Here is a 120,640-nt window from a genome sequence, read left to right as displayed (position 1 = left end):
CATTTTTTGGTTCTTGGTTTTTGATCGTCTTCCTTGACTGCTCAAATATAATAACATAACTAAACTATTTTTCAGCAAGTTAAAACACATTGCACAAAAGCATCACTTATAATACTATATCGACATTTCTAATTTATTCTCATAGTTTCTCAAACTGATCAAAGTTGGTCCGGGCACACCCCCACTGCCCTCTCACTTTCTGTCACAGCTGGGGCAGCAGTCGTGTGGTGAAGTGAAGGAGGACCCAAGTTGCAGTCAGCGGCGGTGATGCGAGTGAGTTTATTTACAGTGAACAATGAATAACAAAGGCGAGAGCAGAACTAAACATAAACCTAAGCTGGGCAAAACTAATAATAAACAAAACCCGAAACCATAACTCACAAAATCACATGTAGGGGAAAACATAAGGAGGTTACACAGAGGATGAAGAGCAGAATGAGGAGCAGAGAGATGCGGAGATGACCAAATAACACAGACGAACCGACGAGGAACACAGGCAGGCACACACTATAAATACACACAAGGTAATGAGGGACTGACACACCAGAGGGGAACACAGCTGAACCTAATTAGACACGACGAGACACAGACCTTCAAAGTAAAACAGGAAACTCACAAACAGAGCACAGGAGGGAGAACACTAAATTATTAAGAACCAATACAAAATAAGAATCAACACAAAACACAAGAAGATACCAAAGTGAAGCACAAAATGCTGGGTCACCGACCCGGGACCATGACACTTTCTCTCTTTCTCACACGGATAAACTCGCCTACTTATTTTTTCATCCATGGTTTTAGTGGGAGTATTTCTTGCTCATTGACAGTCGAAAGGTCACTGCATGCATTCATTGTTCCATGATGTGGGCGCTGAGGAACCCTTTGACAATGAAACTGTGATAAGAAAGGCTGAACAAATACAGGGAGTGCAGAATTATTAGGCAAATGAGTATTTTGTCCACATCATCCTCTTCATGCATGTTGTCTTACTCCAAGCTGTATAGGCTTGAAAGCCCACTACCAATTAAGCATATTAGGTGATGTGCATCTCTGTAATGAGAAAGGGTGTGGTCTAATGACATCAACACCCTATATCAGGTGTGCATAATTATTAGGCAACTTCCTTTCCTTTGGCAAAATGGGTCAAAAGAAGGACTTGACAGGCTCAGAAAAGTCAAAAATAGTGAGATATCTTGCAGAGGGATGCAGCAGTCTTAAATTGCAAAGCTTCTGAAGCGTGATCATCGAACAATCAAGAGTTTCATTCAAAATAGTCAACAGGGTCGCAAGAAGCGTGTGGAAAAACCAAGGCGCAAAATAACTGCCCATGAACTGAGAAAAGTCAAGCGTGCAGCTGCCAAGATGCCACTTGCCACCAGTTTGGCCATATTTCAGAGCTGCAACATCACTGGAGTGCCCAAAAGCACAAGGTGTGCAATACTCAGAGATAGGGATGGGTATCGAAAACCGGTTCTTGTTGAGAACCGGTTCCCCCTGTTTCAATTCCTTGGAATCGTTTGCCATTTTTGCAAACGATTCCCTTATCGATTTCGGTCACCCCGAATGACGTCACCACATTGCGGAGCGTCGGAGGGTACCTGGCAGGAAACACGGCGCCTAAGCGGCTCAAACGCTTAAAAGTTTGTTTATACTTTACAAGAACGAATGACAACAGGGCAACTTGCAATACTTGCAAAGTAGATATTTCATTAAGGGAGGAAACACTACGAATATGCAAAAGCATTTGCTCACAAAACCGCTCCGGACTCGTGAATCTCAACCCAGCAGCAGCAGCGGTAACGTTTGCACGTCCTCTCCCGTTAATGCGGCAGGTAAATAATCAACTAACAGTGCATATTATGTTAGCGCGATCTGCCTTATTACAAAACCTGCCATTACTGTGCATTTAGGTGACCGTGATGAGACAGACAGACAGTCTGGCTGGCGCTCGCTGGCAGTTGTCGCTGCAGTCCACCGGTAGCGTCTCTTTTCAGGCCCGAATGTCACCGAGCAGTGACTAGTTTGTGGTCAAAACCTTGCAGCCATTTGCCACAGCAGATGGTAAGTGAATGTGTTTAATTGTAGGCAGGGACATTACTGAATATTCTTGTGTAATTGCTACAGAATAATTTATGTTATACTTTGTTATTGCTACAGAAGAATATTTATTTTATTATTTTACGTTTATAATTTTCCCCGGGGACCCTGTGACACCCCATTGAAGAGCCGTAGGCTGTGGATCTCTTAAGATCTCACTGTTGGGTTTATAAGGCCATGTTACTCCTAAATTTCTATCTTGTTGAAAGAGAAGATATAAAACAGTTCTAAGCTACTCGACCTTAGTGTTCTCCTTTTTAAAAACAAGAATCGATAAAGAATCGAATCGTTAAACAGAATCGAAAATGGAATCGGAATCGTTAAAATCTTATCAATACCCATCCCTACTCAGAGACATGGCCAAGGTAAGAAAGGCTGAAAGACGACCACCACTGAACAAGACACACAAGCTGAAACGTCAAGACTGGGCCAAGAAATATCTCAAGACTGATTTTTCTAAGGTTTTATGGACTGATGAAATGAGAGTGAGTCTTGATGGGCCAGATGGATGGGCCCGTGGCTGGATTGGTAAAGGGCAGAGAGCTCCAGTCCGACTCAGACGCCAGCAAGGTGGAGGTGGAGTACTGGTTTGGGCTGGTATCATCAAAGATGAGCTTGTGGGGCCTTTTCGGGTTGAGGATGGAGTCAAGCTCAACTCCCAGTCCTACTGCCAGTTTCTGGAAGACACCTTCTTCAAGCAGTGGTACAGGAAGAAGTCTGCATCCTTCAAGAAAAACATGATTTTCATGCAGGACAATGCTCCATCACACGTGTCCAAGTACTCCACAGCGTGGCTGGCAAGAAAGGGTATAAAAGAAGAAAAACTAATGACATGGCCTCCTTGTTCACCTGATCTGAACCCCATTGAGAACCTGTGGTCCATCATCAAATGTGAGATTTACAAGGAGGGAAAACAGTACACCTCTCTGAACAGTGTCTGGGAGGCTGTGGTTGCTGCTGCACGCAATGTTGATGGTGAACAGATCAAAACACTGACAGAATCCATGGATGGCAGGCTTTTGAGTGTCCTTGCAAAGAAAGGTGGCTATATTGGTCGCTGATTTGTTTTTGTTTTGTTTTTGAATGTCAGAAATGTATATTTGTGAATGTGGAGATGTTATATTGGTTTCACTGGTAAAAATAAATAATTGAAATGGGTATATATTTGTTTTTTGTTAAGTTGCCTAATAATTATGCACAGTAATAGTCACCTGCACACACAGATATCCCCCTAAAATAGCTAAAACTAAAAACAAACTAAAAACTACTTCCAAAAACATTCAGCTTTGATATTAATGAGTTTTTTGGGTTCATTGAGAACATGGTTGTTGTTCAATAATAAAATTATTCCTCAAAAATACAACTTGCCTAATAATTCTGCACTCCCTGTAAAGTTAACTTGAAAAATGTGTATGTCATGCTTCTGGTAAAGTAAGAACGGAGGTGCACAGCGTGGATGTGGTAGAGGTGTTTGGATGGAGGAAGGTAAGGATTGGGATTCAGCATACAGCAGATGGAGCATCTGTCATGTATGTCCCTTCTAGCTCTGTGGCATTAAAGAAATCTCAGCAGATGCTTATTACAGTTTTGGGGAAGGAAGAGAAGAAGAAGAAGTCTTGATAAGTCTGTCATGACGGTAGCTCAGGTAGGCCCCAAAGTCAGGCTTTGCCATTATCAGAGACATCAGCTGACCTCACTGCCAGGCAACATCAACTAATGCTTGATACTACTATTTAAGCTGATTTATCCTGCACACAGTTCTGTGCACTTGCAACCCACCCTAGCCCCACCTCTTTTTTTCACAACCCTAATAAACATCATTTTTGTTTTCATTAATTCTTTTTGTTTTCTGGGTCTTCTCTCGGCTGGTCTCATGCCCTGCAGCATTCTGTGTATGTGGACGGGTATGGAGCTGTGTTATCCCCAAAACAGTCACACCACCAAATACGTATAAGTTACTGCAGATGGAAGCAGTCCCAATAGAAAGTAGACTGTTGTCCCTGGTGGTTAGTGCACGTGAAGTTACATTTACCAATATGGTAAATCATCCACCCTGCCAGAAACTTTTAAAGAGCAGCTCAGCAGATTATTTGTGTGGTATGTTTTTTTAAAAAAAGGCTTATATTTGGTATCACCGTTTTTCCGTTAATTTTATTTTAAAGATGATAAATAAACATACCATGCTTGAAAAATTTATGAGACCACCACTCATTGTAAGGTTTATGCCACAGATGCCCTAAATTAATGCTACTTATCATAACCAAAATCATTTTTATGTTTTTTTAATGGTTAATCCATCACATCGTGCAAACTCTATAATCAAATTGTATCAACAACAACTTTCAAATTTGCATAATTATGATTAAGGAACTGACCTCACAGCCCATTGTTCCTTCAGTGGGCTGGTTTCAGTCATTATGCAAATGTCCTGTTTATAAGGTTTGGGGAAACCTGCAGTCAGCTGAGACTGAAGAAGTCACTTGGATGAGTGACGAAACGTTTCTCCCACAAAACGCTACGTCCAGATGAACAGATTCAACTTTTGGAGGTTTCAAATGTACTGCTTTACAAGAAAAGCTGAAAAAATAGCAAAGCAAATGATTGATTTTATACCAAATTACACTTATTTAACTGCAGAAAAATTGGGGTTGGTGGTTGATTTGTATTGTTGATTAATTTGTGACTGATCAGAGAAGTCTGATCCTGGCTTTGGGTTTAAAAACATGAATTCTGTAATTTGCTTAAAAAATAATGATGTCATTTTCTCAAATGTACTTAAATTATTGATGTTGTCTTGTTTTATGACATATAGTCAAGCACTGTATATTGACATATGCCACAATATTCCTTATAAATTACATAGACATATGCATGTCTCATAACACTTTACCCAGAGAACATTCAAACTCAGTTAATGAACTGAGTGATCATGTTGAAACTTATCAGATTTTTGTCTGGTGTCATGCTGTGGGGAGACCCACCAGTCTTCAACAACCCAAACCCCCAAAGACCCAAGAGCCAAGTAAGGAGGAGAAGTAGCTGTTTAATATTCAAAGCCAGCTTTGCTTTCATCCTACATTTGTACTGATGGCAGCTAAGGCTACAGTTAAGTGGTGTTAGCTTGTCGGAGGTGCTGTAATTTTCATAGTGAAGCGAACACTTGACTTTCAGTTGTTCCACAGCCATGAATTATTACAGGTTCAAGAAAGCAGTGAGAAAAGGGTATCGTATGTGCTTGTAGGGACACGTGAAGTGAGCTGCTTGTTTCAGTCCTTGGAGCAGTCCTCGTGAGGAGATGTGCAGTTTTTGATTTTAGAAGTTTGATGATTTTTACCATTTTTTGTTCTGGAATAAATAAAGTTGAGAAATATTTCATACTACAGGTATTAGTGGTTGTAATAAGGTCAAATTGCAATATTGTAGGGTTTTCCCCCTTTCCTTTTCTTTATTTTGTAGCAGTTTTACTTCAGGGAGGCTGCTGCTAATGTGGCGAGAGGGTGATGCTTGTACTGCAGAGATGTTCGGCAGGTGGTGCATAACAAAGTTGCTTTGCAACGTCATCTGTATGACATCTTTTTTTCAACACAACCAATTTGTAAATGTCAAAGATTATCCTATATAGCAAATTTTATCTTGATGTGAGATTATGCACTGATTCTGTGATGCTGGGAAACACCCCCACTGAGCATTTCACTTCTTTGCTACAAGAAAGAATTTTCTTAATTCCCTCCATGTCATGAGATAGGATAAGTCCGTGTTTGATTTCCGCCATAGGCATCATAGTTGATGCACACCATAAGATATATGGTAAGATATGGATCCAATTAAACTGCACAGGCACAGACTATCAGCACAGAAATCCCTACGGAGGACATATCCCACCATCTAGATAGAGAGCATTTGGCTCAGACTGCAAATGTAGATTTGAATCAGCTGAACGAGTCTTTCTTGTGTCCCGGTGTGTTTTCTCACTCTAATTTAAAGGAATAAAATGGAAAAGGGAAGAAAATACATTCTGCCATTAATGTTCCACTGTAGGGACACCGAACCAGTTTGTTCCAATTTGTTCCAAACCAAACCAAAAAAACATGAATCTCAAGAAAAAGACAAACACAAGCTGTTGTTGATGGGTTTCTATGTTATATGTTAGTGTTCTATGTTAGTGGGAAATCAGAAGATTTGTGTAGATTTGATGAAAATGTAAAAGACAGAAAAAAGAACAGAGCAACATCAGAGAGAGAGGGAGTGGACAGAGAAAACAAGAGTCTCTGTAAGTATCTTCTTATCTAAAGTCAAGCACAGTTTTCTGCTCCATAGTGAGCTGAATTATGTGCTCGGACTCAGAATTTGCCCTTTATTACGTGTCAGCTTGATTTGATGGTCCACTGCCCTTTATATACCTTATAATAGCAGAGGACTCACACAAACATGCTCGCATAAAGACAGTGAACTTGGTAAAAGATTAACACAAACATGCTTAAAATGTCCAAGAAAGCTCAGAAGGAGGGAAGCTCAAGTAGTTACAGTGAGGCTCGTAATAAAAAGTCCCTCAGAGCTTCACAGGCTTTGCAAGATTTGCAGCAGATTTTATTCACTGAAAGATTTTACCATCTTCTGCACAGACGACGTTTAGTGTCTGTAAACATTCATGCTCTAACAATAACCCTGATTAACTCTGCTTACCCAGGACCTGCAGGCCAGCACAGAGGGACAGAAAGGGGAAATCAGCAGGCCAGACCGGCATCAAACTGAATATAATACAGTCGTTAAACAGTCATTAAACATTCCTTTCAGCTGTGTTGAACTCAACAATTACCTGAGGCTAACCAGATAACTGTTTACAAAAACTAAACCTCCTGTTACCTGCACTCAAAAAAATGAAATTGGGTGGTTGTGACATGTACAAGATTGAAACTTGTAATTTGAACTAAATAATTTCATGTTTCTATGGTGAACAGAGATGGCGCGTTACTGTAATCTGATTACTTTTTTCAAGTAACGAGTAATGTAAGGGATTACTATTGCAAAAACGGTAATTAGATTACCGTTACTTTCCCGTAGGAACGCTGCGTTACTGCGTTACTAAAACCGTGATTTTTTGCGAGAACGTCTCATGACAGTGACGTAAGCGAGTGCGACGTTCGTGACAACAGCTGTGTGCAGATCATAATATATCGAGTGCAGGACAGAGTGTAGCATGCAGCGTTCAAAGCGTGGAAGTACTGACCTTATTTTCAGTTTGATTCCATAAAAAGTGACAAAAACATTAGTGTCCGTTGTGCGTGGGAAGAAAACTTTTTACAGCGAAAAAAACCCCTAAACTTCCAAGCAAGCAGCGAGTGTACTATGACGTAAAGTGAAATTCACAGAGAAACTCGCGGATTCTTCCACTGACCGCTGCGGCACACCTGCACCAGGGTAAACCTCCGCCTACCCCAGTCCTGCTTTACAGGTGAAAATAGAGCAACAGGACCGCTAGTCTTTGATTTTATTTATTTTCTGCTGTGTTTTACTTGCATCTATTTGAAAGAGTGAGTGTAAACACAAAAAAATATTTTATTTTATGTGCTGGAATGTGCAGAAAATAGGTTTAAATGTTAAACAAATTTCTTCCAGTCAGAGAATGTTGCATATAATTAAGTTTTTGCTTGATGCATAAAGTTAAAAGATTTAAAGTTTAAAGTTTTAAAAAGAGACGTTTCCATTTGATTACATTTTGTATGATGGATTATGCAGAAAAAGTAGAATTGGGCTGAAAGATCTATCGCTTTATCACCTATTCAGGTTGTAAATCGTGTTTTTAAAAAGTAACTAAGTAACTAAGTAATTAATTACTTTTGAAAATAAGTAATCAGTAAAGTAACTGGATTACTTTGGGGGGGAAGTAATCAGTAATTAGTAACTGATTACTTTTTTCAAGTAACTTGACCAACACTGATGGTGAACGTAACTAAATCATGTAGCATCTGCATGAAATTCAGCAACTTAATTTGTTCTTGTTGAGATGACCTGATACAATCTAGTAAGAGTGGTTAGTTGCCTGGACTCACCAAATTCACAGGATCACATTAGATGTCAAACTGCGGGAAACGCACTGGAGTTTTAAGAGGCAGGCAGCTACACCCACACCACGTGTATGCTCTCGCTATTTATTGTGGTTTAACCTGTCAAGGACAAAAACGTACTGAGAATTCTACATAAAGCCTTGTAATCATAGCTTTCCTAGTTTTGTTAAGCCTGGATTGCCAGCTTGGTGGCGTGATGGTTAGTGCTGCTGCCTCACAGCAAGAAGGGCCCACGTTCAAATCCACAATCTGGCTGGTTTGCAGTGTGTAATTAGAGTTAGGTTAATTGGTGATTCTAAGTTACCCATGAATGTAAGTGCAAATGGTTGTTTGTCTCTATGAAATCATCAACCCCCCATATTGGTTCATTAAGCAAGAATAGCAGTAATTGCCTTGATTAACAAAGTAGTTGTTCAAACAACAAGATTTCATTGTGTTTTCCTAAAGTTTTTAACTTGTGTAGAATGAATTAAAACAAATTTCACTTTACATACTTAAATAAATCACTTCAAGTCCTTGCAAGTATACTACACTGATCCAACGTAATCTGATTACATTAAACCACCAAATGCCAAATGTGCTGGTTTGACATGGTCAAAAATGGGTTATTGTACTTGGTTAGATCACGTGGAAAAAGGTGCCATGATTAAATTGTGTTCAACCCCCCTGAGCGACCGTGGCTCACGGGGGTTGGGAAGCGCACCTGTAACCGGAAGGTCGCCGGTTTGATCCCCGGCCTTTCTGTCCTGGTTGTTGTGTCCTTGGGCAAGACACTTTACCCTACCGCCTACTGGTGTTGGCCAGAGGGGCCGATGGCGCGATATGGCAGCCTCGCCTCTGTCAGTCTGCCCCAGGGCAGCTGTGGCTACAATCGTAGCTTGCCTCCACTAGTGTATGAATGTGAGCGTGAATGAATAATGGCATTGAAAAGCGCTTTGGGTGCCTTGAAAAGCGCTATATAAATCCAATCCATTATTATTATTATCCAACAAAAGAGTTTTTTGAGTGTGTCGATACAAATTAAAAGGAAAATTCATCATTTGAAGGAAAATATTGAGTTATTTAATATGATGGCAGTAACACATGTCAAAAACATTAGAACAAGGCTGTTTACCACTGTGCAGCACCCCCTCCTCTTTTAACAACAGTCCTTGAATGTCTGGAAACTAAGGAGACCATGTCACAGAGTCCCAGCATCTTCTGAACTGGTTTTGTTACCAAAGTTACCAAAATTATTCACTCGCCTGCCCGCAGACACATATAAGCTTGAGTGACATCCTTTTCTTAATCCATAGGGTTTAATGTAAATTTTGTCCCACCCTTTGCAGCTATGGCATCTTCAGCTCTTCTGGGAAAGTTGAGGAGTCTCTTTATGGGAATTTTTTTCTTGCAGAAGTGCATTTGTGAGGTCAGACGCTGATGTTGGAGGAGGCAGCCTGACTCACAGTCTCTGCTCTAATTCATCTCAAAGGTACTCTATCGGGTTCAGGTCAAGGCACCAAGACTTGCTAACCTTGCTTTGTGCACTGGTATGCAGTCATGTTGGAACAGGAAGGGGCCATCCCCAAACTGTTCCCACAAAAGTTGCAAGCATGAAATTGTCCAAAATGTCTTGGTGTGCTGAAACTCCTGAAAAACACCTCCACACCATAATCCCCCCTCCACACCATAATCCCCCTCCACACCATAATCCCCCCTCCACCAAATAACATTTGTGATTTTATATGGCGTACCACGTCATGGCTGTTATAATACCAGCAGAGTGAGGTAATTTGACAAATGGACTTGTTGCACAGGTGGCATCCTATTACTGCGCCATGCTGGAATTCACTGAGCTCCTGAGATCAATCACTTCTTTTACAAATGTTTGAAGGTGCCTGGTTTTATACACCTGTGGCTATGGAAGTGCCTGGAACATCTGAATTCAATGATTTGGATGGGTGAGTGAATACTTTGGCAATATACTGTATGCTAATGTATTGAATAACATCCAAAAGTACAGTAATGTAACAACACAGTCTGGTTTAGACACTATGAAATGTGTTTCTCTTATAGTAAAACATTATCAGCTGCCATGCTTGAAATGTTTCTAATGATAGGAGAGACCTGTCTCCGCTCACTACATGAATAACATGTTTGATTGTGTTTAAATAAACCTAATGAACACAACAAAGTGCTGCTAGTCTAGTCTTAACTGCAGGGGAAAGATACTTACTAAGATAACTTCCACTAGCATCACATTGTTTGAGTGTCCCGCTCAACATGACTGAGTCAAGCACAGGAGTCAGAGTCAGTGTAGCAGATTTCAAACGGTTGACTGCGTTGTGACGACAGACACAGACTGGCTGGAAACTGGATTTATTTCTAAAACACAAAGTGGAGCAGCAAAATCAGTGTCACACAGCAACAGCACACCTCTGCTCATCCCAGTGTGGAGTCCATGCAGCTCTGCTCACAATATATAAAAGAAAATACAATCTATCAAAACGGTGTGGTTTTTCTCAACAGCCACATTTAAATCAAACGTTATAGTGGGGTAAAACAGAGACAAATATGAAGCAAGGTGCAGTCAAAAACAAGCCACTTATAATAACTTATAATATTCAAATTCCCACTAAGATGGATCAATCACACAATATATATTCAAACAACTTTAACTTTTACCAACATGGCTGAAAATACTATTCAGTGTGCAGCCTCAGATCATGAACTCATTATACACAGAAAACAAAAAATATACATTTACACATACCTAAAACACAAAGTGGAGCAGCAAAATCAGTGTCACACAGCAACAGCACACCTCTGCTCATCCCTGTTTAGCACAAGTAAGGAACACATAAACGGATGGTGTAACGGATAAAAGGCAGTTCCAATTACTATTTTCCTCGTTCAAAGTAATCAAAAACACTTTGGGAGCTTTTAGCCAAAAGAACTAATACTTATTAAGGAAAAATACACCAAATTTAAGCGTATAATGTAATACAGGGAGAGGAGCTACAGAAAGTCTGCCTTACCAGTGTGGAGTCCATGCAGCTCTGGCTGGGAACCCCCACACATGCAGCATGTTTACAAGTGGTGTCACACTGATTAACGCCCCACTTCAACAGTGACATGTGGAACCTCAGTTTTACAAAAATTACATTTACACAATAAAAAAATAAACTATATACAATACAGTTTTGAGAATGTTCACACTCAGTATATTATATCTCAGCTACATCAGGACACCGGTACAAGGTTTGTGATCCCCCTTGTGTGAAAATCTTTTACCACATATAGTTTTACCAAACTATAGAGCAGTCTGTGTGTGATTATATTGTTCTTTGCATTTTCATTACAGTATTACCATGTTTTATCACATTTATGAAACTGTAGAACTAAGACAAAGAAAAGTATTTACCTTTTTGAGTGAATTTCTATGAACAACTAAACAGAATTATTGTGAAGAAGAGTAAAAAACACCCATTAGCATGTTTGAGCCTACTTTGAACAGGTTTGCTATGCAAACCTGTGTTTGTGTAAATAAATATTAACTTTGAATATTGTTTATGCATAACTGTGATGTGACCCTAACATACAATGTCAAATCAGAAACTGACTCCAGGCAAGCCATTTCTATATGCATACAGCCATTCATGCTAACCACTGCTATTGAGGTAAAATGTTAAAACCTTTACTTTTATTTACATGCATATTGACTTTTTATAATTGTAAAATATAAAGAGTTACTAAAAGCAGTGATAAAAATAAAGATTTTTTTTGTTCCATATTTGTATTCATCTAATTTCATCAACACCACAGGGAGCACAGGAGATCAGCAAAAGAGCCACTTGTTTGCACTCCCAGATCTAGAACCATTACTAATTTGCACACTGAAAACTTTTACCTCAGCATTAGCGTACATGTGTTAAGTGATAACATGCTAAGGTTCTAGAAATGGTGGTACAGATTATCTGGTAAACACTGGCGTGTTTGCACTGTCATTGGGGTGGCTGTGGCTCAGGTAAATAGCTCCTTTGCTCCTCCTGTGTACATGTCAATGTATCCTTGGACAAGAAGATGAACCCTGAGTTGTCCCTGATGCTTTCATTGGAGTGTGAGTGTGTGAATGTTAGAAAATGTGCTTAGGCATAGTTAAAACACTATATGAATATATGTGTGATTAGGTGAATGAGACTTGCAGTAGGAAGCGCTTTGAGTGCCCAGCAGGAGTATTTGGAGTATACTGCATCATTAGCATGTACAGCTTATAGAGCATCTGGCATAACTGTGTTACTTTGTAATGTTTTATTTGTAACATATTTTCTGTAATAAATTAGTTAGTGATGCAGTTTCTATGATGGTACAGTCGCAGAGATGATAGAACTCTAAATATTATGCAATTCAAAGCAATTAGTCCATCAAAGAAACAGCATAATGGGAGCATCATAGCCTATTGAAGCAGTGGGAATGTTACAGAATTCATCGGAAGTATTCCCCTGTGAAATTGTTATTTAAAAAACAAACACTCCAACACCAGCTGATCCCACTCATTAAGTCCAAGCTTCCAACTCATTACCTGTAAAGACTCATTCCTTGTGTTTACAGGTAGCACAAGTGTGAGCAACCTCGTGCTTGTTAGCAACCTCCTGCTTTAACACATCTTTCACCTGGAGACCAGAGACACGAGCAGGTGAGGGCGAACCATCCATTTATTTCAGATTCAGTTTGAACTGCTGCAGGTTTTTAAATATTTTATGAAGGAATGCTAATGTCTCTCTTTGTACACTGGTATTACTGTGAGTGGGAACTAGCATATATGTCAAGTTGAAATTATGGGAGTGTAACAAGGACATAAGCCATTCAACAGCACAAAATCCTTTGAGTCATTTTGTTTAGTCCTGTTTGATCTTCTGCTGGAAACAACAAATTAGGTTTAAAACTACAGGTTACAGAATACCAGAAAACAGAAAAAAATGTAAATGTAATTTTTCTTAATGAAGACATCAGACAATAACTGACTCGTTCTGTGAATAACTGTGATCTGATCCCATGCTGCGCAGGGAATGCGACGGGACGAGGGGAGAGAAAAAGTCAAAGTTGTTGCTCATTTTCGCTCTGTGTGTCTGCCCCGTCCATTTAGTCCCTGCAATATTTTAAACTGGTCATCTGTGGCAAAATGCTGAGAATTCCAGTGATTTGACTTCGTTTTTCTGATGAACGATAGCGGTAAGTGCTAGGCTCGCTAACAAAGACTTCCTGTGACTAGTTTATGCCTGCCTGTTAAATTCTTTCAATGTGAAGTAACGGGAGTAGGGAATGTTCGGTGTGCACTGGCAGAAGCTTAATATGTAACAGTATTACTAATGCATAACATTATTCGGTGTTAGTGATGGAAACTTTTTTGTTAAAAAATACAATTTGCCAAGCTAATGAAATAATTTGACATGTTCCAAGGTGTGCAGCACAAAGGCTGTGAACCACAAATGTATTGTTTTTATCACTGACATGTTTATTAGTGAGGTTTAGAGGTTGCTTTGAGCTCTTTATCAAACCAAACTGCTGATTCTTTTTAATGTTAGAAAAAAAAATTGGGGGGGAGGGGGCAGTAGAAGGCCTGAGTTCAGTTGGCTTGTTCTTCCTCCTCTCATCATCAAAAACACTGCCATCTGGGCAGGCCCACACACACCTGTGCTTTCTGGGAGTTTGCCACGGAGAGGCAAGCAAAGGCTGAAGCATTCAACCAAAGGTGGAGAGCTGGGACAGAAGGGTGATGCAAGGAGAGACTGTCCTTCAGCTAGACTACAACTTTTACTCTCTTTAGCCCATTTACATGGTTGGACAAATACATAAAAATGATACAGAGAGTGATTTTGGAGCAGAAACATAGATGGAAGTGAGTGAGAGAGGCAATACTCCTTTTCTATGTGCAACCAACTTTTCTCCATATAAAGCTAACTCCTACACCAAACCAGTGTTATCCCCAAGTGGTTCATATTCCTCCACATATGAACTGAACATTGTAATTCCTGTGGACACTCGTACAAAGCAGCCTTGGGGCAGCATCAGTGAGCAATGCACCTGTTCATGTGGCACAAATTAACCGACATCTACATCAAAAGGGTCAAATCTATACCCCCCCAGGGCATGTTTTGGATGAGTTTGCATGTGTCTGCAGAATTTCTGACAAGGCTGTCAGCAACTCTCCAGAGGAAGAATCCCCCCCTCTCTTCTTCACTCAGTAGAATAATTCACACTCAGCTATAAACAAAACCGACTGCCAAACATTCTTGGGGGCTGAGTGTGTGGAGAAGATTGAAAGGATATCTGCAAGTTTTTGAGGTGTGTGAATGTGGGGTGTGTGCTGCAGTGCGTGTGGGTTGGTGCGAGTGAGTGTGTGATATGGGTTTTAAGCAGGCTTGAATCCTAAATGATCATTGACTAAGCTGTTTTGTGAAGGAGAAGAAGAAGAAAGAGTGGGGAAGGTGCCAAGGGCCAGTTTTACAGAACACGACTAGCCTAAAAATGAGCTCCAAAGACATCTTTCAACTCTCACTGGCTTGGGAACCTTTAGTGCAGAGTTCACAAACTCATTGGTCTTTAATTAAAACATCAGAGGCTAATCAAAACGATGCCCTGTTGCATATATGAATTTATAATGAACTGAAATATATTATCCAGTTTTTCTTTAGCTACAAGGACATTTGGAAACTGGGAAGAAAAAAAAATTACCCAAAAGACTGAAATCGCTGTTGCAATCCTTGATGTGGTGTGTGTGTGTGTGCATGTGCCAAGCCTCCAGTGGGATCTGAGTTAAGATTTGTCTTTCATTGCAGACAAACAGACAGATCGGTTGAAGTTGATTTGCTGGACATTTGGCTGCACCACTAATCAGAGAGCAGGAACGAGGTCCAGTAGTCTGATGCCAGCAGATTCTTTTCCTGTAAGATTACAATCTCTTTGTTCTTTTCCAATGACCTTGGCTCATCACACAATCGAGTGTCTGATTGCATCACACGTAGCCCCCGACTGCCTTGTTAGCTTTTATGGCCATTACTGTGGTGCATGTGTGAGAGGCTGTTGGATGCAGTCGATGTGCATCAGGGAAGTTCTGTCTTGTCGAATACTCTCATTGTTGTGTGTCGGTGACATCCACAAATGTTAAAAATGCAAATTTGCGTTCACACAGCTAGTGTGAGGCAGTATTGATTTAGCTGGGTGGCAATTTGCTGCTAATGACACAAAGAGACAGACAACCATTCACAGTCACAGTCACACCTGTGGGCAATTTAGAATCCCCAGATAATCTAACCCCACGAACTGCATGTCTTTAGATTATGGGAGGAAGACGTACCCATAGAGAACTCATGCAAACCCCATATCGAAAGGCCTCGGGCAGATGGCAGATTCAAACCCAGGACCTTCTGGATGTAAGCCACAGTGCTAACCACTGTGGCTCTGCTACCCATTTACCAAACTGTTGATTTAAATATTACCACTGGTCCTACAAGCAAATGTGAATGTGAGTGTAAATTATGTCTGTGTACTGGCCCCGTGGAGGACTGCCTAACTGTTTGGAATGTGCCACAATGATGGCCACAACCAGAAGATGGGTAAATATATGGATGGATGGTGCAATACAAATCTTTTAAGGATAAATCAACTGAGGCTAGTGTGGCTAAAAATAGTGCACACAGAGAAAGTGTGTAACTAAAACACCTGTTGTATTAGAAGAGTGAGAGGAAGCTGGCTGTCATGTAACTTTTATGGGCTTCTTTCAAAGCGGTGTACTGCATTTCACTTTTGTTGCATCACCATCTTGTTCTTCAGAATGAAAATGAAGAAAAAAAGAAACAACAGCAAAGCTTCAGTCAGCATTTCAGCTAGCTGTGCGTGCAGCAGAATGAATGCAACGCTGGCCATGAAGTATGCTAAAAATGCCATCATCATATTTTAAGATAAGATAAGATAAGATAAGACTTTATTGATCCCACGACGGGGAAATTTTTGCGTCACCTCAGCTCAGGTACAGATATCAGAAGGAAATACAAAAAAAATACAAATAAGTACAATCAATGAAAAAAGTAAGATAATACACTATATACAATGGTAGCACACACAGTATAATACACTATATACAATGGTAGCACACACAGTATAATACACTATATACAATGGTAGCACACACAGTATGTGATTATGGATATTTTGCCCTGTAGCATTGTGCTTTTGAAAACATAGCATGGCACTGGATTCCCTCATAGGCACAAAGATCTGAGACTGGGTATGAAAAACAGAAAGTTGACTTGTTTGGTGACGTGTGGGGGCAGCCTGTGCAGACAAACAAGTCTCTGCTGCAATAACAATAACAGACATGAAGCCAGATACAGTGAAAACAGGCATCAGAGTCCACCCTCCCCTGAAAAGCATAGTTAATAACACCACCCTCGGTGTGCACTGTGTCAGGCTTCAGCAGCACATATTCATTATTCAGGTCTCCATCTCCATCTATACCACTATCCCACCTTCCCCAGCCTTCCCCAGCATAGATTTGTAATTCATCACCCATTCCTATAAATCTTTAATTGTTTTTAGAGCACTCGTTGGTACGTGTACGTCTGTGTTCTGGGCATTAAAAGCAAGCTTTCGCATGAATGTACAATTACTAAAGATACTCTAAAATAGACTGGGATAATTCTTCTCCTGATGTTACATAACAGGAAAATATCCAGGAGAGGTAGACTGGTCTAAATTATTGCCTGGGTGCTGGACAGATGCAGAGAAAGAAGATTGATTCTTTTATTCCATCCCCCACCGTTTCTCTGTCTCTCTAAGCTCTAATACCTAAACAGCACTGCCACGCAGTGACCTTCACCACAACACAGAGGAAAGCTATTTGAAATTTGAATTTACTGAAACAAAGAGTGTGAGTCATCCCCAAATCACATTTATGGATATTATTTTTGAAAATATCCAATTCAACATAGGTTAAGAGTATACAGTTTTGCCACTGACAGAAGATTTAATGTGATCGATGAAGCAGGAAAGATCATTTGCTTCCTTATTAAAGGAAGACTTCTCTCTTTGCTGCCGTCTGCTGACTCACAAGCCCACATAAACTTGGCCCAAACAATGTGCACTTGGCTTTGTAAAGATCCACACTAACAATCTGGCACACCACAAACATTGGTACCGTGCCTCTTTAGTGAACTGGAAAGCTCATAAAAGAGACAATTCATGAGCAGAATTAATAGTTTGCCAAAGTTTATTGGCAGGCTGTACCACTGAGAGGTGGTTAAAGGAGGTTTAGGAGGTGTTTGTCCCGGGTGGTTGTGGGATAACGAAGTCACATTTCAGTTAATGTCCTTATTTTACCTTTGCTAATAAATACGTCAGTGGTGTGCAGGAATAGAGCAGATGAATCCAAATCCATCTGGTTCAAACACATTCAAACTAAAATATTATTTATTATGTTATTTTAAAAACAGCACCCGACTAAAAAGGATACCTAATGGATCAAAACTCTGTTTGCTAATTTAAGTATTTTCATTTGAAATATAAAATATATATTTATTTTTAGTTTTTTCCTTGAAGGAATCCATTATTAATCATGCGATGACCTTTTGACGGGATCATATCTTTTTACTTTTACATGGTGTAAACAAGTGTTTGTTTGAGCAAGCGTGCACTCGGGGCACCTTTTAACCAACCTTGCCGTTTTCTCTTTGGTATATGACGCATTGATCAGAGGAGTCGTGTTAACTGTCTGCAAGGCAGCAACAGAGCAAACGTATCACTTGTGAAAGGACTTGCTGAGCTCTCAGCTGTGTTTTGACGTGCCCGGCGCAGAATATAGTCTCAGTTGTCTGAGCTTGTAGCTTTATCTGCATGTGTGGGTGGTTATCATGGACCACAATAATATGGTCTATCTTTATTTGTCTGTTTTTATACAGATTTCATTATGTTGCGGTCAGAATGTATTTGAGGGGTGTTGAAACATACAACATCTTCCCTATTGAAAGATATGAATTAATACTGCTCTATTAAAGTAGTACTAGCACGCAAGGCAAAATCATGGTTTTAAAAAACCCAGGATGTTACAAACAAGTGGCAGATTTGGGGATTTGATTGAGCAGCAAAGGAGAACATACGTTCGAACGTATCGTAGTGATTTGTTAACGGCATGATAGACGAGTCAAACTCGTGGTCAGAAAGTTCTGAGTAAACTGAAGTAGCTAAGTTCTCTAATCTGAAGCTCTTAACTGATTTACTGATACATTGTTTCCACCTTTGATTGTTGTTAGTTAGTCATTGATATTAAATGTTACAGAGAAATACATGATTGTGTTTATGGTGTTACTCCTAGCAGATGCGAATGTCCTCATAGTAATTATACATTTCCAAACAGATTTAGCCGAGAAAGGAAAACGATGGTGTCGAGTACAGACTTGTTTAAATCTGCACTTGATCTTTTGCTCTGAATATCTCCCTCTCGCTCGCTCTCTCTCTCTCTCTCTCTCTCACACACACACACACACACACACACACACACACACACACACACACACATTTACCAAACTGCTGATAAGACAAGTTTAATAAAACTTTGCCCTGCATGTGTCTTTGTTTTCAACATGTCCAGGAACCGTGAGGTGCAAAGGTCTATCCAGGTTAGCTGTTCACATGTTGCTCTTAACCTTTTACATCATTTTTAATCCTCTGCTGTATTTTATTCCCTCTCTCCTTGCTTCCTTTACTGACACTTATTGTCCGTGCTTGACTTTTGCACCTTTTAACCTGTAACACGAGAAGACGAGCTGCATCTTTTCCTGTGTGAGTAACACCACTACAACCTCAGCATGTGACAAGCCGCTTATGCTTAACAAATCACACCAAGCTTGGACAGCTGCCCCACAGGAGGAACATGATGGCTTCATACTGACCAAGAAAAGTAAGGTAGCAACATTATTTTACATGTATCACATGTAAAAACTAATGCACTTTCATTCATCTCATCTTACAATGTTGTTGAGCTGTTGGGGTCATGATCCAGATTTGGGTTCAGACCTCTTTCATTCAAATCACACAGAAGGTGGGTAATCTCCATAATTGAAATGCCTGAAAATCCTCTGTTCTCTATGCACTCTGTGCAGTTTCATTATCATTTTTTGTGTTATGTATGTTTCATCAGCAGAAAAGGGAACTGAGCCAAATCCTATCATGTGTGATAAATTGTGCTCTGATTGTGGTCCAAGAGACCAAGAGACAAATAACTTACAATAGATAGATTTTACTGTTTAAATGTCCTTTTTCAGACTAGACGCTGGTTGGAATAAAGAGGTGCTGAATGTCTTGATTTATGACAAATGTTTCATGTTTAGTTGATTCAGCAGGGAGAGTGAGAATGGCTTATTGAAATGAAATGCTGCTCAGACAAAGACTAATCCAGCCCTCGAGATTTTAGTCTCGTGGACACACACGGTCGTCTGTTTGAGGCAGACATCAAAGAAGTAAATGGACTGTATGTACTTCTCATGACCAAAGTTACATTGTCAGTGTTATCTAACTGCATGTGAGAAAAACACAACAGCGTCACACAAGTCATCGTTATCATTGGCCAGTATTGTTTGGTGGGAATTACAGCTGGAACTGAACTCTTAACCTAGGAATCAACATTAGCTCAGTGAGTGTTTATGTGAGGGAAAAACTATTAGAATCAACAACCTCGTATTGACTTCCACAAGATTTTGCATCCTATCTGGATTTTCTCCATCGCACCAGGAGATGAAACTTTATGTGGTGTCCCATTTCATCTTAAAAGCTTCTTGGAGTTTTCGTCAGGGCTCTGTACACGACCCAGGTACATATTACTCAAATATATCCACCCATCTATTTTCTTAACCACTTATCCAGCTGGTGACAGCAGGGGAACTTGAGTCTAAGCCAGTTGAAGGGTAAAGCCTGTATAGATTATTAGCGTATCACTAGACTAACACAGATAGACAGACCGCCATTCATGGTCACATCTCCATCTATTTAAATTTAGGTCACCAGTTAAACTAAAAGTCATCTTTTTGAACTGCTGGAGGAAACGCACATAAGATGACATACAAACTCAGTCTCTGAACTTTATTGTTGAAGCAATGTTATTTTGGGATGGGCCTCACAACTGCATCATGATGTTAAAAAAAGTTCAATAATGATATTAATGATCTTACGACACAGTAAAAAAATATAAAATGGAGTCATCTGTTTACATTTAGGTCGCACATCAGGAGCTGCTACTGTCCTCTCCTCCTTCTTAGCCTGCTTGTAGTCTTACACTTTGTTTTTCAGAGTACAGTGCTCTGTGCGAGGTTGTTGAAGTCGCTCCTTTTTTAGGCACTAAATCGTTATTGGAGACAGAATCGCAGCTCTGGCTCTCAGACATACCTGGGCTGGTCTTGTTGTTGCATGCATTAGTGAATCTGTTCACTGATATCATGATATACGTTTTTATATATTAAGTGCAGCAGTTGGGTACTGCACTTAGAAGGTAACTTTTTCACTTAGTCACAAGTTTTAGCCAGAAGTATCCAGATACATCTTTCTGTTTAATGTTTTCGTGTCCAAAATATGTTGATTTGCATCTGAAATTAAACAAGAACATTTTTCAGATTTAGTAGCTGTTCTGAATATCTTCAGTGCAGAGACACCAACCAATATCTCTTTACAAATTAAATCCTCTGCACTGTAAAATGTAATATTGTGTTTAATTAAAAATATTAAATAGGCTGAACTCAATTTTTATCAATTTGTTATTAGAACTCAATTTAAATAAGTTACCAGTACTTTTTATGCAAAAACGCTGATAAACTCCATTTATTTGATTTGTCTTAACTTAGAAAAACTAAGTAAGCTGGAAGTTTTGCTTCTCAGTGCGGAAGGATGAAAGATGTGTTTTGAAAATGCCACGTCACTACCGTCCTCCTCCCTCTCGGATCAGTCCGCATGTTCACGGTGCATTTTTTATGGAATATGTTGAGCAAACCTGGAGAAGCGTCAGTTTAAGATATTATTGTTGTCATTGCTGTGGATCTTTACCTGATACACTGACTTGGTGAGTAAATGTTTACTCTTATTCAAACTGATTTTGTGGCTTCTCTTAGTTTAGCACCAGGTTTAAAATCTTGCTAGCTAGTTAGTGTTAGCCTAGCGTTGCTGCTGCCGCTGGGCTCGTCTTACTTAAAAATTAACACCACAGCCTTAAAAACCTTACATAAAACTATGTGGTGAAATTTTCTGTTGATTGTTTGAAATAAATAAGTGAGATAAGAGCCCAGACAAAATTCTTCGGGAGGTGCAGCCGTTAGGGGTGGGGTAGGTGTGGGATGTGGGGGGTGGATAACGGAGCTCTCCGAAAACGTGGAAGCACTTTTGCAAATATGTGATATTTTGATAAATTAAGTAGATATTTGAGCATTACATAGCTACATTGTCTTAAAAGGTTATTTTGTGACCCAGAAAGGGTAGTCTGGGGAAAAGGAGGATCGCATCGGCCACGGTTGTCGGAGCCTGTGCGTACTTGTAAGCGCGGCAATGGCGGAGGAGCGCCGCTGAAAAACTTATTACTTTTTCTGGGTCACAAAATAAACTTTTAAGATATTTTCAGGCGACAATGTAGCTATGTAATGCTCAAATATCTGCTCGATTTATCAAGACATCACATATTTGCAAAAATGCTCCGACGTTTTCGGAGACGTCTATTTTTTTTTTTTCATGCTTTGTGGCAGCTTTACAACATCTGTGGCATCTATTAATGTCAAATCTAGCCTTTATTTAACAACATAAGCAAACTCTATGTTACAATGATTGCACAGCCATTAAGGATCAAATCAGTTTCTGAAAAATGTTCTGTTTTTTCTCCCTCTGCTTGCTTCTTACTGTCTTTGAGGCTCGGGACCAGCACTCCTGTTGTTGGACAGAAAGACATCAGTAAGTATTTTGGTTTTCCAATATATTAGCAACTGTCAGTGACATTTATATTAATCAGGCTGAACTTTAATCATACTTTAGATCAGCCTGTTTTACTTGTTGTTTTATTTGTGGTTTGGTTTGGGGAAGTTGTTTCTTTACTGATCTTTTCCTGTCTTCTCTTATTAGACTTGAGATGTGACTGCACTATGCTGTTGCTGGTGACCACAGTTAATTCTACAAGACACGCTGTGTAAGTAAACAAACAACAACAGTTTGGTCTGCATTTCTTGAAAGATCACATCCCCCAAACTTAGTTTAGAGGGTCTACACTGTATATAGTGAAGTCTGCAAGTTTTCTAACAGCAAAATCTGTTTTGTGCCCAAAATCATTTTGCACATCATTAGAATGAAAGTTATTGGTAAATGGCCTGTATTTATATAGCGCTTTTCTGGTCCCTAAGGACCCCAAAGCGCTTTACATATCCAGTCATTCACCCATTCATACACACATTCACACACTGGTGATGGCAAGCTACGTTGTAGCCACAGCCACCCTGGGGCGCACTGACAGAGGGGAGGCCATGTTTGCATAGCCCTTTTTTAAAATGATGCTTTCATGACATTATTGTGTGTTGGGTGGTGGTCAGGGTTATCCAGACTGACAATTTGGGACATTGAATGTCACCTCTCCGGTGGGGAGGGAGCCTGAGATCGTCTAAATTGGAGTCTGTTTTATACCAAATGCAGAAAAAAATGTTTTAAGAAAGCAATTAAGTTCATGTTCCAAAAAATATGATTGTTTGCTTGCAGGACACCAGAAGAGATGAGTCCTCCGTCACAGACGGTGTGGTCAGTGAAGATGGTCGCCTGCAGGTTCAAGCTCATTGCATCTCCAACCCACATCCACTGCCAGTGTACTTAAGGGAAGTTAAAGACTTTCTTCTGCACCTACATTTGGATCACCTCGATCCATGACAGTCATTCAGGCAGTAATGCCTGGACTGGAAACAAGCATCCTTAAAATAATACAACATTCCAGCTCCTGTGTTGGAATGGAAAACAAATGTGTTGTTTAAATTAGAGACTGCACTTGTGACAGAACAACAAATATTTTATTTTGATTATATAAGTAATGTAAGTACAAAACAAACTTGTGGCAGGCCTAAACTTATTTTCAGAATAATTAAATCTGAGACTTTGTTTCATTGTAAGATTATAACAGTGATGGCAATATAATTGTTTGTTGTTCAGCAGAACAGTGTCCAGTATGTTGGCTGTTATACTTTGTTGTGTTTGAAAATAAAAGTTGGGCTCATTTTAACATCATTACAAAAATTGTTGTTAATTATTTTTAAAAATATTCATGGTACCACAAATTGTTTTTTCATTTAGTTGAACTTAACATGTTTGTCAGTAGGTAAACAATTAGTATTGTACAGTCAGAAATATCAAGTTATTGTTAATACTGCAGACTTGCAGTATTAAGTAGTAAAAATTATGGAAACTCGTTGCCTCAAAAAAACTAAGTAAAGCTTACTTAAGATGACTGTTAGGACAACTTATACATTAGTTGTCCTAACAGTCATCTTAAGTAAGCTTTACTTAGTTTTTTTGAGGCAACGAGTTTCCATAATTTTTTTGAGTTCTGGGAACTAACAAAGCTGTACAGTGTACTCAAAATGAGTAAGTTGCCCTAACTTGGTCATCTTATGTAAACTTGATCCAATTTTTTTGAGTTCTGGGAACAAATGAGCTTGTACAGAGTACTCAAAGTAAATAAGTTGTCCTAACTTAGTCATTTTTAGCTAAGCTTTACTCAATTTTTTTGAGGCAACGAGTTTCCATAATTTTTTTGAGTTCTGGGAACTAATTAGATTTTACAGTGTGATGGAAATTAATATCTTGCCTAACAATTTTACATCAAATGTAAAAGCAGTACATAAATAATAACAGATTTGTTTTTCTCCCTGTAGATATTTGACTGTTTAAAAAGCCAGCACACGTGAACATGGACTCTGCATCGAGAGCTCAGAGGAGAAGGATAACCGTGGCGGCAGCTGCAGCCGATGGGGGCTACGCCTGGTTCATCCTGCTCTCCTGCTTTCTAGTTTTTGGTCTGACCTTTGGGGTCATTAAAGCATTTGGTGTATTCTATGTTGAGATACATCGATACTTTGAAACCACAGCAACAGGTACATCGTGGATCACCTCTATTGCGGTGGCTACCATTCACATTGTAGGTAACTATCAGCAAGTTTTTAATCTTAAGCATCTCTGTATTTAATACAAGCGTATGGAAGCAAGTGTGGTGAGAGTAGACAGCAGAGCATCCCGACACATTTACCTATTTTCACGGTATTATCTCGATGCGTTTACCCTTTAATTGCCCTCCACTTTTTAAGTTATGACCACCAGGTGTCGCTCTTCTACAATTTAAAAAATTGTGAAACATTTGACACGCGGTTCTTTTTATGCTGAATGAATTCTCCTGCATTAATCAGAAAACTACCAGGAAAGTACTCAAAATAACAAGATATAATTTTGAACCCAACTGTTAGGATAGTTTAGTTATATAAATTATATAGCTGGACACTCTTAAATCTGTGTTTTGTTCTAAGCAAATTACAGAACAGATTAAAAAGTATCTGTTATACTGTGAGGTGTGTATATGTTGTTATGGAATCAGTTATATGAGTATGTCCTGTGTGTCCATTTGCAGCTCCCGTGGCATCTGCACTCAGCGCCCGCGTCAGCCATCGCGCTGTAGTGATAACGGGGGGTCTTATGTGCAGCTTAGGAGTTGTATTTGGGGCTTTTGCTAATAACCTCACTGAACTCTACTTAACAGTAGGGTTTCTAAATGGTAAGTGATACGATGCACACAAAACCAACCGAGAACACAACACAGAAAATATCATATTTGATGTTTTTCTTTGCTGCAGGATTTGGCTATGCTTTAACGTGGACGCCCACAGTGACCATGCTGGGCTACTACTTTGAGAAGAGGCGCCCGGTGGCAAATGCCTTATCCAGCTCAGGAGAATGCATTCTTACCTTTGTCCTCACCCCCTTATTTCAGCTGCTGATTGACAGCTTCTCTTGGAGAGGTGCTCTGTTGATCTTAGGGGGTCTGCAGCTTAACCTGTGCGTATGTGGGATGTTGTTGAGGCCCCTGAAAGCCACCAAAGATCCTACTAATGGCAGTGATGTAAAAGCTGCAGAAGAAAGCTTGGACGTCAGATCAGTCTCTAAAGAGGACTTGGATGAGGTCAAGTCCAGCTGCCATGTAGGGAAAGAGCTGGAAATATCCGAGGATGCTGATGAGTGGAGAGTGGAACTATGTTTTGAAGATCCCAATGACAAATATAATATGACTGAAGAATCAACCAGTAGAACTAAGTGGACTGAACTAAAGAACAAAATTCTTCTATATGTAGATTATACCCTCATTACAAATGCTCAGTTCATGATCTACTCTATGTTTGGGGTGTTTGCTGCTCTGGGTTTCTTTGCCCCAGCTCTGTTCCTGGTTCCCTATGCCCGCAGTAAAGGGATCGAGGAGTACCAGGCAGCTGCACTTATGTCCATCTCTGCAGTGCTGGACCTCTTTGGAAGGGTGTTTTTTGGCTGGGTGGCAAACCTGAGACTGATAGAGACGGTAGGTTCAGTGTAATAATAAACCAGACCTGGAGCCATATTTTGAAAATAACATGATAGCAAAGTGGTTGTTATTAACAGTATTGCAGATCAAACAGATACGCCTGTTCAGCAAGAAATATTGTAGGTGATGGGTGAAACAATAAGTAAATCATTTGTTCTGTTTGTTACAAGTTAATATCTCTGGAAAGGTAAAATATACATTGATACTTGGGATGTTCCTGGCGACTCATTGAGGAAGAAAATGTAACTAGCCCACTAGTCTGAAACTAAGAAACACTCTTATTTCAGGTGAATTTTGAGAACTGTTTAATGTCAAAAACTCTCAAAACAAAATCTGAAACCATGAATCACATTTTTCAGTACTGAATTATGCTGCTTAACTGTGCAGCCCCCCGCAGCATGCATTATGGACATGTTATACTCCTGATAACCAAGAAGAAAAACACTGAAAACAATGTTTAATATGATATGAAAACATGTTGCTACAAAAGATGTTCACGTATTGTTGAAATATGACACATTAACGTCAGAAAATTAACAAATTTTGACTGAAAAGTGTGCCGTTTGTGCCAGGCATTATAAAAGTTCAAATCTAAAATAACAAAGCAATAAGTCAACCCTCCGTTTTGTTCCACGTATCTGAGGTTGAGTCGCACCTAATGCACTGTCTGTTTCCTGTTTCCAGGTGCAGCAGCTGACGGCTACAGTGATTCTGCTGGGTACAGTGTTACTGCTATGCCCGCTGGCTACCTCATTTTCAGAGCTGGTTGCTTTTAGTGCAGTTTACGGGCTGGTGTTTGGTGCAACCGTTGCCATTCACATCACTGTGCTGGCTGAGGTTGTAGGCATCCAGAGGCTCGGAAGTGCACTGGGGTTCTTCATGCTTATACGCAGCAGTGGAGGCTTGCTTGGACCACCTATTGCTGGTGAGTTTTTATAATGAACACTGACAGTCACAGACATGTTAAACCTTCTGTGAATATCACAAAAGGAATGGATTTTTAACTTCAAGTTGTTGCTGTGAAACTTCATCTCATCCATTCAGGTGTTGTGACCGCAAACTAAAAATGTATAATTATTAAATTTGCTGTACATTAACATTTCTATTTGCAAAGCTTTAGAAACATTTCAAGGTCGCAGTGTCCACCCACATTATCCAATACACAAAGTGTTACACAGTGGATGTGCTTATGCATTTTTCTACAATGTAACTGCAGCACACTGAAGCTCAGTGGAATCAAATGAGATTTTGATATCTTTACAGTTAATAATGGATTTCATCAAACATCCATCTGACAGAATCCTTGTTTGTTTTCTTTTTTGTATTTAGAGAGCAAGTGGGTAAAAATCACATTATGATGCTGCTTTATGTTTATTTTACAGCTGATCCCTTCCAAATAAGTCTTTTTCTTGTTAAACAGACGCTCTTTCCCACTGACTTTTCCTTCTGTTACACTGCATTGTAACAGCAGCTGCAGTAACTATGCATGCAAAGCAGAAAAAAAAAAGCAAAGAGATGACAAATGGCAAATAGACGCCTAATTGGAAGTGCATGTGTCCTTAAGCTTTTTCATCTCACCACCTTGCCAAGATATATTTAAATACATTTTCAAACAAATATACATTTGTGGTTTGAACGAGTTGCAAATTTGCCATCAAACATCTCCAGTAATCTGTCTGCGAATTTAATTAAAAAGGCATTTCTTGAACTAAATTGCAGTAAAATTTTATTCTGCTCCTGTCCTCTCTCTGTGCAAACCAACACATACCATTAGCCCCGCCTCCCAAATCAGCGAGTATTTAACCTGATTATGGAGGTTGTGACCCACATTCACACACAACACTAAACAAAAGCAGTAAATAGAGATTAGAAAACATCCAGCTTGATTTGGCATGCAGACAGACAGATATGCTCCCTTTGGTGAAAGATTTAAGTTTATTTGCTTTTTCGTTTTTTCTTTAAACAAAAGAAAATGTTGCATAGAAAAATATCAACAAATACTTTTCAGTCCTCCTCCTGTTTCTTACTTTCCTTCTGACATTTAAAGCATTTTTTTATTTGTTTAACAACTCCCTAAAAATCGCTTAAAGTGACACTCCCCACATTTAAATGTTGAATTAAAGGAAACGCTCAAGGCTGAAACTGACCTCAAATATAGTTAAATGCTCATTGAAGTGAAGTAGATGCAAATATAGCCAGTGGTGTCCTATTTTTAACTTAACATGGTTCCTTTGACACAGAGGCTATTTCTAACCACTTCTACTACTTTGATGACCGGAGAGTTGATGGATTTTGAGGATGCATCAAAGATTCTATTTATGTTTCCTTCATGTGAGTCGCTGGCTTCACTGCCTTAGGATGAACCTAATGTTAGTGCAATCTAATTTCTGCCTCAGTCTTTTGCTTGTTCATGACAATAAGATTATTGTTAATTGTTAAGATAATTGTTGTGTTTGTTGGTTTTTTGACAGCACAGGTGAATTCCAGTGATGAATAGATGTTGTCACGCTTCTGCTTTTTCTTTCAGGATTCTTCATTGACAAGATGAGTGACTATGGGACAGGTTTCCTCATGGCAGGGGTGTCTCTCATTGTCTCTGCCTTGTTCCTGCTCCTCCTCCGCATAATGAACCGAAGAGGTCAGGGCACAGCTAACAAGAGCCGTAATACACACAAGGACAACATAGGACAAAGTCTAGGAGAGGAAGAAAAAGAGGAGCAGGACATGGCATGACAGAGGATTATCTGCAGTTAGTGAGTTTAAAATGGTGACTGAGCCAAAGATTGCCATCAAAAAAGGAAAAAGAAGAAAGCAAGGATTGGCAAGTTACAAGGCAAAAACTGTCACCCTGCCATATGTTTCTTTTACGTACACAAGCATCACACCAAATGTCCACTGGAAATAAAGAAAATGTCATTTTGTCATTTTGACATAAACACTTTGCAGCTGATTTCCTCTGTTTACTTTTCACAAAGCACAATTTTACAAAGCGAGCTGTCTCTTTCTTATTATTTTCGATGTTAGCAGTGTCAGTTCTGCAGGCATGTTTACAGTCAGTGGATTGGAACAAATGTATTGTTTTTTTAAAGATGCATTTGAGATGAATTTCAAGGAAGAGCAAGCAGAAACACATGAAAGGGCTAACCTTTTTTAACTGAATGTTTAATGCTTTTTGTGCCAATAGACTGACGAACATTTTGTACACTCCCTGAAGCACTCGTAGAAAACACTGGACTCACTCGTCTGCACAAAGCTGTAGTAATGATAAGATTTGACCTGACTGTTCACAAGCTCATTTCCATATGTTAATAAATGCAACTTTGTTACTGAACGTCTTTAATTCTTGTATGGATGAAGTGTCATGCATGGACGAGTGCAGCGCTGCTACTTTTAAAATGCAACTATGGCTCCCTCCAGTGATAAGATACTGCTATTGCATTTGCAGCCTTCCTGACTGCAGCACTGAGCTGAAAATGCTGATCTATACAGATCACAGAGAGGAAAAAGAATTAGTTGCATCAGGTATGAAAACCTAAACTGTGTGACGCATGCTCTCCTTTACTTTCAGGCCCATTGTAAACAGCCCAGACGCCATCTGAACTATTCAAAGCTTCAATGTTGGAGTTTGAAACCCACCAAGATTTTTTCCTGTCCTATGCTGCACAATGTTTGGTCTATGCAAACCCTGCAGTAATGCAAACACACAGTAACGAGTGTAAATAAATACATCACTCTTCATAAACCTGTAATAACGAGATCCAAAGCGAGGTTTACAAGCAGTGGCCCACACTGGAATGCCCCCACACTAAGAGGCACAAGATATGCAGACTCACACAGGCCAACACACACAGCAAAGGCAAAAGGCTACAGAAATGAAAACTTGCCACAATAAGAGAGCTGCTCTCAGAATACCACAAGGCTTTGATCTACCAGACAGGAACAAAGACATAATCCATGTTTCATAGGAGCTCTACATGAAAACCAAACACACACATTCACACACTCGCAGGCACACAGTAAGCCGTGGTTGAGTCCCCAGAGAGGGATGCGACTACCTATCGTCAGGAAACGGTTATTATTTTCTGAACTGAACAAATGTGCATTTTCAGATCAGTAAGATAAGAAACTAGGGTGGGTTATGCAGTTTTCATTTTCAGTGTAAGGACTGGTTTATTGCACCAGGGATTTGCAGGCTGTATAAGAACCCTACAGTTACCAGTCACCCCCAAAAAACAAGTTTTCTTCTATCACTTCGCTTGTTCCAAATTGTCATCAGCTCATCATTGTGGCTGGGACAGCCTCATTCTGTCCCCCATCCCATGTTAACACTTGTGCACTGAGCATAACAGAAACAGACAAAAATCCTTCCACTATCTGTCAGATCCCAGCAGAAAGTTTGTCTCGCTCTACTGGCATCCGCCTGCAGGCCGCCCTCATTTTTACAACCAATCCAAAACAACAAAGCAAAAACCTGTGACAGTGATACTGTGAAAGAAATGTTTTTCTGCAGGATTATCTCTACGTAGTTTGAATATACCAGTGTGGATGATTTGAGCTTTGTGATCAGCCTTTGGAATATAAATGATGTTTAGTTGGTACCAAGGAGAGAAGAACATGACTCAACAGTGTGTTGTTAATCAGACATCAGACTTATTCATTATATGAGATAGGATATTAGTTACAGAGTTCATATAGTTCCCCAAAAGCAAGACTTTGCAGCTTCTTCAGAATTACAGACCAGATGTGGCTGGAAAGTGCACTGCAACCTAATAAGTCGAATTTTACATTTAAACAATTCAGTCACAATAAATCTGGTGTTTTCTTCATCGATATGAGAGAAAGACCTCGTCAGTGGGATGTGTGTAAAAAGAGAAAGAGAGAGAGAGAGTGCGAGGTGGAGAGCAGTGACCTGAGGCAGCCTAAATCTGACCCTTTCAACATCATCTCCTATAAAGACGGAAGCACACGAAGAGCTTTGAAGTCTAACATGAGTTACTGAAGCACCTCCTAGACACTTTGACCCCACAGTAGAACGCCTGAGCTGTGAGTTGCTATAGAAACTGAATGGGTTTCTTTCTTCTTCTTCTTTTTTTTTGACCTGTAGGTCACGGTGAGGAATTCTGCACAGCTATCCGAGTTCAAAGTTTTTAGTTGCAGGACGAGGAGAGTTGTGAGGCAAGAGGGAGGAAAAGAAGACAACTGTATCTGAGAGATGAGAAACTAATTTGGACAAAAATGGAAACTTAAAACTAAGGTGGAGAACATGAGGTAGAGCAGTAGGCAATCAACCATAAATAAAAGACAAGAGGAAGCAGAAAGACAGAAAAGAACCAATTACTGTATGCAGGGGGAAGCTCTCAGAGTGAGCTCACACATCAGCCTTCTCGCAGGTTGGAGCTGTTAGAGGATACAGTATGGTGATATTTTAGCGAACAGAAGGGAAGTCAAGCAGAATCACATCAGTGAGAAAGTCGTCCTGATAATGAGAAATGAATGAAACAACTAAAAAGGGTTTAGATTAATAAAGATTTATAGCAAACAGAACCTCACAGTATGCACAGGAATCATCACTAAAACATATCAAAGCTGTAAACATGAGCATTTTAGATTTTGGGTGATCGGAGATGTCACGAGATGTCTTTAGTACTTTCAGGGGAATGTTCTAGACTACAACGAATTAAAAAACCACACACACACACACGCACACACACACACACACACATGCACACACACGCACACACACACACATGCACACACACACACACACACACACACACGCACACACACACATGCACACACACACACACACACACACACACACAGCCTAGAGGTTTGAATAATGAACAGACGTAAACTTGGAGTTTGTTTGTTTGACGTGCTCCCTGCCTTCAATAAACGTTCAGTTTGCAGGACTTAGTCGATTAAATCTTTTGTAAATAAAAACAGCCTTTTTCTGATTTTAAGGTTACTGAAGTGGAGTAACTGTTTGGGCTTTATGAATCCTTTTTTGTCTGTCATCTATCACAAACCCTTCCTCTCCTTTTATCTGCAGCTCTTCCGTCCCTCACCCTCTTTTTATCTTTCCACCTTGATCTTCTTCCTGCGCTAACCCACAGTATTTAACAGCTGCCATACTTTAAATCATCAGTGACTATGTGTTGCTGTATCTCTCACACTCTTAAATAGTAAACCTTTAAATGCCATACAAAGGAAGCAAGATTTTATTTATAACATGCACCGACCTTGTACTTCATTAAAATGCTAATACTGGGTTAGACCCACTTTTGCATTCAGAACTGCTCTAATTCCTCATGGCGTAGATTCAACAAGGTGCTGGAAACATCCCTGAGACTGTGGTCCATACTGGCATGGCAGGTTCACACAGCTGCTACAGATCCATGATGTAAGCTCAGCTCATTTCAGTTTTATTTATCTGGTGCCAAATCTCAACACTCACTTTATATAGTAAGTTAAAGACAATAACAGAGGGAAAACCCCAATAATCAAACCACCTGTGAGCATGCATTCGGTGACAGTGGGAGGGAAAAACTCCCTTTTAACAGGAAGAAACCTCTGGCAGAACAACAGAAGCAGGCTCAGTGAGGGGAGGAAGACAGGGAGTTTAATAATAACTAATGATTACATGCACACAGAGTGTGAAACGAGGTGAGTGGAGAAGCAGAGAAGAGGGCCCTGAAAGGTGAGTGCTCTGCCTCCCATTCTACCATTAAACACCCTATAAACCACATGTAAACCAGCAGCCTGAGCGCTAAGTGCTCCATTGTGGTGATGTGCTACTATGAGGTCCTTAAGATAAGATATGGCCTGACTGCGGCATAAAGACAAGCAAGTATCTGTGCCTTTGACTGTTTGTTAATGTTACAGTTTTTTCTGATGGCTTGAGCACATTTTTTGTAACTATTGGCTATTTTTGCAAAACTCTACACACAAATAAGAAAACTCTTCACCCAATCAGCAAAACATTGTAGTTTTCTTGTAAACATCATCCTCTGATGTCTCCTTCCTCAACGAGCTCAACAACTTTTATGCTCGTTTTGAGCGAGGGAACCCCACAACCACAACCAAAACAGACATTACGCCAGACCACCAACCTCTGACTCTCTCCCCCACCGATGTAGGAGCGGTGCTGAGCAGGATCAATGTCCACAAAGCTGCAGGTCCTGATGGCATCCCCGGGCGTGTTCTCAGAGCGTGTTCTGGGGAGCTTGCAGGAGTCCTGACAGACATATTCAACCTGTCCTTGGCCCACGCTGTGGTACCGGCCTGCTTCAAATCCACCTCCATCGTCCCGATATCCAAAAACTCCAACCCATCTAGCCTCAATGACTACCGCCCAGTAGCACTCACCCCCATCATCACTAAGTGCTTAGAGCAGCTGGTCCTAGCACACTTCAAATCCTGTCACCCCCCCACCCTGGACCCCCACCAATTTGCATACCGCCAGAACAGGAGCACAGAGGATGCAGTCTCCATCGCACTGCACTCCGTCCTCTCACACCTGGACAACAACAACACCTACGCCAGAATGCTGTTTATGGACTTCAGTTCAGCGTTCAATACAATCCACCCCTCACAGCTCATCAGGAAACTGACAGACCTGGGCATCAGTTCCCTCATCTGCAAATGGTTACTGGACTTCCTGACCAACCGCCCCCAACATGTCCGGCTGGATAACTGCTGCTCATCAACAATCACAATGAACACCGGTGTACCACAGGGCTGTGTGATGAGCCCTTTCCTCTACTCCCTCTTCACCCACAACTGCAGACCTGCTGATGGTTCCAACACCATCATTAAGTTTGCAGATGACACCACGGTGATTGGCCTCATCAGTGACAACGATGAGGCCGCCTACAGGGAGGAGGTGGATCGTCTGGCTGAGTGGTGCGACACAAACAACCTGCTGCTTAACACCAAGAAGACTAAGGAGCTCATCGTGGACTACAGGAGGAATGGTGACCCACATCCACCCATCCATATTAAGGGGACGGCTGTGGAGCGTGTGAGCAGCTTCAAGTTCCTAGGAGTCCACATCTCCGAGGATCTCATCTGGACGACCAACTGCTCCAAGCTGGTCAAGAAGGCTCACCACAGTAAAACCAGGAGACGTGGCAGGAACATTATTGGACACCGTGCCATCATCAATGTCCCAGGACAACGTGGTGGTAACATAACCATGTGTGCAGCTATAAGCCAAAATGGTGTTGTTCACCATCATGCAACCATAGGCCCATACAACACTGTGGACGAAATTTTGTGGCCGGACCCAGAAAGACGACATGATGTAGGCTGATTGTCTTTTTTTTTTTTTCCTTTTTTTGGTGAAATTCCTATTTTGTGTTTTGACTTTGTCTTGGTTTTGATGAGTGTGAATAAACACCAATACTTGAAGTTTGGATCCTTGTATGTTTACATGACACTATGACAAAAGTGTGACCTCAAATTGACATCTGTACACAGAGAAAGCAAAAGCCAGATGTGTTTTGTATTCATACCATCAGTGTGCAGTTGGCGCATTGTGTGCTTAGTAGATGATGGCTTGTGTGTACTGTTTGATACGAAAACACCATTTTTACGAAGGTGTGAAGAGTTAATCTAGCTGTGTTCGCTTTTGCAAGAGAACTACAATGTTTTGAGAATTGGGTGACAGGTTTTCTTATTTGTGTGTAGAGTTTTGCAAAAATAGCCAATAGTTACAAAAAATGTGCTCAAGCCATCAGAAAAAACTGTAATATAACGAGTGACATCATGTGCAGTGGAGTTATACCTTGGAGCTCATGTAATTATGATCATTGCAAAGTTAGCATTTTAAAATTGAATTACATCTCCTGTCATTTGTGTCAGACTTTAGATACTGGAGCTCATTAGTGGCTCGTTTAGCAAATTAGAAGGAATGCCACTGCAGTCCCCACAACTGAGCCTCAGTTTCCTGTTCTTAGCTGACGGGAGCGACGTCCAGTGTGGTCTTCTTCTACTGTTGCCCATCTGCTTCAAGGTTAGATATACTGCATACCTTGGCTCTAATCAGTGGTTAATTGAGTTAGTGATCTTTAAGCAGCCTGGCTATTCTAATCTGACCTCTTAAATCACCTTTCTCCCCCATTCCGATGCTCAGTTTGAACTTCAGCTGGTCGTCCTTATCCCGACTACATGTTTAAATACACTTACAGTGGCTTGCAAAAGTATTCGGCCCCCTTGAACTTTTCCACATTTTGTCACATTACAGCCACAAACATGAATCAATTTTATTGGAATTCCACGTGAAAGACCAACACAAAGTGGTGTACACGTGAGAAGTGGAACGAAAATCCTACATGATTCCAAACATTTTTTACAAATAAATAGCTGAAAAGTGGGGTGTGCGTAATTATTCAGCCCCCTGAGTCAATACTTTGTAGAACAACCTTTTGCTGCAATTACAGCTGCCAGTCTTTTAGGGTATGTCTCTACCAGCTTTGCACATCTAGAGACTGAAATTCTTGCCAATTCTTCTTTGCAAAACAGCTCCACAACTGCCCTGTGATGGCCTCAGAGGTTGTCTAAGAGAATATTGGGAGCAACAACACCATGAAGTCCAAAGAACACACCAGACAGGTCAGGGATAAATTTATTGAGAAATTTAAAGCAGGCTTAGGCTACAAAAAGATTTCCCAAGCGTTGAATATCCCACGGAGCACTGTTCAAGCAATCATTCAGAAATGGAAGGAGTATGGCACAACTGTAAACCTACCAAGACAAGGCCGTCCACCTAAACTCACAGGCTGAACAAGGAGAGCGCTGATCAGAAATGCAGCCAAGAGGCCCATGGTGACTCTGGACGAGCTGCAGAGATCTACAGCTCAGGTGGGGGAATCTGTCCATAGGACAACTATTAGTCATGCACTGCACAAAGTTGGCCTTTATGGAAGAGTGGCAAGAAGAAAGCCATTGTTAACAGAAAACCATAAGAAGTCCCGTTTGCAGTTTGCCACAAGCCATGTGGGGGACACAGCAAACATGTGGAAGAAGGTGCTCTGGTCAGATGAGACCAAAATGGAACTTTTTGGCCAAAATGCAAAACGCTATGTGTGGCGGAAAACTAACACTGCACATCACTCTGAACACACCATCCCCACTGTCAAATATGGTGGTGGCAGTATCATGCTCTGGGGGTGCTTCTCTTCAGCAGGGACAGGGAAGCTGGTCAGAGTTGATGGGAAGATGGATGGAGCCAAATACAGGGCAATCTTGGAAGAAAACCTCTTGGAGTCTGCAAAAGACTTGAGACTGGGGCGGAGGTTCACCTTCCAGCAGGACAACCACCCTAAACATAAAGCCAGGGCAACAATGGAATGGTTTAAAACAAAACATATCCATGTGTTAGAATGGCCCAGTCAAAGTCCAGATCTAAATCCAATCCAGAATCTGTGGCAAGATCTGAAAACTGCTGTTCACAAACGCTGTCCATCTAATCTGACTGAGCTGGAGCTGTTTTGCAAAGAAGAATTGGCAAGAATTTCAGTCTGTAGATGTGCAAAGCTGGTAGAGACATACCCTAAAAGACTGGCAGCTGCAATTGCAGCAAAAGGTGGTTCTACAAAGTATTGACTCAGGGGGCTGAATAATTATGCACACCCCACTTTCAGTTATTTATTTGTAAAAAATGTTTGGAATCATGTATGATTTTCGTTCCACTTCTCACGTGTACACCACTTTGTGTTGGTCTTTCACGTGGAATTCCAATAAAATTGATTCATGTTTGTGGCTGTAATGTGACAAAATGTGGAAAAGTTCAAGGGGGACGAATACTTTTGCAAGCCACTGTAGATGGACTTCCGGTTTTGACGAGCATGGGGTAGTCACACTTTCCCTTAGCTCCCGCAACTTTTAGTTATTTGAGTGAGCCCGCCTAACTTATCTTTTGAGGCAAATATCTTGGTGGTTTGGTGAAGCCGTTGGAACATTTGACGCCCTGTCATGTCGCCTAAACCTGCGAAGTCGAATGGCAAAACAATTGAATGCGCGGTTGCTAGCGTTCCCGTGAATGTTAGCAAAGCCGACATAACGGCGCTGCTAGCGGAGCACCGTTTGGCTTTACTGGCGGACCTAAAAGTCAGCTTTTTTGATGACGTGAATAAAAAGCTGGACGGACTACAGAAGGCATCGGACAACCATGGTGAGCACCTAGAATCTTTGGAGGAAAGCGCCGAAATGCTCGACCAGCGCCTTGCTAAAGTGGAGGATACCTGTGAGACACTACGGGTTGCCAATGAAAAGCTGAAGGCTAAGCTATCAGACATGGAGTCGAGAAACAGACGTTGCAATGCCTGCCTTATCGGCCTGGAGGAAGGGATTGAGGGTCCACAACCCTCTAAGTTTTTCTCACAGTTATTGCAAGACGTTTTTGGGAGAGACATTTTCCCCTCTCCCCCCGAACTGGATCGCGCACACCGTATTTCGGCTCCCAAACCGGCCCCCGGAGGCAGACCGCGGCCCGTCATTGTCTGTTTTCACCGCTACCAAAACAAGGAGCTGCTAATACGGGAGGCTAGGAGGAGGAACGACCTGAAGTATATGGATAAACCATTCCGGGTCTACGAGGACTACAGCCCTGAGGTGGTGAGCCAGCGGAGAGAATACAGGTCGGTGATGTCACGCTTGTACGAGGTGGGTCTGAAACCGTCACTGCTATACCCGGCGCGACCACGCATTGTTAAAACGGATGGTGTACGCCTCACATTTGGCTCTGTGGCTGAGGCCGAAAGGTTTGTGCGAGACTCCATGGAAGATTGAACTGTTTTGAGGCGCGTGGAACACGGGACTGCTTCGGACGACTGTTACGGCATATTCATGCTTCCTATGTTGATTTTCAGACATTTGACTTCATCTCTTTTTCTTTATTGTTTTTTGGCGTGACAGTGCAATTATTTGCACATATTTTGAATGGTGGACTTCACCAGTGCACACCTGGCGGGTCTTATTCCAACCTTTGCACTATGCGGGCTTTAGGAGCTTTAGGTAGGATAGTTATGGAGGTTTTTCAGTTAGATTGGGTAGGTGTGCTGTTTGTTCTGACAGCTAGTGTCACCTGGGGGTTCAGGGGGTTTATGGGAGGGTTTCTGTGTTCGACTGTCCAAGTTAAGAACCAAGTGTTTTATGCTTCTTGTTTGAGCAACCAGCTAAAAGTTTTGATATATTTTCAATGGTTACCTCTATTGACTTAGTGACCTGGAATGTTAAAGGCCTGAACCATCCTATTAAAAGAAAGAAGGTTCTCACTCACTTGAAAAATATGGGTGCTGATATAGCCTTTATCCAAGAAACCCATCTTAAAATGTCAGATAATACTCGTTTAAAATGTAGTTGGGTGGGGCAGCTCTTCCACTCACGTTTTACAGCGAAGGGAAGAGGTGTAGCAATATTGGTAAATAAAAGGGTTCCTTTTGCCCCTTCTTTGACTCAAGCTGATTCAAACGGACAATACGTTATAGTGACTGGATCAATTTTTAATGTTAATGTTACATTAGCAAATATATATGCCCCAAACTGTGACGACCCCAATTTTTTTTCACGCGTCCTCGGCCTCCTGCCTTGTTTGAATACCCATTTACTTATTATGGGTGGGGGCTTTAATTTGTGCTTGGACCCTGGGATGGATAGATCGTCTGTAAGAACTGGATACTCGACAACCAAGTCAGCTTCTTATTTACAGTCCTTTTTTTCAACCTACGGCATCTCAGACATTTGGCGTTTTTTTACACCCACAAGACAGACAATATTCCTTTTTTTCAAATGCTCATCAAACCTACAGTAGAATTGACTATTTTTTTACTGATAACAAACTAACCTCTCTTGTTAAGTCGTGTGACTATCAGCCTATTGTAATATCTGACCATGCGCCCTTAATATTGACACTGCATATACCCGGTATGGAGACTCCTAAACGGATGTGGAGATTTAACTCTCTTTTGTTAAGTGATGAAAACTTTATAGAATTTATTTCGGATCAAATTACATACTTTTTGGAATTTAATTTAACTCCAGATATTTCCATCTCGTTGGTCTGGGAGGCTCTTAAGGCTTATCTTCGCGGCTAGGTTATATCATTTACAGCTAATAAGAAACGCACTTCTACTTCTAAACTAAAGGATTTGGAAAAGCAAATAGCAGACTTGGATAATAGGAACTCTCGGAACCCCTCACCAAAATTATATAAAGAACGTTTGAAACTGGGTGCAGAATATGATGTGCTCGCCTCACATTCTATAGAATATTTATTGTTAAAGAACCGCAGTGATACCTATGAGCACGGAGATAAGGCGGGAGAGATTCTAGCAAGACAGCTGAAATGTGCAAGAGCCAGGCAAACTATTAATGGGGTCGCAACCCGAGATGGTGGAACTGTTACAGATCAACAGGGGATAAATGATGCTTTTCAGCATTATTATTATAAGTTGTATAGTTCCGATAATACCAATGATTCTAACTTCTTCTCTGATTTTTTTAGAGACCTAAAGATTCCAACATTGTCCCCAGACGAGGTTTCCACCCTGGATGCACCTCTGCAGCAGCAGGAGATCATAGCGGCAATAAAATCGTTACAGTCTCGCCGATCACCAGGCCCTGATGGCTTACCGACCGAGTTTTATGCCGCCTTTGCTGGAAAACTAGCCCCTGTGTTAGCTACGTTATATGCTGACTCTCTTGCCAAAGGCGTTTTGCCTGATAGCCTAAATCAAGCTTGTATAACATTACTTCCCAAAAAAGATAAAAACCCTTTGGAATGTGGATCCTACAGGCCGATTTCACTCCTGAATTCAGACTATAAAATACTAGCGAAGGTTTTGGCCAACCGATTGGAAAAAGTTTTACCCAACATAATCTCTTCAGATCAGACTGGTTTTATTAAAAACAAGCACTCCTTTTTTAGTATTCGTAGACTACTCAATATAATGTACACCCCCAGTCAAGCTGCTTCCGAATGCCTTCTCTCCATGGATGCAGAGAAGGTTTTCGATAGAGTAGAATGGGAATATCTATTTGAGACCTTACAAAGATTTGGGTTTGGAAGTTCCTTTTTATCCTGGGTGAAATTACTCTATGCCTGTCCTGCAGCTATGGTACTCACTAATAACCATTATTCTAAACCGTTCCGCTTACATCGTGGAACCCGTCGGGGCTGCCCCCTCAGCCCCCTCCTTTTCGTATTAGCTATTGAGCCGTTGGCAATAGCTATAAGAAGTAATCATGCCATTCAAGGCATTTCGCGGTATGGAACTGAGCATAAATTATCTCTCTATGCCGATGATCTCCTGCTGTTTGTATCCAAGGCTGAGGTAACAATTCCCTACATTCTTCAACTTTTTGATACATTTGGGCTTAAATTGAACCTACACAAGAGTGAATTACTGCCTCTAAATATGCCTCTTTCCACATTAGCAAACATTACTGTTCCCTTCAAGATTGTAACACACAGCTTTGTCTATCTGGGCATAACTGTGACGAAAAACTTCAGTGATCTCTTTAAAGAAAATTTTACTAAGTTACACCTCAGTATGCAACAAGACTTGTCGAAATGGTCGCCGCTTCCTCTCTCGTTAGTTGGGAAATTGAATGTAGTTAAAATGTCTGTATCACTCAAATTTCTTTATCTGTTTCAAAGCCTCCCTATATACATTTCGAACGCTTTTTTTAAGAAATTGGACTCTGTAATTACATCATACCTTTGGAACAATAAGAAACCACGTTTGCGTAAAACACATCTGCAAAAGTCAAAGCAAGACGGGGGCCTGGCTCTACCGAATTTCCATTATTATTACTGGGCCTCCAATTTTCGCTTTCTGACCTACTGGCTGCACTATCAGCACGATTGCAGCGGACCCGTTTGGGTAGAAATGGAGAAGCTCTCTTCTGGTTCTTTCTTGCTATCGTCTGTCGTAGGTGCATCTATCCCGTTACCCAAAAGCCTGACAATTGAGAATCCTGTAGTTAATAATACTATCCAGATTTGCTTTCAGTTTAGAAAACATTTTAATCTTCTGAAGATCTGCTTAGGGAGCCCAGTAGCTATGCTTTTTCCCCTTCAATGTCTGATGCCACATTTCAGGGCTGGCAGAGGCGAGGGCTGAGATCTTTAAAGGAACTATTCATTGACGGCACGTTTGCCTCATTTGAACAGCTGACTAATAAATACAACTTATTGATGTAATGGATGACATTATGTGTTTTAACCCGGCTAAGAAAAAAGCCATATCATCAATACTTGTTCTGATTTTGCGCCTGGGTTCTTCTTCTGTGTCTGCAATTAAGCGATCCTGGGAAGAGGATCTTAAAATCTGTATTACTTAAGCAGACTGGGGCAATGTTTTAAGTAATATTTACTCGTCCTCCATGTGTGCAAGACATTGCCTTCTGCAGTTTAAAATAGTGCACAGGGTTCATCTTAGCAAGTCAAAATTGGCAAAGATGTATCCCCAGTTGACCCAACGTGTGAAAGATGTAAATTGGCAGAGGTGACCTTGATCCATATGTTTTGGTCCTGTCCCAAAATACAAAAGTTCTGGACGGATGTCTGTGGGGCTTTGTCATGCATATTTGGGATAAGAGTGCCGCTTAATCCACTTTTATTTGGGGTCAATTCCGATGGTCTGGCACTACCAGCAGGTGGTCAAAGACTTATTGCCTTCTCTACACTACTGGCAAGACATCTAATACTTTTGAAGTGGAAGGACGCAGCCCCGCCCACAGTTTTGCATTGGGTTAAGGATGTATTATTTTGGGCTAGCAGGAGGGGCTATGCGCTTACCTGCTGCTCTGGCAGGTAGCTCCATGCCCTCCTGGGTTTTAAATGCACCTTAGAACACACATACATCAACACTACATATGAGCGTGTGGAGGGAGGTTTGGAGTCTTCACACACCCCCGTTCTCTGCGGCCTGCTGGAGCGGGGGGGCTAGGAGGAGGAGTTGGCCGTCCGACTGGGGTCTGGAATGTGGGGCCTCCCTGCTGCTGCGGAGTCGGGGCGGTCTGCTTCTCCACACCGCAGGGAAAAGGGTAACACCACCTGGGTCTGGGTGCAGTTTTCCCCTCCAGGGGCAAGGGTACTCAGACCCGGTTCTTAGAGTACGCTTGGGGAGAGTGATTGTGTGTACAGCGTCTCTTTATGTCTGTCTCCGCGTTGGTTGAGTGTGGAATAATTGCTTATGAGAGCATGAGGGTGGGAATAGATGTTTGTATCTGTGTGTGCCTGTATGTCTGTGTCTATATGTCAGGTTGGGTATCAGACGCCACCTCTCTGGGGACATCTCAGGCCCTCCAAGGTTTGGAGGCCTATCTCCCCCACCACTTCCCCTGCCGGTGGCAGACGCCCTCAGACATCGGTGCGTTGGTGGTTCTTTGTGTCCGGGGATGGGCGTCCAGGTACACACCAGCTCACTCCTTGGCGGCTGCTTATTGGGGCCTGGAGCCTGGGGCTCGCTCGGGCCACTTCGGAGGCGGGGTGCCCTCGGCCTCTCGGCCCGGGGCTCGGTCACTCAGGCACAGCTGGCTGCCGGCGGAGCTCACGGGCACGTCACTGCAACCCCCCCCTGGTTTCTGCTCCGCGGCTGCTGAGTGACCCCTCATCTGGGACTCTCCTCAGCTCTTTCTGGGATAGTGGCGCAGCTGCCCCTCTGTTGGTCTTCCTTGGTCTCTTGTGTTCTGGGGGCCTCTGGATGTCTGGAGTCTTGATCTCCTCCATACCTGCTTCATGCCCTGGAGGACGGGGCAGTGGCCCCCCACACCCTCTAGCAGATCATTACATGAAGGAACCTTTTAAAAAAAACAAGCGCGTCCATGCTCACAGGTGCACACACGGGTGCTCACACACACAAACTACACCCTTTTTGGCTCCTACCTCAAAGCACACTGTGCGCTGTCGATCTTACGTGCTGCACAATAATGTTTAATATTTAGTATTTACTGTCATATTCCCATAGATCATTGTGATGATGTTTATTACTCTCGTTTTCTTCTGCTTGCTTTCTTCTTTCTTTCTCAACAGCTGATCCAGGTGATCGATATATGTATTTTTTGTCTGCTTATTCTGTTGGTTTTTGGTTTTTTGCCCTTTTTCCCCGTCCCTCTTCCCCGCTGTTTTTCTTTCCCTCTTTCTTTCTCCCCTTTCTTTCCCCCAGTCAAGTCTGTCCCATATTCAGCAAGTGAAAATAAAATAAACAATAAAAGGTGAATCAAATGGACCATTACGGCGAGGCTGGGATGGTCCATTTGGTAAAGTAAATCCGTTGGGCATCTTTCTTCACCTTTAGACAATAATTCTGATGGCAAAAGAGCCAAACGGGACAGGTTAAAAAAAGAAAAAAAAAGGAAAAAAAAGGATGTATTATTTCATCTTAAATTAGAGAAAATTAGGTTCATTTTGAGAGGCTCTGTAAATAAATTTAATAAAGTCTGGAAACCCTTTTTGATATTTTTTGACCAACCATCTACACAGGTTCAGGAATGACATGTATTTATTTATCTATTTTTAATTATATTTGTTTGCTTATTTTTCCTTCCTTCTTGTTCTGTATACCTTGGCTGGTGTTATTTTGCACTGATTATAAGTTTTTTCTTTTAAGCTTTTGATTACTTGACGGCGAACAGGGGTGTTGTTTGTTAGGGTGGGTTTTTATTTTTATTTATTTATTTTTTCTCCCCTCTTTTACTTTTATTTGATGCTTTCTATTTTTGTATTTTTGTATTTCATTTTGGAAAATAATAAATATATTAAACACTAAATACACTTAGATGTTGCCATCTGATTTGCACTAATGAGCAGTTGAATGGGTGTGCTTAATAAATTGTGTGTGTGTGTGTGTTATAGTAGAGATAAAGATCACGCACATCAAAGGCCAATCTTTGCATGTAGTACAATTTTTGCTTCATTTGCTCAAGTTCACTTTTCAAACTAGAAAACAAAAAGGCAAACATATGAGAACAATCAATAAAATTGCAATTAAGTCACAGATTTGTGTAACTGATCCCAACTGGTTCCTCATTCTGTCAGACACATTAAAACCAAATGCTGGGAAGCAGCAAAAGCCTGCTGGACCTTTTTCAATGTGAAAAATAAAACAAGGTAGACTTTTATTGCCGTTTGATATACACAACATCAAAAGGAGGACATTAAAGAGTTAAAGTGCTGTAAAAACTTGCCCTCTGCTCCGTATAAGTGCAACAAAAGCTCGGGTATCCTTCTGTCACTTGGCACAGCATTGCAGGATGAAATCATGTAGCGTGATCATGTGATTACCAAACACACAATTTATTAACAGAATTTTCCGCTAATTGTTGTCATATGTACTGTTAAAGCTCATCCAAGTGGAACTTTGACTCCCGTCCACATTCAGCAGCAGTGTTCAAACTAACCAATCACAGCTGACCCGTGACCTCTTGCGTTGACCCTCTGACCCCAACTGACAGCCCTGATTAGAAATGAATAATCTGACAAGTTTCAGCTTCAGGCTTCAGCTCACTGATACAAAAGCAGCCCACACAAAAAGCTAATAAAGATTAAAAGCGACACCAAAAAGATAAATGATCTGTTCACTTGCAAAGCTGGTTTCACCCATGCATAACTCCACAAATGGCAGGTTGTCTATCAGTTTATCTGTCACTGAACTATTTCAGAAATTTTTCGACAATTACATTTTCAGCCATTCTGGTTCCAACATCCATGTTTTTTCCAACATAGAAGGTAAATGATAAATTGGACCATCTTCAGGTTAAAAAAATGTGTCCATTACTTTGTCTTACTCGTTACCGTTCTATTACCAAATTAATGCAATACTTTGTTCAAAGATGCACATTTAACATTAAAGTCACATTAAAGAACAATCTTCAGAACAAATTTTAAATATATTTTCTTCTTCCACATATCACTTTAGCACATATTCACGAAATCTGGTAAATCTTTGGTTTTAGTTCATTTAAGTGTTGCTGTGCATTTCGTCCTCCTTACATTGATGGTAATGCACAGAGTCAGCAATAAAGAGTCCCTGTAGACTGAATCTGCAGAAGCTCATTCCTTTATCGCTAACATCATGGTAACAAAACATTAGACGTCAGGGCTGGTGTATGTGATTGGAATAGGTTTACTAGCTGCATTTGTACTGCTTAATGTTTCTGTAGTACATCAGTGGCAATGTGTTAGAGACCCTCAGCACTAAATAGCTCCTCTCCTGCACTCTCTAAGATTAACAGCATGAGGAAAAGAACATTTTATCCTATTATGTAGTGCACAAAATCCCAGTATTAACAAGAAATATGATGAATTATATAGGAAACATCAAGCATCTGTGGTATGAATGCATGGTGTGTGTACATGTTGCACTTTCTAAATGTTTGGCTACAGTAGACACCAAACACAAAGCTTACTGGTACTTGTACTTTTTGTATCAAGACAGTAATTAAAATGTAACCTCTGTTAGCCCCCCACAAACTCACAGATTCTGTCCAGATGCACAAGCTGGCCTTCGCTGTGAAACATATGTCACACATTTACCTCTTTGGCTTCTATGAAATCACACTCTCTGCTAGTGTACAAACATGAAAAAGAGGGGCTGTTCTGTCCGCTGAGCCACATCTGTCTTTGGAGAGCTACCAAACATTACAGCATGAATCAGGCTAGAATTAATCAGTATCAGAGAGGATTTAATATGGAGTCCCCAGAGATTTGCAGACACTCCATCCTCCCAGAAACAGCTAAAATGCATCTTTTTCTCCAGAGAACAGCTGTCAGATGAAAGGATTTTTTTGCCTTTTAAGAGGAGTCTGTCTCTAAGCAGACTGCAATCAAAGATTTTATCTTTTGGGTGTCCAGCCCCTTATCTTTCTAATTTCTGTCCGATATAGATGACACACATATAACATTGTTTCCAAACGAGTTCAGATGCTGTTCCCCGTGACAGAAACACAGACAGAAAATGCATGTATGAATGGATACATTTAATTTAAAATTTCATCATATGTGTGAAAGATGCGATAAAGAAAATCATGGACACTGGTTATCAAACAAAAGTATCCAGAATAATATAGAGCTGGGACTGATTTGGAGCAACATATGCACGCATTTAACTGATGTTGTTTTCCAGGAAAGGCCTTACATGCTTCAGCAATGCCAGCAAGGCTACAGATGCTCAACTGGCCAGCCTGTAGTCCAGACCTGTTGTGCATTTAAAGCATTTGGGATATTGCTAAAAAGAAAAGGGCAATTGGAGTTCAAAATCAAACAAATAGGGGGAAAATGTTTTGCTTTCAAAACCACAGTAACTGATCTTTTTGATTCCCAGAGGCGCACAGAGTGTAGATAAAAGTAGATGCCATAGACTCTTTTTTTGCCACAGACCAGCAGTTGTGTTACTGTGCGATGTGTTCTTATATCTTGTAGCTGTTGGCTGGATTGTTTCAGCCATATCCTGATCGTGTCTTGTTTGGTTATAATCGTTTATACTGTAAATTCCACCTTTAGAAAGAAGGGCAGGATGTAGATGTGAGAACATGTCTGGGAAGCACTGCTGTAAACTGGACAGCTGAATTCCACTCCAGCATTCCAGGACCAAGATGGTAAGTGTAATTATAACTTAGCATAAATATGGAAGGTAAATGAAACAAATCATTCATTAAATTCCACTATCGTCATATCTTATTGTCCATGTCGTCCACCCCTTACCCTTTGAATTCTCATTTTTTCTCCCTCGCTTTGCTTTACTTTGTCTTTTGTGTAAGTGAGCCCAGGGGCCTCTCTCTCAGTGACATGGGCTCTGCTCCTGTAAAACTAATAATGACTGAGATTTGTGCGGGCTTAGCATTCTTTCTCCCTTTCAGTGCAAGACGCTGAGAATGGGGAGAAAGGTCCGGTGGTAAGGTGGTGGGGTGAGTCGGGGGAAGTAGGGGTGGGGTTGACATGAAGGGCGTCCTAGTTTAAGGGGGGGGGCGCACTCGGGAGATATGTGAAAATGGAAGCCCAGTGGAGCACAAGATGGAGAAAAAGACAGGGAGGCCCCTTTCCCTGAAATACACCACATGCTTTTATTGTGCATGGATCAATGATACTGCCAACAAACATTAGATTGTATTTATTCACACTTGGACACACTCATTCAGACAGCTAGGTGTATTTGTGCTTTCTCAGACACCTATCAGATGTGTCCTAACTCTGTTGTAATTAAATCTTGGACTGTTAATAGTTCAAAAGCGTGCATGAACTCCAGGCTAGCAGTAAAGTCTTTTTAAACCCCGTGCTTAGCAGAGGCATTTTTGTCCCTCCCACAAAAGCGCTCACAAGCAAAACTGTGCAAAGAAATGAGATCAAATAAAATAAGTCACAAATGCACACAGACAAAACGCTGTCAAATTTACATAAAGATCACCAGATGTGCTACAAGATGCAATGAGGGGCCAAGGGGCGGTCTCACACTCACTGCCCTCTCCAACAGTCCTCCCTCCCTCCTTTCACCTCCCCTTCTCTCTTCCAGAGACATGTGCATACGCTGTGCCAGCAGACAGTTTCAACTCTCAGTAAGTGATGCACAGACTGTTGCTGTTTCTCCCTTCCCCTCTTTGCTCCCCCTAACAATTCTCCTTCTTTTCCTGTACTGCCTCTATTCATCCTCTCTGTACTTTCCTCTACTTTTCCTCTACTCTGTCATTCTGCCCGGCACTTTTCCTCCGTCGGATATAAAGGCAGGACCTGTTGGAGGAAGAGCGCTTGTGTCATTTCTGGCTGCACTTGAGCACCCAGAGTTGTTGCTTCAGCTGGAAAGGCAACGAACCAGAGGACCTACAAACAGCTCTAGGACCAGCTCAGAGTAACTCTCTGTAATAAAGAGGAAGAAGGAATACTTCTGTGAAAATAAAGGAGAAGAAGGCGGGGGATGTGCAGAACACAGACCATGCCAGGCTCTTTGCTGTTGCTCCTGTCCCTGTTGGTCCTGTCCACAGGAAGTGATGCCAGAAGAATCAGGAAAAGAGGACTCAACCATAAGGTGGGGCATCTAACCTCACCTTTGATTTTTCTAGTGCACATACGCGTGTGTGTATTTCTCTGTCTCGTGGTTGTTTAGAGTATCTTTTAAAGTGGAAGTCGGTGAAAGCTCACAGCACTGCAGTACAATGTCTGCTCTGTTACAGGGAGGTACTGAAAGCTGTCAGGGTAGTTTTGTTGCTGAGGTGAGAGGTGTTCGAGTAGGCCTGAGGGCCGTGATTAAAATGAACGATAGTGTTGTTGCATAGTATAAAACACATTTACAGAAAAAGTGCATTTACTCAGGTTTTATACTCAAAGGAAGAAATAGATATTTTTACTCTACAATCACCAGCTGGATATTTTAAATCAGATTAAATTGTTAAATAAAGTTATATATTATATCTTGTTTTATATCAATTCAAAAGTTGAGAAGTTAAAACAACAAATTGCAGCTCTGAAAGTTAATTCAGGACTTTTCCAAGCCCAGGAGCAGCGTGAAATTAGATTTGTGGCTCCCCCCATGTTCCAGCTATGCTAACTGTGGCTAGGTGATAACCATGATTTTGATTAAATAAGCCCAATCCACATGATGCTAGCTTCTTTTATATGATCACTTTTTATCATCAGGAAATATTATAGCTTTTAACTGAAACTGTATGAGATTGGCATGCATGTTAGTTTTCAGATGAAACATTGAAACAAATAAATTTTAAAAAATGCTAAAAATCAGATCAACAAAAATGTAACAGAGTAAGTACGTAGTTCAGTCTGGAGAATATTCAGTGTTTTGCTTGAGAGAACTTGAACATTTCTTTCACCGCTGCGAAAAAACGGTTTGAGAGCAGATGTGCTTTGATTTATAGATGCATGAAAAATCCACTGAGACAGGCGAGTTTTGAAGAGCAGCAGAAAGTGTGCAACAGGTTGGAATAAGTCGTGATTTTCAGGTTCTATAGGAGTAGCGGGGGGTATATGGGATGTTCAGCATTAGTTGGTGTGTGTGTGTGTGTGTGTGTGTGTGTGTGTGTGTAGTGGATTATTAGGGCAGGAACTGAATTTGCAGACCAGGCCCCCGCTTGTTAACTCAGCTCAGTGTAGCTGATTGATCATCTCTAACAAGGGCTCACTGTAGCGTGCTGCCTTTCCTCTCTGTAACCTTTCATGCTTCAGTGTTCTCACCTTCTGACTTGTTTGTGGCCTCTGTCTCTCATTTTCAGCCTTTCTGTCATACTGTATGTAATTGTTACCATTCCACCCTCGTTCTGACCCGTTCTGACCGTGTGCCTCTCTCAGTACACCACCCTCTGTTTTCCCTCTTTCAGATGTCTTTCTCTGGTCTCCTCCTGCTCTCAGGATGGGCCAAAAGAACCTTCTTGCTGGACTCTGCTTCAAAGCTGCAGTAATTGGAACATGCTGAAACAGCTCTATAGACAGAGTTTGCCTTTTGCTCCCTGAACCTTTTCATCTCGGTATCTTGCAGGCTTTCTTTTTTTTTAATCTCCCACATACACACCCTCAGCCTCATTCATAACACCAGTGCCGTACAGAAAGACAAATTATAGTCACAGAGTATTTAACATACACACTCCACTGAAGGATATTTTGTCTCGAAAGGAAAATTTGTAATCAACACAAGACCACCAACATGATCAGTTTTGCCTTTTGAACCCTTATTCTTGAGATTGTATAATAAGCTTTAAACCATAAAAATATGAATACACGATCGGTTTAGATTAACCAAAATGTTTACATGCAAGTAGGTTCGTATATTAATACAAGAGAGGAGGTCAGATTTTAGCAGATACTTGTTTTAACACTGTCACCTTAACGAATGTATTTTTGTCAGTAATGGATAGAATATGCTGACATTTTCCTAAAACCAAAGTATCACTTGAATTTAAGAGAAGTGCTACAAGCACAGTGTACACTAAGACTTGATCATTTAGTATACTTGTAAATCTTTTGAAAGAAAGGTGTTTGCATGTTCCACCTCTGTGCTTGATAAGAAACACAAAGAATGATTTACATGCAATCAGGGTATTTAGGTAAGAAATGGGCCTAAAGGCGGCAATGGTCACACTGATAGAGATGCTATTAGAAATAGGCCAGTTTTCAACACCTGTCTAATCACGCTGGAAATTGCCTGTTCTGTTTAAGCGGTTAAAAGGAACAAAAATGAAATGTACCCACACTTATGTCTGAGATAAATACCTCAGCAGCGCCACAGTTTGAAAGTTTTGGATCTATAAGTTTCCCCCTCTTACCAAATCATTGCCCCAGATTTTCAGATTCCAGATTTGCTTTGCACCCACCCACCGCTCAACCAGATTGTTTAGTCTCATATAGCCATAACACAGTCTGGCTCAGACATCTGCCTGGGCATGCCCGTGTACAAAGCAGTGTCTCACAGTAGCATTATAAATCTTTAGTTTCATCTAAGTGAAGTGATGTGGGCCCTTCTGACAGTACCTGCTATTAAGCAGAATGTGAAACACTTCTTGTCGTTTGTCTGGTCACGCGTTTGAAGGATAAGCATGCATTAAACTGAACTGAACTGCTGCCTGATCTAAGAGAGATTTGTGGACATTTGCACTCTTTTAAATGTTAAAGACTGGTGGTGATGACTTGTCTTGTAATGCAAACAGTTTCAGAGCTAAAGTTTGAACATTTTAATGCAACGAATATTGTTTCAGCTGTATGCGATTGCTCTAAGCTCAAAACTCATCTGTTTACTTCTCCCCTGTGATCACATTTGCACTGTCTAATTTTAACTTGTTTATTTTTAGTGCTCTTTTACTTGGTTTTTGTTTTTTTTACTGTACAGTGCCCCTGGGTGTTTTGAAAGGCGCGTGTAAATGAAATGTAGTATTATTATTGTTTATTATTAGGTTAAAAGGGGAAAAGTCTGTAAGCTAAAGCCTGGGATTTATAAATGCATGGAAGGCGCTGACTGTAAAAAGACCAGGTCACGTTTGTAGCTGTGACGTTTTAAATATGGTGACTTTAAACATGTAGATTTGCTTTGTGGAAGCTCAGAGCTCTGAGGGGACACAGCGCCAATATGAAGTCATAAGCTATAAACCATCAGTTATATCATGTTAGTGTAACATTATTCTCACTTAGAATCTACAATTTGGTATAATTTCTCTGTTATTATTAATATATTCTAATGAATATATTTGTGAGAATTGTTTTCTTTTCTGAGATATGACCTGTCAGCTATTTAACTCTGCAGCTCAAAGCAGGATTAATTCCAGTTAGATCTGAGTCTGGTGGTCAGCAGCACATTACTGGACATAACGCTGGAGCAGATTACTGCTCAGTAACACAAACTTCAAATATAAACTCCCTTCCAAATCATCCAAAACATTCCTACTGCTGTAGGAACGTTGTATAAACCAAACTTGTTTTTAAGCCGTATCTCTCGTGTTTTGTCTGTCAACATGATTTCCCATCATTCATTAAAGCTCTCATCTCTTACTGATTTACAGTTTGTCTGTTTTCCTCACAACTTAGCCTGCTGCGTCTATGTACATTTGCTCTTCTGTCTATCTTTCTGTCAAACTGACTGCTGCTCTAGAAGCAGGAAATTGGGTCTCGCAACACAAAATCTAACCAGATGTGTGCTGTGAGTTTCTTCATTTAGTAAAACCTGAAGTGAAACCTTGAAACCTAACTTAAAGACCAAACATGTTTACCTGTGTGTACACCATGGAAATATATATATATACTTTAGTTTGTTTGTAGATCCAAGTTTCTCTGCATGTGTGTGCTCGTGCACTTGCATCCTTGCACAGAGGAAGCAGAAAATGTTAGTGTCTGTCTCAGATTTTGGCACGTTACTTTAAATGGTCAGATTTCAGTTCAGTTAAAAGAAGCCAGACGTGGTCTCAAGTGGCTTCTCCCCATCATCTCTGTGAGAAATTGGAACGAGTGAAAGAATCAGCAACTGAGATCAGACTTCAAAGCTACCATCGTGTTGCTTTTCGACACCAACAGCAGGGAAAGAAGGGAAAGGAAAGCATCAAAGAGTGAGCGAGATGGAGTACAGACAGTGACAAATAGATAGATGAGGGGAAAATATTCCCACAGATATTCATGAACATCACACACAAGCCTGCTGGCAGTTTCTTTATTGGGGAGAAGTGCAGCAGACAGGAGTGTAAATAAACACTGTGGAACATCTGAGAGATGTGCATGAGATTTTATGATAGACTTCAAGAAGCAGAGCATGACAGCCCTTCTGGCGTACAGCAGTGGAAAAATCATGAGATGACGACTGAGAACAAAGTGGTTAAAGTAAAAGAAGAGTAACAGATATTTAACCAAAGCACAGTCCGAACCAGCATGGGTGATGGTAGTGTTCTCGGGGAGCTGTAATAAATCAGTGAATGGCTCCTGCAGTGTGCACTTTTGCCTGTATGGTATAATTAAGAGCAAGTTCAAACTACACACACACAAAAGCATGCAGTTGAATAAACAGGAAGGGCACACTTGAGCTTTTTTGTAGGAGAGGTTTGCAGGATACACTGGGAACAGATCGGATATAAGATAAGTTCAGATAGTGTAATAATCATTATGTAATTATCCAGTCTGAGCAAACTTTGTAGTACTCATTCATACAAGAGATGCTATGAATGACCACGGAGCTCCAGTAGACTCCTGTCTGTATGAGGCCAGCATACACGTAAAAATTGGAGTGGAATTTAAATAGAAAAAGTAATAAAATAATAATTTGTCAAAACGACTGATGAGAAAAAAAAATTCAGGCCCACAAGCTGAAATAACATGCATAAAAATGCCAAAGTATTAGGCGAAACAGGCCTCTCATTTCAACTCCCTAAAATAATAGAAATTTCAAATTAACCGAAGAACACAACGTTCTCTCCGTCTCGCCGACCTCACCCGTACACCAAACCCCCACCGAGCTCCCAGCTGCCAGGAGAAATGAATTCATTTTTAAAGTGTTTGCGGTGCCACTATGGGTGCCAAACATTTGTATTTTGTGTTTCACTGGTTGGTTTGGAGGAACAGCCTGCAAGCCTGCCAAATAAACAGCACAGTTTTAATGATCGTGTGCCACCCAGAAGCCAATTATCTAATTACAAATCTAGTGTAAGAAGAAAAAACAAATTCCTCTCACTCGCTTTCATCTGCACTCTGGCCCATTCACGTGACTCAAAAACGATCCTGCAGTTTCACTTGTTTCTTGCACTGTGTGTTTTCAACATCATGACAAACAGCTTGACACAGATGCACTATCTTGACCAGTTTAGAAAATAAACCCTAGCCAATTAATAAAATATTCCCCAAATGTTCTTTATATGTTCCTCCGCTCTGGAGGATCCAAGGTTAAACCAAACTGTTCATTTTGATACAGTTAAAAAGAAAAAAAATCTGATCACACTGCCGCTTCATCCAGAAAAGTAAATACAGTGCATGAGAAAATATGAGAGTTGGTGTTTAGTTGATGGCCGCTGTGCTTCTTGGGATTTTGCTATAATAATTTCCATGTGTACAAACCCCCAGAACAATGAATGGTCACTTATTCTGTGGTGCAAAACATCTGATATTCAATACCAGCAGTGAAAAAAAAAAAGATAATAAAAAAAACAAACACTTCCCTCCACTTGTTCTTGCCAGAACTGTGTGTGAAGTGGATCTTTGCTCAGCTTCATAGCTCCTGTGGCCTACTTTCTCCCTCTCATTCACCAGGGAAGTAAGTGTTCGGTCCCACAGTGAAACACCTCGCCAATCCAGGTCAAGGTATTGGTAGGCAGGCATGCAGAAACCAAACTTTCTTTGCTCCTGTGCTACAGTTCAGCTAAGTAAGTGCTGGATGTGCTCCCTCAGGTCTACTGTCGCCCTCTGCTGGTTGCAATGTGGTCACAGATATTATTACACTGAATGAAAATCCAGCCAATTTTTTTTTGTTTTTGTTTTTTCAGCCAATGTCTCAGTCTAATGTACATATATGCAGCACAGCCAGCGCCTATTCTGAAAATACTGCATGTCTACAGTGAAACTAAACTTTTACGGAGCTTCAACTTTACAAACTGATATGTCTGTGAAGGTTCTCAGTCATCCAGGTCATCATAGTCAAAGGAGTTTGCAAAGAAAAGCGTCTGGACTTCTTTAAGTTGCTTGAAGACGTTTCACCTCTCATCCGAGAAGCTTCTTCAGTTCTAAGGTCAAATGGCCGAGAGTCCCAGATTTAAACCCAGTGGGAGTATCCCCCCAAAGAGGGACAGAGGACCCCCTGGTTTACGACACCAACTGTCTGCCATCTATAATCCAGTTTTGAGTTCCCTCCCCAGACGCCTTAACGCCCACTCACATCCTGGGCCATCTGACCTCAGGAATTCACATGACAAGGTGGGGCCAGGTTTCCCAATGAGCTCACCCGAAACCCTGGCTGATTAGGTCCCACACCTGCTTTCACACCTTGGCTCATGTGATTAGAGGATCACCAGGGGTCCTTTGTCCCTCTTTGGGGGGATACTCCCACTGGGTTTAAATCTGGGACTCTCGGCCATTTGACCTTAGAACATATTAGCCCTGTTTTATACTCTCTTCATTGGCTACCTTGTCCGGTTCGAGCTGATTTTAAAGTCCTGTTGCTCACTTACAAGGCTTTAAATGGATTAGCACCTTCGTATCTCTCTGACCTTTTACACCGGTATATTCCATCCCGTGCTCTCCGATCTCAGGACTCTGGTCTTTTAAAAATTCCTAAAGCCAGGAAAAAGAAAATTGGAGCGCGTGCTTTTTCTTTTCGTGCCCCGGTTTTATGGAATAACCTCCCTCAAGATATTAGGCAGGCATGCTCTGTCGAGGTTTTTAAAGCTAAGCTGAAGACACACTTGTTTACCTTATCCTACATGTCTTAACTCTATGGCTTTTAGGTTTTAAATGTTTTCTTCTTTTTATTTTGTTCTTAATTTCTCTTTTTTCTCTGTTCTTAACTTGTACTGTGTCTCCTATCTCTAGTGCTATGTATTACTTTTAAACCCTTTTAATTTCAAACAGTTGTACAGCACTTTGCTTGAAGGTGCTTTATAAATAAAGTTATTATTATTATTATTATTATTAACTGAAGAAGCTTCTCGGATGAGAGGTGAAACGTCTTCAAGCAACTTAAAGAAGTCCAGACGCTTTTCTTTGCAAACTCCTTTGTTTACAAACTGATCAAAGTAAACTTGTATTAGGAGGCCAGTGATTAGCTTAACTTACTTTCTTTTGAAATTCATTTCTATAGCAGCATGTGAAATCCTACAGAGACATCCATAATGTATTCTAAAAGATTATTGTTTTGTTTACAGCGACACCTGCAAAGTTAATGTGATATTTCCTGTGTTTTGTGTTCTGACTCCAGAGCTGCATTTTTATGATCTGTTGTCTTTTAACTGTGTTATTAAAAAAATAAAAAGCATAAATCTATTCTATTAGTATCTCTATTTCTTTTTGTGTGTGTTGCCCTTAGGTTGGCTTGCAGGGTAATATTTTCTAATACTTTAAGTGAAGAAGGGAGGGTATCTGGCATGAAAGAAACAGACCCCATCCATGTTATCATTTATATTTCAGACATGTATCTGTCTTTATTTCTCTCTTTCAGGATTACGAATATCTCAATCATCCCCAGTCCACACAGCACCAAAAGAATGACCGGTGTCCACCGCCGCCCCAGATGTTACCAGAGCGAGCCTGCGAGGTCCCGGGCTGCCGCTCAGACTCAGAATGCGAGCGCCACAAACGCTGCTGCTACAATGGCTGCATCTATGCCTGCCTGGAGTCTGTGCAGCCACCACCAGGTCAGCAGAAGTTAAAATAGGGCTTCAAATTATATTAAATTGATTATTAGTTGGCCATATTTTTGATGTTCACAGAAATGCAGGAAGTTATATTTTTCCTCATATTGTTGTTGAGTATTGCAGTAGCTAAGGATGTGTGTGTTTTGAGCAGTTCTGGACTGGCTGGTGCAGCCCAAGCCTCGATGGTTGGGGGGTAACGGTTGGCTGCTGGATGGTCCTGAGGAGGTTTTGCAAGGTGAGGGCACACACCTGAACAGTTAAGGGTAACAAACATATGTGAGTCCAGAAAATCCATCTGCAGAATGTTTTTGAGGTTTCAGTGAAATATTGTGCAGTGATATTTAACCAGAAGTAATTTTCCTCCCCTTCCTGTTTGACAATAATAATCACAAACTGTAAAGACATCCTCACTGTCAGTAGTCCCACCAGTCTCAAATATAACGCTCCACAAATATTAACAGTAGGTCAGACTTTCTGCTCATTTTCTTCAATGAATATTGAAACTTTGAGGGGGTTTTTCTGAGTTTATACGATCTGTGTGCTGGCATTTCCTGTGGGAAATATTGTTTTGTAATTATTTGAAGGAAAGCCAGAATATAGTGCCACAAAATGACTTTTGCTCTTCTTATTGTCATTTCCTTGGATACAGAGTGTACAGAGTGCGTTGGTTTTTGTATTTTTTTGCCCACTAGCTGAGGCCTGCAGTACTACTGAGGATGGAGATGAGCCTCTACACTGTCCTACGGGCTACGAGTGCCACATCATCAATCCAGGAAACCCAACCTCTGGCATCCCTAACAGGGGGCAGTGTATCAAGCAGCGCGGCAACTCTGGTATTATTTACAGGTTTCCCTTGACTTAAATGTTTCAGTGATCACTCATATGATTGTGATATGGCTTTAAATGTAGAATTTAACACACGTTCTCTCCTATCTATATGTCACTTTGACAACTAATGTCTGATAGAGCTGCTCTCAAAGCTTTGTGCTCTTAAGCACCACAGGGCAGGATGAGAACGCCAGGCTGTGCCAAGCATTCCTGCTCTGGTGTCTCTATCTTGGCAAATAGCATGCTGTTAGATGCCAGGTTTCTCCTTTGAAATAGATCTTGAAATAAACATGCTGGAGTGACCTTGCAAATGAATAGACGGCCATGAGATGAACTGATAATGTGTGATTGAAGCTGTTGGCAGAAATATTAAACCAAGTATTTGACAGAGTGAACTTTATCCATTCATTCAGCTTGTGCATATAATGGTGATTTTAATTACAGATGGACGTAGCTTGAGACACAAATACTTTAAGGACTACAAGGACTACTTAGGTAAGAAGCACGAGTGAATAAAAGCTTCAGACTGAATATTAAATAAAGCTAATATGCCTGACATCATTGTGGGTTTTTTATTTGCTAGGTACCAGCTCTAACAATGCAGTGGGCTATGAAAAGCATCACCACAAGCACCTGGGGTGAAGTATGTTTTCAGCCACTGACATAAAAATAAAATCATCCTCATCTGCATTTTTCTGTAAACGAACCCTAATGTTTTATTTCTCATACCTGCTCAGGTCAACTTGAACTCAGCCTCAGCTACGAGCATAGCACAACCTCAGACATCAGTCCAGTCCTGTTTGATCTGCTCGCAGCTAAACCGGGATCAGATCTGACCTTTTTTTAAAACTACGCCTACAGCTGCTACCTCCTCTACGCAATGCCCTGTCTCGCAGCCTCTCGTCAGTCACATGTCCACAGGGAGACGAGTTTCTTACACTCTCAGCATGCATCCAAAGAATAAAAGCACTTTTGTCCCTCTGTTTGATGTCGGCAAAAGGAAGGAGGAGAGGGTTTTGGTGAAGGTAGCGCAAGGTGCAAACCGAAGCTGATTATCAAAATTGTCTAAGCAACCCCGATATTTGCAGCCCCCTCTTCCCTCTCTACGATTCGATCCTATTTTCATCCACTGCCATGCTCTCTATCCTTAAGACTGGTCTGCGGAAAAAATCAAGACCATGTGGGCTTCATTCTCAGCTCTAAATTCCTCTTCTGTAATCTGGAATGTTTTATGGACAAGAGGAAAAAAAATCCAGGTGTAGCGGTGACTCAGTGGAGTCAATCCAGATGTTTTATATTATGCGCTAATAACTCTAATTAAAAAATAATGCCACATGAGTATGTGGATTAGTAAATTTAGAACAGCTGCAGGTATGTACAAGCTAACAGATGCTGACTGTGACTTGGAAAGCAAAATAAAGAAAGACAAAACAGTTTATTTAAGAGGCGTATTTGAGATGCTCCACCTGTGAAAAAGAAAACTTAACCTACTGAAGGCAAGTGACTCGTTTTGAAAAGACTGATTTCATTTAGACTTCTTTGACGACTTATGCAGTAAATATCTACCAGTTCAGAACAGTTATTCATTAACATACTATATGAGTGACAATAATCCCTGGTGCAGTACACACATGATAAAAGAAAGGGATTTTGCTTCCATGTAAATATTTAAAGATTTTCTCTGTTATTTTCAAACTCGACCAGCTTTAGTCAACTGTTCAGCTCAAGATGCCAACGTAATCAGCTCAAATGGTGCTTCGGTAATTGCTGCATATAACAACAGAAGAATAAGCTGGTCACACGTGAAAGAAAACCACTCTCTGTGCAGAACTAAAGTGATGTCTGAATGTTTCCATCTGATTGGTGCTGTATCGCTGCCTTGATTATTCTAAATAAACCACTTTATTAAAAAAAGGTTGTCCATTTGTTCTCTTTCCCAAGTCATTTTAAGATGTGTGAAAATACTATTCACATTCCATCAAGCCAAACACATTTATATACATCTGCATGCAGTCAAATTAGCGTTCTGTTCACTATCTAAAAATGAAACGAAAAGGCAAAAATAATATTACACGGTTCTTTTCCCAAGAGAAACACAGACTTCTTTGTTCTTATTTAGTAGCAGAAACAGCAGAACAGCACTGACTAGATTTCAAATTAGCTGCCTCAGTTTGTAGCTGAAATAATTGCTTTGGACCACATTGCATTTGAAACTGTTTGGAAGTTTGCACAAACAGAACTTCTGCAAGAATGACACTGATTTGGTTCCCCGTCTTGCTCATGACAAAGAACAGAAATATTTGCGTTCTTTAGCACAAAAACATGTAATGTTTGCACAGTTATACAAATCCACAGTCAGCTTGTAAAAACAAGCTTGAACACTTTTTGACCCAGTGGGTCTTTTTACAAAGCCCTGGTGTTAGGTAGCCAGTGGCAGTGGTGGTTGTGGGGGCATGCTGTTAAGGTGACCACTCCCCGGCTGGACAAACATTTCTTTAAATTAACACCGTAGATTTAGAGCCTGTGATTTCCATTAATAAACAACACAAGAGAATAAAAGATAAGGTTATGTTCCTAAAAAAGTAATTAAAAAAATGTTTTTAATTTAATGTATTTCAAGAAAAAATAGCATTGCTAGCAAATAAGAATGCTCGATTTTGCCATCAGTCTTCAGTAGACTGGGTGTCTGCATGTGTACTGGGAGGCAGGTGTGGGCTTATGCTAGTGCCTGCTTGCTCATCAGAAGTGCTCTGTTTGGACTTTGAATGAAGAAAGTGTTATTCTGAAATACAGAGACAAATTCTGCATTATTCTTTCGATTTATTTATCACATTACTTATCGCAAATATCTTAATATTTTATTTAACGGGCTAAAACGAAACATGGCAACCCGGTTAACAATAGCAGCACTAGTTTCTTTTGACATTTGGAATCTTTTTAGAAAAAAATTGTGTCTTTACAGAAATATAATAATCCGGATGTAAAAGTAGGCTAACCACCCTGCATCCAAACGTGCGGCCCCTCCTTTATGCCGTGCTACTGTCTCTGTTGCCGGTATGGTTACTGAGTGCTGCAATAAATGGGAAACGTATAGCTCAGCGGGTGTCCTCTTCTCCCTTTGTCTCGTGCTCTCTCACACGAGCGCGCTCGTGCAACTAAGCGCCCACGTCAGAAAAACGGGAGAACAGCCCTGTCAGTGAGTACTTAGTGTACAACAGCCATTGTGTTTGGGATAAGCCGGTGGTGGTAACTACAGCACGAAGGCTGCCAGCCGTTTGTTATTACCGTCTAAAAACCAGACTAGTGGGCATGTCGCGCATAACCGCTTCATCAACACCTCCTTGCTGATCACGTCAACATGAGCACGCCGAACAAGTCTTCAGAGAAAAGGTTTGTGTGGTCCTCTTTTAGAAGTTTGTGGTATGTAATGCTATGCACGCTGCATTTAGTAAAATGTATAAAGAAGTAAATAAAAGCCCATGAAGAGTTAACGTAGACGTTTTTAGTCCCTAATGGGATTTAGAGTCTCTTTTAATGACCTCTTTACATTCCCTGTTTACCGATAAAGCTATTTAATCCTAGTGACACGTTCAGTTTTATGAATGAACTGGAGGAAGAGTTGAATGTGTTTAATAAAAGACAAACTTGTGTCCAGAAGGTGTCAGTGTAGTGTACGCAGTAAGCAGCTGAGGAAGAGTCCGTATCTGTGTCTGCTGTAAGAAAAACGAACTTCACAGTATGCAAACATTACATCTGCATGTGGTTTCAGTCAAAGTCCATGGCAACAGGGATGACAATAATTTGTGCAAGACTTATGAAAGATGAATCAATATGCGTTGGCATAAGTGAAGAGTAGTTTAATCTGCAGTTGATAAAGCAGCAGGTTTTATGTTCTTAAACTATAATCTTTTTTTCTTTGAACAGAAACGGCCCCAAAAATAAGCTCGATAAGATTTTAAAGGAGAGAAAATGCACCTTTCCCCTTCTGATCAAGGTATGGAGACAGCAGTTCGTCTTACCACTGTGCTTTATTATTTCAATTGTATGCTAAATCTTGAAGAGTTTTTTTTCTTTTCATTTTGCCATCATAAAAGCTTAATGTATTACATAAGTTATTGTTGTTGCCAAGGTTTTGTGGGGTGATGGAAGGCCTCCAAGCAACCAAACACCCTGAGTTCATCTGCAGGCCATTAAATAAATGTTATTTAGGTGATTGTCTGCTCTCAGCAGAAGTGATTTATTGGGGAACATGCTCTCCCTTGTAAAGTTCTTGGCCTGCACCATGGAAGCATCTGAGAGATGTGCTCTATTTCCATTTGCTGGGAAGAGCAAAACTACCCGATGGCAAATAGTTATGACGTTACACACATCCCATATCTGAGGCCTTCCGCGCTGACACCTGTGTTAACCCCATCATCTCTTCTTCCTGGAAAGTTCCACAGCTTTGAGCTGTGCCCTACAAGGATACATTCATGCAGGGGTGGACTGATTCGACCACCCCCTCCCTCCTGCATGAAGGGATTAGCGTGTTTCAGAGCACCTGAGACCTCCCTCGCTGAGCTCCTATCGGACACTTTTATTCTTACTGTTGATTAAACTTTTAATACAGTTTGGACCTCTTTGCCAATAGTGGACAAAGACCAGTGGAGGAGAAATTACTGCATCCTTTAATGCAAAACAGTTTATAGGAAGATCATGCTCACTGTTGTCTTTCTGTAAAGCATCCTGGGTTCAGCGTCATTCGGACTCTTTTAAGTAAAGCAGGGATAGTTTGATATAGAAAGTAGATGAGCAAGGTGGAGAAACAAAAGAGAGAACATGAATTTGGGGAATTAGGGACAACAGATTGATATTGCATGTCTGTGTTGGGTTTGGGTTTGAGAGAGTGGGAATTTAATGACCTATGGAGAGGGCTAAATCACAGCAATAAGAAAGCCCATCGTCACTTAAAACAGCACAACCAAGCCAAGCTCAGGTTTGTGTCTTCCATGTGGATTACTGCATGCTGCGGAGTGGGTCGGCTAAACGCATCCTTGTTTAATCCTGTCATGGCTTCTCTTATTCTTTGATCCTGACACTTTAAAAAGGCCCCTCAAACAGATATCCTTATTAATTAGCAATAGCACTCCCCACAGGTTGTTGAACCAAAAGATGCCCAAGATAAGAAAACTGAAAAATCTTTGATCGTCAGTGAGATATATTCGATAGAGTGGTAGCTGAGGCCTCATTTGAAGCTGCCACTGACGGACTCCTCGGTTAGGGTGTCAGTTCAAAAGATTTTCTGGTTTTCTAAGTTAGGCTATCGATGCGAAGCATTTGCGTCATTGCAAAATACGGACGCAAGCAGCTGCTCTCAACAGATGCTCGCTGAGACTGGAGCAGGCAGTGTCTTTTCAAGTTTGCAGCTTTTGTATATTATGACTCACTGCTCAAGTCCACTTGATCATTTAAGAATGCTTTTTATATCACACAGTGACTCATGTATGTACTTGGACATATATGACTTACATATGGACATTCATCTCCTCACTGAAGCTCAATGTTTGCCTTATACTGGGACCTTCATGCAAGTGCACATCTCTGTGTTAAGTGATTTCTATCTCCATGGCTCATGAATTGGCTTTATGAAGTTGTAACATTAAATAGTGTAATTGGAATAGCAGATCTACATTTTAAATTTAGTATTGAAATGCCTGCATAAACTGTTATAAAACATGTATAAAAACACAGTAGCAGACTACGTTAGATCAAGACCTTGATTATGTTTCGTGCACTTCTTGACACGCTTCACTGCATTGCACCTGGTCAACCACCTCCACAGAATGTGGAATAAGGAGTGTGCCACCCTATTATTCTAAAGAACCCTGCCCCTGATAGAGTTTCTCATCACTGCTTTGTTCCTTGATGACACCGGACCCCCTGAATAAAAGCCGGTCATTTAGAGAGACATAGGGTTCACCTCTTCTGAATTACAGGCTGATATCGATGTCAGCGAGCACAGAGTTCACACTGTAACTTTATTGCAAAGTTGACTCTGCGCGTAAATTACATGTAAAGTACGATGAGCTTAATTCTAATCATGTCCTAATCAAACTATCTCCGAGCGTGTTTGTGTATCTGCTTTCCTGCACTGTGTTCCCTCCAGTTTTTGTTTATGCATGCAAGATTTGATGTGTGCCAAGTGAACGGCCTGTGGCTTGTTTGTCACATGGCTCTCGCTTGTGTCAACATGTGAATCTCCATGATCACCAAAATAGTTCCAGCCATAGCAACATTTTCATTTCTGCCAAGGATTGCTATTCCTCCCACTGGTTCCTGCAAGCTGGGCAGGTCTCATACTGCCAAGGTGTGATCCTGGTTAGGCCACCATGTCACAGCTAAGTTTCACAATGGTGAGGAGGTGTAGCGGTGCTGCCCGGAGAGGATCAAGAGGCCAGAACACTCCTCGGCTGATAAACATTAATTGGATCTACAAAGAATGCTGTGTAAAACAGCCACCCAGGGAGTTTAGTTAATGAGTGTCTGGTTTAGTTGCATGAAGTGTCTGTTTTCCTTTAACAGTGAGTCATGCAGTACCGAGCTGCAGGGTATGCCAACGTCCTCCCCCATCGCACCCTCTCGTTCCATCTCCATAGGTTCAGGAGAATTGTTGTGTAATCTGGTCTAATCTAAAATATTGTTATATAAAAGGACACATTTGTTGCGATTGGTTCATTGATTCCTACACAGTTTTACAGTATAATACAATATCAAAGAATATGAGATGTGACTGCTTTAAATCATGTAGTAGTTTTGCACAGTTTTGATTGAAGCTGCGAATTCAAACTTCACTGTTGGCTGAAAATGAAAAGTGTTTTTAAAAAACCCGCTAATAATAAGTATTTATGTTTTTTACTATGATGATCATTTATGTAATTATAATTGCACTTCCTCTCATGAAAGCTTATAATTGTATTACATAATCAGGACCACATTAATCAGGATTTACCTTTAAGCCACGCCTGTGATAGCCATTGTCTGTTTTTAACTAGCTCAAACATTGGCTTCTTTGGACCCGGGTGGTGACACGCTGTGCAAAGGTTTGTTGTGGTAGGTGACAGGAGAGTAAGTACTTTGGGGTCAGAAGTTGATCATACCTAGGTGATGAGGCTCAGCTTTGTCCCACCACTGGGAGGCAAAAAGGTTGGCTGGTTGGTGGGTTACTAATGGTGCATGTCAGTGACGCACCATAACTTAGCTCGCCAACTGATGATTAGAAAGTAAAGGAGGGGATGGTTTCTAGGAAAGCTGAAAATGGAAAATTAAATGCTGTGTTGCCTGGAGCTTTTAGCTCACTTGGTGCTACATTAGACCCATTTGTAGACAAGGTTTGTGGTCACAGAGCTGCCAGAGATGTCAGGCCATCATCACTCACACAGGTCTGATGGCACAAGCGCGTCGACTCCATCCTCAGGTTCTCAAACCTGGCAGGGCAGAGTCTGGGGCATTCAGGTCAGCGCCCGCACCACACGACAGGGGGTAAATCCTGCGGTGTTGTAAACATCTTTAGCAGCGAAACATATGACACACACACACATTTTGATCATAGAGCTGAACTCTGATACACACATGCACCTGCGAACATTTTACGCCTCAGCTGCCTCACAAGCAGGCCAATTAATTTCATCTTATTGGGTTTATTGAAATAACAGTGCAGCGATCAGAGCCAGACATGGGGCCCTGGGTCAGGGCTCATTCCAGGGAAGGAATGCCGCAGATCTTAGATGAAAGAATGATTCATGAGGTAAGACTTCCAGCTCTATATTAATTTAGAAAGAATAAGCTAAATATAGGCTATGGTGTCTTACTAGAGATTGTAGCAGTAGAACTGCTGTAGAGGCACCATGACTTTTAACTTGAATGCATTGAATATCTCCAAAATATGACTTTTGATGTGAACAGAACAACAGAGCTCAGAGTATCCAAAGCTGGATCCAATCAATGTTGATAAGACGAAACCCAGTCAGGCTATCGACTGTTACTGAGCTAGTATATGTTTTATGTTTTTATTCTTGTGGTTGTAGGACATCAGTACCATCAGTTTCCCGGCCTTTTAAAATTTCACAAAGAGAAAAGACTTCCAGCGTGTTCTTTAATGGTTTTCAGAGAATAGCTGCACAGCGATGCAGTGAAAAGAACGGTTAGACCTGCAGGAGTACTTTTGGCTGTTGACTATGTCTCTCACTGCAGCTCAAAAGATTAGGAGAGGTGAAGAGATAGCAAAGCAAAATGTTTAAAAAAGAGCATTCTCTGATTTAATCACAGAGCTTTTATGACCACATAACATTTTATTTTAGTTACAGTCAAAATCTTTAGGATTTCTTTCTGTGTTGAGACATTTATCAAGGGTGCAACGGGTGGCAAGCATTCAGTCCGTATGTCAGATTAGTTTCAAACAGTGAGGGATTTATTTGTCGGTGCCACCAGAGCCCCATCAACCCCCGTTCAAGGCCACAGAAAAATGACCTGTGGCCCACTTCTGGTGTTTTCTGTGACAGTCTGGGTCTGCCTGCTAAAGAAGGCAGACAGGAAGCTCTTGTATATCTGTTTGTGGTTATTACAGTACATGAAATGGTGAGGACTGTATTATAGTGCATGGGAGGATTATTGATGTAGGTTGTCCCGACAGGCCAGCACAGTTGACACAAATATGAAGTAGTAGGTCAGCCTCCATGTCCAAACACCACACACAAACATACAAATCACAACTATACAATATTGAAGTAAAATAAATATTATGTATTTGAAGAGTTTGTTCAGCAGCTTTTTGTCAGAATCTTTCGTTTTTAGAAATCTGACATAGATTCATCATGATTTGTTAACTCCTCTGGAGCCTCAGATCATATCATGAAATCATATCACATAGTGCTGTTTAATTTCATGTTTGTCTTTGATTTTGCTTTTATTTGCTATTTTATGACATACGTTACAATTCAAACATTAGAAAATATTCACTGCTTTGCTTTAAAGGCTTATCCAGTTCAGGGTTTGGAGGAGCTGCAGCCTATCCCAGCTGTCGAGGGGTGAGAGGTGGGACAGGTAGACAGGTAGCCTTTCGAGCTCACACCTTCAGTATTTAAAAGTGGCAATTAACCTAACCTCTGGGAGAAAGCCAGAAATCCCACTCAGGACAAAAAACAAGACTTTGGTCTAAAGCAACAGTGCTAACCACAACATGTCCCCTTTATTGGAAAATATCCTCATTAATATATCCTTATTATAAATCAATTCATTAATTTATTCACCAGGACATAAACAAATCTGCTTTGTTGACTTTGATTGCAGGATTTTTTTGTCAAACAGGACAGATACTTTTCCAAATTTAGACAATATTTTACTACAAACGGTGGCTTGTGTTTCTGTTGCTGGACACAAGTCGATTTGAGGTTATTTGCCTGTTTTTGTCTCACCCTCTTCACCCTGCTGGAGAGAGCCTCTCCACGTGGCTAATAAGATTTCGCTTGCTTGGGAACGGCTTAATTTTCAGCTTTACTCAAATAAAGAGACGCACACACTAACATAACAAACATAAATGCAATCACACAGATACAAGCACACAGTCCTTATAGAGAATGGGGCTGAGCAGGCTAATATTCAGAATTTGGCTTGATTGTAATTACTTTAATAAAAACAGATTATCAGATGCTCTTTTAATGCAGTGACTCAATGATGACATCGTTATTGTTCTTCAGACAAGAACTCATTTATTTCCACAGTAGGTTTAACAGACTGGGGATCTTAGCCACAACACCTTTGCAAAATTTGCACTTTTGCAGGTTTGCACAAGCACTGTTTGCATATAATGTATGTTACAAGTGAGTTTATAATCACCTGTGTGACTAAAGTGTATGTGGTTGTGCCACCTTGTGAACTTGACCCATATTGCACATGGTGACATGCTGTTACTGAGACGTCTGCTGTGCATTTACTGACACGGTCTGTTTTGGCCGATAACTCACCTTGCTTCAATTTGCCTTGTCTGGCACCTGGCAGCGATTAGCCAAAGGCCCAACAGAATGTAAGGCACCAGGTTGCAGTCCTCTCAGAGGTGGCAGGTTGGTCATGACTTAACAGACTTACTGTTCATTCTATCCAGATCAGAGACATTAAAAAGGTATAGCCCAGTTATATGACTGATCCAGCTGGTTGCAGGGCAAATGAATTAAATAATACAGGATGAGAGAATATAGGACGAGACAAGTGATACAGCAGCTACTGTACCTCAAGTGTCCCAACTGGCTGACTGAGCAGTAATGGAATACACCACCCTGGTGCTTCATGCTACAGAAATAGCAACATTTTTCCTGTCACCAAAACATGGTGATTTACAGATTTTATTTTTAGTGGAGGGGTGGAACTTGTGTGAGCAGACGGTGCTTGTGCTTACTGACAGCGTGTCCTCTGGCCTGTAGTATGACGGCAACATTTAATATGAACTGTTGCACTCTTACCTCCCTAATAACTGGACTTTAAATAGAGAGCTCCTCTGATAAATCATTTAATCATCAGCAATAAATTAAAAAGAAATACAGAGAGATAATTACAACACTTGGTTACCCAATGACTATCTGCAGTAAAAAGCTCATAGTCAGCCTTTGTTTCCTGTCCTGCTGTGGGCTCTGCTGTTTCTGCTGCTGTGTGTAGCACGCAGGAGGCCAGGGGTAGCTACAGGAGGGTGGGGTGGCTAAGCTGTTTGTTAGCAAGACTGTAGCATCCCAGAGCGGTTTGTGCAGCAAGTAAAGCAGCTAAAGTGGTGTAGAAGAGTAGAAGAGATGGAGGGGTGGATAAGGAGAAGCAGGCAGGGGGATATGACATCCCCGTTGTCTTTGTCTCCAGGATACAGTGACAAGTGAGAAGGAAGAGGAAAGTTGCAGGCATCTGTTGAGCCACATGGGAGGGCCATTAGAGCTGCACCACCTCCCCATCTGACTTCCCCATGAAGTGCCCACCTGGGAGGACGATGAGCTCTGTACCTGTCTTTTTTCATCTGTCTAGTCCCAGCTCACCACTTCCCACCCCCTGTCCTTCACTCCCAGAGGCCTCTTTTACGGTAAAGTCAGTGCCAGGCCCCTGCTGCTTTGTCTCCGGCTCAGGATGGGTCCCCAGTCAAGTCCCATCCATACGTCACTGGCAGCAGCAGACAGAGAGCACTCCCTCACTGATAATAGCAACTGCACAAAGCAATAGCATCCTCTCAGTGTCTGTCGGCAGTCTGCCTCTCTGTTCTGGATAAAACCTGGGGCAGAGAAAAATACTTTGCAGAAGACTGAAGAAACCACAGAGATTTGGAATATAACCTCGTCTAAACGAATAACTCGATGAAGCCAAGTCCAGATTGTAGAGGAGTACTGATAAGAATCACAGGAAGTTTTCAGGGACCTTATCGTTTATAGAAACTTATCGTCGCTTAGGTTTGTAGCATCGAGGTTCTGTGAAGTTGGAGAAGTTTTTGTTTTTTAACGAATGGAGTTCAACTAGACCAAAAACCTACTGGAAATGCAGGCCTGGTGTCATCACTGCCATCATAATCTTTTCATTTGCTCCTCAAACAAGAGGCCATCTGTTGTTACGGCGCCTCTGGATGGAAATAGTGTCTAGAGGTTGAGATATCTTTGAGGCTGCGGTTGTGACAGCATGGAGGAGATGTGCTATGTGGGAAGACGGGACCTCACCTGCCTGCTGTGGTTTTAGCCTCCTCCATGGCTGCTGCTGGGGTAGGAACAGGAGGGTCAACCCAGAGGTATGTTTAGCAACAGGACTGCCTAGATGGGACTAGAGGCCATCATTTGTTTCCATCCTCCAGACAGCCACACCCATTTATGTGCCTACAATCTGTTTTTAGTTAGAATTTACTTTTGTTTTTATTGATTTCTTTTAAAGAAATGCTCACAGGTTGTACATTTTGTGCTATGTCACCCGTAAATAAACTGTGATCCTTTGTTTCTTGATTTTTCTGTTGTCATGGTTCCATACTCCGTATCTGAGGTTTTTACTTCAGGTGCTCTCATGCGGTGTCTAATGTGTTGTCACCTGGGTGACAAAATAGACACTGCTTGAAGACTCTTCCAGGATAACTGTGGCAAGGTTTACAGTCCTCTATGTGCAGTCAAGATCGCGGTTTCATCTCGTTTCCAGTCTTCATGCTTGGCTAAGCTGTTTTTATTTTTAGCATGCACATGAGAGTGAAGTCAATATTCTCATCTAACTCCCTTTTTCCAGTCATGCTGCAGTACAGATGCATGGTAATGAGTTTTGTCAATATTAATGAAACTTGAAGGAGTCCTTCCACCTCTGAGAGGACCGTGTGTTCACTGTCACTATGTTCACCTCCCTCCTGGATGGCTTCTCCACCAACAGGGGACAAATACTCTCAGTGGTTCAGCTCTAAACCTTAACTTATCATTTGTAGCACCTTCTTCATATTTGGTCATTGTCCAAAAATAATGCTGCAAATTATTCAGCATTATTTATTATACAGTTTGATTTCCAAAAGAGATGCTAGGTTACTGTCTAAAGTGAATAATAAAGGCAGATTGTAAGGATAAGACCATCTTTCTGTACTGTCTTGCATGACATTTTATTTGAACTACACTCTAGGTATTTGGGAATTTAGTATATTAAATAATTGCTTTATATAGAATTTTAGCTGCCTACTAGTATCGCAGATGCTGCCCTGGCTCTTTCATCCATAGCCCTTTGTAATTCTTCTTTTATAGACCCAGTCATGTTACTAACCTTCTGCTTCTGAATTTGTGAGCTTTGCATTATTTAATTTTCCAGTTGTCATTCTTTGTTTATTTCAAGACTATATTTGATCTGTTTTTAATTTAAAGCATTTAAACATTTTTGGAAACAGGATTGTCTGACTAAACAAATACAGCAAGAGAAATAAGAGAACAAGAGAACAGATAAGAGTATAATGAGGGTAGTAGCAGCAGCTTCCTCAATAGGGCTCGTTCCCAGAGCTGATTACTGAAGTAGCCACTGTTGTTGCATAACTGCTGTCGTCTTATCATATTCATCTCCTGTACTGGTTCTGGGCTAATCAGCACATGGAGCAACTGAGTTGTTTCCCTCCTGCAGTGGGGATTAGTCATTGGAAAGCAAATAATCTCGTCTTACATTTCCATTGTGAGATGAACATGATGCAAGAAGGGTTTTTTTGTTGTTGTAAACAGCAGCCATTTTGACATTTTACAGCAGGGTAAACAATTAAACATTTTAATCGTGTCTTTTTGGCTCAGTGTAATGAATGATAGTTCCACCTGAGTGTACCTGACCATAACCTGTCAGAATGGCTGTTGTGAAAGGGCCCCATGATCTAATATGACTTTGACAGGTAAGACATGTTTCAGATATCAGTGCAGTCAGGGTTCAAAACCCTGTAACTGTTGTGTCAAGGTGAAATGAAAGTTCATTGCTATTTCTTCTGGGTTTTATGAAGTTCTTTTAAAGCCTGCTAAGGCTACAACTGTGTTGAAACCAGTTGAGTGCATTAATCACTGTTTTGCCATTCTGTTTTATGGAATACTTCTTATATAGCACTTTTCTGCTCTACTTGAGCACTAAATGGGCTTGATACAACTCCACTCATTCACCCAAGTCTAACTGCTTTCTATCTATCATTCACACTCCGATGATCAGAGGGCAACTTGGGGTTTAGTATCATGCTCAAGGATACTTTGCAATGGAGACAGGAATCAAACCACCAACCTTGCAATTAGGAAATGACCTGCTCAACCTCCTGAGCTGAGGTTTTAGTTCATTTTTATCAATTACTTGACCCTGAAGTGCACAGACAAATGGCACAGGACTGCAAAACATGGCAGATTTTAGCAGAACTGCTTAATTTTAATAAATGTTGGCAGAAAGACACAAAAAGAGTATGAAACGTTTTAATCCAGTAAACTTGGATTTATCTGAATGTAGCTACTGTGGAAAACACATCTTGCGTGTGCGTGTGTCACTTAAAGATAAAGACTCATCTAAAAGATGACTTTTGAAGAACGACGGTGAGACCGTGACCGTGCGTTACTTGCACGCTTTCGACAGCGCGGAGGTTTCTGGACCTCACTTTGAAAATAAGAGTCTACATAACATTTACAGTATCTGAAGTGAACTCTAGCATTGTGGCCAATGCGTGCGTTGGTGTAGCCCTCGCTGTACAGCGTCGGTGTTGGAGAGCGCATCAGTCACACAGCATGGTGTAGGTGGACGACAGCAAACGGATAAAAAACCCCAACAAATCTATATCGGGACAGCCCCAGCTGTCAGCGGCAGAAACCTGAACAGGTGGCTCCTCCGGTGTCTTAGCAGAGCGCGTCACGGCACAGAGACCCTCAACAGCTTGTCTCGCGGGCTAATCTCCTCTCTGACGACAGTGCATTTACCGTGTGCGCGTAAAACCGGGAGTACGGCAGGTTTGGGTTGTGGGAATCTGATCAGTCATCGGGATTTTACTCATCAGTGTTTATCACGAAGTTGGACTTTTGGAGAGTGCGCCTTGTTTTTGAGGTTGGACGGACAGACTTGGATATAATGACTTGGATTTCCTAATTTCGCCTTTGTTTTTGGATTGTCAAGGCTGATAACGCAGCATGTTGCCAGAAATAAATAACAAGGTGAGGAGTTGTTTGTTCGCTGGATACTAGACTGACTGTCTGGTAGCAAAGCAGGAAGTTCTTATTAATCGATTAGGGATCAATATTCCGGTTTACAGACAGTTTACTGGAAAATTACAAAAACAAATTGACGATACTCATAAAAGTTTCCTGGGATTATCTTATGGGATCATAATGTTGTCTGTGTTATATTGTTATGATACAGACGATATGAATATGTTCTATAAATATTAATATTAACACTGATTTACCTCCACTGGCACCAGTGTCAGAGCATGCGTTATCTTCATTTTTATATTACTTTCGCCCTGACACAGGGCTAATGTCCCTGATAATTCCACTGTAGGACAGACCTCTAACAGGTAAACTTTTATAATGAAACTAAAGTAAAAATCTACCATTTTATTCACTTTTTAAAAAACTCATTCCAAGAATATTAAGTGTAACTCTGAAATGATTTCTCTTTCATAAGCTATCCCACTTAAGTGCTTCTTTCGCAGTCCACCCCCTTTCCCCTGAGTGCATGCCAAGTTATGATGAAAAATCTGATCCATTTCTATTTCAGTCGTTGTTTAGCCTACTTACTTCAGTGTTTGTTGTGCAGATAGATTCTGTAAGTCTATATGTGTTCTGGTATATTTTTCACACCTTACATGGGAACTGGCATAAATTTAACCTTTGCTGTTTTTGGCACTTTCAAGAATTGTAGCCCTTTTTTTTCCTGCACGAGTGAAAAAATGCAAAATTCCTTTTTACAAATTATGTTAAAACTAAGAACTAGCACTATTTGTGATCACATGGTTTGATGACTATTTACCACCACTTCATATCCACCCTTTTCCTTGTGGTCACATTCAACACGTGATGTGTAATAAAAAATAAAGGGAGAGCATGACATGTCTGACAGATGACAGTGTTCATGAGCAGCAGGTTTTACAGTTTGTTGATGTTTACCTCACTGGCTCCTGGTTTTATTGCTTTGACCCTTTAACCAGTTGACCCTAATAGGATGGTTTTGAGACCAACCTGCTCTCATACACCTGTTGATATGATCCTACATCCAGCTAAGACCCTAACCACAACAATAAAGGCATGGCTTTTGTTGTCTTGATTGTAGGTCCATTTGTTTATTTGGTATGAGAACAAATATCCTTTTTCTTTATGGTCTCACCCAACCTTCGTGTTAATGGATTATGGATTTACATGGGCAAAGTGAGCACAATTTTATTGCATATACAATAAAGGTTTGTCCAAGTCTGTGTTTAAAGTGTTACAGTTCATCCACTGTGTTGCAAAAACAGAATTCAATTTATTGTTTTTAAGAAAAAAAGTGAAAACAAAATGTGCTCATTTACTTACTCAGTGTCAGCTGATGTATATGCATCTATAACAGTGGAATAAAAGGTCACAAGTCACATTTGCCTTATTGTGATGTCACTGGGTTTCCAGTGGCTCAGTGCTCATTAGCCAGGCTTACAGCACACCTGTACAGGTGATGTTTAAGAAGTCAACCTGTCACAGTGACCTACATGGCTCCGGCTGTCACTCACTCACAACATTGTAACGTGACCACATTATTGTACCCTACTTTTTGTTAGTGTTACAAGTGGTTTAATCTGAAGAATTGTATCAACTTTAATGCAAAGGGAGAAGCCAGAGAGCGCTTGTATCCTGTTAAGCTTCAACAAAGTTAGATGCATTTCGAATCAGCTAGTTGGGTTAATTCACCTTCTGTAGACAGTTCTGTGGTGACGCTGACTTGATGTTGCATTTGCTTCTCAGCCAATGATACAGATTAAGATTGTGATCTGGAAGCTGTTTTCCATCTAGCACCTGCAGCCAACAACCCAACCTGGCCTGTCTCACCCTCTCCCTTTCTGCCAGGCTGATGGAGTGAGTTTAACACATATCCCCGTATGAAGCTAAGCTTTATTTCACCCATATGGTGTCATCCAACACAGTTGTGAGCTCAACCGCTGATTAATAAGGCACGTGTAAGCTGGCTTGGTGATGAAGTGAAGCACACAGAATCATCCCAAAAGCATGTGGTACTTTTTTAGAACAGCGTTTATTGCTTCCCTGTAATGCATTCAGTCCAATGATTCTCCTGTGAGGACTTGCTCGGAAGCACGTGTACACCTACTGCAGAGCACATGGACATGCACATGAGCACATGCTTACACAAACTATGCACAAAGGGAAATTTAAAGTGAGAGGATTGGTGTCGCTGGGTTTTTGCAGATCTGATCTATTTTAGGATCACAGTGCATTAATTTAGCTCGTCTGGTTTCAGCCCCGCTCAGCTGCCCAGAGGCTGTGTGTTTCTGAAGAGACTGGGGAATCCAGCACAAGTAGACACTTAATTATTATCTGCATGCCTGCTTTAATCTATCTTTTTTGGTGTAAAGGGATTCCTTTATTTGACTTGGACATGATGTCCACTTGCATCACGCTGTAAAAATAAGTCACTGCAGGAGAAAAATGTGGTTACCCATTGTATCTATTTTATTTCCAGCTTGTTGGAAATAAAAGGCAGCTATTTCTCGCTTTTCGTGCTGGGCATTTTATGAATCACTCTCATTCCTCCCACAGACATCACGACCAGAGGCCTTCCCTCACCCTCACAGGCTCCCAGCAGAAGGCAACCGTATTGGAACAAATCGTCCCTGCTCACAGGTCAGTGCTTTCCCACCGAATGATGCTTAACAGCTGACCAGAAACATGTTCTTTGGCCAAGTCTATCCTCCACTGATGCCAACTTTTTCTTTTTGAATTCAAACTAATGTGCTGTGTCTGACCTACTCTAACAATTTCTAAAAGACAAACAAAGAAAAATAAGATTAACTACAGCCACTAATTTCATCTCTTTTAAATATATATATATATATATATATATATATATATATATATATATCTATGTGTGTGTGTGTGTGTGTGTGTTATTTAAACAGCATGGCCCCCCAGTTACGTTCAGGCATGTAACTGTGTTTGCTTCCTTTGCCTGTTGTGGCAGGTGCTTGCAACTATATTTAGCTTATCTCTATGCGTCATAACCAAGTTGGCAGATCTTGCAGCAGCTCTTAACACGTGAGATGAAATATCAGAATTTATGAAAGTGCTTTTTTATGGAATGCTATCAATAATTAATATGAAAGAGTTTAATTTTCATCCAATCCATTGCTAAAGGGGATGCAGTATCATGATGGATGTAGGGAATCTCTGTTTTCCGTGTAATCTCAGTTCAATACATAAAAACGTGAGAAACAAACCCCCTGTTGTCACAGACGGCTTTTGCAGGATGTTCTCAAGAGGACTTGGCAAAGCACAGAGGTCTAATTTTGCACCATCACTGCCAGGATTGAGCCTTGCAAGGCAGTGACACATGTAATCATGCTCTCGAAGCAATCAGGGTGGCAGCCTAAGAAAAGCAGGTCAGTGCACCTCACCCTCCTACAAAGCCACCACTGACGGAGTCTGTCAGAACGCAGACTCATGGGTCTTTGTCCCCCATTTTTCTTTCACCCTGACCGGTAATTCCAAACGCTATCAGCTGGAGGTCCCGGTCACCCGAGCCTCCACTGACAAAATGCATGAAGGGATGTAGGTTGCTGAGACCACAAAGCAAAACAGATGAGGTGCAGCTTGCACATTCTCATGAAAAAAAATGAAAGGGGCTGCAACAAGCATTTAAAATGAATATTTGGATATCACACTTGTAGCCGTATTTTCATCCAATTAATTTGTCGTCTTCTTACAATTGTCTGTTTAGATACCTGTGTTTCATTCTGTCATATGAAAATGTAGAAAGTATAGAGAAATATCATTTTAGAGGTCCCAGAGCTAGCTTGTTGGTTGACCTAAATTGACTATTTTATAATAATTTTGTCTTCATTTTATTTTATTTTTCACTTCAAAAACCAAGCTTTACGAGTTTGGTAAACTGATCTGATAAAACTTTGCTTTTATTTTCTAACTCTTATTCCATTTATGTTTCACCTTTTTGTCTTGAATGCACTTACCAAATATACTTCTATAACAATTTATCTGAATTACAGAAGTTTAATTCCAGTGTGGGGACTCTGCCTCAGCTCGAGCCACCAGTGGTCCAGGTGATGGTTAGCAATGCCAAAAACCAGCAGCAGCAGTCAGACAGCATCTTGCCCCAAATTGCCAGCAAAGGGGGTCCAAACAACTATCAGACACAATCGGTGAGGCTGTTATTAACTAGGCATCTGTAACATGGTGAGGTAGAAGCTGTCTAATGTGCATTAAGCTAGTTTATTTAACTCAAAGCTGAGAAATGGCGCTGTAGTTTTAGAATTGCTGTGAAAACGTAATGAAGATCCTTCCTTACTATTCATCTCCCAAAATGCTAAAAGACTCTATTATGTGTTACTTAACAGGACGAGAGGCCAAAGCCCACTCAGCAGTTCACCACACGGTTCGGTACAACAGCTGATAGAGTGTCAGTGTCTCGCAACAGCAGGATTTTCATCAACAAGCTGGAGAAAGAGAAAGCATACGAGGGTCAAAAGTTACCCATGTCACCTTTAGGTATGTTGGTGTCAACCAGAATACAACACAAGTGAATCATAAAGGCACGGAAACGTTATTTCACATTTTGAATATATTGTAGGTGTTCCAACACAAACGTAACTAATATTTTTCATGCCCTGATGGAATGAAAATAGCATGCTGGCAATGGAAGGCGATATTTCAGAATCCTCTGCATTTGGCAGATCAACGTGATACTGACTCATCCTGTCTTCCTCCTCATGCTTCCTGTTGCAGAAGCATTGAAGAACTTCCAGGATCGCCTGACGGAGTTTGAAAAGGAGGAAATCATGGATTATTCTGAGATCTGGTTCCTTGGTTTGGGTTCCCAGAAAATCGAGGGTTCCCAAGGAGCTCCACAGAACTCAGGATATGATGATGAACACGGAAGCTACATCAGGGTACAGTTTCAGAGCAAGCATTAGAGTTTTACAGGATTATAACCATCAGGCTTCATCTGTGTTAATACCTAAGTTTCACAGCCTGCAGGAACTTATATTTTTGACCTTACACAGCAAAGACTGACAGTAGATTAAATAAATAGGCCTAATGAAGAAATCATATGGTAGCATCTAACAAAAGGTGCAGTCAACACCCGAGTGTAGTTTCTAGAAGTTTCTTTGAAATAAAAAAGGAAAGAAATATTAATTATGATGAGGTCACCATCAGGTTGGGTCAGTTTGTCAAGAATTCAAGTGACTCCATTCATGAGCACATCCACATATCGTACTGTTACATTGTAACCTTGGTTCTCTGAGTGAGAGACTATCTCTCCTCTCCGTACAAGTGGAGAGATAGTCTCGATATGATAGAGAACCCACATGCAGCAGTAGTATGCAACAGTAGTAGGCGTTATGTAAAAGAGATTTGTACTATTCATTTATGCACCAACAAGCTGGCCAATGAAACAGTCTGTGACCAAATGACCTCCAGCAGCCGCGGGCAAACCTCCACCGTTCAATCTGACCATGTATAAATCAGACACGTGATGGACAGTTGTGTGTTAATAGACAATATGCAATGACTGAGCTGTTAAAGCCTGAGTGACTGACTGTTGTTTAGACTCTCATATGTCTATTGAGGCTCATCTCACTGTTACAACCTTGACTGACAGTTACAGGAAAGCCAGTGTGCCTGTACAAAGAAGAGAATGCTGCCTGTATTCTAAGACTGTAATATCACTAAGTTAATATAATGTTATGTTAGTAAATCATGATATTACTTTACATCATTTACTCTTTCTGTGATATAAAGATTTATTTTAGTGCAAGGACACAGTGCACAATAATCTCACATCCTCACTTCTCCTCTCTCTTGCTCTTTCAGGTGTTGCACGACCACATTGCCTACAGGTTCGAAGTGCTGGAAGTGATTGGGAAAGGCTCCTTCGGACAGGTCCTAAAATGCCTGGATCACAAGAACAATGAACTTGTAGCCATAAAGATAATCCGCAATAAGAAAAGGTATGAGAAATGACATGAAGATGTAATATGATTTATTTTTTTCTTTTTGTTTGTGATCAATTCACTAAAGAATCAAAAAAGATCCTGACATTTGTATTTTTTTTTTAAAGAAACACTTTCTATCTTCGTGTACTTGTTGTTTTAAAAATGCAAGTGAAGTAAAGCTTTACAGCTTCCTTTATCCTTGAACTTACCCCCAAACTGCTGTCAGATGGACATTAAAACCCCACTGGACTCATTTTAAACTAAATTTGGTCTATGTCTGAATTATTTAGTCTCAACTATTAGCTTAATATTTCAACCATCAGTGCACTACTTTTAGTACCTACTCTGGTAACAGCTATTCATATTCAGCTGCACTAACTGCCAAAAGTATTTGCTCATCTGCCTTAACATGCATATGAACTTGAGTGAAATCCCATTCTTAATCCATAGGGCTACTCACTCACCCATGTTCTTAGGACCTTGCTTTGTGCACTGGTGCACAGTCATGTTGGAAGAGGAAGGGGCCGTCCCCAAACTGTTCTCTTAAAGTTGGGAGCATGAAATTGTCCAAAATATCTTGGTATGCTGAAGCATTAAAAGTTTCTTGCACTGGAACTAATGGCCTGAACTCCTGAAAACAACCAAACAGCATAATCCCCCCTCCACCAAACTTTATGCTTGACACAAAGCAGGCAGGCAATACCATTCTCCTATCTACCATCCAAACCACTGTGATTCGTCACTCCAGAGTAAACCTCTCCACGGCTAGCATCCAGTGGCGGCGTGCTTTACACCACTGCATCCAAGCTTTGCATTAGACTTGGTGATGTGAGGCTTGGTTGCAGTTGCTTGGCCATGGAAACCCTTTCCATGAAGCTCTCTACACACTGTTCTTGAGCTGATCTGAAGGTCTGCAGTTTCATGGGGGTTGCTGTCGTTCCCAGTCACTTCCACCTTATTATAATACAACTCAGTTGATTGTGGAGTATTTGTGGAAATTTCACGACTGGACTAGTTGCACCGGTGGAATCCTGGAATCCTGGAATCCACGCTGGAATTCACTGAGCTCCTGAAGCAGTATACCTGCCTCGGTGCTTGATTTTATACACCTGTGGCAATGAAAGTGATTGGAACATCTGAATGAAATAATATGGAAGGATAACTGACCACCTAACAATTTTAACTGCTTATCTACCTGCCTGAGTTGCTGCCAGTTTTAGCTTTTTACCTTTTAATATACTTTTAGTATTTCAAATTTCCAATGCTTACTTTCAAGGAGTTCTTATCTTTTCTGCTAGAGCCTGTCTACATCTACTCAATTCTAAATTAAATTGTGTTCGGGTTTTGTCACATTGCCTGTCCAGGTTCCACTGGCTTTACTGTGAAAGTAGCCCGTGGTTTCTGGGCTACCTCTGGGTGGGAATCACTGCTCTATCGAATAAATTATTTGTGACATTGAAGAAGTTAACTTTTGTCAGCCATTTGAGATCTGATTCCCCGTTGTGAGTTTTTTTTCCCCACATGTCTGCAACCTGATCACTTTACACTTCAGGACTCTGCCAAATAGTTGAGACCTGATTTAGCATGGTAGAAGTCGGCACCCCAATGGTATTATCTTACCTGTCCATCTTAACTGAGGATCACAGTGGCTGCAGTGCCAGAGTCCTGTAGGTTAGATGCAGGAACCATTGGGTCCTACCGCTACTTCAATAATGCAGAAAACAAAATAGGTGCAACCTGGCACAGAAGAACTTTAAGCTGTGTCAGATGGCTATCTTAGATCTGATTTCTCTGGGTAAAGGTTGCGTGCAGTGGATATAGAGAAATATCCAGTGATATCAGGAGGCTTTTGTGCAGAGAAGCATTTCAATCAGAGAAATAAAGCTTGTACAAATACAGATCCTCATTTATTTAATGACTCTTCTTCTTTTATAGAAAATTATACGTTTTTCTGCACTGGTTTTATTAAAAATATAGAAATGAGTAATGAATCAAATCACAATTGGTGTGAATTTAAATATCAGCTGTCAATATGTCTGTAGGTTTCATCACCAGGCTCTCGTGGAGCTGAAGATCTTGGACGTGATAAAGAGGAAAGACAAAGACAACCTCCACAATGTCATCCACATGAAGGAGTACTTCTACTTCCGAAATCACCTTTGCATCTCCTTTGAGCTTCTGGGGTTAGTATGTTACCTACATTCAGAAAGCAGGAATATAAACACACTAAATAATGAAGCCTTTAATTGAGGGGATCCAACGTCAGTCACCCTTCCCAGGTACAATAGCACGGTGTGAAGACAGTGTAGCTTATCAAAGGCAGTTCTTGCATGTGTCTTTATTTCTAAGTAACTGCAATCAATTAGGAGTAAATTGACTACCTGTGTACCTCCAGCCAACCATGTTTTAGTATGGGTCACTACTGATATCTATTTGAGGAGAGAGAACTTTGTGTGTCACTGTGGCTCAATGACCTTTACGGGACGTCTCGAGCTGCTACCTTGTCTAACATTACTGTCACCAAATCCTTTAGTTAAGGCCTTGATTGGGGCCCTATCTCTTACCCCTTCTTGCTTCATGTGCGAAGGATCTGGTTACACAGTCTAAAGAAATTTATGCTCATCACGAGGAGAGAGAAATAACAGGGGGATAAAGTCTTTGTATCGGTCTTCCTATGAATGGAGGCACAATCGTAGATTATTTCCTAGTAAGTGCTCAAGACTCAGTGCATGTTTTATTGTAGGCGTCAAGTGACATTAAAATTAGCAGCCTTCTTTTTCAGAGAATTTATTTGAGGAGCATCTTTTTATAAGTAAATCCACACTGAGTACACTTGGACATGGACAAAGTATTTTCATAGAAACGTTCAGGTAGACGAAGCTTCTTTATGTGTTGTCAACTTGATGGAATAACCAAACGTCGCGTGTTCTTCCTTCACCTAGGGTGAACTTGTACGAGCTCATTAAAAAAAACAACTTCCAGGGCTTCAGCCTCGCCCTTATCCGGCGTTTCACTCATGCGCTTCTCAGGTGCCTGCAGATGCTGCACAGGGAGAAGATAATCCACTGTGACCTCAAACCGGTACTGACCTGCATCACATCTCTAATACCTGAATGTGTTTTGAGAAGATAAAAAAATAATATTTGACTGATTGAAACGTAGTGAAGCAATCAAAACTGGACATCAATAACAGCTTTACTCTAATTCACTGTACTGCTGTTGATGATTGCTTTGCAAGGATTAGTCAGAACAATATTGCAGATTGTGCTCCACCTTGTGGTGCATCAGAGTATTGCACTGGTACTATAGAAATTGGCGAGTTTTTTGACTGTTTGCTTCTTCTTTTCAACAGGAGAACATCCTTCTCTCTCAAAGAGGGCCAGGCAACATCAAGGTGGTCGACTTTGGATCAAGCTGCTATGAACAACAAAGAGGTAAGAAGGCAGAACTGGTTTGATGCACATGTACAATTAAATAATATCACACTAGGGAGGTGACAGAAATGCTCTCTTTTCCCTACTCATCCCCCTCTTTTAGTGTACACATATATCCAGAGTCGCTTCTACCGCTCTCCAGAGGTCATCCTGGGTCACCCTTACAGCATGGCCATCGATATGTGGAGTCTGGGCTGCATCCTAGCTGAGCTTTACACAGGCTATCCTCTCTTCCCTGGAGAGAGTGAAGTGGAGCAGATAGCTTGCATAATGGAGGTATGACAAGAAAATAACCTGTTCTGTATACAGACATTACTTTTCACGCTTTGCAGTTGTAACTGCATAAAAATGTGCTTTGTAGTAATTGAGTCACTTGCTTTTTATTGTGATATTTGACCTGATAGGTCCTTGGAATGCCTCCAAATGATTTTGTTCAGTCAGCATCGAGAAGGAGGTTGTTCTTTGGTGAGATTTTTTATGAATTCTGTGGATAATTTATATGTTTTATTTTATGTAAAGTATGTGTTTTTAGAACTTGTCAGAGATAGTGATAACTCTGGTAAAACTGTGTGGTATTATCTGTGCAGACTCTAAAGGAAACCCAAGAAACATCACTAACAGCAAGGGGAAGAAACGGAGACCCAGTTCCAAAGAGCTTTCAGCTGTGCTGAAAACGAATGATGCTGTCTTCTTAGACTTCATCAAACGCTGCCTCAGGTACGATTCTGCTTATTTGTTCATGGGTCACATTATGATTCTTTTCTTTGTCTTTCTTAATCAACCACAATTACATTTTGCCTCGTCTGACTTGAGCTGGTAGATCATGACTATTACTTGTACACATAAATGAATTCATCTAAATTCAAACTGTCTGTGCTTTTCAGCTGGGATCCAAGTAAGCGCATGACTCCTGATGAGGGGTTACAGCATGAGTGGATCCTACAAGGAAATTTCAACAAAGTCCGGACCAGAACCAAGCCTGCAGCCAAGAAGACATCAGACAGTTCGACCAGCACAGACAAACAAGCTAACAGCCATCCTGGTAAGAATATGATATTTACCAGATCTAAATTATAGCAAATACTTTACTTGATATCCATGTCACTTTTTAAATTGTTTTGTAATTGCTGCAAGCTGACATCTAATATGCTTTGTTTCTACGGCGCAGCAGAGACGGTCAGCTCGGAAAGCAACAGCAGCGACAAGCTGAAGAAAGACAGTTCAGAAACCGGAACAAAGATGGCTCCCGCAGAGCGTCTGCGTCCCATTGGGGCCTCAGCAGAAGAGGAGGTGTGTGAAAGTGAAGGCAAGCTGTCCACAGATACCAAGCGACAGGAATGCAGTGGAGAAAGGCCCATACACATCATCATCAAACCTCAAGAGGAAGACGACACAGAGAGGAAAGATATTCAGGAGCCATCTCAGGATTTGTCACCTGCTGTCTAACAAACAGAGATAAACATGCTGCAATCATGACAAATGGGAACAGAGAACATTCAAATAACACGATTGAGAAAGCTGATTTTGAAAACCCTGCACATTCACAAAGTCAGTGAAACGTTACCACTGATAGCAACAGAAATGTGTGATTTACACTCACACACAGAAAACGTCTCCGTTTCCACGTGCCGTGTATAAAACACTGATGTATGGATTAGAAACAACAATCAACAGCAAAGACAGGCATCTTTTTTTATTGTTTAAACTATTCAGTCGTAGTGTATTATTGTTTGTTTGGTGAATCTTAGAGTTTTTATGACAGTGAAGTCAATCAACCAGTTGCATTTTTGAATGAAGTTGAGATGCAGTTGTTAGTTTGTCTAAATGTGTCACAAACTGTCTGCCACACAAGAATGTACAGATGGTACAGCATAAACTCTCCTACTGTTTATGAACCCCAAAAATCTTTGCTGTGCATTGAAAATCTCAGAAGAGCTGATGTGAAAAGAAAAGAACATTGTAGAAAAAAAGATCTGCAGAACCGTGTGGTGCAATAAAGGCTGAGCCAAATGTTTTCTTTTTTCAGTTGTGATATTCATAAAATATTTCCCATGTACATTTTAATTATAGTATGAAGTTAATGACATACTGATTGTTAATTACTTTATCGCTATTTATTGTGGAATATATTTGACCCTGTGTTTCATATTTGTTTAACAGTTTAATTCAACAAACATTAAATATTTGTAATAGAATTTACTGTGTACATATATATATATATATATATCTATGTTTCAGCTGTAATTTCTTATACATGTCAACCACAGACCATGTTATGAGAAAATATTTCAGATACTTGTGGGGGACTTAGACAAGGTTTTACTTGTTGTGTTGTTATTGTATGAAGAAATTTTGTATGTCTGTGTTATTACCAACATTTTTTATATTAGATACAAAAAGACAATCCTATTATTGATAGTTTGTGCCTTGCAGTATTAGAAATCTTGCACTTTAATATTGTGTGTGTACACCTGAAATCGCTGAATTCTTACCTGACTTTCATTTAACCTGCCAGGATCCTTTTTATTTTATAAGATCTTATATCTTATATCATGTTACAGAAAAAAATGAAAAAAAGAAAACTTGCATTTTATAAGTTTTGTTTGTTTGTTTGTTTTGTTTTGGGGTTGGTTTTTTTTAGTCGCCATAAAGATCTGACATAAATTGCAGATAAGCCCGTGCCCTCGCTTTGTGTTCGCTAAGAAGGCAGATGTGCTGAGATAAAGGATTGTAGCCGAAATAAGAAAAGTCCTGAGAATCGTTTTTATGTCTTTTATGATGGAATAAAGACGGGAGAAAAGCTGTTTCAGAAACCACGTGTTTGATATATCCTTTTTATTCAACCAGAGATGAAAACGAGGCATGTTCATCGCTTTGTGAGCTTCATACAGTTTGGACTACACTAGTTTTCGGTTATATTAATTGATCTTTCAGGTTAATGTGTTTTTGGTGTAATTCTTATTTTCATGATGTATTAGAATACTCAGAGTAAATTAACGTCTTAACGGGTATAATAACCATCAAGTTGGCAGACATGAGGCCACAACGAAACGGCAAAGAAATATTTGAATATACAATTCAGTAATAAAACAGAAACGAGACAATACCATTAATTGAAATGTATAAGTATACAAGTAGTATTTTATCCGTTTATGCTAATAAAAAGCTGAAAGTGTGAATAAATTTGTGGTTATTTATTTTAGTGCTTAGTTTTATTGGCACCAAAATAATAAAAAAGACACAAATAAAATTATATCAAGGCTAAGTCCAAGCCTGGAAAAGCTAAAATTAAGACGTAAAACACCAGCCCAGAAAACAAAGGTTTTCATTTTTAGACTTAACGGTTACAAAGTTTTCCATATTTATACATTATTCTGGTCGTATTTATGTCTTCTTCGCGCGGCAGCTCTCGTATTTTGGCCGACGGGGTTTGCCGTAGTTGGGAAGATGGCGACCGTAACGCTGGTTAGCCGTCCTGCGAGTGTCCTTTCAAAGATTTCAAGTGAGTACCGTTGCAATTGTAGCCAGAGCATGTGTAGATGTATGTCTTACGGATTCATATAGCCAATCCCTACACTTGTGCGATTCCAAAAGAAGATCACACGACGACGGGACACTCGGCTCGGGTGACCTTGCTAACGGGCTCGGCTAATCACCCGCTAGCAAGAGCTCTAGGTAGCTAGTAGGAAACAAGAAACATAAAATTGATTAAGTATTTTGCCATGAACTACTGCTGAATCTGGGCGACTGCGTCTCATTGTGGATTAATATATCAAGGATGTGAAGTATGATGTTAGGTCGAGCTGGTTCCTCTGTGCAGCTGTAACGTCTGTTTCGCAGACTGCTAGCATCTCCTGTTTCTCTTTTGTTTTACTGCAAAATAAAACAACACTTTTGTTGCTTGACAGACTGGATGCTGTCTTTAGAGTAACTGCCGAAGTAGGGATGGTATAATTATATAATTTTAGACTGAAACACTGAGCTAGCTTTAGTCCCATGTCTGCCCTGTAGTTCACATTAGCTGACATTTTTAGTTTCATTAGTTTACTAACTGAGAACCAGTATGAAATTAAATACAGTTTTGTCGCCAAAGGACTTGGGCACATTTTTCATGCTTCTGTCATCTGCAGCCTCCGTATATAGGATTTCCCATTTCCACTCTCTGGTTTGACATTGGTTCAAAATGCAGCTGCTCGTCTCTTAACTGGTACAAAGAAAAGACGGCACGTCACTTCTGTTTTAGCTCCCCTGCTTTGGCTGCCTGTGACGTTTTTAATAAATATTTCAAAATGTTATTCACTTTTAAAGCCGTCTATGAGTTAGCTTCACAGTATATTACAGGTCTTTGAATTTCATAGTTTGCCTCCAATTCAATGAAGTCATTATTATAACAACATTATAATTATAACATACAAAATTTCTCTCAATGCCTCCTCCTTGCCTAAAAACTAAAGGTGATCAGGCTTTTGCAGTTATTGTCTCCAGGCTATGGAACAGTCTTAACAGTGCTTGTAAAGGACTTTGGGTTAAATTCTGTTTTTGTGAAACGTGTTGTTTAAATTAAACTGACTTAACTTTAGTAAAATGCATATTAATACATACTAATATGTAATACCATGCACACACTATTGTGGCCTTCGGTTGCTAGATGCATGAGGCTAAATTGTAAGCTTTAATACAGTTTTGAAGTGCCAATCATTCAGCTTTATGGTCTTTTCCAATTAAGTGTGTAACTGATTGCATCTCACCTTATAATTAAATCCAACTGCTACCTGCCTTTCTACTCCCCCTAACAGGCAACTCCTACCCTGCTTTGTTGTCAGCTGCGTCTGTCACCACAGTCCAGCAGAGGAAGTTGCACCATGCTCTCATCCCTAAAGGGAAAGGAGGACGCTCCTCTTTTAGTGGAATAGCTGCCACGGTGTTTGGTGCCACAGGTTTCCTAGGACGATACGTAGTCAATAGGCTGGGTGAGTTGAGAAAAAGTGAGAAAAATGCTGACATTAATGTGCATTTGTTATTAGCTAGTACTTATACATACCGCAATGCTTGATTTCAGAGTACACACTGTTTAGCGGAAGTTAAAATGTTTTCATGTGGTGTTTTCAGGTCGGATTGGCTCTCAGATTATAATCCCTCATCGCTGTGATCAGTATGACCTCATGCACTTCAGGCCCATGGGTGATCTTGGGCAAATCATCTTTTTGGTAAGCTGCATATGGATGCAAATTTCTCTTGCAGAAACACTTTAAAGTGCATATGGGCATGAATGCAGAACATCAGCGGATATGACAGTCACCTTGTCTTTGTTTATTGTGTTAAAGGAGTGGGATGCCAGGAACAAAGACTCCATTAAACGGGCTATGGAGCACTCAGATGTTGTCATCAATCTGGTGGGCAGAGAGTGGGAGACGAGGTATATTAGTCTGGAAATAAGCACTTGATTTATAATCTGGTGTTCACATGAAGCTGATTTGTAATAATAAGTTCCCTTTGAGGTTGGCTATTTAAGGTTTTTCCTGTCCACCTCTTTCTGTGAAGGAACTTTCGCTTTGAGGACGTGTTTGTTACCATCCCACAGCAGATTGCCAGGGCAGCCAGAGAAGCCGGCATCACAAAGTTCGTCCACATGTCGCACCTCAACGCTGACATCCGCAGCCCCTCAAAATACCTGAGGAACAAGGTCAGGAATCGCTTCTATACAGATCGAAACACTTTTTGTCAAAGTCACACTGTGTTTTGAATGGGTTTGTTGAAATTTTAAGCGAGTTTTAGGTACACTTTTATTACAGTTCATAATTCATGTTTATACAACAGATAATCTTTGTGTGTCACGTTCTTTAACTGTAGGCTGTAGGAGAGACTGCAGTAAGGGAAGAGTTTCCTGATGCCATCATCATGAAGCCCTCTGAGATGTTTGGGAGGGAGGACAGATTCTTTAACTATTACGCAAGTAAGAAGGCCTCTGTGTACCTCTGTGTCGTGTAAATGTCAGCAAAAGGTCATTACAGTTTGATAATTGTGGTTTCTTTTGTCCTGCATATTAACTACAGTGTTGCCTTTCTTAATTTCACACAGAACTGTTGTTCCTCATCTTTGAAAACGTTCCCAGTGATAATCGGTGTAACTGTGTGATTTAAATCCTTTCTCAGATATGCGCTGGTTTGGAAATGCCGTTCCTCTTATTGCCCTCGGGAAAAAGACGGTGAAGCAGCCTGTTCATGTAAGTGCTTGATTTTATTAACTGGTTTATCTATCAGTTTATTTTCCCTTTTAAGATGACACAAAGAAAATTCCAAGTCATTGCTTGTATTTTGTTGGAGTGTGGCTCATGGTTTCCATCACGTCTGCTATTTTGTCAAAGCCACACTTGCCACTGCAGCTATGATTAAGTGGTTCCACTGGTTTCATTCATTGTTGCATACCTAATTTATCACTGGGCCATGTGGTTGCAAAACTGTTTTGTCATATTTCATATAACAATTGAAGTTACACTGTGGATGACCACTCCACTCTTTGACTAAATGCTGTTCAAACACTGTAAACAAAATCAACTAAGCGCACCGTCTTTCCCCTTCAGGTGGTGGATGTGGCTAAGGCCATCATCAGTGCTATCAGAGACCCTGATGCTAATGGAAAGACATATGCACTTGTTGGGTAAGTGGGCTAATTTGTTAGCAAAGTTAGCGTGTTGTAATGTATTTATGCCAAGAAGTTCAACAAATATTGAAATGTTTAAAAGTTCAAATTTATAGCTGCTGTTCTGGCAATCGCAATGATCTCTTCTGAGATTGTAAATTCAGAACGGTGTTAAATAGGAGAATGTGCCTATGTATTTTGTTTTTATGGATTTATGAAAAACAAGGTTAAAGCTTGACTAATACCAATGTTTGATCATATTTAAAATCCAATATGTCAGCCAATATTTTTCTTCTTTCATACACACCAAACATAAGTGGATTGCCCTAATATTTATGTGTAGTTTTTAATTCGCCCTTAATAAAATAATAATAATAATAATAATAATGTAATAGTTTATAAATAATCCTGTTTTTAATTATCACAACAAGTTGTGCATACTCATTTGCACACTTCCTGATTGCTCGCATCAGATTGTTGTTGTTTGTAATTTTATGAAAACGTGCTGCCCTCTGGTGGACAAATTGTACAACATCAACAATCATAACATAGTTGTAGGGTGTTTCTTCAGTTCTTCTTTTGTTTTTTAATGGATCATGAAATTGCCAGAAACGATACATCGTCAGAAGAACACACGAGGGTTTAAAAGTTCCTAAATGTTTGACTAAAAAATAAAACAGATTTATAATGGAGATGTATAATTTAATGTGATATGTTTTAGGTGGTGTTAAATTCAGTTAAAAAAAAATTAATTCAATAAAAGGACTAGATGTTACAATCCCTGGTAATACATTGCTTCAAGTGGAGAAGGTTTTGAGGGATGGCTGCTCTGAAACTCTACCCTTTTGACGGCCTCTGCTGAGGCAGGCCCACCACGGGTTGATGAATCTTGGACGTGTGTCTCTCAGTTAGCTGACTGTCTTCGCTGCCCAAGTGATGTCAGCCCTCTTCAGCCACAGCCAGTGACTGGTCCTCTCAGCAGTGTTAGCTAATTCTGTTATAGCCTGTCCTCGTACCTGTCCTCTGACTCCAATCTAAGCAGTTTTTCCTGTTGTACTGGCAACAAAGCCCCTGCACCCCACTTCCACCGGACACACCTTGATCTTCCAGCCTCTGCCCTCCGCCTCAGCTGCCAAGTTGGCATACCGCAGCTTCTCGTGGAAATGGTGTTGCAACATGTTTGTCAGTGGTTCGAGTCCTGCCTTTGTTACCATGGGTGTGCATGATACACATTTTTTTTCTCTCTCTCTCTCCTGTTTTCTTTTGTCTAGACCCAATCGTTACCTCCTTCATGACCTGGTGGAGTACATTTACGCAGTGGCGCACAGACCTTTTGTGCCCTACCCTCTGCCTCGCCCACTTTTTCAGTAAGCACCTCATATATTATGTTCAGGGTTCAATATTCTCCAGAATGAAGTCATCTCATTTGTGTAAATACTTTAAGGACTCAGTCACAAAAACAGTGGATGCTGAAAAATATTCATTATTATTCATTATTTAATAATAACCCAGGCCATTTGGAGCACGCAGCAAGATCAGAGTTAGCTTAAAACTGTTTTAAAAAATATGCAACAAGTGTGATTTATGACTGACCCGCATTCAGGCAGAGCTTCTGCTGAGAGCCACATCTGCATCCAAAGTAGTTTGACTTTTTCTTCTTTCTTTCTTTTTTTTAACAAATACAACAGCAGTCACCTCTGGGGGCTTATACTGTGAGGTAAAGACTATCCATGTCAGGGAGGAAACACAACAATTAGACAAACCCTTTGTCGTTTGACAACAGTGGGAAAAGCAAACTTTTTAGCAGAACCAGGCTGAGGGAGGGGCAGCCTTCTGCTGCAACCAGTTAGGGGTGAGGTGAAAGAGAAAAGGAAGGACGGAAGACACACGATGGAGGACAGAGTTAAATAATTACTAATGAATAAATACAATATATATAGTCTGGTATTTAAACATGTATAGATTGTGAAAGAGAAATGCTCAGTGCATCATAGGAAGTGCCCAGCAGTATAACTGAGGGATGGTTAAGGCTCACATGATCTAGGCCCGACTGTGAGCGTTATCAAAAAGGGAATTTCTAAGAAATTCTTTTTATTAAACTTTTAAAAACTAACCACAAGTAAGATAAGAGTCTGAGAAAATATTTGGATATTATCATCTTTAACATATGACAGGACCTGATGATTGTAAATATAACGATTGTGGAAATGAAGGAAAGCTGTACCACATAAATGCTTCATGTGCATGTTGAAGGACATGTGGTCAAAAATCGTTCCAAGATTTCTCACAATGTTACTGGAGGCCAAAGTAATGCCATCCAGATTAATTTAGGACAGTAAAAATACAGAACAACCACTTCATGCTATGTTGAAGTACTGGTTATCAAAAGTTGTTTGCTAATGTTATAAATGACGGTTTGCTCATTTTCCAGCCTGGCTGCCCAGTTGTTTGCAATGAATCCTTTTGAGCCCTGGACAACCCCAGACAAAGTGGATAGGGTAAGACTGCCAAGTCTCTGATATAGCCTCAAGGCTGGTCTGAATTCCCCCCTCAGCATTGTACCAAGGAGCTTTTTCAAGATAATCGATAAGAAAATCCTCTAATGTGCTCCCATTTTCTAGTTTCACACAACAGACATGAAGTACCCGGGACTCCCGGGTCTGGAGGATCTCGGCATCACTGCTTCCAGTGTAGAGCAAAAGGCTATTGAGATTTTGCGTCGCCACCGCCGCTTCCGTTACCTGGAAGCAGAACTGGATGAGACGAAGCCGGCCAAGACCGTCAACTATTAAGGCAGCCGATGAGAAATCTCCTTTCAATGCTTTGCCTTTAACTCTATTCTGTACATAAATAAAGAATTATCCCCTAATGTGTTTCATGTATAGATTTCTTGGTAAATATTTTCATTAAACACAGCATTCCCTGTCTGACATGACGTTGCATTACCGTGCTCATGTTTTGGTTGTTGTATTTAATCATAGAAAGTATGACTGTGATAAAGGTGGAGTGTTTTAGTGACAGCACTAGCCCCTTAGAGCAGCGGTCCCCAACCTTTTTTGCACCACGGACCGGTTTATGCCCGACAATATTTTCACGGACCGGCCTTTAAGGTGTCGCGGATAAATACAACAAAATAAAACTAGTACCGGTACCGAAAAAAAGAAGATTTATTCATAACACACGAGAAAAGACCCAGGAAAACTGAGTTAACGATAAAAACGATAACAAAATAACGCTGAAAACCCTGAAAACCATACATTTCACACCTGAGCCTCAACTCTCGCAGCCCGGTACCAAACGACTCACGGACCGGTACCGGTCCGAGACCCGGGGGTTGGGGACCGCTGCCTCAGAAGATTTGTTATCAATCCAGACAGCAGGGGGACTGAAAGCAGTGCTACTGCAGTAGATCCCAGTGTAAAAAAATAAATGTAGCAGTACTCACAAACAGCCAGTGCAACAAAAACAGTGTTAGTGTTTCAAGAAGAATAAGCTACAACTCTAATAGGGAAGTTAAGGCAACACAAGAATAAAAGATGAACTACTGACATACAGAAATAGATAAAACTCTTTTCACAGCAGAAAAGTCATTTCATCTGCTCTCCATGCAGTTTTTATCCCTCGCTGTACACTGCAAAAACTCAAAATCTTACCAAGTATATTTGTCTAATTTCTAGTTGAAATGTCTCATCACACTTAAAATAAGACACAATCAGCTACAGAGTATCATTCCAGTGAGATATAGGGACTTGTTTTTAGACAGTGCATCTTGGATCTGGAGAATTTTCACTTATTTTTCACTTATTTCAAACAAAAAATCTTGTATTAAGTGAAAAAAATCTGCCAATGGAACAAGTGAAAGTTCTGCAGATCCAGGTCCTAGAAAATAGGACACCCCACTTGGTAAGATTTTGAGTTTTTGCAGTGTAAAAGGCAGACTGGGTATTGTCATCACCCTGCCAGGCAGACAATGTGGCTACACATGTTTGTGAATCCAATAACTCGAGAACAAAGTTTCAAATTTATGGCGTGGGTGAAAATCTGAATGCGATAACTTCAGAACAAGGTGACACAGGATTTTCATATTGATGCTATAGGTCAGGGGTGTCTAACTCCAGGCCTCGAGGGCCGGTGTCCTGCAGGTTTTAGAGATCGCTCTGGGTCAACACACCTGAATCAAATGATAAGCTTGTTACCAGGCCTCTGGAGAACTTCAAGACATGCTGAGGAGGTCGTTTACCCATTTAAATCAGCTGTGTTGGATCAAGGACACATCTAAAACCTGCAGGACACCGGCCCTCGAGACCTGGAGTTCCCCCACCACTGGTGGTGGTGCTGGCTACTGCCAGCATTTTTAAATCTGAGATGCTTTTCTTTACCTTAAGTTGTTTTTATACACAATGCTGTTATTTTTACTTCACTGCTAAAGATATTTGTGTTGATGGGCTTCTCCTTTTAATGTCACAGATCTCTCAAGTTCCAGCATATGTCACAGCATTACATCAGTGTTTTCAATCAAATTACTTCATATACATATTCTTTTTATCATATTACCTCTCTGTTCAGCACTTTGGCCGACACTTGATGTCTTTTAAATGTGCTATATAAATAAACATGACTTGACATATGTACTCATCGGCCACTTTATTAGTTACACCTTGCAAATACACGGTTAGACCCACTTTTACCTCCAGAGCTGCCTTAATTCTTCATGGCATATATTTGGTTAGGTGCTCAAAGCATTCACAAGAGATTTTGCTCCATGCTGACATCATAGCATCATGCAGTTGCTGCAGATTTGTCAGCTGCTCATCCAAGTTTCCCCTTCAACCACATCCCAAATGTGCTGTACTGGACTGTGAAGGCTACTGGAGTACAGCATTTTTCCATCGCTCTATTGTCCAATTTTGGTGAGTGCATGTGAAACAGTTGATAGCTGTGGCACCTGGCGTGGTCTTCTGATGCTGTAGACCATCTGTGTTCCATCTTCAGGTGCTCTTCTGTATACCTTGTATGTAACGAGTGACTGAGTTATTCTGGGTTTCCTGTCAGTTTAAAATACTCTGTCTATTCTCCTGACTTCTGACATCAACAAGATAACTACCTTGATAACTACTAGACACCTTACATATATCCAGACCTGTTGCATTACCTACACATTCATCAGAAACAGATTAGATGAATGAGTGATGCACAGAAAATCAAATTACTGTGTTTTTACTTCTGTTTCTGGCACTGATTATTTCAATGCTGACACTGTTGTGAGGGAGTCGAGTGGCCATCGCAAACAGTAAAATGACAATAAAGGTTTTGACCAGCAGGGGGAGTTTTTCGGTTTCTGTTCAAATAACCTTTCAGTCAGTGTAAGCAAACTTTTGTGTTTGTGATTCTTTTTGTAAAAGCCACAGAATTGATACCTAGAATGTCTTTGTCCTGCTTTTGTGTAAAAACATCTATTATGACAGTTAACAGACTAATGCTTGCTTGGTTTGTTCTGTGAAGAGGTTTAAGCTTTATAAGCCTGGGTTGGTGCTCCTGAGGGAGAGTTCAAAATTGCAGTGCTGGCTAGTTGACTAATAGCCATGGGCTTGGCTGTGGCTATAAGTTTGCTTTTGTATAGTTTTCTTCTTTTGTCATTCATTCCACCAACCTGAGCTGCCTTGTTATCTGCACCTGTAAATAACCTGAGTGAAGAGAAGTCCGGCTTCCAAGTGTTCTTTCTCCACTGAGGCCCTCTTACAATAACCATGTGACTTGAATTTTCATTTTCACACGCATTTTATTGCTTTTCTATATTGAAATTTTGGTTGTTGTATTTAATCATAGAAAGTATGATGTGGTAGTACTAACCCCTGAGAAGATTCATAATCAGGACAGTAAAAAAAATGCATGGTGGGTCTAAATGTCAGTAGAAGAAGTAATAAAGTACCGTATAACGCTAACGGGGAAGGTAATGTGATCCAGAAGGATAAAGAAGTGAGAAAAATAGAAACGGACCACAACAAGCATAATCTTATCTGTCATATTTAATGCTTCAAGGCTGTCATTTATCCTAAATGTACTAATATTTTAATATCAATTACAAACACAGTGAATTCATGTAAAACAAAGGAGGCTGAGTAAGTTTTACAAGCACATGAAATTTACTGAGTGTACTTTGAAACCTTTATTGTTAGCCTGTTAACGGTTGTTGGCATCACCTCTGCACCTTTACGTCAGTAAAAGACTATTTAATAGCTGTGTGAGTTTTTTTTTCTTTGAGAAATGTTTAATCTTTAAGATAAGACATGCTTTTATATACAGCTTGAGTTTTAAAGCCTGTTCAAAAGGTTGCAGTGTGTGTGTGTTGTTGTGGGGTTGTGGTGTGGGTGGGGAATCCAAAGGGGAAAGATTTATGCTCGATTTGATCTGTATGACAAGTTTTTGAAGAGCACTTGATAAGTCCAGACAATCCTTTTAGCCAGTTTCTTCTTCTTTTGCCCCAACAATGAATAACAGTTCTCATCCTTCTGTTTTCCAGCCTCCACAAAAGCAAAGCTAATCGAGGTATCAGGTCAAAAGAATTTCCCAAATTACATTTAAAAAACGTCAACAAAACAGAAGAGAAGGTCATTACGCCAAAGTACCCAAACTCCATCCTGTTTACCAAGTGGGGCGATGGCCTGACAGAACAAGAGCAGATGGAAGCCGAAGGTCTGTTTCAGATTTATGGATACAATGGCTTCCTGAGTAACCAGCTGCCACTCGGAAGGAAGCTTGAAGACACAAGAGATAGCAGGTACATTTTATTAATGAGATCTGTGATGTTTACATTTTTTTAATTTATTGCGGTAACTTTCAGTGTTGTCATCCTTTGTCTTAGAAATGCGAAAGTATTCCTCACAGTACATAACAACTCACCCTGTTTAGATGTCTGGCACAGAAATATCCCAAAGATCTGCCGAGCATCAGTGTGATAAATGAAGTTCTGTCTGTCATTAACCTGGTTCAAAGTGAATGGAGTATTTCTTTGCAATTAAAACTCTGTGCAAACAGTCTTGGTATCAAAATAAAGCTAGCGATTCAACAGAGGTGTAAATATTACAGCAGATGTTACTGTGTCAAAGTAACTGAATCTGGAACATAGAAAAATATGAAGATTTTTTTCCTTGCTTATTTTTTTTGTATTTTTATAGCATGTAACCCCTTTGAAAATACGGTGCAGTAGACAATACATTCCAGAAAACCAGAAATCAACATATGAACATTATCTGTGCAAAAATTGATGCTGCTAAAGTGAAACAGAGCAAAGTTACAGAGGTTTTGGTGAAGACATAGCCAGGTGTTTTGCAATTTCTCACATTTTGTCACATTTTAGCAGAAATGATTTTAATAATGCAGGTGCCCCTACTTATTAAATTTAAGGGCAAAAGACCTTCTATTCAAAATGTTCAATATATAAATCTATACCATATGTTCTTCTTATCCATTATGTTATGCAAAATAACAAATTTATTATTACCTTATATTTGAGTATTTGAGAAAAACAGTAACCACTGCCATTTCAGTCTGCATTCATTTCATGACATTTCTTTTAGCAATATTACTGTTTAAATCATGTGTTCTTGTATGACCTATGACAAACAGGATTATAGAATCATGGAGGAAGAAGCTCAGAGAAAAGCTGTAACAACCCTCTTAAGAGCCACTGTGTGGAACAAAGGAGCTGTTCCAGGCCAGCCCGTTCTCACTCCAGAGGCGTAACATCTCGACGATTTGTCACGTCCCGCTGCGTTCCAGAGGAACGCGAAAGGTGACCTTCCGGGTTCTTATGCTACGTGCCGGGTCATCGGGGAAATCCAACCGGTCCTGCGGTAATACACGTTCCAGCCATGTATTCCAGCCCTAACCATAGCCTTATCCTTAACCTTAACCAACACTTTAATAACGTTATACAGTGTTTTACAAACCAGTTTAAGTAAAATGAACAAACATGTGTTGATTGGTTCCAAACGGTTCTCAATTTTCCTCATTTTTCCAGTCTCGTCATTTAGGGAGGTGTTGGGTGCCCGGAAGCGTAATATGTTGATGATTTGTCACCTAGCGTAAAATATTACGCTTTGGGAGTGAGAACGTGTTGTCCAGGAAATATCCCCATCCTGCATGGATGCCACTTCCAACAACCACAGGTAATGTAGAGAACCAAACTACCAGGATAATAAATATAACCGAATATAATCTGAAATTATTACTTTTCCTTTTACCAGCACTGCTACTACAACACAGATGGTGAAATAATCATAGGGGGGATTACATCTCACAATTATAACAGTAATCGCTGCCTGGTTGATCCAGGCTCTGGAAGTTCTCCCACCCTGCAGGAGTGTTCACTGGCAAAGAAAAATGAACTGCACATGCACTGGGACTTCAAACAAGTAAGATCTCGGCCGATAACAATCATGGAAATGTTTAAATGATGCCCCGGTATAGTGTCTTTTCAGATGCCACTGGTAGGAGTAAGTCAGAAATGTTCAGATACTGCTACTGTCATACTGTCAATGTTTTTTAGAAACACTTGCTGTGCACTGTTGCCTCATAGCGTCTCTCAAATGTCTCTCAAACTGGCCAAGCGATCATAAACAAAGCAACAAACAGATGCCTTGAAATCGCCCAAGGAGCAAACTTTTACTATGAGCTCATCATTCAGCAGTGCAGTGGACAGAGCTGGAGGATCGAGCATCTCGTCACAAGTTTTTAGTGCAGTCCTTAACATGAATGTCTGTTATATTCAGGTGTGCTCGAACCCAATCTTATGAATATTTTTGACTAATTAAAACAGAATAAAGATCAAAACTATTTCTAAATACAACTGAAAATGTTTTAATTCCTACAGTACTCACTACAAATAACTGGGCTGCACATTTTCTACCTGTGAAGCATTTACATGATTCCAGGAGTTTAAACAGTTTAGGCTGAATGACATAATGGTAAACAAATAACTGAACATTTTGAAAAGAGATTTTAAAACACAGTATATATATTTTTTATCCATTACATGATGACTTTTTTATGAACAGTTTCAAGCTAATTTTAGGCATAGCTGTTCAGACATTTCAGTTTTGCTTTATTTTATGAGAAATTATGTGAGGGGTCACAGTCACATTTTTGTGCGAGTCTGGACGCACAGGGCCCACCCATGACGGCGACACTGCTTGTTGCAGGTGTCACCTGCTGTGGGAGGGGAGGGATGTTGACACCTCTGCTCAGCTAACGATTTTATGACAGTCACATCAGGAGTTACAGTGTCAGTTAGATAGGTCAGTAGATGAGCTTACTGTGTGTGTTTTTGTGTGTCCTCTGACGTGTTATTATCTGGCTAGGAAGTCAGTGTTATCAGAATGAGGGTAACATTGACAAAGCGACTATTGTTCTTAGTGGGCACTGTGGGGGTCATGCTGTACTTTGGCTTTCTGAAGAATGGACACCAACATAGAGGGGGGACTGATAAAGAGATGGACACACGGCATATGAGGAGGTCTTCTGATCTGGAGAACATGATCAGTAATCTCAGTAAGTTAAGTCAGGGGTGAATGTTCCTCTTTATTATTATTATTATTATTATTATTATTATTAGTCCTAGAAACCATAGGACTTTAAACCAAATAAAGAGAGATATGGTAATAAAATTAGGTAACATCTCAAATAATTTTAAGAGACAGTATTACTTGTACATGTATTAAAGCTATGATATTAAATTCTCAGAATAATTTATTAGTAAAAAGTAAAGAAAGAAAACATAGACAGTCATGAAGGACTTTGGTTATAACAAAAAAAGGCTTCTAAATTAACTCTTGCAGTTTGTTAATGACAGATGAAATCAAATTACAACACAGGTGTCTGTCCATCTTCAATAAATGTGTTTTATACTGTAATTTTAAGACTGTTGATGTCTCCAATTTGTTATCGTTTTCAACTGAAGACAATGCACTCAGACGTTTTGAGCAAAAGCAGGATGTCATGCAAAAAATGCTGGGGGAGCACAGAGGCGAGCAAAGAAAATCTGCAGAGGACCAACAGTCAGCAGTCCAAAAGCAGACATTGAAGAAGACGGAGGATGATGCAAATATCCAATCCCAAAATGAGGCAGCCCAAATGAAAAAGTCTGAACAACTGTTCCCTAACTCGGCCTTGTTCAATGAGTGGGGGGCAAATCTCTCTGAGGATGACCAAAGAGAGGCTCAGAGCCTGTATGAGAAGTATGGGTACAATGTTTTTCTGAGCGACCGCCTCCCTCTGGATCGACCTCTCCCAGATACCAGAGATCCTCGGTACAACTTTTATTTTCTGTCATTTTATCTTCTCATTCCATCTCATGTACATGCAAAGATTAAACAGACAGTTTCCAGACAATTAACTCCACCCAGTTCGTTTGTTGCTGGCATACTTTACATTTCTGATCAAATACTGTGGTATTTCATATCATTCTTTTTAATAAATAGGTGTTTGAAAAAGAGTTACCCCAAGGACCTGCCAAGTCTCAGTGTGGTGCTCATCTACCTGGATGAAGCCCTGTCTGTTCTCCAAAGAGCCCTGCGCAGCATCATCGACCGCACTCCGAAAAACCTGCTGAAGGAGATAATAATGGTGGATGACAATAGTTCTAATGGTAGGTTGGTTATAAAAAAAGAACACCTGTGACGAAAAAAGGTTGAATTATAGGGCATGCAGATTATTATAAGTCAATACAGGCTGTTAACATGTTGTTTTATGTGCACGACTCTCATTTTCCTTTCCTGTTCATATCTGCCAAATCAAACAAACCATCAAAAGCTGAGTGACGATCATCATGTCACGTTTGTGACTAATTTTCTTGTTTGGATGGCTTATATACATATCTGTGAAAACTGGTATCACTGCTTACCCACACTTTCTGCTGAGAAAACTATAACTATCTTTTTCAATTCAGAAAATCTGAAGGGTGACCTTGACATGTATGTGAAGTTGCTTGAGCAGAAAAACCCTAATCTCCGTATTGTGAGAGTGAGGCACAGCGAGCAGAGAGGTCTCGCTTATGCCAGAGCATCCGGGTGGAGGGCTGCTACTGCTGACGTGGTGGCCATCCTGGACGCACACATCGAAGTCCATGAGATGTGGTAGGAACATGGCAAAAATACATTTTTCATTTGCTAGTTTAGGTGTTATATTTTCTGTTATTAGAACAGTTTTTAAAAAAAACATTTTTATCATATATTACCACGTTGCAATATAGCACACATCTACATATAAAATGACACAAGTCATGTGTTTACCAAATACCAACAGCCACCAGTGATTTGAGGTTTGTGTCGCAGTTTCAGGACAAATTTGCTGAGTGTAATGAGTACAGTGTAGTATAGTATATACAGTGTTGGGAAGGTTACTTTTAAAATGTATTCCACTACAGATTACAGAATACATGCCCAAAAATGTATTTTGTAACATATTCTGTTAAGTTACTCAATAAGAGTAAAGTATTTTGAATACTTTGGATTACTTAATATATTGTCATGCTTTTTACAACTACACGAGTGTGCTGTTGCTGTGTGATTTATTACTATTACTTCGTATGCGAACCCAGGCTGGCCGCTCTCAGCCATGCGATATATGACTACATGCTCATTCAAATGAGCTAAACCTGCACCCGACCTTGTCTTTTTTTTTTTTTTTAACTGCAGTCATAACAAAACCAAACAAATTTTACAGCAGAAAGTCATAAATAGAAACTGTCATGCGCAAGGACGGACCCAGAAGCAGATGCAATGCACGAGAGGAAACAAGTTAGATATAAATTTATTTAAGGTCGGAATGCTGTGAATCACAGGGGCACAGAGTCATGTGGGGCAGGATGTCTTAACAGGAAGAGAGCAGAATTAGCGGAGAGCAGAGCATGCAGTGAGGTATGTAGAGTAACAGAAGTTGTCTTACTTGTGATGCGGAGAAGAAACGCAACAGGAGAAGTGGTGGGCTCCGTGGGGATCTGTGAATCGTAGAAAAAGAAGGGGAAGCTTTTGGAGGGAAGGAGGGCAGACTGGTGAGTTCAGCGGACTGGACTGCCTTGAACTGCGAAATATGGAAAGTGGGGTGAATGCAGAGAGGGGAAGGGAGCTGAAGTTTCAAAGCTGTGGGACTGACTACTGAGTTGACCACATATAACAGGGAGAGAGTTTGCGGTTGAGGGCCTTCAGAGGAATGTCCTTAGCTGCCAGCCATACCTCCTATCCAGGTGACTAATCAGGAGCTGGGGCATGATGCCGATGTTCGGCATACCTCTTATTCTGGCTGTTGTTCTAAGCAGAGCTTCTCTGGTTTGAATCCAGACCTGCCGGCAGTGCTCTAATTGCTGTTGTTCAGATGGCACGGCAAGTTCTAATTCTTTAGAGGGAAACAATGGTGGTTGGTATCCAAGAGAAGCTCCGAACGAGGACTGACCGGTAGCCAAGGAGGTTAGGGAGTTGTGTGCATATTCCATCCAAGGCAGCTGTAGTGGCCTGTTGGCAGGGTTCTGGGAGGTGACGTAGAATGGATTCGTCCTTGAGCTCCAGGTTCACCCTTTCCTTTTGTCTGTTGGGTTTGGGGTGGTATTAAAACCTCAAACACAGCTTGGCTCCTAGGTATGAACCTTAAGGTCTTTCCAAGTTTGCGAAATGAATTGAGGCCCCCTGTCAGAGATCAGCTCAACAGGGATACCATGGAGCTTAAAAAACACAATTCACCAGGATCTTGGCAGTTTCGGAGGCACACGGGAGTTTGTTGTGAGCAATGAAATAGGCTGCTTTGGAGAATCGATCAATAATGGAAAGGATGACGGTCTTACTGTTGGATGGAGGAAGGCCGGTGACAAAGTCCAGTGAGAAAACTGAGGAGAGAGAGCATCCAGTTTAGTATTTTTAGAACCAGGGCGATAGACCAAAGATCAGTGGCCAGTAATGTCCGTTTAGGCACTTAGCTGAGCAGAGGTAAACAAAGTTCTTTGATTGGTCCAGATGGTAAACGGGTGCTCGGGTCCCTGCAGCCAGTAATGCCATTCCTCGGGCACCAGTTTTATCACCAGCAGCTCCCGGTGACTGATGTCATAATTGCACTGCTCTGCAGAGTGCAGGGTTGGAGCTTACATTGCGGGCCCAAATGCTGGGAGAGGACCACCCCAACCCCTCGTCCGACACATCAACCTGCACCACAAAAAGCAAGCGAGTGTTTGGGTGTGTGAGTACTGGCGCAGAGGTAAACAGGGCCTTTAATTTGGAGAAAGCTGCATCCGCATCTGTGGACCAGACATATGGCACTTTGGGGGAAGTGAATCTAGTGAGAGGTGCTGCTACCTTACTGTAATCCCGGAAGAATTGATGGTAAAAGTTAGTTCTGTAAAAGTTCTGTTCATCTGGACCTAGCATTTTCAGTGGGAGAAACATTTCGTCACTCATCCAAGTGACTTCTTCAGTCTCAGCTGATTGCAGAGTTCCCAAATCTTATAAACAGTACATTTGCATAATGACTGAAACCAGCCCACTGAAGGAACAATGGGCTGGGACGTTGGTTCCTCAATCATTAATATGCAAGTTGTCATCAGCATTGATCAACAACCACTGATCAAAAGCGACTGATCAAAGCCCATTGATCACTGATAAAAGACCACTGATCAGTGGTACCATTCACAGAGAGTTGGGGAATGGCTGCAATCACAGCATTGTAAGATGGTGACAGATGGACCCTTAGGCCCCCTCCTCGATTCAGAGATGGTCTTTCCCTTTTCATGTAAATGGCCTCCTTGACTCCTCACTCAAACCAGCAATACTCCCTGTCCAGGATGTGTACATCCTCATCCTTGAAAGAGTGTCCACTGGCCTGTAGGTGTAAATAGACTGCAGGGTCCGCTTTGCTAGAGGTTGTTTGGTTTCCCCGATGTATAACTCCTGGCAATCCTCCTGGCACTTAACAGTGCACAATATATTACTCTGTTTGTGTCGGGGGGCCTGATCCTTGGGGTGGACCAGTTTTTGGTGCAGGGTGTTTTGGGGTTTATCCAAAACATGCTGGCAGAGCACAGCGAGCTGAAATCTCTGAAACCGACTGGCCTTCACTTCCTACGAGACAGAGAAGCTCTTCTACCCCGGTATACGGGAGGAAACAGGACTGGACAACAACAAACCTCCAAAACAACTGAATGTGAAACTGCAGAACAGATTTGCTCCACTATCAAAGGACCCTGGATCTATATCGGACAACCATCCATCTAAAAGTAGCGAAGTAAGGTCTGAAAATCTGTTGAAAAGTAAAAGGCCACCGGGAAAGCTAAAGGCTAGGCCTGAAACTCTGATTGTAGGTGACTCTGCCGTAAAGTATGTACAAAGGATGTGCGGTAAGAACACTAAAGTCCTCTGCTTTTCTAAGGATATAGTCAAGAACGTGAAGGAGAGAATTCTTCAAATTGCAAATGAATATCCAATTGCGACAAACATTATTCTGCATACAGGGTCAAACGATGTGTCCAAACAACAGTCGGAGGTTCTGAAACGGTTCTTTCCTGGATTATTAAATACTGTAAACTCTCTGAATGCAGCTGTATTCATCAGTGGACCTGTACCGCCTGTCAGAGGAGGAGACGAGAGATTCAGCAGGTTGTTTGCACTGAATAAATGGCTCATATCAGCATGTACTGACCACTCAGTGCATTTTATCAACAACTTTAATATTTTTTGGGAACGCAGGCATCTGTTTAAAGCAAATGGATTTAATTTTAACAAGTCTGGGGTGAAACTGTTCACCTCCAACTTGTTTTATTCCATACGTCATCCATCTGTGCTTGGTGCCAAGGCTGAGATAAACGAGGAGTTATCTCATAAAGAGGAACAAACAGTACACCAAGAACAGACAAAGCCCAGCAGCAACCTTGAGGAGGAGCTCCATCTGCCCCCACCCGGGAAGAGCCTCAGAAAGGAGAGACATCTGAGGCAAGAAGAGGGGTCCCTATTTGCCTCCAACTCTCTCAACAACACCAACGACCAGGACCAGGGACCACGACCTTCCCCAGTCCCCCAAACCCCTGACAGGCCATCACCCTCTTCCCCCTCTCTTTCTCCCTCCTCCCCACACCTGAAATTCACTGAGGAGATGATGGAGCGGGTCAATGCCGGGCTCAGATCTGCCCCCCGGCCCAATCCCTTTTGTCCCCATAAACCCCCACCAGAGCAGCCAAAGGTTCGCCATCGAGCCCCGCCCCCAACAGAGCAATCGAAGTCACACTGCCCAGCCTCGCCCCCCTTAGTTCCTCCTTACCACCTTCATGCTGTCTCCGCAGTCTGATGTGTGATGTGTGGAGGGTCCGGGCTGCGAGGATTATGGCAGTGGTGACTTTTCCCAGGAGAAGCTGGGACCCTGTTTAGAGGGTGACATGTGGAGACATGTGGCCTGGTCAAAACACAGAGAGCTGCACTCTAAGATCTTTAAATATAGTAAACATAGCTTGTGTGCCACAGACTGCTCCCAAACACGAGGGGGCAAATAATACCTCTAAAACACTTAAGTTGGCTTTATTAAATGTTAGATTTTTAGCTGGGAAAACATTTTTAATTAATGATTTAATCACTGAGCACAGCCTTGATTTTATGTTTCTAACTGAAACTTGGTTGGACCAAAGTAACAGTGGAGCTGTTCTCATCGAGTCGACCCCTCCTAACTACAGTTTTATCAGTGAGGCCAGGGTGAGCAGGAGAGGAGGAGGGGTTGCTGTCTTATTTAATGAATCATTTCAATGTAAGCAGCTATCTCCTGGAAGTTTTCAGTCTTTTGAATATGTGGCTTTACAGCTGAAGGCCCCATCCAAAGTTGTGTTTCCTAATGTTTACAGGCCTCCCAAATACTGCACAGACTTTTTTAATGACCTCAGTGAACTGCTGTCTGTGATCTGTGTTGATTTCGACTGTGTAATTATTGTTGGGGATTTTAACATCCATGTGGACAACCCTCAGGACAAAGGGACTAAAGACCTGAGTAACACTCTGGGCAACTTTGGGCTGACTCAGCATGTAACAGAGGCCACACATAATAGAGGACACACTCTTGACCTACCGATCTCCAAGGGCCTGAGCATTTCAAAGGTTACTGTGACTGATGTGGGCCTGTCTGATCATTACTGTGTTTTCTTTGAAAGTAAAATCTCAGCCCACACAAATATGTCAACAGCAGTGATCACAAAACGGTGTATAACTGAACACAGTAGTGAGATCTTTAACCAGGTCTTCCCATTAACACCTGACCTGTCCAGAGGTTCAGTCAATGAGCTCGTCACCAGCTTCAGTGCTAAAATGTTAAATGTAATGGACACTATTGCTCCCATTAAGGTGAAGGTTATCTCTGGAAGGACAAAGTCTCCATGGAGAAACTCCAGACTGGTGAAAAATAAAAAAAGAGAGTGTAGGAAAGCTGAGCGTAGATGGAGAAAAACAAACCTCCAGGTTCATTATGACATCTATAAAGAGAAACTTCACAATTATAACTTACAACTGAGGAGTGCAAGGAGGTCCTACTTCTCTGACATCATCACCAGAAACAGTCATAATGCTCGGGTCTTATTTCTACAGTTGACAGGCTAACAAACCCTCCTGTGTCTGTGGCAGCTGAACTTCATTCGGCCATGGCCTGCAATGACTTTGCCAAATTCTTCACAGAAAAAATCCAAAAGATTAGACAAGCAATCGGTACATCAACAGCAGATCCAGGATATGTACTGTGTCCACCAAAAAACTGTTTAAACACCATCAAACAGTTTCACCCTATTAACAGCAAAGACCTGGAGGACATCCTAGGTCAACTGAACCCGTCCTCCTTTAGATGTCCTGCCAACAAGTTTTTTCAAAAAGGTCTCAAAGACTTTGGAGTCAGACCTGTTACAGATCGTCAACTTTTCTTTAATATCAGGTGTGTTTCCAGAACCACTAAAAACTGCTGTAATTAAACCTATACTGAAAAAGGACAATCTTGACAAGACACAAATGAACAACTACAGGCCGATCTCAAATCTCCCATTTTTAAGTAAGATCATTGAAAAAGCAGTTTCTCAACAGCTCAATTACTTCTTAAAACAGAATAACTGCTATGATGCCTTCCAGTCAGGTTTTAGACAGAACCACAGCACTGAAACCGCTCTGACCAAAGTGTTTAATTACATATGCCTGAACACAGACAGTGGAAAAATGTCAGCCTTAGTTTTACTGGATCTCAGTGCAGCATTTGATACAGTTGACCACAACATATTACTCAAACGACTGGAGAAGTGGGCAGGTCTTTCAGGAACTGTACTAAACTGGTTCAAAACATACTTAGAAAACAGGAAATACTTTGTATCAATACGTAACTTCACATCTGAGCAGACAAGTATCACATGTGGAGTTCCCCAAGGTTCCATCTTGGGACCCCTTCTGTTTAACATTTACATGCTCCCACTGGCACAGATTATAAAGAACAACAAAATAAACTATCACAGCTATGCAGATGACACACAAATATATCATAATGTCACCAGGAGACCGAGGCCCTGTACAGGCTCTTGGTAAATGCATTGAGGAAATTAATGACTGGTTGTGCCACAATTTTCTCCAGCTAAACAAGAACAAAACTGAAGTCATAGTCTTTGGTGCCAAAGAAAAACGATTACAGGTCACCAGAGAACTTCAATCTATACACCTAAAAGCCACAAGCCAGGCGAGAAATTTGGGTGTAGTGCTGGATGCAGACCTAAACTTAGAAAAACACATTAAGACAATAACGAAATCAGCTTACTATCACCTCAAGAATATTTCAAGGATAAAAGATCTGATGTCTCAACAGGACCTGGAAAAACTAGTCCATGCATTCATCTTTAGCAGGCTTGATTACTGTAACAGCATCTTTACAGGTCTACCTAAAAAATCAGTCAGACAACTACAGCTCATTCAGAACTCTGCTGCTCGAGTCCTCACTAAGACCAAAAAAGTGGACCACATCAGTCCAGCTCTGAGGTCTTTACACTGGCTACCTGTCCGTCAGAGGATAGACTTTAAAGTTCTGATGCTGGTCTATAAAGCTCTGAATGGTTTAGGACCAAAATACATCAGTGACCTCCTGACCCAGTATGAACCTTCCAGATCCCTCAGGTCATCTGGATCCTGTTTTTTATCAGTTCCCAGAGTCAGAACCAGACATGGAGAAGCTGCATTCAGCTTTTATGCTCCATATATCTGGAACAAACTCCCAGAAAGCCTCAGATCAGCTGAAACACTAAGTTTATTTAAATTCAGGTTGAAGACTCACCTGTTCTCAGCTGCATTTTAATAAAACACCAAATCCACACTTTTAAGCTTGAATTTCAAAACTTAAATTTTAACTACTGATTTTATCTGGTGGTCTGATTTTATGTAATGTTTGTTTGTTTTTTTTTAAAATCAATTCTAATCATGCTTTTTATTTGTTTTTAATGTCTCTGTAAAGCACTTTGAATCACCTTGTTGTTGAATTCTGCTATATAAATAAACTTGCCTTGCCTTAAAAGCCACGGAGCCGCGGTGTTTCGAAAATGCATCTCAGCTGTTCTGATACTATTGACACATAAGGAATCACTACAGGTTTTTGCTTAGGCAGCGGTTGTCCTTCTCTCCTGGATCGGCTGGAGCTTTCTTTAGGCGCCTTCCCAGCTTTGACAAATGTCCAGCTGGGATAATCACGTTTACTCAGGGCCTTCTTGGTGTGATGTTCTTCTGCTTCCTTAGCCGCTGTGTCTGTGGGGATGGTGTTCGCTCTGTGTTGTAGCGTCTTGATGACACCCAGTTTGTGCTCCAGTGGATGATGAGAGTCAAACCTTGAATACTGATCTGTATGAGTAGGTTTACGGTCAAAGTGACCAAGTGTTCCAAGCTTTTGCATAATTTAAAAGGTGAACGTGGGTGTAGTATTTTAATTGTAAAAGACACCAAGTGCAGGTGACTGTGTGCTTCCATACTAGCTGTGACTTCCACTTAATACCAATATTTACCAGCTGCCATCCAGACATCACAATCAAGCATCATGATGTGATTGAAAAGTACTGAACAAGACATCTCACCAGCATTTGAGAAACTTTGTTGTGTGAAATTGTATAAACCATTTCTTTTTCCCCTCCTTCATACAGGGCTGAACCTCTGCTGACACAGATTAAAGCTGACAGAACTGTGGTGGTTTCCCCGGTGTTTGATAAAATCAGCTTTGATGATCTCAAGGTTACTAAATATTTTGCTTCTGCACACGCCTTCGACTGGGCTCTGTGGTGCATGTATGAGAGTTTTACACCCGAGTATTACAAACTTAATGACAGTTCACTGCCCGGCAAGTAAGTTCAAGTGAAATCAGCGTTTAGCCAATGCAACAGCCTTATTAACTTTATTGTTTTTTTAAATATAACTGGTTTATTAAATATTGTTATATCGGTATACAGCTGTAAAATGTAGTTCTCTTCTTTGACTTTAGGAGTCCATCTGTCATGGGGATCATGGTTGCTGATAGAAAGTTTCTGGGGGAAATTGGAGTCCTTGATGAAGGAATGAAAGTGTATGGTGGAGAAAATGTTGAGCTGGGAATTCGTGTGAGTAAAGACCACATAGTCATAAAGTTCTCTTTCATAGTAAAGTAACTAAAATTTATATATTTGCCATCTAATTTTTAAGAAAATTTGCGTATTGTGGACTATAGTTGTGTTATAGTTAAATTTTTTATCCTTGCAAAGTGATCAATTTTATAATTTTTACACTTTCTTCACGTAGGTATGGACATGTGGAGGCAGTGTTGAAGTTGTCCCATGTTCCAAGATCGCCCACATTGAGAGGGCCCACAAGCCCTACATGCCTGACCTGAGTCCTGTCATGAAGAGAAATGCCCTCAGAGTTGCAGAGATCTGGATGGATGAATACAAGCACAACGTTAACTTGGCTTGGAACATCCCATTTGAGGTGTTTTGAAGCACTGACATAAACAGCAAATGGCACTTTTTTAAGGGATATTTCATTCTTCTACTTAGATGACGCAAAAATTAACAACTTCATGAGGCTTTGAGTGCTCTTAGCTTTTTTGGCATTGACATTCAAGGGAAACCTCTCTTTAGATTCTTCCTTACTCACACAAAACTATAAGTTGATTAACACCTTATTTTACTTTTTGCAGAATCATGGAATTGACATAGGCAACATTTCAGAGAGGAAGAAACTCAGAGAAAGGCTGAACTGTAAACCTTTCAAATGGTACCTGGATAATGTGTATCCTAAGCTGGATCCCTGGGACGACCTACTCGCATATGGAGGAGTGAGTTTACTTTTCTCTGTTGCTTAGTATGTTTGGAACAGTCGAGTCATGCAAGATATGTGGGAATCTGTATGTTTCCATGATTTGCTTGAATCCCTCATAACATTCTTCTGATGACAGATGAAAAACCTTGATGCTGACATGTGCATAGACCAGGGTCCATTACCAGGTCACACACCTGTCGCCTACAACTGCTACTACTATGGACCTCAAGTGAGTGAAACACCTTGTAATTATGATGATAATCGTCATTATAAGGTAGTGCAGTCGTAACGTTAAAATCAAAACAAAAAACACCAAAAATGTAATCTGCTAACGCCTACTGTATTATATTTGATACAAATTTGGGAGGTTTTGAGACCCTCCCATCCCGCCTCCTCAAAAAACCTAAATAAATTGCACAATATATTTTTTAAGCAATAAAGTGAGAAAAGGAATTTTTACGTAGCAAATGTAATAAAAATGTAAATATCATATTCAACATAGGGTTTAATAAAAACTTCATTTTCAAAAAATGAAAAATGAAAAATAACCAATATAGAAATTATCTATTAGATCACATTAGTCTTGATACAGCCTCTGCCACCACATCAGATCAATTGCTCTGGGCTCCTTTGATCAGCTCCATCACCTAGTGGGGGTGGGGGGTCATAGTTTGGTCCCACCTTCACTGTTGTGATGGGTGTGGGGGTAGGGACAGGCTTAGGGCATCGGGGGGTTCCCCAGGAGCATCTTCCTTGGGGGCTCAACCCGGGGTAGCGGTCATGGCCAGTTAAGGGCTCTGTTGGCTCTTGGGTGACGGTTTCCTCGTGGCTGCGTGCAGCAGGGCTAGGGGAGGGTCTGTGCTGACGGACGTGGGTTACTGACCTGGTAGCCTGGCTGCCCCTGGGTGGGTCCGGGATGGGCGTGAGGTTCTGGGGGCACTCCATCTCTGGGCTGGGGCCCTGGCCAAGCCTCAGGGGCTTGGGTCCTGGTTGGTGTGTTGCCGGGGTTGTGGGCGGGTGGGTGTATGGGGGCCCGGTCCTGGCGCAGGGTGCCGCCGGTGCATCAAGCCACCTGGGGGGCTCTTCAACTGGTGGGGGAGGTTGTCACATCTTGCAGGAGTTTTCCTCTCTTCAGGAACTCTCTCTGCAGGAGGGGGAGATACAGGAGAGGTGGAGGAAGATCTCAGCCTGGGCGTCTATTGTCTTGTGTAGTCTGGAAGATGAGTGGATGATGGGGTGGGTGCAGTTTTCTCTGTGGTGGGGTCGGGTGGACTGTCCCGGGCTGTGTGGGGGCGGGCGGCGCTGCGGCGCTGCTGCACTGGGCCCCGGTCCGGATGGGCCTGGGCCCCCTTTCCCTGGCGGGTTGCAGAGTATGGGGGTGCCTACTGGGGTCAGCGGGGGAGCTGGCCCCAGGGAGGGGTCACTTGCCCCTCCCTCCCTTCCCTCCCCATCTCCAGCTGCCTCCCTCTTCCCGCTCCACCACAATCACCCACACATGCAGGGCCTTGGGGTAGGGGTTTGTCACCAGGGTGCAGAGGAGGCATCTCCCCCCTCTGTCCCCTCCTGGCTGCCTCTGCCTCAATTTTATCCCACAACTTAGACATTCACATTACTCACACTCTCATTACACATACATATAGGATCTTGGGGGTGGGCACACTACACAGAATCCAAATTACCATCAGGGTGTACACCTCACCCCTGGCGTCGCTGCCCACCTCTCAATTTTAAATACACGTAGACATTGAGGGCTAGCAGGAGGGGCTATGCGCCTACCTGCTGCTCTGGCAGGTAGCTCCATGCCCTCCTGGGTTTTAAATGCACCTTAGAACACACATACATCAACACTACATATGAGCAGGTGGAGGGAGGTTTGGAGTCTTCACACACCCCCGTTCTCTGCGGCCTGCTGGAGCGGGAGGAGGAGTTGGCCGTCCGACTGGGGTCTGGAATGTGGGGCCTCCCTGCTGCTACGGAGTCGGGGCGGTCTGCTTCTCCCCACCGCAGGGAAAAGGGTAACACCACCTGGGTCTGGGTGCAGTTTCCCCCTCCAGGGGCAAGGGTACTCAGACCCGGTTCTTAGAGTACGCTTGGGGAGTGTGATTGTGTGTACAGCGTCTCTTTATGTCTGTCTCCGCATTGGTTGAGTGTTGAGTAATTGCATATGAGAGCATGAGGGTGGGAATGGATGTTTGTATCTGTGTGTGCCTGTATGTCTGTGTCTATATGTCAGGTTGGGTATCAGACGCCACCTCTCTGGGGACATCTCAGGCCCTCCAAGGTTTGGAGGCCTATCTCCCCCCACCACTTCCCCTGCCGGTGGCAGACGCCCTCAGACATCGGTGCGTTGGTGGTTCTCTGTGTCCGGGGGTGGGCACCCAGGTACACACCGGCTCACTCCTTGGCGGCTACTTATCAGGGCCTGGAGCCTGGGGCTCGCTCGGGCCACTTCGGAAGCGGGGTGCCCTCGGCCTCTCGGCCCGGGGCTCGGTCACTCAGGCACAGCTGGCTGCCGGCGGAGCTCACGGGCACGTCACTGCAACCCCCCCCTGGTTTCTGCTCCGCGGCTGCTGAGTGACCCCTCATCTGGGACTCTCCTCAGCTCTTTCTGGGATAGTGGCGCGGCTGCCCCTCTGTTGGTCCTCCTTGGTCTCTTGTGTTCTGGGGGCCTCTGGATGTCTGGAGTCTTGATCTCCTCCATAACTGCGTCATGCCCTGGAGGACGGGGCTGTGGCCCCCCCACACCCTCTAACAGATAATTACATGAAGGAACCTTTTAAAAAAACACAAACGCGTCCATGCTCACAGGTGATCACACGCAAACTACACCCTTTATGGCTCTTACCTCAAAGCACACTGTGCGCTGTCGATCCAACGTGCTGCACAATAATGTTTAATATTTAGTATTTACTGTCATATTCCCATAGATCATTGTGATGTTGTTTATTACTCTCGTTTTCTTCTGCTTGCTTTCTTCTTTCTTTCTCAACAGGTGATCCAGGTGATCGATATATGTATTTTTTGTCTGCTTATTCTGTTGGTTTTTGGTTTTTTGCCCTTTTTCCCCGTCCCTCTTCCCCGCTGTTTTTCTTTCCCTCTTTCTTTCTCCCCTTTCTTTCCCCCAGTCAAGTCTGTCCCGTATTCAGCAAGTGAAAATAAAATAAACAATAAAAGGTGAATCAAATAGACCATTACGGCGAGGCTGGGATGGTCCATTTGGTAAAGTAAATCCGTTGGGCATCTTTCTTCGCCTTTAGACAATAATTCTGATGGCAAAAGAACCAAACGGGACAGGTTAAAAAAAGAAAAAAAAAAAATGAAAAATGTAAAATTGGCAACTATTTCATGGGTCATGCTTTACACTGTTAAATTTGAGCAATTTCACCTGTAAGCTTGTCTCTTCCAGTGCAGCTGGTATTGTTAGATTTTTAGTATTTTTTAGATTTTTAAATCATACCCAGGATGTCTCTTTCTAAACACAAGTATTTGCGCATCTCCATTTTCACCATGGACCTCAAAGGAAATATCAAATGTGTCAAATTGGCTTGACAGCGTCTAAGTGTGATAGTGGTGCATAAGCTCAGAAGTTGCCAATAATTGTGCAAGATATTTATTACAACATTCACATGGACTGTGCACCATGAATTCGTAATCCAACATGAGATTGATATCAACTTGTCTGGTGTCCCTCAGGTGTCTGAGGGACAACATTCAGCCCTTATACCCTCAGTTATGATAAATGTCATTATGTCCTGGGACACAGTGTATTGAAAACACAGGAATTCTGTGTACAGACAAAATCTTTTCCACACTGATAAAGATGCAGAATTATCAGAAAAACATCAGTTGAGCAGATGTTGACCATCATACGCTGTGATCTGTAACCCTGTTGTAATTTGATAGCCCTTTAAACATCATAATCTCATTTTGACCTTTGTCTCTCACTTTTTTTTTTAAGTTAACACACTATCGTGGAACGGGTGAGCTCTACATTGGTGGCATCAAGTCACATAAGTACAATGACAACCGATGTTTAGCTGACACAGGCACAGAAGAAACTGAGCCTGGCCTGTACAACTGTAAGGAGGCTATGCAGAAAGGCATGGGGATATACTGGGACTTCACTCAGGTAGTATAAAGTAAAGTGGTTTTTAAAAGCAAAATGACAGAATTTTTAACTCTGTTTTGCTTTTCCAGGAAAAAGAACTGAAGAACAGACAGACAAAGAGATGTCTGGAAATTATAAACCAGAAACTTGTACTACAGGAATGTACAGGTCAAAGATGGCAAATTCAACACATAATCAAACCCTTTTAAAGTGTGTTTGAGCTCTGCTCATAGGGCCGTGGATAAATTACACCTGGTTCCTCTACTGAGAACATTACATTTATTTTTGCCTCCAGCATTTTTAATGTGGCATTTTTTTTATAATAAAAAGTTATTTTGAAGAAATACCTTAAATATTAAAATTGCTTTTGTCTGCAATGGCACAACAAACTTTGAGGCTGTCAGAAAATATGAAATAGAATTACACAGTTGTGAAATCTTAGCAGGTGCCAAGTATATGTCTTTACTATGGTGACATGAGTTACACTGCATTTGCCTACAACACCATACCTCATGCAGCCACACGTGCACACCCTGTACAACAAATGCATTTTCCTTCACATATTCTATCCCAGTGCACATGAAAGTAAAATTCATGCTAGGAAATATGGGAATGTCTTTGTCACGCTTTTCTGTAAAAACATCTATTATGACAGTTAACAGATTATTGCTTGCTTGGTTTGTCCTGTGAAGAGGTTTAAGCTTTATAAGCCTGGGTTGATGCTCCTGAGGGAGAGTTCGAGATGGCACTGTAGGATTAAAGTGCTGGCTAGTAGACTAATAGCCATGGGCTTTACATGCTTTGAGTTTCCTTGGGTTGTAAGTTTGCTTTTCTATAGTTTTTTTCTTTTGTGGTTTATACCACCAATCTGCCTTGTTATCAGCATCTGTAAATAAATTGCACATTGGGTGAAGAGAATTCCTGCTTCCAAGTGTTCTTCCTCCGCTAAGGCCCTCTTAGAATAACCGTGTCACATTCATTTTTATTTTCACATACATTTTATTGCTTTACTATGTTTAGCTTTTGGTTGGTTGGTTACAGGAGGATAAAGAAGTGAGAAAAATAGAAATGGACCACAACAAGCATAACCTTATCTGTAATATTTAATGCTTCAAGGCTGTCATTTATCCTAAATGTACTAATATTTTAATACAAACACAGTGAATTTGTGTAAAACAAAGGAGGCTGAGTAAGTTTTGCAAGCACATGAAATTTACTGAGTGTACTTTGAAACCTTTATTGTTATCCTGATAACTGTTGTTGGTATCACCTCTGCACCTTTACGTCAGTAAAAGACTATTTAATAGCTGTCTGGTTTTTTTCTTTGAGAAATGTTTAATCTTTAAGATAAGACATGCTTTATTATACAGCTTGAGTTTTAAAGCCTGTTCAAACAGACCCAGAAGGCTGAAATGCTGCAGAGGACAGAATTACATTGTGATCCTCTGTGAGAAACCACAATGAAGTTAAACATACGAAAAGTTGGAATAATTGGATCATTTTTGTTGTCGCTTTACGTTTTCATCATCTACACAAATAGAAGTTGTAAACCCAGAAAATCTATTCCTGAGGGAGTAGCTGATCAAGAACTTGTAAGGAGAAAACTGGACAGGATTGAACAGACTCTAAACAAACTGAGTGAGTATCAGTTTCAAAGTTCACATTCTTACACGCTGACTTCTTTTCAACATTATTCATAAAGTTACCCTTCAGTGAAATAGCTTAACTTATTATTAGCTATCACATTGTAAAAATCCACCATTCACAAGAAAAGTATGTGTGCCAAAAGTAAATAGATGCTCCCAATCTCATGGCTCTCTTTTTATGAATAGTTGCTCTGTCAAGGCCAAATCATGGTGGTGCTGGTTGGTGTGGAGGATGTGATTCCAGTGTAGAGCAAAAGGCTATTCAGATTCTACGTTGCCACCACTGCTTCCATTACCTGAAAGCAGAACTGAATGAGACAGAGCAAGCCAAGACTGTCAACTATAAGCGTTGCAACCGATGAGAAATCTCCTTTCAATGCTTTTTCTTCAATGCTATTAGTGCATAAATAAAGAATTGTCCACTAAGGTTTGATGTGTATAGTTTTCTTAGTGAATGTTGCTATTAAACACAGCTTGGTCCATCTTATATGGCATTGCTCTTCAAGCATATTCACCCAGTTTTCATTTTTATAGACATTGCTTTACTGTGCTCATGTTTTGGTTGTTGTATTTAATCATAACAAGTATGGCCATGATGAAGGTGCAGTGTTGTTTTAATGGCAAACTCAGATAAATTGACTATTTTTTCTTTTTCAATGTTAGGAACCCAAAAGGGGAAAGATGCATGCTAGATTTGATCTGTGTGACAAGTTTTTGAAGAGCACTTGATAAGTGACATTATCCAAACAATTCTTTTAGCCAATTTCTTCTTCTTTTGCCCCAACAATGAATAACAGCTCTCATCCCTCTGTTTTTCAACCTCCACAAAAGCAAAGCTAACTGAGGTTTTAGGTCAAAAGAATTTCACAAATTCCATTTTTAAAAATGTGGACAAAGAAGAAGAGAAGGTCATTACGCCAAAGTTATACCCAAACTCCGTCCTGTTTACCAAGTGGGGCGATGGCCTGACAGAACAAGAACAGAAGGAAGCTGAAGGTCTGTTTCAGATTTATGGATACAATGCCTTCCTGAGTAACCAGCTGCCACTTGACAGGAAGCTTGAAGACACAAGAGATAGCAGGTACATTTTGCTAATGAGATGCGTGACGGTCAAGTTTTTTTATTTATTTATTTATTGCTGTAAATTTATTGCTGTAAAACAATGCTGTTGTCATCCTTTGAAGAACTTAAAACTATCTCACTACTCCCACGTAAACCTCAAAAAACGGGGCTGGGCTAATGGTCTGTTTGAGCTTACTAAAACATTAATCCAATACACACCATCTCACACCCTTTAGATGTCTGGCAAAGAAATACCCCAAAGATCTGCCGAGCATCGGCGTGATACTCATCTACATAAATGAGGCACTGTCTGTCATTAAGAGGGCAATACGAAGTATTATCACCCACACTCCAAAGCAGCTGCTGAAAGAAATCATTCTGGTGGATGACTACAGCAATTACAGTAAGCTTACAAAGATGGTCCTCTCGAATGTCACTCAGTATTTTGACCTACGTTAGCTTTGTCACAGATCTATATTTCAATTCCAGATGACCTTGGAAAACCCTTACAAGACTACATAGATCAAATTAACAAAGAGATGCCCGGACTCATGAAGAAAGTGAGACATAGGCAACAAATGGGCTTATCACGGTCCCGGATATCCGGTTGGGAGCATGCCACAGCTGACGTTGTGGCCATTTTAGATGCCCATATTGAAGCCACAGAAGGATGGTAAGTGCATGTTTTAACTTTAAGGCTTGTTTTTTGTTATTTCTTTTACTAGTGCTTCAAGTTTGGATAAAAATGGTCATTTTGGATGAAATCTTATTAACAGAAAAATGACATACTGGAAAGTTCTCTTGAGATCATTGGTGTTTTATTTGTTCCTCTTCTGCAGGGCAGAACCTTTGCTGGACAGGATTAAAGCTGACAAGACTGTTGTCGTGTCCCCTGTCTTTGATAAGGTCCATTTTGATGACCTACATGTGGAAAGATATATCCCATTTTCTCACGGCTTTGACTGGGCAATGTGGTGCACATACGAGCCCTTTAGCTCTGAGTGGGTAAAGAAGATGGATGAATCACAACCGGGGAAGTACGTGAAGCATGCAAGCAAAGAGGCGATAGAGACAGCGTCACAAAATTTATGCTGAAGAATCAGTGGAAAATCTATTGTTGTTCCACAGTGAAATATTGGTTTATGTCTGTTTTCTTAGTCTGTTCTCTTTGACATTGGATTGCAGACAATATAGGACAGCAGTTGTTGTAAAAAAAAAAGCCCTGATGTGTTGGTTTTTGCACAGGAGTCCCTCTCTTATGGGAATCTTTGCAGCAGACAGAGCTTTTCTTGGAGAAATTGGTGGGCTGGATGGTGGGATGATGGTTTACGGTGGGGAAAATGTTGAACTTGGAATTCGTGTAAGTTATTAGTAATATTATAGTCCACGCTTTTAAACTGTTTAAGGTTGAAGACTTGCAGATCACGGCCATCTGATCTGTGTCTACTCAGGTGTGGCTGTGCGGAGGAAGTATAGAGGTTGTGCCCTGCTCGAGGATAGCCCACATCGAGAGGGCCCATAAACCTTACGCACCTGATCTCAGCCCTGCCATGAGAAGAAATGCTCTGAGGGTGGCAGATATCTGGTTAGATGAATACAAGAAAAATGTATTTATCGCGTGGAACGTCCCACTGGAGGTTTGTATGATGATTTATAAGCAGAATCAGAATCAGAAAGACTTTATTTATCCCCAAGGGGCAATTAACATAAAACAGAGCAGCATGATGTTGAAGATAAGGACAGGGCATAAACAGGCAATAAGACTGAGATAATAAATACACAGAATATACACAGTTTTAAAAATTACACAGTTTTAAAGTTAAAGTGACTGAAAGGTGAATAAATAACTGTAAGTGAGTAAAAGTGAGTAAAGTGTCGACAGTATAAAAAGAGTGTAGTTTATGTTTATGGGTGTGAGAAATGGTCTTATCGGCTGGAGTTAAAAAGCAGAGTGGCTTTGGGGACAAAGGTGGCGCTCCTCCTCTCAGTCCTGCAGGAGATGCAGCGGAGGCGTCGCCCAGAGGGGAGCCATTGAAATGCGGGGTGCCTGAGTATATGTATTCTTCAGTGTTTTACTCATTAGATTATAAACAGAAAAACATGGGAAATCTGTCCTTCACATGAAGGACGCCGTAATATCTTGTATTCTTGAAACATTGTCTGTATACAATACTGCATATCATGTGTGCTAATGATCTAAAGGTGTTTTCACCTAATTCAACTTTTGTTTCTTCACACATTTATTTATTTAAATTGTACCTACTGCGCTCCTGCTTTTTTCTGTTATGCATTGGATACTCATCTTAAGTGTAACTAAATTTTGAAATAATTAGCTCAGTATGTGTAAATGCAACCCCTGTTAGCTTAATTTGCAATGTTTGCTTCTAATCTTGTGCTAAGATGATGTCAGTTTGGCACAGACTTCCGTACATGGTCACTGCAAACATGGTGAGGCGGGGTTTTCACGAACTCGGTTCTGTTAAGAAAAGGGCAGCCAATGAAAAGACAGTGGGCTTTCAGGGAGGGGAGTCTTATGGAGAATAAAACATATTACTTCAGACAAAAGATGAGGCTGTATAAAGTTATTAGGGGGGTCACCATATGGACACATAGTGTGTAAAAGCCGCCAACACTGCTGACTCAGAAACTGCAGAGTTCCAAACCTCATCTGGCATTAAGATCAGCACAAAAACAGTGTGGGGTCTGAGTGTATAGGTGGGGTCTCAAACTCGCGACCCGAGGGCCACGTGTGACCCAAGTCACCCCTACTTGTTCCCCGTATATTCACGTGAAGAAATATAATGCAATTTCACCCTTGAAGTTACTTTCTTGTTATGGAGGATATGTTTCTTGTTGAGTGTAATGTTAAAATAAGTTCTTTAAAAAGCAAAAAAAAAAAAAAGGATTTAATATGAAGGCAATATGAGCAGAGAGCACAAACATGCTGAGGAATTGGCTGTGTTAGTTCAGCGAGAGAGTCAAAAACTAATGTGTACACTCATGTCTGCATTTGCATTTGTTAAATAGAAACAGAATTATAGCTCAAGCGCTGCCACGTGTGTGGCCAAAAAGAGAAGACCAGTGTGTTTATTTGGTAGTTCAATGAAAGGCTTCAGTTAAGAGGGAGAAAAAAAAATGTGTTCACGTTTTCAGTTTTGTCTTGTTATACAATATTTGAAATAAAAACAAACAAAACACCACATTTTTGGAAATATTTGTGAGTGTTTTCTTGTTTGTTTGGGTTTTTTTGTACTACTTGAACACTAGAGTGGCCCTCACATGACATGACAGTGTCAGCAGTGGCCCACAGCTCATTTAAGTTTGAGAGCCCTGATATAGTAAGTTCAAAAAACAAAAACTAACCGCAAATCTTACAAGGCTACAAGGACATAGATATGGACCTGAACACAAGAATAGTAGGTACCCATTAAAGTTTATTTCTATTTGAACAAATCTGGATCATTAATTGAGTCCACACGGCTCAGTATGTATAGCCTATATTATAAACTACTTTATAATGCAAATTAGCTTACACTATCATTTACATGCATAAACTGAGGAATATCTTCCCTCAAAGACATTCCTCAGGCAAACCATTTTTTTTTTCAGGAAACATGCTTCCTTTTGGCAGTTGGCTGTTTCATCCCTAAATTTATCATTGTATTAAAATGTTTACCAGATCAGTCAGAGTCAGAGAGACTTATCCCGAAGGGGCAATTAAGATAGATACCTTGCTGACCGTCCATATATGAATCTATACAATATTTTGTTCTTATTCATTATTTTAGCCAAAGTAACAATTTTGTACAGACGAAAAAAATTTTTCCAAGGTAACAATGCCACATTCTAACCTCATACCTGACAATTTTTGACAAAAACTACAGTAAACACAGCCGTTTTAGTCTGCATTCATTTCATGACATTTCTTTCAGGAATAAGAATGTTACTGTGGAAATCATGCTTTCTGGTGTGACATTTGACACACAGGATCACGGAGTCGATATTGGTGATGTATCTCAGAGGAAGGAGCTCAGAGAAAAGCTTAAATGTAAACCTTTCAAATGGTACTTGGATAATGTCTACCCCAGTCTCTCAACATGGGATAACATGCTGGGTTATGGTGTGGTAAGTGGCTTTTTAATTTGCTTTTTGAGCACTTTATCACGGGGACAAAAATATCTATTAGAGCAAGTTCAAGATAAGATACTGAATAAAAAGTATTCGGTTGCAAAGCCCAGGAGATTTAAAATATTCTTTTGTAGAAACTCACAATAAGCATATGACTCAGTACAACACAAATAAACAACTTTGACACTCCAGTTGTGGAATGACCTTCTTAAGAGTGACTGTGTGGACCAAGGACCTGTTCCAGGAAATATCCCCATCCTGCATGGATGCCACTTCCAACAACCACAGGTAATGTAGAGAACCAAACTACCAGGAAAATAAATATAACCGAATATAATCTGAAATTATTACTTTTCCTTTTACCAGCACTGCTACTACAACACAGATGGTGAAATAATCATAGGGGGGATTACATCTCACAATTATAACAGTAATCGCTGCCTGGTTGATCCAGGCTCTGGAAGTTCTCCCACCCTGCAGGAGTGTTCACTGGCAAAGAAAAATGAACTGCACATGCACTGGGACTTCAAACAAGTAAGAAATGATGCCCCGGTATAGTGTCTTTTCAGATGCCACTGGTAGGAGTAAGTCAGAAATGTTCAGATACTGCTACTGTCATACTGTCAATGTTTTTTAGAAACACTTGCTGTGCACTGTTGCTTCATAATTTCTCTCAAACGTTGGCAGGGCCAAGCGATCATAAACAAAGCAACAAACAGATGCCTTGAAATCGCCCAAGGAGCAAACTTTTACTATGAGCTCATCATTCAGCAGTGCAGTGGACAGAGCTGGAGGATCGAGCATCTCGTCACAAGTTTTTAGTGCAGTCCTTAACATGAACGTCTGTTATATTCAGGTGTGCTCGAACTGAATCACATTTAAATAAAAAAAAAGGATCCAAAAATATTTAAGCTTGTTTTTGCATTGCTATCACTGACTACCACTGAAAATGTTTGCATTTCTACAGTATTCACTACAAATAAGTACACATTTTTCTACCTGTGAAGCATTTGCATATTTCCTAGAGCTTAAACACTTCAGGTTTTCTGACATAAAAATAAACAAATAATGTGCAAAATCCAAAAACTAAACATTTTAAAAGAGGTTTATATTATTCATGAGAATATAGTATAGTGTAACATTTGTTGTGATACAATAATTATGATATAGTGTTGCTCAAAATATTGAGATACACAGGTGTGCAGGTGCAAGCATTCATGTTCATTAGACTGGTGTGTCATCTCTTTTTACCCTTTGTATTGTGCAAATAGCCACAAGTAAAAATAGCTTCATTGCTCCGGATAAATGTAACACGACCTGTAGTCTTTGTCATTACAGAGATCCACAGATAATAACGTCTTCTAAGAATTATCTTTCGCAAGAACAGTTGCAGCAAGAAAAACAGGAATGCACGATGACTGCATGGCTTGGCCCTCGCCTGTGAGTGAATAAAAGCGTTCTTGGTCTACTTTATGTACACCTGATTGATCTACAGTGCGAAACTCCATTTATTCTACATAATGTTACAGATGCCACAACATCTTTTTCACCTGATGCCAAAATACTTTAATCCATTTAAGATTTAAGCTCCTTTTGTATCGTGTTTAGATTTTGATTTTTTTAAATCCCTTTTTATATTTTAAATTTAATTGAGCTCATTCTTTAGTCTACTTTTTCATTCTGAGATATTTCTAAGTTGTAGCACAGATGCATTAGAGGGGTGGCCGGGTTCATCCAGGGGTGTGGCAGGCTTATCATTGTCTTATCATGCCTTCCCTATTTGACTAACTGCTGGAGCCCAGAGAAGAGACGGAGAACAGGACAGAACTGTGTGTTTGTTCTTAGTAGATTTCCAGCTTCAGAGAACAAACAGCTTAAAAACCAACTGTGAATAAACATTCATTTACCTTGTACCACTGTGTGCGCTGAATCCTTTGTCATAGCAGCCGCACCAAATCAATTAACGTCTGGCTCTATGACCAAAAACAACGATTTGCTGTACATGTATGCACTTAACTGACAACTAAAAATCAAATGCAGTCTAGAAGGTTTCTAGGTGTGTAGTTGGCATCAAAGTGAAGCCATTGTTTAAAAATCTTTTGCATGTGACTAATAAATACTTGGAAAAGCACACCAGAAACAGGAATGTGTTCAATTGGAGTAGAAAATTATAACCTACCAACACACTAAAGTGAGTCTGTGTGTGCCACCAGGTCAAAATGAGGTTCAGGTTACACTTGTTACACACACCT

The 120,640-nt window shown here is 40.9% G+C and overlaps 6 protein-coding genes and 1 long non-coding RNA gene across 19 annotated transcripts; all 7 read left to right on the top strand.

Annotated features, from left to right (window-relative positions):
- The first annotated feature begins 13,322 nt into the window (after positions 1–13,322).
- si:dkey-246g23.4 (monocarboxylate transporter 12) lies at positions 13,323–29,092 on the top strand. Of its 8 annotated transcripts, none has more exons than XM_005471136.4 (8): positions 13,323–13,373; positions 18,787–18,814; positions 18,957–19,095; positions 24,074–24,340; positions 24,820–24,963; positions 25,043–25,758; positions 26,446–26,686; positions 28,289–29,092. In XM_005471136.4, exons 4-8 carry the CDS (start codon positions 24,109–24,111, stop codon positions 28,492–28,494), a joined length of 1,539 nt encoding a protein of 512 aa, XP_005471193.1. In that variant the 5' UTR covers positions 13,323–13,373; positions 18,787–18,814; positions 18,957–19,095; positions 24,074–24,108; the 3' UTR covers positions 28,495–29,092. The 8 variants fall into 8 exon arrangements, 7 of the variants coding, with proteins under 7 accessions (XP_005471193.1, XP_013127935.1, XP_005471195.1 ...); XM_013272481.3 differs by lacking the exon at positions 13,323–13,373 and adding an exon at positions 15,066–15,087; XR_001224579.2 differs by lacking the exons at positions 13,323–13,373; positions 18,787–18,814 and adding an exon at positions 28,002–28,130 and having other exon boundaries at positions 18,821–19,095; positions 28,289–28,384.
- Positions 29,093–47,250: 18,158 nt separating this feature from the next.
- On the top strand, positions 47,251–58,311 carry wfdc1 (WAP four-disulfide core domain 1). 2 transcript variants are annotated; one of them, XM_025909470.1, is made up of 8 exons: positions 47,251–47,319; positions 47,485–47,786; positions 55,383–55,578; positions 55,730–55,813; positions 56,271–56,411; positions 56,851–56,901; positions 56,990–57,049; positions 57,144–58,311. In XM_025909470.1, exons 2-7 carry the CDS (start codon positions 47,676–47,678, stop codon positions 57,046–57,048), a joined length of 642 nt encoding a protein of 213 aa, XP_025765255.1. In that variant the 5' UTR covers positions 47,251–47,319; positions 47,485–47,675; the 3' UTR covers position 57,049; positions 57,144–58,311. The 2 variants fall into 2 exon arrangements, with proteins under 2 accessions (XP_025765255.1, XP_025765254.1); XM_025909469.1 differs by having other exon boundaries at positions 47,262–47,786.
- Positions 58,312–59,439: 1,128 nt separating this feature from the next.
- Positions 59,440–83,315, top strand: dyrk4 (dual-specificity tyrosine-(Y)-phosphorylation regulated kinase 4). Of its 4 annotated transcripts, none has more exons than XM_019361927.2 (15): positions 59,440–59,796; positions 60,331–60,400; positions 73,659–73,742; positions 75,122–75,274; positions 75,470–75,620; positions 75,858–76,021; positions 76,947–77,083; positions 79,111–79,251; positions 80,011–80,149; positions 80,421–80,502; positions 80,606–80,778; positions 80,907–80,967; positions 81,090–81,219; positions 81,387–81,544; positions 81,674–83,315. In XM_019361927.2, the coding sequence occupies exons 1-15, from the start codon at positions 59,765–59,767 to the stop codon at positions 81,946–81,948; spliced, it is 1,950 nt and encodes a 649-aa protein (XP_019217472.1). In that variant the 5' UTR covers positions 59,440–59,764; the 3' UTR covers positions 81,949–83,315. The 4 variants fall into 4 exon arrangements, with proteins under 4 accessions (XP_019217472.1, XP_005471189.1, XP_025765063.1 ...); XM_005471132.4 differs by having other exon boundaries at positions 59,444–59,796; positions 81,671–83,315; XM_025909278.1 differs by lacking the exons at positions 59,440–59,796; positions 60,331–60,400 and adding an exon at positions 67,097–68,185 and having other exon boundaries at positions 81,671–83,315.
- Positions 83,316–83,850: 535 nt separating this feature from the next.
- Positions 83,851–90,071, top strand: ndufa9a (NADH:ubiquinone oxidoreductase subunit A9a). Its single transcript, XM_003447056.4, has 11 exons — positions 83,851–84,004; positions 85,299–85,472; positions 85,612–85,709; positions 85,827–85,918; positions 86,044–86,185; positions 86,353–86,455; positions 86,655–86,725; positions 87,083–87,159; positions 88,413–88,508; positions 89,573–89,639; positions 89,763–90,071. Exons 1-11 carry the CDS (start codon positions 83,950–83,952, stop codon positions 89,931–89,933), a joined length of 1,146 nt encoding a protein of 381 aa, XP_003447104.1. The 5' UTR covers positions 83,851–83,949; the 3' UTR covers positions 89,934–90,071.
- A 4,817-nt stretch (positions 90,072–94,888) lies between these two features.
- LOC112847340 (uncharacterized) lies at positions 94,889–95,550 on the top strand. Its single transcript, XR_003220837.1, has 3 exons — positions 94,889–94,994; positions 95,162–95,309; positions 95,388–95,550. It is a non-coding gene; the product is annotated as an uncharacterized LOC112847340 (long non-coding RNA).
- A 1,043-nt stretch (positions 95,551–96,593) lies between these two features.
- LOC100712284 (probable polypeptide N-acetylgalactosaminyltransferase 8) lies at positions 96,594–112,631 on the top strand. Its single transcript, XM_003447102.5, has 11 exons — positions 96,594–96,690; positions 97,100–97,448; positions 97,620–97,786; positions 98,087–98,273; positions 106,298–106,495; positions 106,633–106,747; positions 106,926–107,111; positions 107,323–107,460; positions 107,581–107,673; positions 111,403–111,573; positions 111,642–112,631. Exons 1-11 carry the CDS (start codon positions 96,633–96,635, stop codon positions 111,759–111,761), a joined length of 1,782 nt encoding a protein of 593 aa, XP_003447150.3. The 5' UTR covers positions 96,594–96,632; the 3' UTR covers positions 111,762–112,631.
- A 334-nt stretch (positions 112,632–112,965) lies between these two features.
- On the top strand, positions 112,966–119,292 carry LOC100712550 (probable polypeptide N-acetylgalactosaminyltransferase 8). 2 transcript variants are annotated; one of them, XM_019361926.1, is made up of 11 exons: positions 112,966–113,190; positions 114,030–114,279; positions 114,497–114,663; positions 114,750–114,933; positions 115,100–115,297; positions 115,506–115,620; positions 115,712–115,897; positions 118,248–118,385; positions 118,602–118,676; positions 118,755–118,922; positions 119,076–119,292. In XM_019361926.1, exons 1-11 carry the CDS (start codon positions 113,013–113,015, stop codon positions 119,208–119,210), a joined length of 1,794 nt encoding a protein of 597 aa, XP_019217471.1. In that variant the 5' UTR covers positions 112,966–113,012; the 3' UTR covers positions 119,211–119,292. The 2 variants fall into 2 exon arrangements, with proteins under 2 accessions (XP_019217471.1, XP_013127970.1); XM_013272516.1 differs by having other exon boundaries at positions 118,581–118,676.
- The last annotated feature ends 1,348 nt before the right edge of the window (positions 119,293–120,640 follow it).

The sequence above is a fragment of the Oreochromis niloticus genome, linkage group LG7 (genome assembly GCF_001858045.2).
Source record: "Oreochromis niloticus isolate F11D_XX linkage group LG7, O_niloticus_UMD_NMBU, whole genome shotgun sequence".
Lineage (NCBI taxonomy): Eukaryota > Metazoa > Chordata > Actinopteri > Cichliformes > Cichlidae > Oreochromis > Oreochromis niloticus.
Note: the sequence above shows the minus strand (reverse complement) of the source record. Positions and strands in the feature narration are given on the sequence as shown.

Excerpts from the sequence above, each read along its gene's own strand:
- ndufa9a (XM_003447056.4), top strand. The coding sequence starts at position 83,950 with ATGGCGACCGTAACGCTGGTTAGCCGTCCTGCGAGTGTCCTTTCAAAG. Across the intron at positions 86,726-87,082 it reads CGGTGAAGCAGCCTGTTCAT|GTGGTGGATGTGGCTAAGGC; the intron begins GTAAGTGCTTGA and ends TTTCCCCTTCAG. Across the intron at positions 87,160-88,412 it reads AAGACATATGCACTTGTTGG|ACCCAATCGTTACCTCCTTC; the intron begins GTAAGTGGGCTA and ends TCTTTTGTCTAG.
- LOC100712550 (XM_013272516.1), top strand. The coding sequence starts at position 113,013 with ATGAAGTTAAACATACGAAAAGTTGGAATAATTGGATCATTTTTGTTG. Across the intron at positions 114,934-115,099 it reads ATTGAAGCCACAGAAGGATG|GGCAGAACCTTTGCTGGACA; the intron begins GTAAGTGCATGT and ends CCTCTTCTGCAG. Across the intron at positions 118,923-119,075 it reads TGCACTGGGACTTCAAACAA|GGCCAAGCGATCATAAACAA; the intron begins GTAAGAAATGAT and ends AAACGTTGGCAG.
- LOC100712284 (XM_003447102.5), top strand. The coding sequence starts at position 96,633 with ATGGACACACGGCATATGAGGAGGTCTTCTGATCTGGAGAACATGATC. Across the intron at positions 98,274-106,297 it reads ATCGAAGTCCATGAGATGTG|GGCTGAACCTCTGCTGACAC; the intron begins GTAGGAACATGG and ends TCCTTCATACAG. Across the intron at positions 106,748-106,925 it reads ATGTTGAGCTGGGAATTCGT|GTATGGACATGTGGAGGCAG; the intron begins GTGAGTAAAGAC and ends TTCTTCACGTAG.
- dyrk4 (XM_005471132.4), top strand. The coding sequence starts at position 59,765 with ATGAGCACGCCGAACAAGTCTTCAGAGAAAAG. Across the intron at positions 80,779-80,906 it reads AGATAGCTTGCATAATGGAG|GTCCTTGGAATGCCTCCAAA; the intron begins GTATGACAAGAA and ends TTGACCTGATAG. Across the intron at positions 81,220-81,386 it reads TTCATCAAACGCTGCCTCAG|CTGGGATCCAAGTAAGCGCA; the intron begins GTACGATTCTGC and ends TGTGCTTTTCAG.
- wfdc1 (XM_025909470.1), top strand. The coding sequence starts at position 47,676 with ATGTGCAGAACACAGACCATGCCAGGCTCTTTGCTGTTGCTCCTGTCC. Across the intron at positions 47,787-55,382 it reads AAAGAGGACTCAACCATAAG|GATTACGAATATCTCAATCA; the intron begins GTGGGGCATCTA and ends TCTCTCTTTCAG. Across the intron at positions 55,814-56,270 it reads TCCTGAGGAGGTTTTGCAAG|CTGAGGCCTGCAGTACTACT; the intron begins GTGAGGGCACAC and ends TTTGCCCACTAG.
- si:dkey-246g23.4 (XM_005471136.4), top strand. The coding sequence starts at position 24,109 with ATGGACTCTGCATCGAGAGCTCAGAGGAGAAGGATAACCGTGGCGGCA. Across the intron at positions 24,341-24,819 it reads GGCTACCATTCACATTGTAG|CTCCCGTGGCATCTGCACTC; the intron begins GTAACTATCAGC and ends GTCCATTTGCAG. Across the intron at positions 25,759-26,445 it reads ACCTGAGACTGATAGAGACG|GTGCAGCAGCTGACGGCTAC; the intron begins GTAGGTTCAGTG and ends TCCTGTTTCCAG.